Genomic DNA, 120616 nt, shown 5'->3' with positions numbered 1-120616 from the left:
GAAATGGATACTTCATCCAAAAATGAAAATTACTTTTTTTTTTCTTGAAACATAAATGTAAAAAAAAAAAAAAAAAAAAAAAGTTTTTGTCCAAACAATGAAAGTCAATGGGGTCCAAAACAGCATGGAAGAAAGTCATATGGATTTGGAATGACATCATGAGGGTGAGTAAATGATCATGTTTGGGTGAACTACACCTTTAAGGCTATTCTTAAACCACATCTGGAATTAAACCAATGGAAGCCATATTTTTGATATCAATGCTTAATCCAGTGAGGTTTCTTTAGTAAAACCCCCAATACTTGTCTCTTTAGTTTCATTATCCTCTGAGGGAATATTTGTAAGCCACTGAATCTACATCGCCATTTTATAATACCATGAATAAACTTGCAGAGAACATCTAATCCCCACTGCAACACAGACCAGCATGGGAAGGAGGCTTGGTTATTTGCCAGCCTCTGCAGAACAGACCTTGCAACATATTTTGCTGCAATAACTGAAACTGTACCCTGAAATCAAGAACAAACTGCTGGTAAATGCTCAAAACATTACTGTACTCTCTAGTACAATGTGTGCAGACTGTAATATGTGCAATAGCAAACAAATCATTTCACAAATTTTGGTTGCATTTAGATAATGTTGCATTTCCTTTTAAAAAACAGAAGAAAGTTCTGCTTATCTTGGCAACCAGTGATTAATTTATCGGTAATGCAGGTCATAACCAACCCTATTGCGCCATATTATCCCATTTCACAGAAAATAACAGCAGGTAGACAAATGTACGGTTTCACAAAAAGATGGACAAGAGGACAGTTTGGACATGGTGTCTGCCATTCCTCCGCTCCAGACGGTTTGATCCACCACATGCCAATAGTGCGGCAGACCCTCATGAGCCATTTCCTTCACATGTTGCTAACGGTTTTCCACCGACACGACTGGCCTTTTGAAGTCCCTTTTAAGAGCACAATTATTCCCCCTTCCAGACAGTACACTCACTTCTCACCTTTTTAATAAGCCACTCATAGACAAGTGTTTGCCTCTTTTACTCGCTCACTCTTTCTTACTTATTTCCCTAGAAGCCTAAGTGCTCCCATAAATTCCCTGTCACTCGGCTGCAAACATGGTCGCCCTCTCACCAGGTTGATTCTCCTGCTAGTCTTGAGTCACTTGTGAAAAAGGGGCCTCCACGCTTTGATTTGCAATGAGTCAGGTGTGACTGAATATAAAAGCAGCCATTAGCCAACGAGACTTCAGAGGCTCAAAGTCCCTGAGCTGCATTAAGGTAGTTTCTCACAAGTTCATTGTGTTCTGCAGTCTGCTCAATAAAGAGAAGGACAGCGGATTTGGGAATGATGTCATTAATACTATGATCCTGTCTGTTTTGATATGAAATTACTACATCTGGTTCCATTTAGGCATATTAGATTTTGATGGCGATGCTGTCGAGTTGGTTTGGAGAATGCATGTGGTCTTTCTGAAGGCAAAATGCATTGACAACTACATGCGATGTAATTCAAACTAGAGGCTAAAGTTTGTGAACAAACTTTGATGTTGGCTTGAGAAACCTAAACCTTGAGCCAGAACTTGAACTTCAGTCGCATGAAAGCACAGATGCGGCTTATGGCAGAGTAGGGTGTAGCCAGAACATTTTTCAGGGGTGGCCAGGTAAGATCCAGTCATTTCTTTGGGGTGCATTCACACAGAAAATTCCAAAAAGAAAAAGTGCCCAGATGATGCACTAAATTAACGGAAAAAAAGTGTGGAATGTTGGACACTTCATACACTCAGCCAAAGAAAACCCAAGAGGCGACACTCTGATACTTTTTGGGCAACAGTCACTAGGTGGCGCTCCGGTAGCACGGCCGCCATTATGGGGTGAAAATACTAACTGGACCATAGAATCCTTCACAGCTTATGCACCCAAAATTGGCGAATTTCACTGCCAAATCAGAAGCGCAAAAGAACATTTTTCAAATGAAATCATCAGTAAATGTTATGGCACCTACAGTAAATGTTGTATTGTCTTATATATGTTTTATTTTACCTGTTGTGGAATCCAGCCATTCAACCATCTGAGGTAACGTAGATAGCCTACTTTATTGAGTATTTCCATTTTATGCAACTTTACACATTTATTAATAGTAAATTAATAATTAATACATTTAAGATCATTATATTTGCAGCGAACAATATATTTCAGACCTAGTGGAGTAATAGTAGGCTAATAATAGTATCACTTGACTATTGTACGTTTTAATTGATCACGCTACAAACATAATGATCTTATAATACATGATGCATTGCTGTGTCCGTTATCGCATAATTCACACTTTTGGACACTTAGACATTAGACAACAATGCAAAATTAAGCTGTTATATTAATATATTTATTGTCCAACAACATTCCCAATTTTTCTGATGCATGTCTTTAATTCATATGTTGGTATTAATTCAGTATTTATAAGCCTAATGCTAATACTAGACCTTTAAAGCGTTTTAAACCAAACTGACTGGGTTTCTAGAGAGCAAAAAGGTTTTGTGAAAACAGTGGAAGGCTTACACAAAGTGTGTAAAATAAACTGTTAAAAGGATTTGATGATCACTAGTGATAGTATTTTATTCTGTGTTGTCATCATTCAGGTTGGATTTCAGCTTTAAAGCAGAACTAAGTCGCTTTTTTTTACCTTTATAAATAGTTTTCTAAGTCCTTACGATGGTTAATTGACTTGTAGTGGTGTGTTTGAGGCGCGCACTAACCCCCTCTGGCCCATCTACGCCAAAAAACCGCACTTGCAAGTTGAGCTGCGTTGACCCGACACAATCTCGCCTCATGTTCACGTTCACGTGAGAGTGACGAAATGCTTTACGGTCATTCAAAAACAATGTATATATTATGACTTTATAAGACAATTTCGAAAATTACCCACCTCCATCGAGATTTCTTGTACTGCATTTGCAAAACTACTGCGCTGGTGAGCGTTGTAGTCGTAGTCCAGAGCTGCGCTTGGAGTATTTACAACAGTGTGATTCACTGAAGGAACCTGTAGGGGTTGCTTCGCAAATCTTACTGAGTTCCGCTTTAATGTACGTTTTTTTTTTGTTTTTTTTTTTTTTAAAACAATGCAGCTGATGTTACTAGTGGACTGCCGACTCGCTTTCACCACAAAATGGGGGAAACGCAGGGCTGCTGCTGGGCGCCGGTGTTTCAATGGAACTTTCTATTGAGTGTCGCTTTTTGTTAGTGTATATTCTTTAGTTGCGTCCCAATTCACGTACTTGTGCACTATTCTATGACGTTTTTAAGTATAAATAGTGCGAGTAGTGCGTTCACATAGAAAATTCCAAAAAGAAAAAGTGCACTTTAAATACTTTTGACTCAGCTGTCGCAGCGTTAATTACGTAGCGGAGGGGGAGGGGTATTGGACTCCATTTTTAAATGACAAAATAACCTTATACAATTCACGCACTACCTGGATGAATACATACTGTAGTGTATAAGTACATAGTATGTAAGTGCATAGTGTATGCGTCATTTGGGATGCAACTACTGTTTCTGTGCGCACGATCTACACATGGAGAGCTACTAAATACATGTGTGCAACAATGTAGCAACACATTAGTTTAGAACAGCAACTTATTTGTACAATAAACTGTTTTAAAAAAAGTGCATTCATACAATCGATAATGAGTATCCAGATGGTAAAGCAAGCACAACTTGCTGAGCACTATCAGAGTATGCATTTATTGCTAATTTTAACTGACAGAAACGGAGAGTAAAAGAGTAGACATAAAAGATTTCTTCTCCTGTTGCCCCCTCTATAGGACAGCATTAGTATTACAGCCAAATGTAAATGTAAATGTGTGGGTTTTTTACATTATACGAAAACCCGAAATCCAGTCAGTTAGATAATAGATAGCAACACACTTCAGAACAGTTTTAAGGTCTGTACCAAGTTTAGAGCTTGTAGCAAAAACCTCTAGGAGTAGCAGTTGAAAATGAAGTCTCAGAAGAACATATACAGTATATGTTTGTATGTATGTATATATATATGTGTGTGTGTGTATGTACAGTGTACATTTATTATATTTAAGATCGAGGATTATATAAAAAAAAGAAAATATTTTAAATGTTATGTACCTTTAAATGCATAAATATGTCATATTGAAACGATGTGCAAATCAGAACTTTCATTCCACATTATATAATACAGCATGAAAAAAAATGGAGGATAAAGGATAAAATGGAAAAAATCTAAAAAATATTATACTTACAATTATATTATACTTATAATTCTAACTCTATGTAATCCTCTAAATATGATTTGAATGGCTGAATATTTGACTTCAATGCTTTATCCTTAATTTAGCCTGAAGTACTTTTCTAAGTAATATTGGTACACAGCACCATCTAGCTGAGACAACAGATACTTTGGTGTACTACACTAAGGGCCTATGGCAAAGGTGGGATGCAGAAGGATTGTTTTTGAGTTCATTTCTTGGTAAAGAATAATATAGCTTAAAATCTTAAAACTAATCTGTCCCAAGTAAAGCTACTGGTATTTCTGCCATGGTAGGCACTTCAGTGTTCTGGTGCTCTAATGTAGTGTCCATTTGTTTGATTTATTAGATGGTATTCTTTAAGGACAAAGGAGTCATACCACAGGGTACAGTGGTGACATTACCCAGAATTCAGCTGGCATGACATCTAAGAACATTCTGATGCTGTGTGCTCAGAGTGAGACGTCTCTGGATCGGCCTTGAGGCGCTGACAGTTGCTCTCCTTGCCAAAATGGCATCTAAAAAACATTGACAGCGGCCTTCTTCACCAAAGTAGCAATTTCAAGAAATTACCAACAGGAAATGGAACTCACATGCTGGCCTGTGTTGTTCTTGTTTTTGTGTTCTCAGGGAGAACTTTGCAAAATAGAGGCATGTAAAATATGAAAATCCTCATTTTGTACAGTGTTATTTTGACAGCTCAAGGGAAACTTTCTAATTATGACAGTAATACCATTATTTCAGCTTTACCGAATTGGTAACACAATAATGTCTCTTTCGTCAACATTAGCTAACAATAACATATTTTTACACCATTTATTAATATTTTAGTAAATGCAAGTTATTAATATGATTAATAAATGCTGTAGAAGTACTGTAACTTCATGTTAATCTAATTAACTAATGTTAAATTGAATCTCATTGTAAAGTGTTATTAAAAAATTTAATGTTAAGATCCAAGAGCTAGTTAGAATTGCAGCAAGTTTGTTGACACAAAAAGCACATGAGCATCAAGGTACAGTGATTATATAATAAAACCTCAATGCAGAATCACCATTTGCCATGAAAATGAAGCCAGGACTGTGCTCTTCCTGCCTCTGTGAATCTGTATTTCAAGCTGTGTTCACATATTTGTAGAATACAAATTAAGAAATCAATACTTGGAAAGCATTTTAGTGCACAAAAAGTTCTTACGTTAATCTATAATATTTCTATATTAATATTGAAATGATGCTACAGCAACATAACATCTCTAAACTCACCCCTAATCCTAATGAATTAAAATATGTATCAATATTGATTAACTGAAGACAAATAAGAACAAATTCATAAGTTTAATTACTAAGAAAAATATTTTTCAGACTCAATAACAAACACAATAGAAAACAAAAACTCAACTGACTATGAGCTGATCATGAAATATGGCAGATAAGAACTTAATATCGACAATATCATGGGCATTCAACAGGGCAGTTTTTTTGCATTTAATATCTTCACTTCAGAAACTGAAATTGACAGTATCAGATATTTGTTGAACATTTTCTGATGCATCATCAAATGTATTTTTGTACATTATGAACTCGTTTAGTAATGCAATGGCACTCTGAAAGCAACAGCAAGGCTCTCAGGAAAGGTAATGGATAATCAAAAAGAAAAGATGCCTATTTCTACTGTAGGTAATAGACAGTTAATACACATACAAAACACGCTATATTTTCTATGAAAGCAATTGCTCCTTATAAACAAGTTTATATCTTATGCATCCCTCAAATTACATTCAAAAAGCTACAAAATTGTACTAAACCAGGTAATGAGCTAGGCTTTAGTGCATGGATAAAATAACATCTAAACCATGCTCTACAGGTGAATAGCATGTTTTCAAGTGCTACTGTATATTTCTTAACACTTACAAAGCATGTTTACTCTTTAGGTGTCAAAAAAAAAATCCTTCGTTCGGACCACAATTAAGTAACTCCTAAAGTGGGGAAGTTTGTTTATCCTTACACTGACAAACAAACTACCATCTCATCTTTTCCGAACCTTATTTGTTGTAAGAACCACAACTACACTGAAGTGCTAGGGCTAACTCACCCCTCACTGTGTCACTGGAGCCTTTAGTACATAACTACCTACAGTAATTGTTTAACATGTGATGACTTCATTACTATTATATGCAGGCAAATTCAACTGTAAAGCTAAAATGTTTTAGTGCAGCAGGCTGGTTGAACCAAGCATAATGCAAAAGAAATATAGTGCAGCTTCAAATGTTATGGCCTCCAGAACACTACCATGGGTCTTACAAATGAGCAGAGGCACAAGGACACAACCCATCAGATGTCCTGGAGATGGCAGGTAAACGCTGACATCAAAGAAAGACTGACAACTGACTGAAGAAAGTGCATTTGGCAAGTGGGCATTTTGTCAAATTACATGCTCTGAATAAGTCAAGAATTCTGAAAAACTACTTAAAAAGGTCACAATGTCCTACAACACTGAGCAACTTCACTTTTCCCAGCATGCAGATACTATAGGTGGCTGCAATTTAAATCCACATAATACAACTGAAAAAGAAATACAATACAGTTGTAAAAGGTGCATTGTGATGGATTGCTCTGCAGGCAAACATACTAGAACACACATTGTGCTTTGTTTTTGCATTCTACCTCAATGCAAACTGACAATAGTGGATCAAATACTGATCAAATTCTTTGACAATATACAAAAATAAAACTGTTTTCAAAATAGATTTAAAAAAAATCACTGACTGTAGATTGTGTTTTTGTCTGGCACTGCATGAGCTACGTTATTGTGCACACATCAATTGTTTTCCTCTTTTTGTAAATCACTCAAGTTTGCTGTACGTTTCCAAAATATCTGGGGAAAGCCCATGACAATGATCTCAATTGCAATGCTTGAGTACATGTGTCATTCTGATTGATGGATCCTGGACTTTAGTTCTCAGATGAAATTCCTTTGATCAATGTTTTTTGGCGAATCATACTGGCTCATTCACTTGGCCTCGGTTGGCATTTTGCACATTACAAGTATCTGTTTCAAAGCCTTTTGCACATCTTCATCCATCTGGCCCTAAAAAGAAAGTTTTTAGAGTTTAAAAATTCTATTCTGGACTGTGAGGAAAAAACTGAAACAATTTAATAATAAGATAATACAGTATATGGATGGGAATAAATGCAATATCATTAAATAAAATAAATAAAATATTGTTGTAACAGTGGTACTATGACACTGCAGTATCTTTAACGGAGGAATCATATTAAAGGGTTATTTCACCCCAAAATGAAAATTCTATCTTTTATTATTACTCAGCCTCATGTCATTCCATCTGTAAGGCCTTCGTTCATCTTCGGAACACAAATTAAGATGAAGTCTGAGAGGTTTCTGTCCCTCCATAGAGATCCAACGCAACTACCACTCCAAGGTCCAGAAAGATAGAAAAAACATAATTAAAGTACTCCATGTGACTCCAGTGGTTTAAAGGTGCCATCGAATGTATTTTCTACAAGATGTAATATAAGTCTAAGGTGTCCCCTGAATGTGTCTGTGAAGTTGCAGCTCAAAATACCGAATATATTTTTTTAATTAATTTTTTTAACTGCCTATTTTGAGGCATAATTAGAAATGCGCCGATTCAGGCTGCGGCCCCTTTAATTGCTCGCGCTATCCGCCCCCTCCCGAGCTCTCGACTCTATCACTGCATAAACAAAGTTTACACAGCTAATATAACCCTCAAAATGGATCTTTACAAAGTGTTCGTCATGCAGCATGTCTAATCGCGTAAGTATGGTATTTATTTGGATGTTTACATTTGATTCTGAATGAGTTTGATAGTGCTCCGTGGCTAAAGCTAACATTACACACTGTTGGAGAGATTTATAAAGAATGAAGTTGTGTTTATGCATTATACAGACTACAAGTGTTTAATAATGAAAATAGCGACGGCTCTTGTCTCCGTGAATACAGTAAGAAATGATGGTAACTTTAACCACATTTAACAGTACATTAGCAACATGCTAACAAAACATTTAGAAAGACAATTTACAAATATCACAAAAAATATCATGTAATCATGGATCATGTCAGTTATTATCGCTCCATCTGCCATTTTTCGCTATTGTTCTTGCTTGCTTACCTAGTCTGATGATTCAGCTGTGCACATCCAGACGTTAATACTGGCTGCCCTTGTGTAATGCCGTGAACCGTGCCGCATATGCAAACGTACAGTAACAGTCGGTGTTATGTTGAGATTCGCCTGTTCTTCAGAGGTCTTTTAAACAAATGAGATTTACATAAGGAGGAGGAATGGAGTTTGAGACTTGCTGTATGTCATTTCCATGTACTGAACTCTTGTTATTCAACTATGCCGAGGTAAATTCAATTTTCAATTCGATGGCACCTTTAACCTTAATTTTATGAAGCGATACGAATGCTTTGTTAGCACAAAAACATAATTTACCACTTTACTTACAAAAATATTGATTTGCAAGTCACTTTCACAAGAGCTTCATGACACGCGTTTTGTGTTCACGCTATTGTTCCATGAACATGCTTCTGATAATATTATTTTGTAAATAAAGTGGTAAATAATGTTTTTTTTGCACAAGCAAAGCACTCATGTCACTTCATATTGAGTTTAAGCCACTGGAGTCACATGGAGTACTTTATTGATGATTTTCCTACCTTTCTGGACCTTGGAGTGATAGTTACTTTTGATCTCTATGGGAGGGACAGAAACCTCTCAGACTTCAAAAAGACATCAAAAAGATCTTAATTTGTATTCTGAAGATGAACAAAGGTCTTAAGGAAGTGGAAGGACACAAGGGTGAGTAATAAATGACAGAATTTTCATTTTTGGGATTAAAATGCCAATATATTATGTGCACATACTGTAATAAAAACTGATAGGAAATCAGTACAGACCTGGACAGCATAAAGAAGGTGCATCCGGTAGACTGAGACAATTTCATGATGACGTTTCTTGGACTCCTATTGCACAAAAAGAGCAAATACTGTTACATGTTTGGAAAGCTATTTTGAGTGCATGATGTATCTGTCATGCTCATACAAAACAACAAACATCATTTTCTATGCTGTTATATATTACATATTATCGTTCAAATGTTTGGGGCCAAAAATTAATAAAAATGGATGCATGATCTAAATTGGTCATCAGTGACAATAAATGTATAATGTTACAAAAGATTCTACTTCACATAAATTTTTCCACAAAATTGAGCAGCACAACTGTTTTCAATATTGATAATGAGAAGTGTTTCTTGAGCACCAAATCAGCATATTAGAATGATTTCTAAATGATCATGTGACATGTTGAAAAATCATCTTTGCCATCACAGTAATAAATCACACTTTAAAATGTGTTAAAATAGAAAACAGTTGTTATATTACAGTTTTTACTTTTTTTGGTCAAATAAATGCAGCCTTTATGAGCATGAGAAACTACCGACCCCAAACTTTTGAACAGTTCACTTGCTATATTTCAAATAATGAAACAGAACATTAGATGTCTTGCTACTGTATGGCAGAACAAGATCTGTAACATACAGCAAGCTGATATTGCAGTTGTTTGATCTGCTGCTGGAGCGAGTCCACCTGCTGGCTCTGTTGTCTCTTAGGGGTGCTAGTGGTGTACGACAGCTGTGAAAGGCTGTTCAGAGCATCCTTCAACTTCATGATTTCCTTTGAAAGCTCATCAATCTGTAGATAATAAACAAACATGACACATTGGGATTTAATATGACACAACTGCATCAATTTAGACAGAACCGTGTGTGAGAGAATCAGCACCTTTTTATTCTTCTCTCTCTCTGAGATCACATGGTTCTCCACCTGCTTCTTCAGCTGGACAATGATATCCTGAGCCTCCTTGTACCTGGTATTCAATGCACTGCACTCTTGCTCCCTGCACACCGCCAACTCCTGCGCTGCTTCTCTCTCATTCCTTCCGTCCTTCACCTCCTGCCAAGCAGCGGTCACCTCCAGGGCCATCTCATCCTGTTTCCTGAGAGCATCCTTCAGTAGGTGGTTCAGGTGACTTATCTCACCCTCCAGCGTCTCCCTCATCTGCTCATATTCCAGTCGGGACAATGAATCATCTGGAGTTACATCCTTCTCAACTGTCAGTCTGTTCTGCAAAGCGTCCACCTGCAAGGTCTTCTGGGCGAGCTGTTCTTTAAGAACTTCAACTTCCAACTCTAGGTTCTTGATAGCATTCCCCAAGGATGCCACGACCTGGGTGTGGTCTGCAATGGCTACAGATGATTGAGCCTGGTTTTCGGCATCTTGTTTAACCTGGGCTATTTCTTTTAGAACTGCTTGATACTTAGCCTCCGTGTCCTTCAGAATGTTCTGCATGTCCTTTATCTTGAACACCAGCTCTTGTATTCTCTGCTCATGCTCCTCCTTGGTGACACAGACCACGTCTGCCTGGTCCTTAGGCTGTGAAGCTTTGGCCTGCAGCTGGTTGCGGGCAGCGCTAAGCTCGCTTTTGGCCTCGCTGTACGACTTTGAGAGCTCCAAAAGCCGCCGCTGCAGCCCATCGATAATCTCGCCGAGCTCTGCCTTCATCTCCTCAAAGTCTTTGGCAGCAGCCTCTACCGGCACAGTGCCACGAAGGGCCTCCTGGAGCATCTTGATCTCCTCTTGAGACTCTTTGTACTTCTCAATCAACAGCGTCTTCTCCTGGTTGATGTTCTCCACCAAAACATTGTAGGTGTTCTTCAGTTCTTGACGCTCATCTTCAGATAGACGGACACTATCGAGTTGAGCCTGAAGATCCCTTATCAAACAAGCATCTTGCTTTTGCTCCTCCTGCGACTTGGCCAACTTTCCCTTCAGTTCTTTAACCTCCTGCTCCAGGCAGCTTTTCAAATACTGAAACTTCTGCACTACATTGTCCTCTTGTGGACTCACAGAATCTCCCCTCAGCTGTAACTCTTGCAAAGCTTCTTGGTATTTTTGAGTATCTTCGCCCATGCTTTTAGACGCAACTTCAATTTTCTCAAAGTCAGTGTTGAGTCTGGCCTGAAGGGAGTGGTTCTCCATTCTGGACTCTAGAAGTTTAGTCTGCAGATTCTCCAGTGCATCCCGTAGCAATCCAATTTCTTTATCTGTACTCAACCTCACATCCTCCTCCATCTCATTTTTGATTGAAGAACTGCTGATGTCCAGAACAGACACCTCTGAAAGATCCTCTTCATCCACGGTGTGGATATGCATGTCGCTGGAGAGCTCAAAATCAGCACGGGTGGAGTGGTACGAGGCATTGGATTCTATGCTGTTTGGACGGGAATTTCCCTGGCCTTCCTCTCCTTGAGGAGCTGGACGTTTCTACTCGGTGACAAAAAAATAAATGATGTTGAAAATCAAAATAATGACTTGCAATGCACATCCTAATTTAATAAACCAAACAGATTTGTAAAAATTTCCAAACAGGTTTCCCAGTCTAACACTGTTTATAGAGGCAGTCCTGCCCCAAACTCAGGTCGCTGATTGATCATTGGCAATATAAAGTAACCTACAAAGTTTCAGCTTTATGGTCAAATTTAAATTTTTTTTACATTGAGTTACCTTTATTATTTGGGCAAGCTGCTGGTTTTCCAGGGAAAGAGAGGCTATCTTTGCTTGCAGGGCTGCAATCAATGACAAATTTGCATTCTCAGACTGCTCCATCTGTTATAAAACAAGAGGACAAAAGATTATTTTACAATATCCTTTTTTTATTGGGCCTCAGACATCAAAAACTCACTTGGGACCGACAAACTGATTCCTTACGATCTGTAACTACACTAAGAGAAGTCATGCAGGCCACCGCAAAATTTCCCTAACATAAGAGGCTATTTTGAAGAGCATCATTACTAAACACAAAACACAGTGTCTCTGGGCTTTGAGGTTTTCAATGCTTACTCAAGGTCATGTAAAAAAGACCCACGGGTTTGCGCCACTTTTCGAAATTCAAACACGATGCGCAAACTTAAACAAAGCTCATCCGTAAGATGGAGGCTAAGAACAGTGGTGTGGATGAGAGGTCTGCTTTCGTGTCCCCTAAAGCAAGGCCCTTCACCTGGCCAGGGCCAGTAAAAATGCAGCTGTTAAAATGGGTTCCAGAGAGCAAAAGTGGCTGAAGATCAAAGCAGCTGCCACATGAAGGAATATTAAAGGGCTGTGCAGTACTCGCCTTGGGCTCAGTCTGCTCCACAATCTGCTTCAGATCTTCAATGGTCTCGAGCAGCATGCTCTTTTCCTCGTGCAATTTCTCGATCTCATCCTTCAGTACAGCACTTTTCAGCTCCTCCTCCTCAACAAACAGGAAGAGAAGAACACCCAGTCAAATCATGTCATTAAATAATGAACAAAATACAACAGCAACATGTCTATGGTTTGATTATTTCACACAGGTGTTTTATTTTACCACTGACAATATTTCAAAACCTAATATGCTGCCTACCTAGACAGCATTTTTGGGGCATTATAGGCATGTTCAAATGTTAAGTATTTTTGAATGTTTGGTGGGCAGTGACTAAGCTTTGAGACACAGCCAGTAAGTTTTGTGAATTTTTTTTTGTTTTTGTTTTTGTTTAGTTACACATAATACTTAAAAAACCCACTACAAAAACACTAATAAAAATGTAAATAAAAATACAATATTTACACTACATCAATATTTTAATAAATACTTTCTTAATGTATATATACATACTTTATATATTTTTATTAATACTGATACCCCTTAATGCTCTTTCAATATTTTACCTTGTAATTGAATCTTTTGGATGAATCACTTTTGCTGGACAAAGGAGTATCAGCTGGAGTAAAATAAGGTGGTGAGATGATACCAGCTGACTGAAAAAAACACAAAGGAAAGCGTAAAAGTGAGGCTAAGCTTAGAGACAGTAAGAGCCAATATGGATACAGAAAAAAAAAAAAGAAAAAGTTATCAGCTGAATATTCAGAAGTAATTAAAAAAAGAATTGCGTCTAAAGCTTTTAGAAAGTGCAGAGATCATTACCGATTACAGATTTAGCACTGTGTGCCTTTACCTGGATTGGGCTAATGGGAGGAGGAGGTGCTTTTCTCTTTTTGGGAGTGGAGCTTCTGTCCTCATTTAACTTTTGACCATGCTGAGATTGTGTTTGTGATAAAGAGAGTGGCAGAGAGAGAGAGAGGAAGACGAAGTAAAGTGTTTAAGTGGTTAGTGAAATAAACACTGCACACTTAGTTTGGGAAAAGTAGACTTTTTCACGACAGGGTGAGGCAAATGCCAGTGCAGGTTTCTAAAAGTGCATTGTGGGAATGTTTGTCAAATTTAAGAATAAAGGAATATTCAATCAAAACTCCTGGCTTGTGGCTGACGCTACTGTTCCTAGTGAACTAAGCATTCAGTTAAAATGTGAATTTGAAGTGTCTATGGAGAAACTTTGCAGGTTCTGTCAATCAGAAAATGAGGAAAACCATCAAAGTCTGAAGGGATGAAAATGAATGAAATGAAAATTAACTTGCTTACCTGAGGGGTTCTCGTCGAACTCTTATCTGCTCATGCAAAGATACAGGAGGGGAAAACATGGAGTGTGGTTATGAGGGGAAAATGAAAATGGCATGTCATTGCCTGGTGCTAACATTAGTTATTCTGTCTTAATCTTTCCTTTTTTCATTATTTCACAGAGAAAATCATTATCATTTTTTCTTTTTTTTTAATCTGAGAAAATTTGCAAAAAGTATGGAATAGTTTATTTTTGTAAAACACCACCAGATGGCAATGTTGAGCCAAAAAGCTCTGTGCAACTTCAGGACAGAAAAGAAAACAAGAGTGACATTTAACTTTCAAGATGATGATACACACACACATAAAATAAAATGGTTTCTTTTATTAAATGCCATTGGCATTGGGGGTGGGGGCTTTCAGGCTTTCCTCAGTGTATATTTTACATTCAACAACAGCTGCCTCATGCTTAAAGCCAAATCATAGCTGCGCTCATGTGACATTCAGCACAACAACACTCCAGCTCTTAATCGAATATCAGACTGGACGAACTTTAAAATCAGCGACTCGGAAGTTACTCAAAATTCCTAGGACACATCTGAGTCAAAAATGAGTTCTCTCCTTTGCTGTAGCAGCGCCGAAGCTTTGGAACAGATTGCCTTAACATTAGAGATGCTGCTTCTGTACAGGATTTTAAAGTACAACTCAAAACACATCTGTTTTCAATAGCTTTTAATCGGTGACAATTTTATATGTGTTGCCTGTGTGATGCTTGTTTTTCTGTGTGACATCAGTCAACTGTAGTTTTAATTGTGCTATATACACTGCTCAAAAAAAAAAAAAAAAAATTTCAAGGAACACTTTTAAAACATCAGATCTCAATGGGCAAAATATGCTGAATATCTATACTGATATGGACTGGGTAATATGTTAGGAACGAAAGAATGCCACCGTTTAAGGGAAATGATATTATCAAAGTGAAAAAATTATGCAGCAGGCTAGTCCATTTTGTTGAAATGTCATTGCAGCAACTCAAAATGCTACTCAGTAGTTTGTATGGCCCCCCATATGCTTGTATGCATGCCTGACAACGTCGGGTCATGCTCCTAATGAGACAACGGATGGTGTCCTGGGGTATTTCCTCCCAGATCTGGACCAGGGCATCACTGAGGTCCTGGACAGTTTGAGATGCATCGGATGGACCAAAACATAATGTCCCAGAGGTGTTCTATTGAATTTAATCAGGTGAGCGTGAGGGGCATTCAATGGTATAAATTCCTTCATCCTCCAGGAACTGTCTGCATACTCTCGCCACATGACGCCGGGCATTCTCATGCACCAGGAGGAACCCAGGACCCACTGTACCAGCGTCGGGTCTGACAATGGGTCCAAGGATTTCATCCCGATCCCTAATGGCAGTCAGGGTGCCATTGTATAGCATGTAGAGGTCTGTGTGTTCCTCCATGGATATGCCTCCCCAGATCATCACTGACCCATCACCAAACCGGTCATGCTGAACAACGTTACAGGCAGCATTACGTTCTCCACGGCTTCTCCAGACCCTTTCACGTCTGTCACATGCTCAAGGTGAACCTGCTCTCACCTGTGAAAATTACAGGGCGTCAGTGGTGGACCTGCCAATTCTGGTGTTCAATCGCAAATGCCAATCAAGCTCCACAGTGACGGGCAGTGAGCATAGGGCCCACTAGAGGACGTCGGGCCCTCAGTCCACCCTCATGAAGTCTGATTGTTTGTTCAGAGACACTCATATCAGTGGCCTGCTGGAGGTCATTTTGTAGGGCTCTGGGCTGGCAGTGCTCATCCTGTTCCTCCTTGCACAAAGGAGCAGATACCGGTCCTGCTGATGGGTTAAGAACCTCCTACGACCCTGTCCAGCTCTCCTAGGAGTATCTGCCTGTCTCCTAGAATCTCCTCCATGCTCTTGAGACTGTGCTGGGAGACACAGAAAACCTTCTGGCAATGGCACATATTGATGTGCCATCCTGGAGGAGTTGGACTGCCTGTGCAACCTCTGTAGGGTCCAGGTAACGCCTCATGCTACCAGTAGTAACACTGACTCTAGCCAAATGCAAAACTAGTGGAAAACAGTCAGAAAACATGAGTAGGGAAAAAATGTCAGTGGCCTCCACCTGTAAAATCATTTCTGTTTTGGGGGTCATCTCATTTTTGCCCATCTAGTGCACCTGTTGTTAATTTCATTAACACCAATGCAGCTGCAAACTGATTAGCAACCCCCTCTGCTACTTTTCTTCATAAATGCAATAAATATTTTAATTTGTAGATTTGAATCTTTGATAAAACGCAAAAAATATATCTTTAATAAATAAATAAATAATGTCCGATTACCTGTGGCAGTTATTTTCATGAGTTCACACTTACAAATGATCGAATAGAGTAAAAAAAAAAATATATTATAAGCGTATCTGGCGTGCTGTTCAAGGGGATCGAGAGCTTTTCATTCTACAATATTTCGATGATTAAATCACTGACAGAGACTTCTCCCCCACAAAGAGTATAGAACCCAAGAAATGAAACTCTGATGCTTTATAAATAACAGCTATTAGGTGGCACTTCGGTAGCGCAGCAGCCATTTTGGGGTGAAAATGCCAACAGGACAATAGAATCCATCACATCTTACACAACCAAAATCGGCGAATCTCACAGCCAAATCAGAAATGGAATAAAAAATGTCTCTAATTCAGTCAATTTTGACATCTACAGTAAATGTTGTATTGTCTTAGCCTATATATGTTTTAACAGTTGTGGAATCCAACCATTAACGTACACATCTGAGGTAATGTAATTAGCCTACTTTATTGAGTATTTCCATTTTATGCAACTTTACATATTTACTATTAATAGTAAACGAATAAATTAATAATTAATAAAGTTAAGATCATCCTGTTTGCAGCGTGACCCAGGGGATTAAAACGTACAATATATATCAGACCTAGTGGAGAAATAATAGTAAATTACTCCTCTAGGTCTGAAATATATACGTTTAAATCCCCTGGATCACGGTACAAACATAATGACCTTACAGAACATGTGTCTGTTATCCCATAACTCCCACTTTTGGACACAGTGGCTGTGTTTTTGTTTACATATTCTTGCTTTAACGGACATTAATATAACACTGCAAAAAACGTTTACTGTCAAGTTGTTATATTCTGTTATATATTTATTGTCCAACATTACCAATTTTTCTGATGCATGTCCTTAATTTAATTTCATATGTTGGTATTCAGTGTTTATAATGCTCATAGGCTACTTGAACTGTATTGAGTTTCACTTCTTGCCGGAATAAGTTCTTTGTCCCCCATCAGCCAATCACTGTGGGAATACTGTAGTTATCAAGCGTGTTGACATCATCGCATCATAGCAACAAGGTCAACCCTGCCCTTTCTTTTAGCTTAAGACATCTCTCTATTCCTTAGTAAAAGTTGGTCTAAGCAGCTTTGTGAATTAGTTTTAAGAGAAAACTCTTAACTTTTATTGGCATTTGGGAGAACTCTTTGTGGTAAGATAAAATGTGTTGTGAATACGGCCCCTGATCAATATCCCAGGAGTTTAACTGACTTGATGCTATTCTCTGATTAAAAAGTGTTCCTTTAATTTTTTTGAGCAGTGTAAAGAAAGTTGCTATTGCTATTAATCATAATCTGAAATTGCAACTTCACAGCTAACTTGTGTAAATTGGCATCACACTGACATTCACTTTTAAATTACCTGACTCCGACTGCTGTCTGTGGAGGGCCATGTTGAGAACGGTTCGGACCTCGCTGCAGCCCGACAGTTTGGCGTAATGGAGCACGTCGTGGCCAAGCGAGTCTACCATGTGCAGGTCAGCTCCCTTCTGCACCAGCAGCTCTACTGCGGCCGGACAGCTGCTCTCACTGGCCAACATCACTGCGGTCCTGAACGGATAAAAACATTTTTGTTGTTGAAAAATTAATACTTTTATTCAGCAAGGACTCAATAAATCGATCAAAAGTGACAGTAAAGACATTTATATTGTTACAAAATATTTCTATAAAATAAAAAATGCTGATCTTTTGAATGTTCTATTCATTAAAGAATCCAGAAAAAATGTCAGAAACCTTTTTTTGAGCAGCAAATCAGCATATTAGAATGATTTCTGAAGGATCATGTGACACTGAAGACTGGAGTAATGATGCTGAAAATTCAGCTTTGCCATCACAGGAATAAATTAAGTCTAATATATATTAGAATAGAAAACGTTTTTTTAAATTTTAATAATATTCCACAAAATTACAGTTTTTACTGTATTTTTCATCCATCAAATTCAGAATACAAAAAAGGTCTGCACTCTGAAGCACTTTAATCATGGTATACAGGAGATAAGATGACAAACGTTTCGGCTCTTCGCTTTCATCAGTGTAACAATTTCACTCACTCTCCATAATAAAAACTGCGACACTTGATGAAGGCGAAGAGCCGGAACGTTTGTCATTTTATCTCCTGTGTACCATAATTAAAGTGCTTCAGAGTGCAGACCTTTTTTGTATTCTTATATTGATATACAGTGGGTACGGAAAGTATTCAGACCCCCTTTAATTTTTCACTCTTTGTTATATTGCAGCCATTTACTAAAACCATTTAAGTTAATTTTTTTTTCCCTCATTAATGTACACACAGCACCCCATATTGACAGAAAAACACAGAATTGTTGACATTTTTGCAGATTTATTAAAAAAGAAAAACTGAAATATCACATGGTCCTAAGTATTCAGACCCTTTGCTGTGACACTCATATATTTAACTCAGGTGCTGTCCATTTCTTCTGATCATCCTTGAGATGGTTCTACACAGGGGCGGCGCCAGCCGATTTTGCCGGGGCTTTAGCCCTGAATGTTTTGAGTCAAGCCCTGAATGTAATGACTGTCACTGAGCAAATATGAAACTGGACAATAGCCTATGTAAACCTCCGAAATCATAAGTTGCTTTATTTCATTGGCTTTGGCTTTGCATATACTGCATACAGCCTGTAAAAATAGACCTTAAAAATAATCTAGCCTATAGAATACATTTCTTTGCTGTCGGTAGCCTATGGGCTATCCGACCATACCTGCAGCGCTTTCTCTCTCTCCTCTCCGACAGCGAGTTCACGCACACCACAGTTGTACAGAGCCACGCCTCCTGTCACTCACTCAGAGCAGCGGCAGGCCTCGAGAATCTCTTTCGGTCCGGTCACGGTGGAAGGGTTTTTGTTATATAACAACCGATATGACAACTTTAGCACATTTATCAGCTATACATTCATTCAGTGTTTCCCATTAATGACCCTCTACTGCCGCCACCGTTTCATAATGAACTGAAAATTTAAAACACACTACGTTTGCCAAAGAGCTAAAATCGATAGCGAAACTGTGATATGGCTTTGTGCCTTTATAAAACAGCAAAAGACAGCGATTAAGTAGTATATATACAGTCTGTCTGTGCTGCGTGTTTTAAAGAGAAGTGAGCGCATTTGCGTACGCGATCAACTGGTGATGTGGTGATCAAAATAAAAGCTCAAGAATTTATCTTTTAAAAAGAAATGAGTACAAAAGTATTGTAAAAAAGATGTTTGAACCCTTTTTAATGTCCAGGTACAAGTCAATGCTGTTTCTTTGCTGAATTTGCACACTGTTCATGGGTTGAAGCTCTTAATTTTGAGTTTCCAGAGTGCACCAGATTGATGCATTTAACCTTAAAATGTACAAAATTTTCTTCCGGGGGGGCATGCCCCTGGACCCCCCTAGAGGAGGTACATCCAACAAAGTTTTACAAATTACAGTGTCAAATAATGTAGGCTACATTTTCTGAACAAGAATACGACAACAAAAGCTCCTTTCATGTTAGTAAAGCTGTTAATAGAAAATTAAATTGTCTTTGGACAAATATAGATTTGGGCTAAGCCCCGAATGTTTACAATGTCTGGCTCCGCCCCTGGTTCTACACCTTCATTTGAGTCCAGCTGTGTTTGATTATACTGATTGGACTTGATTAGGAAAGCCACACACCTGTCTATATAAGACCTTCCAGCTCACAGTGCATGTCAGAGCAAATGAGAATCATGAGGTCAAAGGAACTGCCTGAAGAGCTCAGAGACAGAATTGTGGCAAGGCACAGATCTGGCCAAGGTTACAAAAAAATTTCTGCTGCACTTAAGGTTCCTAAGAGCACAGTGGCCTCCATAATCCTTAAATGGAAGACGTTTGGGATGATCAGAACCCTTCCTAGAGCTGGCCGTCCGGCCAAACCGAGCTATCGGGGGAGAAGAGCCTTGGTAAGAGAGGTAAAGAAGAACCCAAAGATTACTGTGGCTGAGCTCCAGAGATGCAGTCGGGAGATGGGAGAAAGTTGTAGAAAGTCAACCATCACTGCAGCCCTCCACCAGTCGGGGCTTTATGGCAGAGTGGCCCGACGGAAGCCTCTCCTCAGTGCAAGACACATGAAAGCCCGCATGGAGTTTCCTAAAAAACACCTGAAGGACTCCAAGATGGTGAGAAATAAGATTCTCTGGTCTGATGAGACCAAGATAGAACTTTTTGGCCTTAATTCTAAGAGGTATGTGTGGAGAAAACCAGGCACTGCTCATCACCTGTCCAATACAGTCCCCACAGTGAAGCATGGTGGTGGCAGCATCATGCTGTGAGGGTGTTTTTCAGCTGCAGGGACAGGACGACTGGTTGCAATCGAGGGAAAGATGAATGCGGCCAAGTACAGGGATATCCTGGATGAAAACCTTCTCCAGAGTGCTCAGGACCTCAGACTGGGCCGAAGGTTTACCTTCCAACAAGACAATGACCCTAAGCACACAGCTAAAATAACGAAGGAGTGGCTTCACAACAACTCTGTGACTGTTCTTGAATGGCCCAGCCAGAGCCCTGACTTCAACCCAATTGAGCATCTCTGGAGAGACCTAAAAATGGCTGTCCACCAACGTTTACCATCCAACCTGACAGAACTGGAGAGGATCTGCAAGGAGGAATGGCAGAGGATTCCCAAATCCAGGTGTGAAAAACTTGTTGCACCTTCCCCAAAAAGACTCATGGCTGTATTAGATCAAAAGGGTGCTTCTACTAAATACTGAGCAAAGGGTCTGAATACTTAGGTCCATGTGATATTTCAGTTTTTCTTTTTTAATAAATCTGCAAAAAAATGTCAACAATTCTGTTTTTCTGTCAATATGGGGTGCTGTGTGTACATTAATGAGGAAAAAAATGAACTTAAATGATTTTAGCAAATGGCTGCAATATAACAAAGAGTGAAAAATTTAAGGGGGTCTGAATACTTTCTGTACCCACTGTATAGGTCTCATCATCTAATTAGCTGGGAGAGCACTGTTAATGCTTTGATCAATCAAATTCATCCTTGGTGAGCATAAAAGACTTTACAAAACAAAAAATATCATATTTATCCCAAACTTTTCAATGGTACTGTGTTCTATCTTAACATGGATGATGTTACAAAGAGTTTAGTTGATTGTTAGCATCCCAATTTAGTGTATTTAGCTCACTTGACACTTTATGATAGCAGGGAGTAATGTTTAAATTGAAAAACTTTTCTTATCAGCAGATTATGACTGATGACTACAAACATACCTGCCATTTTTGTCTCTAGCGTTGATGTCAGCACCCCAATCCAATAAAATCCGGCAGACCTCTGCGTGTGCATGTCTAGCTGACAAAAGCAGGGGTGTCAAGCCATCCTAAATGGAAAAGGAGCTTCAAGTCAACATCATTTTTCTTCAAATACAATCCTCTGCATATTAAGAGGCTATGTAGACAGAACTGGCACCAAACAGTGAGACAGTGAAAAGACACTGAATTATCATCAAAATGTAACAGAGCTTCAGACAACTGGTATCAACAGAAGACAAACCCGATGCATTAAACTCTACATGATATTAAAGTACACAAGTCAACTTTGTCCCCTATCTTTTCTAAATTTCCTTAGGCAAACAATCCTCTCACTGAGCTCAACGGCTCCTGCCAGCGACGCCAGGGGTCACAGGGGGTTCTGCCAATTATTCCAGAGCACGAGAGAGAACCTGACACCTCATCAAAAGCACATTTAGGGTGACGAGGCTGAATTTGAGCTGCAACCTGAAAATTACACCATGACTTTGTACAGCACTGCACCAATGCATTTAAGTTTTCTCAGTTAAAACTTCTACAACAAAAACAAAAAAGAGCCTGTGCATGCAAAATATTGTGAGCTATACGGTGATGTTTTCAATTCTGCTGACATTATCCTATATTTGAATAATTTATAAAGAAAACCATCCAAGAGAATTAATGCTTTTTTTTCTTCAGGAAGCCAAAGGTGCAGATCTAGACTTTCTGTGGGAGCTCACAACATGGTGTGGTATTTCTATGGGAAGTGTGAGGAAACTGAGACTGTGTTGATGCTAATTTTTGGTACAGACAAAACCATTACGCATTTCATAAAATCTTAAAGCTTGTGCATGTTTGTGGTATACAAAAAAGGTTTAAAGTCCTCTTTAGATGCTTTTCATTTAGCATCTTAACTGGCAAATGCTTAGTCATAGCAGTCCAGGGGATCCAGGGGATGATTTAAGCTCATATGGCATCAAGCTGAGAAAATGAAATGATTAAATATAATCCTATATGTGCTGACTGGTTTCTACCCTGGCATTCATTGAAGAGCCAGGACAAGATTAAATTTAACAAGCTAACATTTAAGACATCTGGAAGGTCAGCGCTCAACCCAACAGGTCAGGGAATGTTATAATTACAATTTATACTAAAAAGGAACATTTTTAAGCCCAATATTTGAGTGAAAATTAGAAAACTTTTTTTTTTTTTTTTTTTTAAGCTATTACACATCTCATAAAGATTTTTTTGTACATTCTGGGAGTGACATTTAAGTCAATTGACATTTCCAGGCAAATTGTTGTAAAAACATAACTTCAACAATTTCACAAGCCCTTCAAGTTGAGAACAATCATTTCTCTTCACACAGCAAACCACATCAGTTCCAATTAATTAGTTTATGACTGCATTCAGCACTGATAAACACAGAACAAGTCTGCTGTGGAGAAAGTTTGCTTACAAAATATACCTCATGAGTATTCACAACTGTGACGATTTTGCAATGGCTGAGTCACTGTAATACAAACATTAGCATAATTGTAGCAGAATTGATTAGTTTGTTTGCATAATTCATCATTTTTAATGTAAAACAGGTTTTGAGAGACATTGTATCTAACAAACCATTTTATAAGGTGTTGCTCAAACAAAGCCTGTAAATAACATAATATTAATTTCTTCCAGCTAGGAGATCTTAAGCTGTTGCAATCATAAAAGGAAGTGTGCAAAAACTGCACCTTCAGAGCTAAGACAGTTTGTCACTTCAGCAGTACCCTCAAAGGGGCGTTTTTGTACAATATCTACCCCTAGTCGAATAGAATGACCTTAAAGGGTTAGTTCACTCCAAAATGCAAATTCTGTCATTAATTACCTTTGAGTAAAAGGCTAAATTAAATCTGTTCATCATAAAAAGCGATCAAGTCTCCTCAGAAAATTTGGACTAAACCACTCAATTCATTAGTTTTCCGATCTCTTCATGAACTTTTTGAAGCATCAAAGGGTCAGTTCCGTAGCTGTCAATGGAGGAGCAGACATCTCTCGGATTTCATCAAAAAGATGAACGAAAGTCTTACGGTTTAGAATGACATGAGGGTAATTAATGACAGAATTTTCATTTTGGGGTGAACTAACCCTTTAAGGCTGCAAATAACTACTCTAACGTATTAATATGCACCTTTTAGGTGTAGAGGTACAAATTTGTTCCTTTAACCCCTTAAGCCCTAAGTGTTCCGCTGGTGGGACACCACCCCCTGGGAAATAATCAAATACTTAAACAAATTACTAAGCAACCACTGACAGGAATAACAAAAAATAGAAACTAAGCTTTTTAATGCATCCGACCATTTTGTTCAACTCTTAACGAGTGCTGAGTTATCACTCTAAAACGGAGTGTACCGCCTGTGGGCGCCACCAAGCTATAAAAAAAAAAAAAAATTAATAATCATATTTTCAAAACTCCTGCCTAGATAATCACAAAATAGGTGTCATTTGAAAGCTTAGAGTCTGAAATTTACAATGAATGCAGCCAATTTCATTAACTCCTAAGTACTGCTGAGTTATTTTCTGAAAAAAAAAAAAATTAAATAAATAATAATAATAATAAAAAAATCATAATTTAAGATTTTTTTTTTTACTATGTACTCCAATGTGTCAAAAGCATCATACAGCTCAGACACTCATGCGTTATATGTGTCATCTGAAAGGTCTCACAGAGTAGAATACAAGGAGTATAATTGTTTTGGGCTTTGACTAAACTTTTTGTACATGAAGCCCCGCAAGACACATATGTAAATAATAAACCGATGCAGCAGTTATGTCACGTTTTAAGAAACATGCTCTGATTGTGGAAAATTCTCACAATTAAAAGAAGTCCAACATCAGCATATTCCAATAAGCCGATTACGACACAAAAAAAAACCCCACAGGCGCACAGATGCTAAATATAACTAAAATGTAGCTATCACTTGGAATTTCTGCTTATAACTTCAAGAAACATGCATAGATTGTAGAAAACATTCATCATGAGTTACTCCACGTGAAAGAACGTTTTTAAAAATGCCCATCAAGGGGTGCCAATGGATAAACAAAAGGGCTACCTTGGTTTCAAATGCTGTAATTTTGGATTTCTTTATTGGATCACCACGGAATTTGATCCAGATACAGCTCACATATAGAGAAACATCACCAAAAAAAGAATTGTCCTTCTACCTTTCCTTTCTGAGTAATTGCATGTCAAATATGAAATATATGTAAAATTTCCCTTGAGCAAACTTTTATTTTTTGTCTTTATCAGCACTTTCTCAGCATGAGAATGTTCAAATTTTATTTAAAAATGTAAAACATTTTCTTTCAAACAATACCAACCTTTTGACTCTCCTTGCTAGAGATTTGAAGTCCATTTTAAATTAGAAAGACATGTAAATTTTCCCATTTTTTTCCACTTTTTATTTTGTTGCTGTTTATTTACAGTTTCTCAGCATGAGAATGTCCAAATTGTAAAAAAAATTTGACTCTCCTTCTTATAGTTTTGGAGTTACGAATCTTTACTTTTTTGTGCCACTCAGAAAAAAGAAAACTCTGAAAATACTCTCAGGGCTTAAGAGTGATGCCCTGGTGACAAGTACCTTTCCCCTAAAGGTACATTTTTGCACCTTTAGGTCTGACAGTGTTTAAACGTATTAAAGGGGTAGTTCAACCAAAAAAGAAAATTCTTTTTACCCAACCCTCTTTTCTTTTCAAACCCTTCGAATTTATTTCCTCTGTGAAATAAAACAAGCTAGGCAATTCTTCACACAATGTGTTTTGAGGTGATTTTGTGCGTCAGGTCCTGTTCATTGAAACCACAAGATAAAAAGTCTTCAAAATTAAGTTATACGAGTTCACAATGACATGGTCAAGAGTAAATGATAACAGAACTGTCATTTTTGGTTGAACTATCCCATTAAAATTTAAACATATGTTTGCAGTATAAATTTAAAATCTATGCACATACTTCATGCCATATGCTCCTGAGGGTATGAGCATCCCAGATATGCTGCGAGGGAAAATAAGAGGAAAAGTACCAGGTGTGAGTTTTCTAAATTAGACAGAGTGGCTTTTTGTTAAGCTGTTGGTGGATGAAAGTTTTCCATCCATTTTCCAGCTCAAAGGCAAACTCCAAGATGAGTTTAAATGAAAAACAGAAAAAAGGCACACCACTGGACTCATTACTAACAGTCTAGTTTTTGAAAATTAGGCCCAGTGTTTTCTGAGTGTGCATCAAAGCTCAATTATTTGTGCTTGAGCCCAGAATGCTATTGCAACATTAGCTGGGCTACGTTTAATAATTTAGCATCGAAAGCAGGTATTTCTGCATGTTCAAAGCAATGGGCTGAGTGGGCATGAATGTGCCAAGCTTGCCTCAGAGGAGGACGACGGTGGATAATCAGTGACGGTAAGCAGAAGCCGCCTCTGATTCACATCTACTTTGACTCTTTCTCTCTCTCGTTCTCATTTCTGACTGCTGAAGCTCTTCAGTCATGGTTGTCTAAAAGAGAGTCACAGCTTGAGGGTTCGTTGCCTCCCACACCAGCCCTCTGTCTCTGAGTAATATACAGCTTGAGAAGAGAAAAACAGTTCATTTCATTGGAGCTGCATGCTGACATTATGACAATTGAGATGGTGTGAATTCAAGAATAGGTGATAATGGTAGACAAAGGCTGTTTATCTATCAGACAGACACAGTGGTTAAGTCAAAGTTTATGAAAATGACATGCTTTTGATATGCGTAAAAAGAGCATTATGCAAAATGCAAAACTATGAAAATATGAACTACGACCTGCAAAAATGGATAAAAACCCCTTGACTTTAAAGGAAGTTATGCTTCTGTTGTCTTGATAACAAAGGAGATCATTATAAATGATTCACGTCACTACCATAAGTTTAGTGAGGAAGACTTAATACAGGTTGTTTAGCTGTTGCCTCTTTCTTCCGGCGCTCTCCACTGACAGAAAAATCGCTATTTGATGCATTATTAGCATGAAATATTTCTCTGGAGTTGCATCAGGGTCATTTCTCCTTCACTGCAGTCAGTCTAATAACTGGAATAAAAATGCTGTGGGTCTTAAAAACACTACTATTAAAGGATAACTGTGAATAATTGTGGATTTATTTCTCAATTAGAACAGACACTGCAGGGACAGCTCAATCCATCCAATGAATGTTGAATGTTGAAAGAATAATTTACTTTGTAAAGATACCTGCACAATGCAGATTATCACAGAGGAGTAAATAAGGTCAGTGTGATAGGTAATGAATACAAACCTAACAAAACATTAACAAAACATTATGGTATAAATCATTTTTTCTTCTGTTCTTTAAAGTTTTGAAGCCTTTTAATTAACACCCGAGGTTATGAAACCCTGCTCTGGAGCTTTTGCGGTGTTAACCTCGCATTGCAGTGCCAAACTTGTACAGTGTGAAACAATGCAGTGCTAGAATGCTACAGCTAGATGCGTAGCAACAGACAACCGATAGCATGCCTCATATTTGCTTGCTTTGGACAGTCATGGAAACATTGTGCATTGTATATAATAAACAGTAAATTCAGCATTTGAGAGGAAAAATGTCAAATGCTTGACAGAAAACACAACAACTTGAAGAAGAGACCGAAATGTCCATTCAGCATAAACTCAATAGTAGAGTCGGCAATATGAGGATGCACGATGCTAAAGCTAAAGCTTTATCCAACCAATGATACTGACACCACAAATATGCAAATAAGAATGTTAACTCAGGGTTTAGTAATGTACAATGTGAAACGTCAGCTTATGAATACCCAGGATTATTTGTCAACCCTGGGTAAATTATGAAGCAAGATAACCCAGGATTTTGTTTACCTGAGGTTTAGAATGACCCAGGGTTAACTATTTCAAGTGTGAGAAGCCGTTAGGATGATGGTTTTAAACCTTAACATGATACTAGGCAGATGCCAGCATTAACCAACCACATTTTTATGTATACACACACACACACACTCTTTCAGTTTGAATTCAATATGAGCCAGAGGTAATTTCATTCTTTATAAATATGAATCTATAATATTAATTCATATTTATAATTTATAAATAATTTTAAAAATATTATTAAACACTTCAAACAATTCAAACTCCCTCAATATTAATATTTTTATGGTAATCTAAATGATTCTTATATCAAAAGATGCCAGAGAGATTTGTAGTAGTCTGAGTTATGAAAGAAAAAAATACCTTACTACCTGTAAGTATAGAATACAAATTCTTTTTCAGCACTCTTGTCATCACCCAGACAGAAGCCATTTAGAAGAAACACGGTGAGACTCTTGAAGGAATAAAAGAAAACTCATTGCAGTAGAAAAAGTTAAAAAACAACCCCAGACAAGCAATCTCCCAGTAACAGTGACCTCAAGTGAGCCATGGGGATTTTAATCAATGCAGCCGAGCACGGATTCAAACCCACAGAGAACAGAGTCTTTGAGGAGTTGTGCTTGACAATGCACAAGTTTGAGGTAGACCACAGGCAGCTCTGAGATGCAGCAAAACACATGCAGAGAAAGACTGAAAGACCATTTTTCCAACAGTTAAGCTATCTCTTATAACACTCATACATACCGAGTCCTTAAGACTGACGTGACACTTGTGCTCACACAGAAGCTGAACTATCACAGTGTTTCCGCTGGCAGCTACAGGAGAGAGAAAGAGAGAAAAGATAATAAAAAGCAGTTCTTTATCCCCACAGAGACACAAATAAGGGTTTAAAAGCATGCCAACAAACTCCTTACAGAGCAATTACTCTGAACACTTCAAGCTTTCCCACAGATACCAAAACCAGGCTTATAGTGCGTGACACCACTTATTGCCCAACAATTATTAGCGTCCCCTTTAAAAATTCAAGCGTGTCCTGTTTCTCAACCAATCACGGCAATTATTCTCAAAGGGTGGACAGGCATAAATGCATCCTCCTATCAGTTTCTCTGCTTTGTAGTCCATATGAAACCATGCTTTGCTTATTGTTTTTCTCTGTAAGATAAATAACATCCTGCCAGCAGACTTATAACCTCCAGGTGGATGCAAGCTCCTTGCTCTTTGTGGCTGTTCCAACACGGTTCAATCAATAACAGCTGGCAAAAAGGCTCAATTAACAGCCAACACGCTGTCAGTTTTTTCCTTACCATCTTCTGTACAGACTGAAAGGGGCAAAGGGAGCAATTTTTTTTTTTTTTTTTGCTAGGGAGCAATTTTCTGAACAAAGAGTCTCTCCACAAATAAAAACATGATTTTTCTGGCAATTTGGAACAAATGGTTCACAATGACATGTCATTCTGTGCTTGGGAATATATGGTGCCAAAGTCGTGGGGTTAATGTTTAAAACATTTGCACCAAGATACCACTGAGAACAAACTATCAATAAACCAAAAATAATGAAAGAAAACAAGACATACAGAAGATTGCTTGTCCTTGAAGGGCTCCTCTCTGAGGTAGTCAAGACATATTAAAGTAAACAGAATAATCCTTAAAACAAGGAAATTTTGCACCTCACCTGCATGATGAAGAGCCATCTTCCCTGAGCTGTCAGGGGCATCCACTGCACACTTAGTCTGTAGAATGAAGAGCATTAGATTATTGCTTCAAACACATCATCTAAAACCAGCATGACATGTTACCCAGAATTCACTGCTAGACAGCAATTACGACCTTTCAATCAAAACAGCTACACTTTCACCAAGCAGTTGTTTTTTTGGTGCGAGCTAATGATTTGCACTCCTATTAAACATTTAGCAGCATGTCAGGCCAGTGTTTATGGATGAACAGGCACAAGGAATTTATTTGACAGGCATCATCAGAGGAGATGTGATATATTAAACCTGACTGCAGCAGCCAATCAGACCTAAAAAGGTACCTAATGTGGATGTCCCTTTAAATGTGATTACTGGCTGCCAGCTATTAACCCTCAAGGTTATTCTGCTACTGTTATGGTAATGAGATCCCATACAGTGTGTCTCTTTTAAATCCTTTATGCCTAGATAAACCACCAAAGCTTATTTTAACTAAAGTGGCCAATGACACTTTTTTGTCATTAGAAATGATGAGCCAGTCAAACAACAAGAAAATTACCCTAGAAAGCATTTTCATGGAACATTTCAGCAGAATCTCAAGGCACTGGGTACATTAGAGCATTTGTTGCCAGGCAAGAAGTTTTGGTTTATGACTGCTGGATGAAACCAAACTACTACTGTCAGGTCCTTTCATTTGTGCAGCAGTTAATTTTTCTGTTTCACAGGATCTCCAGGGGAAAAAGGCTAAAGATTTCAACACCGGCCTAGCTGTGTGAAGGGGAATATATCTGCAAGGCTTTCAACAGTGAAATGACACCATTCAAAACTTCTAATTTTTCACTTGTAGAATGCATTTAAAGGGTTAGTTCACCCAAAAATTATATTACTCACCCTCATGTCGTTCTACACCCGTAAGAGCTTCGTTCATCTTCGGAACACCAATTCAAATATTTTGAATAAATCCGATGGCTCAGTGAGGCCTCTATAGTCAGCAATGCCACTGAAAATCTCAAGATCCATAAAGGTACTAAAAACATATTTAAAACAGTTCAAGTGAGTTCAGTGGTGACGAGAATACTTTTTGTGCGCCAAAAAAACAAAATGACTTTTCAACAATATCTCATGATGGCCGATTTCAAAACACTGCTTCAGGGTTTTACGAATCGAATCAGTGGTTCGGAGCGCCAAAGTCCCGTGATTTCAGCAGTTTAGCCATTTGATAGGAGATCTGAATCACTGATTTGAAATAAAAGATTCGTAAAGCTTCGAAGCTTCATGAAGCAGTGTTTTGAAATTCGGCCATCACAAGATATTCGTTATAGTCGTTATTTAGTTTTTTGGCGCACAAAAAATATTCTCGTCGCTTTATAATATTAAGGTAGAACCACTGAACTCACATGAACTGTTTTAAAATATGTTTTTAGTACCTTTATGGATCTTGAGATTTTCAGTGGCATTGCTGTCAATGGAGGCCTCACTGAGCCATCGGATTTAATCAAAATATCTTAATTTGTGTTCCGAAGATTAACAAAGGTCTTACGGGTGTAGAACGACATGAGGGTGAGTAATTAATGACATTATTTTCATTTTTGGGTGAACTAACCCTTAAAGGTTGGAAGGTTAATGTTTTGCAAAATAATAATGTTCAATACCATTGAAAAGTTTAGGTTGGTACTATTTTTTAAAAGAAACGTCTTATGCTCACCAATGCTGGATTTATTTATTTTTTAATCAAAAATACAGTAAAACAGTAATGTTATGAAATATTATTACAATTCAAAATAATGATTACCTATTTTAATACATTGTAAAGTGTAATTTTGCAAGCTGAATTTTTAGCATCATTGCTCCAGTCTTCAGTGTCACATGATCCTTCAGAAATCATTCTAATATGCTGATCTGTGCTCAGGCAACATTATTAATATCAATATTGAAAACAGTTGTGATGCTTAACATTTTTGTGAAAGTTCGAAAAGAATGATTTCTGAAGGATCATGTGACACTGAAGACTGGAGTAATGATGCTGAAAATTCAGAATTGACATCACATGATTTTAAAATGTATTAAAACAGAAAACAATTATTTTAAATTGTAATGATATTTTACAATATTTCTGTTTTACTGTATTTTTATCAAATAAATGCAGCCTTGGTGAGCATAAAGGACTTTTTAAAAAACAAAAACTGTCTCCAAACTTTATTAATTAGATAAAACAAAGTGGCATGTTTTTTTTTTGTTTTTTTTAAAGAAATTATCACACTTTTCATGCAAAATATTGACATAAAAGACAAAAACAAAAAAACATCAAATTTAGTGACATTCAAACATTTTTAAGTCTGTCTTACCATTTTCAAATGCTTTTTGGGGGAGATTTATCAGTTTTACTGTGTGAATACAATTTCTGATGCAGTGTTAAACTGCCAGTATGGGTTAAAAGAGGCATCAATATTAGCAAAGCCAATACTGGCACCAATTAGTGAACAGAGCAGAGCAGGGCAGATAGGCTCTGGATATTTCAGATCTGTGCAGCTCTAGTAGAATCATATGGAGTGGAGAATGAGTTGCCCGTGATGATAAAAGAGACGCTAGAAAAGGTGCTTCAGCAGACCACGGGGAGTCTTCGAACATGCCAACCTGCCCACACACAGATCCAAATGTACAACACTCTCCAAGATCACAGAGGGAGGCCGTGGGATTTGCTAGTTTACGAAACTGCGGGAACAAAATCTGCTCCCTTTGTTTAGCTGGCACACACAGCGTGGCAACGGACATGGCTGTTGTTCCCATTAGCATTCGCTCCATCTGTGTGCACCTAACAAACTCTCAGTCTACAATTCGCAATCAATTGAAAATATTACCTGAAGCAACTTTTTGGCACACTCAGGATGGTTGTTTTTGGCAGCAAGGTGTAAAGCAGTAAACCCTGATGTGAAGAGGACAAACAAAGCTTGTTATTTACATAGATTTACTCATTATGCGTTAGTGACGTAATATAAAAGTAATGCAAGAAAACATGTTGATCTAGCTGTAACCAACCTGAAGCGTCCTGCAGAGAAACATCAGCCCCATGAGCCAGGATGACAGCTAGACACTCAGTTTGACCTTGCGCAGCTGCTACATGCAGACTGAGAAAGAAGGGGGGGGGGGGGAGAGTAATGATTAGCCATGTCACTCACATTTGGCCAGTTTTTTATGGCATGTATAACTTGCCTATAACCTACATGCAGTAAACACAGGGCTCTTGGATTTAAAAGGTAGGTCAATGACATGCTCTGCATATATGCTTGTCCTAAGGCAATTGTAAAGCACTCTAGTGTGAATGAGTGACACTAGATCAATCCTTTTCATTCTGTGTAGCAAGTCAAGCACAAAGCAGCAATTAAAACTGTTGTCAAAATACAGTAAGCTTCAGAATTGTCAATTCTCAAAATTTTATTAAACCAATGAACACACATAAACAAGGTAATTTTCTTCTTACCAAATAAAATGTATTCACCCCAAATGAGCATACACACTACTGTTCAAAAATTTGCCTTTTTTTTTTAATTCTGTTTCTAAAAGATGTCTCTTATGCTCAACAATGCTGCATTCATTTGATCAAAAAATACAGGAAATACTGTGAAATTTATTAAACAGCAATACTGTGAAATATTACATTTAAATATATTACAATTTAAAATAGCTGTTTTTATTTTAATATATTTCAAAAGTAATGTATTCCTGTGACGGCAAAGCTGAATTTTCAACAGCTAGGCTATTACTTCAGTCTTCAGTGATCCTTCAGAAATCATTCTAATATGCTGGTCTGGAAACGTTATTATCTATGTTGAAAATTTTGATGAAAAATAATGATAAAAAACAAATAACAAACAAACAAACAAACAAACAAAGGCAATTTACTTGTAATATAAATATTTTTTACCTTATGTCTTAGTGTCACTCTTGACATTTGATCAGTTTAATGCATCCTTGCTAAATAAAAGCACACATTTCACATTTCTTTCAATCAAACGGTAGTGTATGTATGCATATTTTGGAGATGTTATGTTTCTATCCAATATTGACCCAAATTTAATAAAAAATAAAATTAATTGTATCCCAAAATTCATGTTAAATAAATAATAACACTATAGTATGGGGAAGAATTCTCACTTTTAACTAGTAGCTTATTAGCTTGCATATTGGCTGTTTATTAGTACTTATAAAGCACATAATCCCTTATTCTGCATGACCTCATTCTACATCTCTAAATCCTACTCCATACCTAAACTTAAAAGCTACAACTACCTTACTAACTATTAATAAGCAGTAAATTAAGAGTTTATTGAGGCCAACGTCATAGTTAATAGTTCCCCATACCAAAGTGTGACCAACCCAGCTAATGAAGAATAAATATCCCTGTCTTGGTGAACTATTCCTTTAAATCTTTTATTAGTCATGTAATCTCTGACCTGAGGGCACAAAAATAAAAAATAAAAATAAATAAATAAAAAAATGAGAAAAGTTTAAACTATCCTTGTGATTAAAAAGTTCAGTGCTCTCTATCACTTAATAAATAGCTTCCATTCAATCCCACTGACTTGATATCTACAATCTCATCATTAATTGGCTCTTTAGAGGACAAACTTAAGAAAAAAAAAAAAACCTAATTAATCTAAATGAAATTGATTACACCCTTCTGGAGGATAAGGATCAAGGTACGCTCTCTTTTGGGCAGTAATAAAGCTAACAACTAAAGCTATGCAAGATGCCCTGATAATGACCTTGATGATTATGTCACTCATGACAGCTACATGGTTCTGACCTTTAAATTAACAAACCAAGAACTTTAAATATTCAAATATGGCAATTTAAGCACAATATACATCACTCTAATGCCATTAAAGGTCAGCTCAAGAAAAAACTACTGTTTTTTTGGTAAAATTAAAGTAACACACATCATAGCTGTTTTTAAATTGATCTGAAACATAAACATAAAAGAAAATCAACAACAAAACAACAACAGGCATTTCCCAAAATATTTTCTTTTGGAGTTCTACAAAAGAAAGTCTTACATTTTTGAAACAACATTTAGGCCCGGTTTCATAGACAGGGCTTAGCCTAAGCTAGGATTAGGCCAGAGTTCGATTAGGATATTTAAGTTTCTTTTAAAGGTGCCGTAGAACGTGTTTTCAAAAGATGTAATATAAGTCTAAGGTGTCCCCTGAATGGGTCTGTGAAGTTTCAGCTCAAAATACCCCATAGATTTTTTTTAATTAATTTTGTTAACTGCCTATTGTAGGGCATCATTTAATATGCGCTGATTCATGCTGCGGCCCCTTTAAATTCTCGTGCTCCACGCCCACGGAGCTCGTGCTTGCCTTAAACAGCATAAACAAAGTTCACACAGCTAATATAACCCTCAAAATGGATCTTTACAAAGTGTTCGTCATGCAGCATGTCTAATCGTGTAAGTATGGTATTTATTTGGATGTTTACATTTGATTCTGAATGAGTTTGATAGTGCTCCGTGGCTAAAGCTAACATTACACACTGTTGGAGAGATTTATAAAGAATTAAAGGTGCCCTAGATTATGTTTTTAAAAGATGTAATATAAGTCTAAGGTGTCCCCTGAATGTGTCTGTGAAGTTTCAGCTCAAAATACCACATAGATTTTTTTTTTATTTATTTTTTTAACTGCCTATTTTGGGGCATCATTATAAACGCGCCGATTTATGCTGTGGCTCCTTTAAATCCTGTGCTCTCCGCCCACAGAGCTCGTGCTTGCCTTAAACAGTGCCGTAACAAAGTTTACACAGCTAATAGAACCCTCAAAATGGATCTTTACAAAGTGTTCATCATGCATGCGGCATGTATGCATCGGATTATGTGAGTATTGTATACTGTTATATTGTTTACATTGATTCTGAATGAGTTTGAGGCTATGCTGCGTGGCTAAAGCAAACATTACAAACTGTTGGAGAGATTTATAAAGAATGAAGTTGTGTTTATGCATTATACAGACTGCAAGTGTTTAAAAATGAAAATAGCGACGGCTCTTGTCTCCGTGAATACAGTAAGAAACGATGGTAACTTTAACCACATTTAACAGTACATTAGCAACATGCTAACAAAACATTTAGAAAGACAATTCACAAATATCACTAAAAATATCATGATATCATGGATCATGTCAGTTATTATTGCTCCATCTGCCATTTTTCGCTGTTGTTCTTGCTTGCTTACCTAGTCTGTTGATTCAGACGTTGATCCAGACGTTAATACTGGCTTGTCTAATGCCTTTCATAATGATAATGTTGGGACCGTGGCCAGGCATATGCAAATATTGGGGGCGTACACCCCGACTGTTACGCAACAGTCGGTGTTATGTTGAGATTCACCTGTTCTTCTGAGGTCTTTTAAACAAATGAGATTTATATAAGGAGGAAACAATGGTGTTTGAGACTCACTGTATGTCATTTCCATGTACTGAACTCTTGTTATTTAACTATGCCAAGATAAATTCAATTTTTAATTCTAGGGCACCTTTAAAAACATTACTGGTGTGCATCTTGAGACTAAACAATAGGGGTGTAACGATACGCTCAGGTCACGATACGATACGTATCTCGATACGGAGTTCACGATACGATACGTATCACGATATTTTGAACAAAATGAAACTGAAATTCAAACAAGATTTATTAAAAAAACATGAACAAATTTCAATAATTTTCCTTGTTGTACATACAAGATCACATTTCAATAAAATAAATAAATATAAAATTTTAATAAAAACCTTCTGTATTCAAATTAACAGTTGAATAGGGCTGTCTGTCACTGAAAAAAAATGTTAAATTTAACATGAACTTAGAATTATGAATAGGGGCCGTTCACATATCGCGTCTAAAAACGCGTGGAAGGCGCGGCCGCACCGCTTCTCCTTCTTTCCAAAGCGCTTGCGCTCCCGTGGCGTCGGTCGTTGCTATGCAACCATGAACTGAGCTCTCTAAGATGATCAGGATGTTTCTGCAAAGGATAAATGATTTCTAGCCCTTGCATTAGTTTTACTACGAGATATATTGATGGAGATAAGATATAAAAACCACCATGTACAGCTATGATCAGCTGTTCGGCTGAGCTTTTGATGTTTTGTTACGGAAAGGCCATAGCTGATCGGTTGATTCTTGTCACACGACCTGCGGTGCGCTTGCGGCATTCTGAGAAGTTGAGAATTGCACGCGCGTCGCGACCGCGTTGATCCCTTTATGAGCGCGCCTGCCGCGCGGCTACATTTGAAAATAATAACTGACTTGCACGCGGAAAAGACGCAATATGTGAACGGCCCCACAGAACTTCTTAAAGCAAAGCATCGCAAGCGTCTTTTGCTTTTCTGTGAGCACAGCCGTTGCTGTGCACTGCGGTGAAAGAAAGCCACGACGTTTCTCACGCGACCATGCAAGAGACTGACATGAGAAACGTTTAAACCTGCTTGCAAGATTCAATGTGTGCCCGAAACACTTACTGAACTAGAGAGCTGATTGAGACACACCATTTACGATAAATCGTTACACCCCTAATACTTATAGTAATTTAAAAATGTGGTAGCATTGGATCTGGACAGGAAGGATAACTCTGGGAGTTGGAAGGGGTGTGTCGCGATTCTGCCTTCTCACATCGCGATACAGGTTCGTGGACCTGCGTATCGCGATTTCGGTTTCATATCGCATATCGTTACAGCCCTACTAAACAATAGCAGTGACATATTTTAAGATATGTCAGTACAAGTTGCTTTCAGTTAAAACAGCTCAAACATGCATATTTGTCCAAGACTAGCTTACGCCTTGTCTGGGAAACCAGGGGGGAAAAAATGAGTAAATGATGAGAATTTGCATTTTTGAGTGAATTATACCTTAATGCTTATTATTTAAGCTATGTCTTTAGAAAATAAGGAAAACTTGACACAGAATGTTTTCAAATATAGAGAATTATAAATCCTAATCACTGGTGTCCTTATATTTAATTAAATGTTCAAGTCAATTAAATGTTCAGTCACTGCATTCTCCGCAAGATGGAGATCTTTTAACCGTGAAAAGTAGAAGTAACATTTGCTGTAGCATCTCTCTCATGTTTTTGTAATTAATATTATGAAGCGCTCTCTCGCAGTCCTTTTCAAGGTAAATGACGTGCTCATCAGAGCATATGATTACCAAATCGCTCTGGGTCACGTGTCCAGCTCCATTATCAGAAAATCATATCTCCAAGGCAACAGTGACAGTTTGGTAATACAGCGAGGCTCTGTGTTCTACATGTGCCTCTCTGGCTCATGAACCCTCTGGAGCGCAAGCACTCGAACACAATGAACTTCTCAAACAGGAAGATAAGGATTTATTGTGAGCCTATGAGAGTGCTTCGGCTCAAGCCGTCCTAACGCAGGACACTGGAGACTCATTCAGGTCAGCAGTGTCTGAGTTCATTACTTACAGAGTGAAGAGAGCAAGCGCATCTCTCTGCATTCACTGGAGCTCATTCATTGATTCCTCTCTGCTGTGCTCATAGGAATGTTGCTATTCTTTCTTCATAGCTGATGTTTTTAAGGATGCGTATAATGTTAATAATTACATTTAACTGCATCTAACATGTGAGAGAGAGTATTCTTCTCATGCATTTCATGACACATTCTGTTATAAAGTCTTACAGTCCAGCCCAGGAAAATGTTATATTAACTGAATTTTGCAAATCACACTGAGCAAATTTTGACCACATTATGATTCCATACATTTGTTGTGCAGTTTGAAAAGACCAGTAAGAAATCAACCAGAAAACACTAGCAACCACCTAGCAAACCTACAGTCATCGCCAAAAGTTTTGGTAGTGACATATATTTTATTTATAAAAAGTCATAAAAGTTTGCTGCTTCAGCATTTCTATATAATTTTTCCATGTTTCTGTGGTATACTGGAAAACAATTATAAGCATTTCACAAGTTTTAAAGGCTTTTATTGACAAAAACATTTAATATTTGCAAGGAGTCAATATCTACAGCATTAACCCTTCTTCATAACCTCTGCAATTTGCTCTGGAATGCTGGATATCAGCTTATGGCTACATCCTGACTGATGGTGATCCATTCTTGCTGCATTAGCACTGGGAGTTGATCACAATTTATGGGCTTCTGTTTGTCCACTCACCTTTTGGGGATTGACCACAGGTTCCTATGGGACTTGCCTGGCCAATTTCAAAGTAATGACCTCTGAGACCATTCTTTATCACTTTTGTCTTGTGACATGGTGCTCCATCATGCTGGAAAAAGCATGGATCATCACCAAATTGCTCCTGGATCATTGGGAGAGGCTGCACTTGCAGGAGGTTTTGATATTATTCTTTTTTCCTGGTAGTGTTTTTGGGCAGAATTATGAGAGAGCTCACTCCCTTGGATGAAAATGGATAGTCTCAGGATACTGTACTGTTGGCATCACAAAGGACTCATGGTAGTGTTCACCGTTTCTTCTCCGGACAAGCGATCTTCCAGATGTCCTAAACATTCTGGTCTAACAGTCAAACAAGTTTGCACCAGTCCAATCCTTGAACTTCCTGCAGAATTTCAGTCTGTACATAATGCTTTTCTTGGAGAGAAGTGGCCTCCTTGCTGCCCTTCTTGACACAAGGTCATTGTCCAAAAGTCTTGGCCTCACTATGCATGCAGTTGCACTTACACACCCACCTGCTGCCAATATTGAGGAAGATCTGCACTGGTGATGACACAATTTCGCAGGCACTTGCTGGACACTCTGGGACGTCCTGAAGCCTTCTTCACTGCAGCTGAATCTCTCCTTCAAGTTGTTGATCCAGAAAATGGTTCTTTCAGGTGCAATATTTCTTTGCAGCAATTTCCTTGCATGCGAGGCCATTTTGATGCAAAGCGATGATTCTGCACGTCTTTCTTACATTTATGTTTCTTTGGAGGAAACCATTGCTAACACAAGAACACAAAGATTGGAAGCACCAAAGTTATGTCACTGCCAAAACTTTTGGCCAAGACTGTAGTTAAAATATTTTGTTAAGAAAATTCCTTTATGGTGGATTTAAACTCGCTGTTATTCCTACAAACACTACAAATTCGTCCAAGTCATCTCAAAAAGCATATTTCCCCCCGAAAATGTAGACACAAGAATGTAATTATTCAGGTTCAGGCACCAGTTAAAAAAAATTGCATTTACAGTATCTCTGCCAAGACAACGAAACAAAGCATTCAAACTTCTTTGATCTAGGTTAACATATATTTAAGTGTTCTTTAAATGACTTCTAAAGTATAACACAAAGTTTCTAAATGGAAAACTTCAGAAAAGCTGAGCTCTGATTTCAGTTTCACAGGAGGTTTTACAGCCATTGTTGGTTCAAATGTGCATCACACATAAAACTGGATGACTAGCATAAACAAATCAAGCATTCACATCTGAACATCTGTGTGCCTATTATGGTAAATAAGGGAAAATGAAGACTAATGTAAATGCAATGAAACAAAATGCTGATGGGATGAATGACAGACTAAATTTGTTTGAGTGGGGTTTAGATTATAATTTCTACTGCTAAATAAACACCCTGATGAATGGACGCAAAAAAAAAAAAAAAAAAAAAAAAACACCTCTCAAATCTCTACTTCAGATGGAGTATAAACACCCACATGCACATCATCTTTTTATGCATATCTCAAGTGGATTGCAGAGAACAGTCTAGAAATTCTCTTGAAACACTTCTGAAGTCACAATTAGAGCAGTCAATGTCTAAATCAATGAAAGCAACCTCAGTTCCCAGTACTCACGCAGACTTGCCCTCACTGTCAAGCTTGGTAGGACAGGCTCCTTTCTTCGACAGGAGGGAGGTGACTTTATCTGCCTCTCCATGCTCCACTGCACTGAGGAGACGCTCATCATTCTTGTTCCATTCATGGGCCTAAAGAAATTTAAAAATGTTTTAAAACAGCTCATATATAAATATTCACCATCTCTAGGTCACTAAATAACATTTAATAAGCAAACAAACAAGCTCCAGTTCTGCTATTAAAGAGAGACAAAAATTATTAGTGAGACTTTTGATTGCAAATAATATAATTTTCAGGACTAGGTACTAACACAGATTTTACAAATCAGTTCGATTCTGATTCACACACTCTTGATTGCATTTATTTATTTTTAGCTAACTAACAAGCTATATACACTGAATGGCTTTCCTGAGGAAAATGAAGTATGACATATTAATGTTGTTTACATGCTGTTTTATTGATGTATTTCTGTGGTTGAAACACTGACTGAGCTATTACATGAGAAATTACAGATTTTAATAAGTTGTACTGTTTCTTTCAACATACCTTCTGATGTTTATTGTTTATTTCATGCTATAACTAGTAGTAAAGAGGAAGGGATGATCTGTCGATGTATGCTTTGCGCAGCCACTTGAACTGAGGCGGTACAGCAATCTGTCACGCCACATTAAGGCGTGTTAACATTTGAATTTTATGATAAAATTGACAGAATTTGAAAGCTGAGACTCTCAAAACTAACCAAGCACAAAGCTTATTGAGATTACTGAATAAGAGGCAAGCTACAAATGATGTTTAGAGCATTTTTGTTCACACATCAACAGAAAACACCACAAAATGATATCAGTTCATCAAAAAGATCTATTAAAGTTGAAAAATTTATATGGTCAGCCCTGAGTTACTTAATGACAGTAACAATGGACTTACAATAACTAACAAAAATGTGCATCTTTGTATTCCCAAAAACCCATATCTTTAGACCACAAATAAGGTTTATGGAAGCTGTTAAAACACCATTTCCTTTTCCTCTTTAATAGTCCGGTCTTGTGAAATAAAATGTAATTTTTTAAGAGAGAATATTTTAAGTTCATGATTGACATCAGCTAACAACAGTTTTCCTTTCTTTAGCATACCATAATGGAAATCAATCAGCTTTCCCCATTAGTCTCCACTCGTGACCTTCACAAAATGTATACTTATAATTCAAACTCAAAGAACATGAGTTACTAGTCTTGAGAGAGCATGTTGAGAGATCTTTTACACACTCAGTGAGAGGCTGAGTGGAGAAAGACGAAAAAGGGTTTGGATCAATCACAGAAGCCGCTTTTAGTATGACTAAAAAGGGGAAAAAAGGTATGCTCCAAACTTCAAGCATGAAAGAATGAATGATGCAATGACACCACAAAACTTGGATCGAAGTCTTTGTGCCGGAAATGATCTGAATCAAATGAGGGCTGGCAATGAATAATATGCACTGGAAATCATTTACAGGGGCTGCTAAAGTCTATATATTACTGGCTGCTTAAATTGAGAGTTACAGTAACAAACTACCACCAGTCACATTTACTCTATATATCATTGCATTGTGAAACTGTTGTGGAATTGTACAAAAGCCCTTTGTAAACGTGAAGACTAATTGCTGTTTTTTTCTTCCTGTTATAGATGCTGACAATTGTGGATCTAAAAGGAACAATTCCCACCAAAATCAGTCAAGTCAAAAGTAAAGCAATCATATGAAATAATGGATGAAGCCACCTATAATTTAGAGGTATCTCAAGGGGAATGAATCACATTATTTCCCTCTAGTTCTTCTGAAACCTCTCAGACACAACAGGAACTGATTTCCTAACAAGGGCTTATTCACAGCTGAGATTCAAATGCAGAAAATCTAGTTAAAATGTGTCTTTGTAGCTGTGCATAACAGTGAAACAACACCCGATTGCTGAACAATGCAAATCAGAGCAGCTGTTTGAAGACCCCTTCGCAGCAAGAAATCATTTTGAGATGTCCGCATATACTAAAAAGTTGAAGAGTTCTGAACAAACCAAAATTCAGTTCCTCTAAATGTAGTCTAGGCAGCAAGCTGAAAGCAGACTGCAGAGGTCAGCTGGCCAAACACAGAGGCCACTACTTAAGTCTGTCACTATTTTTAAAATGCAGTGTAATATTACACAAGCCACAGTAAACCCAGCACTATTTTGGGAGCCGTTTGACTTCGGCCTACTATCTGCAATCAGCTGATGCTATTTAAAGTCAACTCATGAAACAAATGAACATTAATAGTATAAAAAAAACAGACATTTGTAAAGAAACAGAACCTGAATTAGCCTCTTAGCCTTCCCAGGGTACTCAAACATCATTAACAATGTACTTCAGAACACATTGACTGATGCTACATTTCAAAACAGAAAAAAATGAATACGGGTCTATAATATTCCCTCTGATGCTGGAGAAAAATCTGGATTTTTTTTTTCTGAGGTACATGTTCTTTCTATTTTCTATTTAGTAAGAACAGTAACAGCAAAACCAGAACAGAAACTCCAGTTGAAAAGAAAGTGAACTGTAAAATGGTGAATAACAAACAGCTTTTGACAATAAAGAAATGAATGCACAGTTGAAAAAAAAAAAAAAAAAAAAAAAAAAAACTGTGTACATGACCAATAGCTTCTATACTATTGGATTACTAGGTTACTCAATGACATATAAGAGTGTTTCCACAATAAAAACAAGCAATATTTAGCTTTAAATGTGCCTTGTTTTTAGAAATGTACTTTTTGTATTCATGTTCGTCACGCACTTGCACCACAGCTAATCTCATATCCGACAACGCATCTATAATATTGTCTGTTGAAAAAAACAACACGTAAAACAGAAAGACAGAGTTCCGCTAATGTATTTTTCTGTTGATGGATACACTCTACATGTGCTTCATGCGAGTAGCTGATCAATAACTGTTATTATGTAAATCTGTTGCTGACATCATTGTGTTGGTGTGTTGCAGGTCAGCATGGCAAACGAAGGAGACAAGATGCTGATAAAGCTGCCACCTGCATCATATAAATCTCCTGTCTGACATTCTGGCTTCCCAATACAATACAACAGCGATGGCCAAAAAACATGGACAAAACAGTCACTCTATGTAAACCTTGATGCGAGTGCTATATGCAATATGGCCTATGCCATCCTCACCCAGGTGTTGATAGCACAAGCACAGATGAGACCGAAACAGCACACACTGCCTTCAGTGTTTAAACAGACACTCAAGTGCTAATTCAAACAGGCACAAGTACTGGACAGGGCTTGATGATAAGGACTGCCCGATGGCCAGGGTTGAGTGAAAATGAACAAATTGTAAACTTTTTTGATAGTCCAGCACTGGACCGATTGGGAAAATGAAAGTTCCATCAACTGTCCCGATCGGGCCAGTGCTACATCGTCATAAAAGTTTATCATTTTATCATTTACATTTACGCTGGATAATTTAAGCCTTGCCAATTTAAACATTCAAACAAGAGAACACACGAAAGAGAACTTGTGCTCACTGTGTAAGATATTTTCTCTGAAGCACGCACATGGAAAGCCGCATCTCAGACAGCGCAAAAATACTAAATTGAGTTTGCTTTCAAGTCTTCTTGCGCTTTAACGGACAAATTCACACAAAAATTATGTCAATTTGCATTGTGCCGTCTTGGCAAATATCTTATTAAACATAGTCTTAAGTGAACGTAAACAGTCAAAAAAGACAACACGTGTACAGTATAGGCATTATGTCTCCGTGACAACAGCCTAATATTCTTGCTGCTGTCCATTTTTAATGTTAAACAACATAAGACTAAGAAATCCCTCCCTCACTGCTTTTGACTGAAAAACTTTTATAACTTTAAGGATTAATCTTTAACCCCACCCTCCCCGTGATAAATAAATTAAAATAAAGAAAATAAATAAAAGATTTTTTAACTGCTTTTATTTTACCAAAAATACAGTCCTGTAATATTTAAAATTTAATATTTTTAAATGAAATTATAAATTTAATTTTTAACCGTTTTAATATTAAAATGTTATTATATTTTAAAATACAATTTATTCCTATAATGGCAAAGCTGAATTTTTTGCGGCCGTGATACATTTTTCAGGAATCTTTGACAAATAGAAAGTTCAAAATAACAGAATTTATTTGAAATAGATTTTTTTTTGTAACAATGCATATATTATTAAATTATATCAGCCTTCAAAACTGTTTGTCACTTTTTGTTGTAAAAGTTTTTAAAATCAAGTTAAAAATATTTAGTTAAAAGAAGCACACAACAATATTAAATATTACTGCTAAATATCAACCAGTGTGCTATGTAAAAATCTTCCTGAGGCTACATGAATTGTATGTTTTGGATTAATATCCTTAATCTCAGAACAAAACAGCTTCTAGAGAGAGAGAAGAATAGATTTGTGGGCATTTAAAATAAAAAAATAATCTAATGCTTGAACAGAATGCACTGTATGTAGAATAGAGGTATTTAATTAAGGCCCTGTTTACACTAGTGTGTTTTCGTTTTAAAACACATCAGTTTTGCTACAGTTACGCCTGTCGTTTACACTATACCGGCGTTTTTGAACTCTGAAAATGGAGACTTTCGAAAACGCTGCAGACCCCGTTTTAGGTTGAAAACGCAGGGGTTGCATTTCAGTATAAACGGAGACTTTTGAAAATGATGGCGTGGCTGTCCATGTTCGCTCTGCGTATCCTTGACAACCATGTAAACAGTAACATTGAGACTGAACTGCAATCTTTGGTTGCTTTGTTGTCATTTTTAGCAGCCACTGGGGAGTTAAAGTCTGCATTTTTTAAATACTGCAGCTACCTACATGCGCAAGAGGCAAATGTTTACACTTGTACGTACATGCCCAGTGTGCATGAACAGTCATGTGACATGCGTTTTCGGTCGTATAGTATAGACGGAGATTGTTTCTGAAATGCTGTGAAAACGCCAATGTAGGCGAGAATTGTTTTCATTTTTAAAGGTGCCCTAGAATTGACATTTTACAAGATGTAATTTAAGTCTCAGGTGTCAGGTGTTTTTTATTATACCATGTTTTAACTGAATATTTTGGGGTGGCATTAAAAATGCTCTGATTTGGGGTGTGTACACCTTTAAATGCTCATGTTCCCCACCCCCAAGCCTACGACTCTATTAAACACTGCATAAACCCTATAGAAGTTGGCAATATAACTCTTAAAATGGATCTTTACAAACTGTTTGTGATGCAGCACATCATATCACGTAAGTATGGCATGTATTTTGTGGATGTTTGCAAACATTTGATTCTGAATGAGTTTGATAGTGCTGCACGGCTAACGGGGCTAAAGCTACACACATGCGTTTATGAATTATACAGACTACAAGCGTTTTCGGGTTAAAAATGAAAATAACGTCATGACTCTAGTCTCCGTGAATACAGTAAGAAACAATGGTAACTTTAACCACATTTAACAGTACATTAGCAACATGCTAACAAAACATTTAGAAAGACAATTCACAAATATCACTAAATATATCATGATATTATGGATCATGAACCGTTATTATGGATCCATCTGCCATTTTCGCTATTGTCATTGCTTGCATGTTTCACAACACCTGCAGAACGTCTGATGATTCGGCTGTGCAGCTCCAGACGGTAATACTGGCTTGTCTAATGCTTAGAACATGAGCTGGCATATGCAAAAGTTGGGGGCGTACATATTAATGACTGTTGCGTCACAGCCTAAAGTTCATACAGGTACGGTCTCTATATTTCCTTCCATTTCCTTTTTTATATTTTGCTTAAAATAATTATCTAATAAAAACAATGTACATAATATTCAAAATGCTCTCATGCTAAAACGTTAACTAGTAATTTCACTATTTTAATTGTCTTTCCTTGCCATCTACAAATCATTTTCCTAATTATAACAAAAAAAGTCTCATCACAAACCTGGTTTGAACGGTCAGACTATGTAATACACACACACACACATATGACAGATAAAAATAACATTTGCTGCATTCTAATTTTCTGCAGTGTTTTAGAGAAAGTATCAATATTTTACTGCTCACCATGTTTCTGCTACTGTTGCTAAATTAACCACATCATCTTCAGTTCTTGTACCACTTTATGTCTTTAGTCAGAGAGATAGAATAAAACAGAATAAAAAAGCAAACACAAATAACAAGCAGGGACTTTAGATGACATGACTGGCATTATGCCAACATTGCAAAGGACTGCACAAAACAAACATCACTGCCAGTCTAATGCTAGAACCGATGTGATAAATAGGCTTTTAATCTATACTGTTAAATGGTAAAGAAAAAACAAACATGAGGTTTTCCAGCTATAAAACGATGTGAAAATCTACACACGCTTCCAAAAGAAACTTTAAACATCTAGCAACAGCCTGGAGATCTCCTTTTTGTCATGGTGGGCCTTTGCAAAAACAGGAAACACTTAACATTATCTCAAAAGGGCCTGTTGGACTAAATAACCAGTGGAGAACGGGGACACATGCCACAAACATTACCTCCACCCATCGTTCAGTGTAAGCATTTAACTTTTATCTGATAAAAGTCCTCTTCAGCCGTGCAATATTTAGAGCCAGGGGCAAGACAAGTGGTTCAGATCAAATGGTTTTCAAGTTGAATTTGTGTTATCTGCACATAAACATATGCAGTTAACTAAATAGGACAGAACATGGCAATTTCATTATTTAGACGTTGAGAATCAATGGATGTAAGGCATATTTCTACAGCACATTGTACAATCTTCTTTGATTTTGAGTGCTCATACCCTGATATACCTCCTGAACGTAAAATAAAAAAGATTATTTTACTTTCTTTCCCACTGGTAAAACAATGAAGGCATGTGGCCACGTTTTGACCCTTGTACTTGACATGTCATGCTGAATATTTTCAGCACACTGGGCACTAATGCTAAATCAAAGTCTTTACTTCGGTTTGCATGCAAAAGAAGCATAACAATGGGCTAAATAGAAAACTGACCTGGTGGTGAATGGGTTTATACTGCCTGTACCAGTACATAAGCCAAATCGATCAATTACTTATGTACCACGTCCATGTGAACCAGCCATTGACTTTAAGACCAATGGTTTCTCAAATTCGAAAGCGGCAGCCGAGCACCTTGAGAACAGGCTGGACTATGACCTCTTATCACGCTCGTCTCTGTTCAAGCCTGGCACTAGCCATGTTCTCCGTTTGAAGAATTACACTCACACAGCTAAACTTTGGACAGCTTCTCTTTCTAGGATTCTTGAGATAAGCTCAGAGCGGTTTCTGCTCAGAAAAGCACATTCCTGTGTGAGAATGTTTAAACTTAAGAAATTATCACTTTATTATTATTACATGATGGATAATCATATGATCCAAAGAAAGCTTCAATGTCCACAAATGAAGTAAAAAGACAAGGAGCTAAAAGATTTAGATTTAGCTAAATAAATGTCATGAAATATGGCAATTTTCCTATTTGCAGGTTTGGACTTAAACCCAGATACACCCCCAGATACCTCACTTACACCCAGTCTAGGGACTCACAATACTCTACCATTTGAACATTTGGGGTCAGTACAAAGTTAAGATAAGAAGTCTCTTTTGCTCACCAATGCTTTGATCAGAAATAAGGTAACATTATTTCAGGGTCTTTTAAGTAGTTGCTTATTAGCATGCATATAACTAGAATATTGGCTGTTTATGAAAAAAACAAATGTAATTTTTACATTAAAAAGTTAGTTCAGGCAAGAATTAAAAAAAATAAGTAAATTCTATAGAAGTACTCAATTTAAGCTTGTAGAAATTGAAGCATAAACATCAACATTATAAAATTAAGTAAAACTACTCAACTTTTCTGATACTGTTGTTCCCATCATGCACTGGACCTTGAATAATTAATGAGGTTTTTTTGTGTGCAATTTTTACACTATGTTTTATCATTGCTTTTGTGGTTATGTTTAGTAACTTGCCATTTTATGACATTTGGAGTTCATTTTCTACTCAAAATGCCACAATCACACTCAAAAACAATCATCATTATGTATTGTGTACCGTATTACTTCTAATATGTAGATATGGTGTCTACACAATTTCTATTGTATTAGTCACTTAGATGTTTCTAAGTAAAACATACACTTTAAAAGCACGGTTTAATTCAGTGTTATATTGTTTGAGTAAAATGCATTGCAAAAAAAAACTTCAACTAAGTAGAAATTACTCAACCTTTTACTGGCCAAGTTAAAATTACTTTTCTTTATTAATTTTACTTAACTTAGTTCAGCAGAGTAACCTAATTCCATATTTATAAAAATATGCATGCAAAAACCTGCAAAAGAAAAAGTACATTTTACTGTTTTTTTTTTTGTTTTTTTTACAGTGTACTTAAGCACATATTAATGCCTTGTTCTACATTCTTAATCCTACCCAATACCTAAACATAACTAGTTTACTAACTATTAAAAAGCAGTAAATTAGGAGTTTATTGAGGGAAAATTTGTAGTTAGTGAATATGTGTTCCCTATACTAAAGTGTTACCTAAAATACAGTAAAATTAAAACAGTAATATAGTGAAATATTACAATGTAAAAAAGCCTTTCAATTTGAATGTCTTAAAATGTAATTTATATTTCAGCAGCCATTACTCTAGTCTTCAGTGTCACATGAACCTTCAAAAATAATTGTATGTTGGTGCTCAAGAAACATTTCTTATTATTACCTAGGGATGTGCGCAACAACTAATTTAATTAACGTTTAAACAAATTTTGCAACCGACTAGTCCAACCCCACCCCACCCCGCAGAGACAGTCTGTATATGTGATCCAAACTACTACTTCAAATCCCAGACTGAATGCATGCTAAAAATAGGTCACATACATGCAATGCATATTTTAAAATAAACTATTATTTGCAAACAATTTAAATATATCTAACTACAAATAGATTGTAAAAAAAGTTGCTTCTCAGAACTCCCAAAAAAGACCATTAAATCTGCTTACTCTAAAATCTATAAGATGATGTGAATGAAATATGATGCTTTTAATATTTGTCCAGCCAGCCAGCCTGCATCAGCGATGCCAGTTCAGGAGGGTGAAAGTACACTAAAGACATAATCTCCCTCTTAATCTCATTATTAGATTTTCAGCCATGTGGCATATTGATAAAACCCCAGTGAATAGGGACGAGCTTGAGGGGTTGAAACGGAAGGCTCTGGATATCCATTCAGGGCTTTACCATTAGCACGGTCTGAGTGCAAATCTTTGCAATGCTGCACTGTACCAAAGACGTCCAGATATCCTTGGTTTAGGTTCATGCAAATGGTATGTGCAGATAAACAACAGCTGTTAAAGCCACAATGTTATTCCCTAAAGCTTGTTTTCACACATATTGAGATGTTCTTAAATCTGTTTTTTGAACTGTTCCCCAACCCCCCAACTCACTAAAAGCATACTCTACTCAAGTAACCAAGTGCCTCTTCCATAAAGAGCAAAGAGTCTTTTTGTGGGAAACTTTTACACGGTGTACAAATGCCTCCTTTTGTTTAACAAAGTTCAGAAACGAACATACCATGGAAGTCCAGAGATTTGAGTAACTGCATCTATTTTGCCAGAAACTGTTATAGAAGGGGTCCATCTGTGGATTAACCTCTAAATAAATCCCAGAGATGTTGTCTAAGTCCGATCTAAAGCAGACCTGAGTAATATGAGGGGCAAGTATCTGTAGCTCTGTGAAATAACTGTGATGTTATGACTTCCAGTACTTTCTAATGCCAACCATATGAACCTTTTCCGAAAAACAATGCATCTTTTCTACAAAACTACAGCTGCATCTGCTTAAACAATTGCAGAATGTGGGGTAGTTTATATTAGTCTGAATAGATATGAGGATTAAAAAGACAGAAACCACATGACTTGTTTGAGATTCTGCCGAGCAAGACTTAAAATAGACCTTCTGTACCTAACTTTGAACATTTATTATCACATTCCACCAAACTCATCCGCTCAAAAAGAATGTGCTTTTTAATCCCTTGAACTTGAATTTGGTCCAGTGCCAAATCTCTTGGAGGAACTCTAGACAATTTGCCTCTGGAAAAAAAGGGCTTGGAAGATGTTGCAGACAGTAAAAGTTTAGAGGGCATGAGGAAAGTCTGAATTGGTAGCGATTAGAGATCAGTGAGGTTTCTCTGCAAAAAATATGAAGTTTAAGAACAGATTGTTCTTTCTTAAAGATTGTTCTTTTCTTAAAACCCCAAAACACATTTTTTGGGTGGTTAAAAGCACTATGTGGGAGCGTTTTTCTGAGCAATTTCGTTCTTCTGGGTTGATAATGAAATTGAAAGCAACATCACAGAATCTGACGTAGAAGCGTGCCTGCGGATTGTGTGATTGACTGCCGGGGCTAGAGAGGCACGATTCTACGTCACCCAGTTCTGAGCAGTTCTTTGTGGTGTTTCATGATACTTTAGGGGCTGTCAATAGGTTAAAAAGTAAAATCTCCATCCACATGAAGACACAAAAACACGCTATGAAGCGCTGTCAAGAGCCATGTTGGCCAATCCGAAGCCTGGAAAAAAGTTTATTACTGGTTCCGGTAGGCTAACAACATTGTCATTTTATTAAGCATTTTATTATTATTATTAATTCCATAAAACAGAACAATACAATGAGACATATTCAAAGTAAAATAAAAAAAAAAAAAGATATAAGCAGTGACAGAGAGAACTGCTGAATAAAGTTATTTTTGTTTTGTTTTTGTGCACAAAAAAGTATTCCCGTCACTTCATTAAATTAAGGCTGAACCACTGCAGTCACGTCGACTGTTTAAATTATGTCTTTATTACCTTTCTGGACGAGTCTTACACCTCTCGGATTTCATCAAAAATACCTTAATTTGTGTTCTTGAGGGTGAACACAAATGAGGGTGAATAATTAATGACAGAATTTTTTTTGGGGGGGGGGGGTGAACTAACCCTTTAAGTGATTCATCTTGCATGGTGAAGGTAGTGTTTGTAAATTTTAAAATGGCAAAATCTTTTTTTTATTCTAGCATAATTTTATTTGAATTTCAATTTATTCTCTTGACTTTAGTTGCCTACTAAGTCTGGTATCCTAGTAATGCCACTGGAATCTGTCCTGATGAAAAACATGAAGGAGGTACTTCTGTAAGATAACTCTTCATAATGAATTTATGGTTCAGTGGGACAGGATTAATTCCATACATCTTTACTGCATTATTGTTTTTAAATAATTAATGACATTAAAATAATTAATGACATTAAAAAACAGCCCTACTTTTTTCCACCAAGTGACACCCACTTTCTATTCTTATTAAGATAACATATAAGAAAGCTGAAATAAATGGCATTGCTTAAAGCAATCAACACACACAAACTGTTATCTGGGATGAGCTTCCTGAGCAGTAATACTAACAGTTAATAGTCTCAGTGCAGCAGTTTAGGGAGCCAGACGTGTTTGATTTATCCTGACGGCTAATTTCTCAACCTGTAAAGCTTGTCATTACTTCACCACAACAACCATTACTGAGATGACTCGTGCTTAAACCAATTTGAAAGCTCACAGTATGTCTTAAGTCACTGGGGAGATACAAATGGGCCATCTTATACCATCAGGACTGCACTTTATCAAACCACAATTACATGAAGGGAAAACAAGGCAAATGAAAATTGAATCTGGGATAGCTGTATTAGGCCAGAAGATGTAATATGTAGACCAGAAGGGATGTGAACTGAAAGGGCTGAGGTTAAGGGGAGGGGGGAGTTGGGGCTAGATTTGCTAATCTCTAAAAGCCGGGCAGCTGGGTCTGGGCTAATACAGAAACCCTCTTCTTAGTGCGGCTACCTGCTGTGCCCATTCTCATCCGCTTTACACTGCTGCCAGACTCACTCTGATTGGTCATCTGGGGCTTTTTTTGAGGTTATCTGATTGGTCCTGGACCAAACGGATGAGAGCTGTAAACATTTGATTGGTCATTGAAATCTGAACTGAAAACAGAGATGGTATGGGGGTCAGCTGTTTGATTAGACAATGACCAGACATGTACAGTCAGTCAAAATAAACCTCACTTTTACCGATGTTATTTTTAGTATTCCTTTTAATATTTGGCTGGCATAACCAAAGACATGAAATTAATACACACCTGGCACTGTCAATAGAAGGTGCTATTTTTAAGGCAACCTACTTTTGGAAAGGCAACGGGACTGTTATTTGGTCAGCCTAGACCGTGATCCACTCCCTTTAAGGTTTGAATTAAGCAGCAATGACTCCGTGTATAAAAGGTGTCGGTCTACGACAGAGGATAGAAAGGAATTAGTGTCTGGGCAGTCTGCTAGGGCCAAGCAAATACAGTTAAACACCGAGAAGAGAGTGGGAAGGGATGCTACATGTGTGTTCACTGCGAATACTTTTACAGAGCCTGTGAAATAGCGTAGACTCCGATTCAACCCACTAAATAAATATTGCACAGGAGACGTTTGTCTTTGCCATTTGAGGTTATACAATGTAATGAAGGGTTGTGTGTTTTACCCTCACATGGCAGAGACCCCGTTTCTAAATCCCCTGGCAGCCATATCTTACTGATGAGGTAATTCCACAAAAGCACAGCTAGCCTTATCTCAATTCTCCCTCCTCAACCACTTTAACCTCAGAACTGGACACATCTGATTCTTCCCAGAATGGACACACTGACCTAGGGTGAAACCAAAATACCATTAACAACATTATGATGCCATTAATCCACGTTTTTCTGTTGACTTAAGTTTTATGGGAAGAGTAAAATGAGTCCTTATCTCCTCAGACAGCTCTGGATAGATTTCACTGAGGGTTTCATCATGTTGAAGGTTGTAGTTAATTGGGAAAAGGGTAAGGACACTAATTAAGTGCCATGGACATGACTATGTTCCAGATGAGATAAATCCAGTCTGTTGGGAGTCTTGACGTGAACTCAACTGACACGGGAAAAGGCTTGGTAGAGAAAAAGAAATTAACACAAATATTACGTTTCATAACACGATGAGCTTTACATTAACATTTTGACCTGATCGTTAACGTGAGGCCACACCTGATGTTAGCTAAATGATGCACTCTATGAAGTTAAACTAGGGCTGCACAATTATAACAAAAAATAATTGTAATTGCGCCTTTGAACGATTATGCAATTGTGGCATCCGTAATTGTAATCACAATTAGAAATTCAATTAATTGTGCAGCACTAAGTTAAACCAGCATCATGTCAACTGTAGAGAAAACCTATTACAGTCTTGTGACAACTTAATATAATTCGTACAAGATGAATAAATCATAAAATATAAAAGTTACAACTAAGCTCATACGAAACAACCATAATTTTTAATCCTGTTACAATCATATTTGGGGGATTAGGGCTGTCACGGTACCAAAATTTCTGCAGTCAGCACCAAAAATAATTAAAATTTTGCAGTTCTCTATACTAGGGATGCTCATAATTAACCGATCAGCCATTAACCAAGAGTACGAATTTTGACCTAGTAATTTTTAAAGTACGTTTTCAAGATATTTTAAGACATTTGCTGCATGGTTAAAAATATGCTACAAATATAAAAAAAGTTGTGTATAAGTCGCATTTTATTCAGGAATTTTTGTTCCACTCACTCCACAAAAAGTCCTATAAATTTAACAGTATTCAAAACAGAAGAATAAAACATAAGTAGCTATATAAACATCAAGCCAAAATGAATTCATTTAAAGCGAAACTGAAACAGAAACCTGCGTTGGGCTCACATAAAATCTCTCACTCGGCACGAATCAAAATGTTTCCATATTCGTGATGCATTTAGATGCTAATCTATTATTTATTATGCAAACTAGGCTTTGTACTTCACTCGAAGCCCAATACTGATGTTAAACATCATCCTTCAAATGCACAAATATGTGTTTGGCGTAACACCACAGTGGGGTGCTGGTCACGCTGAACGGCACAGATTGTGCTATGAACTATTTAAATTGAGCAGTATAACTTTTTATATGTTTGGTTGTCTATTTTATTTTAATAATGAACAGACTGCTATGTCAGTTTAGCAATTTATGTTGCATGTATGCATGAGGTGCCTGCACAATCACTTAAGAAACAACTTAAAATACTCTGTCATTTATTGTCATACAGATAAGAGTAAGAAGACATAATTCGAAACCATAAAGGGTTTACTTTTTTCTGCAAACTCAAAATACAAACAAAACATTGTGCTTTTGAAAAATAAAACTAAGTCTGTCAATCTCTACACTATTGCAAAAACTCTGTTATAATAAAAAAGCTTGTATTAATTATATAATGAATCTCTGATTTACATCATGATTACACTTTGGTTATAATGAAAGGATTCAAGAGCGTGCGGCTCGCATTGGAAAAAAACAAAAACTTGTGATTTTCAGCAGTGTTAAGTGGATTTTGACAAACTTACTGACAAGCACCTCTGATAGGCCATTGCATCCACAAGCTCAACAGATATGATTGTGATTGGCTACAATGCTCAATGTTTGTAAAAACACATTGTAAATAAAAACCTCAAACAAACACGAACAAGTGCGTTTGAAAGCAGCGTCTATCAGTGGGTACCGAATCTACCCGGTACTCTGTAACACCTGTACTGCAGAAATGCTGGTACCATCAACTTTTTTTGGTACCGACTGGTACCAGTAGGACCTGTACTTTTGACAACCCTAAAAGGGATAGTTCACCCAAAATTGAAAACTTGCATGACTTTTTTTTCTGCGGATCACAAAATATGATGTTTTGAAGAATGTTGGTGACCAAACAATTTTGATGACTATTGACCATCTCAAAATATTTACTTTAAAGATCCACAGAACCTATTTGAGGCTGGGTTGTGGGCAGTTTTTTTTTTTTTGATTTTTTAAATTTTTTTTTTTTTTTTTTTTTTTTTTTTTACAGATTTCTACAAATTATTATGACTTTTCATGAGACTGGGTTAGAAAGCCACACTTGAAAGTTCATCTGATCTAAAGCGAAAATGAAACAATCATGCTAAATAAGGATCATCTAGACAATTTTCATTTCACTTTCCTGATTCATTTGTCAACTTAACCTAAAATACACTGGATAACTAGATAAATCTATTAAACTACATAAAAGCCCACATAACATCAACAGATAACAAATTACAAGTGCGATTTTTTAATCGGCAAAAGGGTCTGTTAAGCAATTAACAGTCCATTCAGGCCACAATGTGATTAAATGTTATCCAAACATTTGTGATACAATTTTTCCATTGCATCAGTGAAATAAAGTTAACAACTAAATGAGCTTAAATTAAAAAAACAGGGACCCTATTAACTACATTACATGATAATGTTAATTGATTAAGAATCTAATTAAAGACAAGCTAATAAATAAAGAGATTAGGCAGTAATGTCAGCAGCCTGCAAAGTATTAACTTACATCTAGACGCTTACATGGGAAAAGAACCCCAAGCAAAAGTGGAGGTTTTCCAAATTCTCAATGTCTTAAGCAGACCCAAAGTGAGTCCATGAGCAGATAAAAGACAGCTCTCATCATATTAACATAGCAAAATTAGATATGTGTCTGCAATTGATTTGTGCACAAAAGATCTATTCTTGCAAGTGAAAGACAGAAGTCAAATAGTGTCGCTATCCTACTGAGATGCAATAAACCTGGTCTACAACAAGCTGTTTTTAATGTCTTGTACCTTACACATAAGGACTGGAATTTCATGCCACCCTGAGCAAGAAGCTAGAAAAAGCTTTTTATGATTCTCTCAAACATGCCACAAATACCAACAAATGTAATAATAGCACAATCTCTTGCTCTTTGTTATGCAATATGTTATGGGTACACCAGGATGGTTCAAATGGGACTACAAACACATGAAGTGCTGGTAGAGTAACATCACACATATTACAAGAACTTGGCAATGACTCAGATGCTCTTGTAAAAGTATTTATCCTGGCAGTTCTGATCTCCTGTTTTGCTCAAGAATGAAGGCCTGGCCTTACATGAAAATTCCTGTACGGTTCTGGACTGACACACAAAACCCAAAATAGAACCAGGAGGATATTTTGTTTCTCTTGTTCTTGATTGCCTCTTTTCCAGAAACTCCCTGTATGGGAAAGTACTGAAACAAGACTTTTAATTGTTAAGTGTACTGGTTACAACTGACACTACTAGCAGAAGTGATGACAAAATACAAGTAAAAGGAATCAAAACCAAAAACTTAAAGAGGAAGTTTCTTTTTTTATTAATGGGGACAAAAGTGAGTGAGAGTGTATGTGCATATATATATATATATATATATATATATATATATATATATATATATATGTGTGTGTGTGTGTGTGTGTGTGTGTGTGTGTGTTTGTGTGTGTGTCTGTACAAATATACAGTGCTCAGCGTAAATGAGTACACCCCCTTTGATAAGTAACATTTTAAACAATATCTCAATGAACACAAAAACAATTTCCAAAATGTTGACAAGAATAAGTTTAATATAACATCTGTTTAACTTATAACATGTAATTAAGGTTAATAATATAACTTAGGGTAATGCAAAATGAGTATACCCCACAACAAAAACTGCTACATCTAGTACTTTGCATGGCCTCCATGATTTTTAATGACAGCACCAAGTCTTCTAGGCATGGCAATGAACAAGTTGGCGACATTCTGCAACATCTATCTTTTTCCATTCTTCAAGAATGACCTCTTTTAGAGACTGGATGCTGGATGGAGAGTGATGCTCAACTTGTCTCTTCAGAATTCCCCATAGGTGTTCAATTGGGTCAGATCAGGAGCCAGTGAATCACTTTCACCCTGTTCTTCTTCAGAAATCCAACACTGCCACCACCATGTTTCACTGTAGGCACCATGCATTTTTCTTTGTATTCCTCACCATTGTGACGCCATACAGTTTTGAAGCCATCAGTTCCAAAAACATTTATCTTGGTCTCATTACTCTAGAGTATAGAGTCCCAGTAGACTTCATCTTTGTCAGCATGGGCCCTGGCAAACTCTAGGTGGGCTTTTTTTGTGCCTGGGCTTTAGGAGAGGCTTCTTTCGTGGATGGCACCCATGCATGCCACTCCTCTACAGTGTACGCCGTATTGTCTCACAAGAAATGGTCACCACAGTTTGGCTTTCTACTTCTTTAGATTACTGCAGTGAACTTGCATGCCGATTTTCTTCAACCCTTCTCATCAGAAGACGCTCCTGTCGAGGTGTTAACTTCCGTGGATGACCTGGACATCTGTGAGGTGGTTGCAGTTCCATCTTTTTTTAAATTTTTGTACCACTTTTGCTACAGTATTCTGACCGATAAGTAAAGCTTTGCTGATCTTCTTGTAGCCTTCACCTTTCTGGTCAAAATAATTTTCTTTCTCAGTTCTTATGACAATTCTCTTCCATGTGGTGCCATTGCTGACAGCATGAAATGGGAGGGCATTTTTACACCCTTTTATAGTCAACTGTCTGCTGGACACCTGTGTAATGAATAATTAGACATTTGTAGTCTAAAATTTAGCTTTGCTTCAGAGACTTTCAGTGGGGTGTACTCATTTTTGCATCACCTAAATTTGAGTAAAACTGAACATTTTGTTCTCCAAGTTATATTATTAACCTTACTTTCATGTTATTAGTTAAACAGATGTTATATAAAACTTAGTCTTGACAACATTTTGGAAATTGTTTTTGTGTTCAATGAGATATTGTTTAAAATGTTACTTTTCTCATTTACGCAGAGCACTGTATACAGGCTCTAATAAATGACATGCTATTTTGTTGCACAAATAATGCACAAAGACAGCCATGCAAAGTTCTACCTATGAATTGAGGGAGTATATTACTTTATAAAATTATGATGAAAATGATGTTTCTAGGCAACCACATTGTTGTGCAAGCAAACACCCACCATTTAGTAAAGATAAAAACAGTAAAGCTTGACTTAGCCTCCATACAAGGAGAAAATCAATATAATGAGCTGTGAACGTGGCTTGCTCTTAACAACATTCCGTGCAAATGTTCAAAATGCCACTGTGACCATGTGCTGGCAGAGAGTATATTAAAAGTCAGCTTAGTTCTGTGGTTTGATGATCGCACAGAATTTCACAGTAATCTCTATCCGCTGACTCAGCCCAAGTGGCAATGATTTGGCAAGCCAAAACATGAAATTATAAGCAAAAGCGTTTCATTCGTGCACATTCCTATACTTCAGCCGGAGACTGATGTTGTTCTATTATAGGCTTAGAAATGATTGCTGAATCACATCTGGTGGCAGGAAGCTCCTCTTAGGGGTGTTTTTTCACTCTTTCTTTGGGAGTGCAGAAGTTCTGTGCCTTAAATTTATACTCCCAGTTATGACTCAGTCTTCATAATAAAGCTGCAGACATGTCTGATTCTGAGTCATTCACTCATCATGCAGTCTAGAACATTCACAGAAACTGACCATGAAACTTTGCCTCAGATTCCAACTTAATGAAAATATAGACAACTTAAAATGTCATGCCTGAGAATATGGTGTTAAATATTTCATGGAGAGACTGTTCATGCGATTCTCAACACAAGAGTTCAAGACCAACACACCATTCAGTTCCCGAACCAGCTGAAAGTACACTAGGTCATACTTACATCACTCTTCCTAAATTTTGCTTTCAGGCTCTTCATATTAGTCCATTCAGATTCCAACAGATCCCAAGACACCTGAATAAAATCAAACTTTAGTTAGTCATACACACCTACTCCAAAGCAAACTGACGCTCAATCCGGCGGAAACTAAGGATCAGGTCAGCACTGTTATTAATGGCAAAACTAGGACCAGGCTTTTGGAGGCAAAACAGGGTGGATCAAGTTACAGTGGCCCCAGTGGCAGTAGAACGGAATCTAATGTGTGTTCACTGTGCAAATTTTACAATGTCAGAGCATTTTGTGTTCCTTTCCAGACACTTCCGTCCAGACACTCTGTGAGCTCCATAAATACACATAAACTGGGGTCACTGATATTCTTGGATCTTCCTGAAGAGTCTCCACGGGAAAGTGAAAAGTTTAGATGGAGTGTTCAGAAAGGCTCCAACAAGATAAGAAAAGCAAACAGGACTGACCGCGCGCTTCACTAAGGAACAATGGCAACACTGTGTCCAACTATAGCTGACAGGAATGATTATTGTAAACAACACTGACATACAAATGTAACACTGAAGCGAAATGATAACTATTTTATTCGGTAGCGTGAAGTCTGAAATGTTTCGTTCTTAAGTTCAGCAGAGTTCCAACTGAAATAGCTTTAAATTGGAAGGAAAAATACACGGGAAAAGAGTGTTTAGATTTCTGCACTTACCCACTTTGCAAAAGTTAAGCCGCACACACAGACCTCAGGGGTTTGTTGCTAACACACTTTTCCGAGTGGTGTTAAGTGCTTCACATACCATTTAGTGCAATTTGGACTCGTATATATCAGGAAAAGACCGGCGGAAAATGCGAGCGGTGGGCTAAAGGGGAGAAACCAAGAACAAAGTTATTCGCCGACAACAATCCATTCAAGTGGCGCTCGCGCTGCCTCTGATTGTTCCCCGGGCAGATAGAGTGACGTCACCATCCATGTGTCCTCGTGACTACAGAGCTTGACTGTATATACTTTACAGTACCGATGCATGTTTTATTCCTCTTACAAAATGTTCAACATGCTAGCAATAATGTTAACCAAAATTCCTATGTGATTTTTTAATTAGTGGAACTTCTGTCTCCTAGGATGAATTTAAAGGAAAACATTTCCCAGCCAGATTTTTTTTATTTCCCTCTATAATGAATGTAAGAAATATACTTTATACGTTGCAGTTTCCAATAAGAACGTAGGAAGTAAGTGCAAATATATTTTTAGTTCATTGGTATTTATGTGTACAATTTATCAGATGTAAATGTTTGTAGCCTATTTGTTTATTATAATGATAAATGATTGCATCAGCCAGGGGATGTAATTAAAATAATGTGCATAATTTGCATTTACATTAATTTTTAATTAATTTAACTAATTAAAGATTTTTACATCACGATCTGTGAGTATGCTATTTCTATATCAAACCAGCCAGTATTTGAGAATTTTAATTAACAAACAAATGACTACTTCTGATTTATTGACTGCCAGATAACTTGTGTTATGAAATCCTTGAGAAAAACAACAAGTAATTACCATCACCATCATAAGTTAATTAAAATCGAATAAGAGCATTGGCTAATTATATATTGTTAATTTTCAAAGCTATACGCTTTAAAGGGAGATCCAAAATTATTTTTAATTGGAATAACCTATTAGTTTTACCGCTGTAACAAACTATGATTACCAAGGTTCACGGGACCAGTTTTATTCCATCCGGACAAAGAATTTACCAGTGTCAGTAATCGCTCGGGAGCAGATATCTTTAAGATGATGTATATAGGCTATAAATAGAAGTTGTGAGCGATATGCAATAGCCTACTTTCCACTGGGACCGTAAAAGTGTCCTCGGGCTCTGAAGCCAAACGTGCGTATTCGATATACTGACCTACTATCCGGTACAGCAGTGCTGGGGAAGGGCGCCGCGAGGTGGACACGTCCAAAGGTTTTAAAGGCGTGTTCTGTATACTAAATCAGATCCATGCAAAATCATGGCTTGATAATAGCCTATAGTACAGCACATATGGCATCAAACAGAACTGCGGCCCACCGACTCATATTGGGGAAGAAAAATAGTTGCTGACAGAATGAGTTTTTGGTGTTTCTTTTCAAATAAAATACTAGGGGCAAATAAAGGCTTGTATTAGAATCGCTGCTGTAATATCAAGCACATTCATGTTTCACTGTGTAATTTTGGCTTTCACTGTAGAATAAAATGTGTTGACAGTAGAACTAATAGACTGACAAGAAGCCCGCCCTTGTAATTTCCTCAGAGCTGAAACACATCTGTGGTCATGCAGCACCAGAACAAAGAATAACACCAATCCCACGCTTGTCTCTCTGGTTATTGTGGTGGGTCTGTTCCTTGGTGGTCCATTGCCACAAGCGACAGTCTAATAAACACTACAATAAGTTTAAACAACATTATTTAGGTTACCTATCAAAAAACAAGATGTCAAGATGAGAATATGAAAACATATTAAAAGCAACACAGCCCCAGGCTATGACACAGTTGCAACACAAGTTAAGCTTCTTTCCCTTTTTTTCCTCTCTGAAATAAATAAAAGAAAAATACACCGTGTGCAGAATTATTAGTCAAGTTGATTTTCTGATCATATATTTTTTTCCAAGCACATCTTACCAATTCCAGACCACACCAATCTTAATAACTACTTTTAATTTTGTATTTAATCATTTATAAGTGATATATAATTGTTCATGAAGGCTGGGAATGCAAAACACCTTATATTCAGGTGTGCAGAATTACTAGCAGGTTTTCTTTTACAGATAAAATGAGCTGAAAAAAAGAGATTTAACTGAAAAAAAGGTCAAAAATTATTAAATGCTCATGATAAGGATGCAATAGAAATTGCAAAGTTGAGGCATTACCAATGGACACTCATTGGCTCAGTAGGGAAAAAAAACAAAAGAATTAAGAATAAAGGTGAAGAATTAAGTGTAAAACCATCAGAAACCCTTCAGTCTCCAATGCCACCATTTTTCAGAACTGCAACCTACCTTCTACTCTCCAGAAGTGCAAGGTGTCAGGATCTCAGGGACTTATAAAATGAGCCCCACTTAATAAGAATCACAAGATGAAGTGTTGTAAAATGCATGAATACTACAGATTGAGAGTGACTCTTGAAGGACCAGCACCACATCCTCATGTACCACTGTTTGATGAATTCATCTTCCAGAATCTGGCAGTAAGGTGTGGGAGTTCATTTTTAGTCTATCTCCTATCCTGAAAAGTCGTCTTGCAGATATGTAATAAAAATGATCTTCCAAAACCTAAAGGGTTCCTGATGGTTTCACACTTAATTCTTCACCTTAATTCTTAATCCTTTTTCAGTTATCATGTGTCTTTTCTTCTCCTATTTTTGTCAGACCCTGCTGACCCAATGAGCATTTCACTGTCCATTGCTCATGCCTTAACTTTGCAATTTCTAGTATTGCATTAGTATTGCATCCTTCTCATTAGCATTTAATAATTATTAAATCTCTTTTTCGGCTCATTTTGACCATAAAAGAAAACCTGCCTAATAATTATGCACACCTGAATATAAGGCATTTTTCATTCCTAGCCGTCATGAACAATTATATATCACTTATAAATGATTAAATACAAAATTAATAGTATAAGATCGATGTGAAGAGGGTTTCAAGTACATACTTTTTAAAATGTACATCATTTGCTGCTTATTATCTTAAACCAAGAGCAACAACATTTGTACAGCCTTATACAGAATAGTACAGAATAATTATAGCCTTTACCAAAGCCATGTGTTTCTGCATATTAATTGAAACAAGAATCTGCAGAGGGCTGTTTATTCTGTTTCCCCCACACTCATCCTTGTGGCCAATATACTGGTTTATCTCCTCATACAGTGGCTAAATAAAGCTTTGGACGGAGGTGGGCTTAGAGGTGACATTCTTCACCTCACATCAATAACTGATGCTGCAGGAAGAAAGTGCACTGAGCTGGCAATGTACAGGAACAGCTATATGACACAAAAGGATAAAGCTGAGCTTTTCATCATAAAATTTCTCAGGGTCAAAATATCTCATGAAGGAACCCAATTGTTTCAATGGGCTCATGATCTCCATTGGTGCTGACAATGTGTCCACTGATCATGCAGTTAGTTGTAGTAAATATTTCAGTAATGATGAATCTCGCATGAATAATATATTGCATACATACGCAAATCAGAATTTTTATATGCATACCAACATGCACCACTCATATAATGAATACAGTTTAGAACTAAAAATGAAATATGACTGAGATGAAAGATGTGAAGATTTCAAAACAACATTGTAAGGCAAATGAGGGCATCAGTATAACACACTCAGCTTGGATTACGTTTGGAAGATTGTTCCTGTACTGAATTAAAAATGTAACGGAATAGAAGGTTTCGGGCAAGGATCACTGCTAGACACCTCATCTCTCCGAGGGAATCTTCTCTAAAATGAGTTAAAGTACATGCTTGATTACTGAAGTTCTCTGTCCAGGAGGGGGTAGTACTGTTCTGTTATAACTACCACTCAATTTTACTCAAGCTTTCTGGCATCCTCTCTCCTCTCTGCTTAGAGCAGATTTGAAGAGGCTCTTGCATCATACACTTTCAGCGAAAGACCTTTGAATGTTATCCACTTTGAGCTTAAACCTGGCAGCGAGCACAGGAATCAGGATAAGCACGCAAAATATTCTGAATATATTGACCGGTGACTTGTGTCTCCACTTACACTGATTAAAGTCCCTACACAGCATCCTCAGCAAAGCAATTTTAGCAACTCAAGGAAAATGCTGCATAATGACATGAAGACTGTGTCCTTTTACATTATATTTAATGGCATGACATAAGAATTTCAAATTAGCAATTGAATCCGTTGTTATGGATTTTATGGATCCCTTAAGACAAAGCATGTGCAAATTCATAAATCAACACCATTGCTGAATACATAGGCCTGTTTCTTATTTAAAACCGCAATGAAAAAAGACGCGGTTTGAAATCGCTGGTGTTTCTGACGTCACAAACCACCTTGTAATCAATCATGTCAATATGCAGCGGGCTTTAGCATATCATTAACCTTGACCGCTCTGAAACAGGAGAGTCCGGTATATTCCGGTATATTTTTCTGTTGATATAAAAAATCGGGTAGATTTGGCAGTATAGCGGGTGTTTGATGTAGGTTATATAACTAAGTATATGCCTTTATCCACTGACGTTAAGGATACTGGTTTGTAAGGTTAGCTACTTGATTGTTAGAAGACAGCTGTCTGACTCGCGAACGGGAACAAAGTTTGTGTAACATTAGCAACACATTATTAGCTGTTTGATAATGTAGTCAAGCAAAAGGCTAATCATATTTATCATACCGTTATGTGTCTGGTGTTGTAAACAGCGATACCATTGTGCTGCGTTTACCTCAGTAAGTTGACCAAATGGAGCTCTTGAGTTCATTCGAGTGAGTGGAGGCGGGGATAATTAGCATATTCATATATCTGTGTATAATAAATGAGGCAAAGGTGTAGAGTTACATTCAAGCTATTTTAAGGCGTGAAGATTTTTTTTTTTTTAAGTGTCATTTTGGTGATCAAAAATCAGTTTTAAGGGATACAATTATTGACTACAGGCGGACTTTAAATGTAGACTTTTGATGTAAACTTAAATTTCTAACCTCTGTTGCACACATTTTCTGAATTTTCAAACCCCGTGTGTAATTCTGTCCTTGACTCTGAAAAAGGTTTGTTGTACGTCCTCAGCAGGAGGTATCAGTTTGTTTGTCTGAATGTGTTTTGAATACAAATATCATAAAAGCCAATGGGAGTTTAACTGATTAACTGGTGTTAATGTGAAATGTGTTTAACAGAATACAAACAAGACAGAATACATTTCTAATTAAATGAATCTGCAGTCATTAACAGTGATGTTTTGAAAACTGAGGATAAATTTTCAGTTGGCAAACCATAAAAATGATTCCATTTCATAAGTTTCACCAGACAACAGATCATCTTCTGATGTTTATTTAACCATAACAAGAGTGTCCATCAATAATAAAGCACAGTGGAAAATCTTCATTGAATATTAATGCAATATCAGACACATTAACATGATTTAGCTCTGTTTTGCTTTATTTGTTAATTAAAAAAAAAAAAAAGTGAAAAAGTTTGGTATTGCTTTATTTAACCCTAATTCCAAAAGCATAACATTTTAAAAGTTACAGCAATCTGAACTACAAACAACAGTATATATGCTGGAAATGTTTAAGTTCTTAAAAAGTTGTGCTGTTGAATTGTTTTTTCAGTATGCTATTGATCCAGGAGATATGTTTTTTGGAGAGAAATGTGTACACAGTTGGTTTCTTGGGATTAGCGCATCCTCTCGACCCTGATACTATTCCAACCATGTTTTTCTTACATTCCAGAGGTCCACCGGAATCTCCCTAAAAAAAGAAAACAAGGTTCTTTTTTCTTCAGACAGTTAAAGGGATGATTTCAAAGAGGCTGCAACAGCCATAAATCAAAGACAACAATATGACATACCCAACAGGTGCCACTCTTTTCCTGCTTGTTTCCTGCACACATCATGTCTTTGGTGATCACAATATCACTCTTGTAGTCTCGGCTGCACTGATTTCTGTCCACAACTGTCACCTCTAACATTTGCAGTTTATCAGAAGGTTCCATGACATTAGAATTAGTAGTTCCCCAACCTGTCACAACACATTTTGTTCCAGGTGGAACATCTTGTTCCTTTTTAGGGATTTTTTTGGGTTTGGCTTTCACTTTTTTTTTTAGCTGCAGAAGAAAATTAAATGCTCAAATGCATACTGTGAAAAACGTCATAGACTAAATGTCTAAACAACCACATTCAGTTCATCCTTACCTTAATGAGCATAATGTCATCTTGTTTAGTCCTTGCATTGAATGTTTGAGGTTTCGCATAACTGAGGATGTCAACGCGCTGAGAGCCTTTACTCGCTTTACTCAGAGACAGAGATCCAATGAGAACCGTCACAGATGTAATGGGTTTTCTGAAATAGAAAACTGACTTAGATGTGCTTAGGACTAAGAAACTGAGGGCTTAGCATATATATATATATATATATATATATATATATATATATATATATATATATATATATATATATATAAAACCCACCCTAAAACCTAACTATACCATGAAACCTGTCCCTAGTCTTACATCCCACCTCAGAACAATTATTTTGAAATATAACAGGAACATTGTACGTCACAATTATTTAATTGTTGCCTTACTCTTCGCATTGTGCTGAAGTTAAAACCCATTGGTTTTGAATGAGGATTCCCCCACACACATGGATCTGGTCCTTCTGAATGGACACCATCCACGATTGAAGTTTTTTGACATCTTTGCCTCCAATAATGGACACCTCAGAGCAAGCTGGAACAGAGATTTTTAAAGGCGTTTACAGATTAAACAAAAACAAACTGATGAATTTGCAATGTGAACTTTTTGATCAAACTCTGTGACAGATAAATAACCATTACCTGCTACTTTGAAAAAGGTGAACGCCAGGAAGTGATACACAGTCAAATATCTGCAAACATCCATCTTGCAGACCTTTCTCTCAGCCAAAAGTCAATGTGTTGCCTCAGACATCCAACAATGTCAAGTGTAAGAGCAATGAGGAAATAACTGTTTTTCAGTGCGCGTTACTTTGTGGTCAGAGCAGAATCAAAAGGTGTGTAGACGTGGGGGTGTTTGCATGCAATGTGATGCATCTGTTTTTGCAAATTTTAGCAAGTTGACATTTAGATTATGACATCTATGACATCTACTGTCATAATCTTTTCTGTAAGTGCTATTCATATGAGAGAGCAGAACTTTAAAAATAAAAGTGCTTTAAAGCTAAGAGAGAGTTGTAAAAGCTTTTTAAAGACAGTCAAGCTCTACTGACTGTATCTATTGCATTCTGTTGATTAAAACAGAAAATAATTTAAACCCACATCGACATTTACAAAAGTCTATGGGACAAACAACAAACAGTTATCTGTTAAAAAACTGTTATCCCTAAAGACTTTAGTATAGGATTGTACTTTACAAACTACTATGGCACAAGCTTGTATCTTCTGCACTAATCATCATTATCGAACGTAAGAGTCCAACACAACAAAAGACGTTGTATTATTACATTCTTTTTCAAGTATTCCTCCCCTATTAAAATAAGTCTGAGAGGGGCTCTTTGTGACATGAGTTAAGACATGAGTCTTGAAAGTAAAAGTCTCATGAGGGGACATGTACCCCTCACTGAAAGATTAATGTGAAGCTAAAATAACGGGTTTTCACACCTTCAGAAGCAAAGCAGATGCTTCAAAGTAAAACGCACGGCTGCAGTCTCCTGCTGCACCAACCTTATAGACGTGTGAATCGCAGCTGGAGATTCAAATGAAGACCCAGAGGTTTTTATTTAACCTCATGTCAAGGAGATAAAAGAGGGGAATATGAAACTGTTTTATAAAATAAGTTACTACTTGCAAATGAGAATATTTTACTTTTTTGACATACAAATACAGAGCTGTTACAGCTTTTGAGCTGATGTTGTGAAGAATTTAAAGATGACTGGAACAGAAACAAGCTGTTCTGTGGTTAATTATCATTGCTGTTCACATTATCATTACAATATCATGATGCAATAATTTAGATTATAATACAGATACATTAATATAGAGAAAGATAAAAAAAAATGCGTAACTCCTGAGGTCAAATGATCACCATGAATGCCACAATCAACTAAGTGGAACTTTGGGAAATTGAAGCTTTCTTTCAAGCACAGGAAACAAAGCACATATTTTCATCTGTTTGAAATGTTGTGGTCTTGAGAACAAAAACACACTGGTACATTCTTCCAGATGATGCTGCCCAGATGTGCAATCGCATTTATGAACACCTTTTTAACATCTGCTTATGATCACAACAAAAAATAAAATGTGCATCAAAATACCACAGTGAAAAACAAAAAGACCATGGAAAAAAATTTGAGGTTTACATTTTCCCATTTTCTTTTTTCATGTACTGTATTTGGTGGCACTAAAAGGGTCTTAAATCATTATAGCTGCGAGCAGTGATTATCCGGGTTCAAGTGCTTTAAGGCCTTTAAGCATATGCATAAAAAGGTATTATGTTTTAGCAAGCATGTAATCACTTAGATCATTGATGGAAAAAAAAAAAAAAAACATTTACAGCCAATACAGGCAGTTTGCTAAGGAAATACATGGTTTTTAAAACTTTTTTTTCCACCTTTGTAACACTTAAAGTGCCAGCTATGGCCCAAGACCCATAAAAGTTTCCATGCTTCATTAGTGTACAAACCCAATTTCGTGAAGTTGTGCGCAAATCAGGCAAGAGGCCATTTTTAGCCATTTCATGGCATTTGCCATATAGAAATACAGCATTTTTACAATTTTACTATGGGCCTATCTCCATAAAAGTGCACATGCTTCTTTAGAATCATGTACTGCATGTGCTCACCTAATGATCTGAGTTTTTGTTTAGGAATGATAGGCTTTTAGGTAGACTTGGCCATGCCTATTTTCTAAATGACCCTACTATAGCTACCCAAAGGCCAAAAATTGCGAAAAAATCACATCATATACAAGCCGTGAGTCAAACAGGCCCAGTGAGTTTTGTTCCGATCGGCCTCTGTTAACCTTGCCTGATAGCTGCCACCCACATTTTTCGAGAAACGCGAATGTCCGCAAAGGCAGTCTTGGCACATTCGACAAAGACACCGCATGCCAATTTTCTACTCAATCAGACTTAGGGTTGCGTAGTTATAGCCATTTTTAATTTTTTCACATGTTATAGTGCCACCAAGTGGCAAGTCACCATGCCTTTTTCACACAACCACAGAATGAGCTCTTACATATGTGTGGCAATTTTGGTGAAAATATCTCATTCCGTTCACAAGTTATAGCCATTTTAGTCAAAGTGGTTCTGCTCTCTTCAAACATTTTGGCAGCCCTTAAAATTTTAACTTTTTTTTATAATTATTGACAATCACACTTCAGATAATCATGCTGCACTGGTTTGGTTCTGATTGGGCCAAAAACCAAGGAGTAGTTCTCAAAAGTACGTTTTTCAAAAAATCCAAAATACCCAAAAATTTCGTCATTGAATCCAAGGCATGTATTTTGTCCATATTAAGCCAAGGATTCCAACTGAGCCTACGCCTAACAGTTTAGGAGATATGAGCGATTTTGTACTTTTCACTGCTGTAGCGCACCCGTCAGGCCAATCGAGGCAAACCTTGGTGATGTTGTAGATGGTCTGAGTACTACCAGCCCTCAAAATTTAACCCTTATGTGTTGTTGGGGATGTTTTCATCCACTATGGGGTGTTTTTGAGTCTTAATTTGGCCACAACTTTCTCTGTGTTTCAGCAAATGGAATGATTTTTGGTGACAAATCTTATTTTGATACATATTTTGGGAAAATGCTTTGAAAATTTTCAAAACCTCAAAAATACACTGTGGGCAAATTTACTACCCTTTCGTTATGTTCGTGGATGAAAACATCCACTAAATTAAACTGCTGTAAAAATGTATCAGATAATTTTTTTTTTTTTTTTTTTTTTTTTTTTTTTGCATAAATCTGTTAATCAACTTCAGTCCTGAACAAAACTACTAAATGTTTAAAAAAAAAAATAATCTGTAAAAAAAAACAAATTTTACCTCTTCCCAACAGGGAAAACCACCATCAATCAAGAATGCATGATTATATGGTGTCATGGCTTTGCAATCAAAAAATGTCGTTATAATGGAAGTCAATGGGGCAAAAACAGCCACGAACAGTAAATGAGGGAGAAAAAACTCATTTTGTGTGTTTTTTTCCCCCCAAATCAGTGACATCATTTATAAACTTGCCAATAAAAAAGTAAAAATACTGGATTTTTAAAAAAACATTTAGTAGTTTTGATCAGGACTGAGGTTGATTAATAGATTTATGCAAAAAAAAAATGTGAAAAAAAATATTTATCTGATACATTTTTACAGCAGTTTAATTTAATGGATGTTTTCATCCACAACATAATGAAAGAGTAGTAAATTTGAACAATACACAAGGGTTAAAGTATCTACAACTTACGATTTGGTACTACAAAATGATACGGGATCATCGGGCTGTCAGCATTATGCAAGCCACATTAGCCATCTGTGATAATGTAACTGTTGGTAAACGTTACAAAGGCATCATTGGATGGAATGGATTTCAAAAGCTACAAAAAGTTGCATCACTGATGAAAGGTTATTAGAGGGAAATGATGGGACTCTAATCTCAAGTAAACAGAATTGATCTTAATTAGCAACCACTAAAGACCTCTGACTGTGAAGTATTTTCCCATGTGGTTACGTGTTGAGAAAGCTAACAATCAGTGACTGCTGTTCAGATTTCTAAAGTGTGTTGCACAGATGCTATCATTAAGATAAGGAATCACAAATTAATGGCATGTTATGCTTCAACTACCCACAAACTCATTCCTGTGGCATTCTTTAGGTTAAATACAATACAATACAATTTTTATAAAGTATTATATAATACATTTATACTAATGGGAAGTCTCAGTTCAAGACTACAAACAATAGCCAGCTTTATAAACTCTCAATGATTTTCAAGTGATGCCATAAAGAGATAATTGAGAATGGAAGATCTGTTGGTAGCATGTTTCCTTGTTCAGATCTACATTAATGGACACACTTCTTTAGCACACTACAGCTCTACTGTGGCAGTTTAAATTGGCTGTGCTCATGCCTTGGCAGAGTAAGACTGAATAAACAGGCAGCTTCAAATAAATGCCCTTGATGCAAACCGTGTGGTGTCGTTTTCATCAAGGAATTCTTGTGCTTGAAGGCATAATTACAGAGTTCATGCACCTTCAGCGTATTTATTCATGGATGTGAAAATCCGAGAGGTTTTATCTAATTCATGCCTTTGGCATGACAGCCTTTACTTAAGAGGCTATTTCAAGAGATCTCTCAAAAATAACTATTTATTTATATGTTTGTATATTTATATACTGAACCTAAAGTGATTTGTTAAAAGTATGCTTGAGAAAATGGCATATAGAGACAGTGATCTGTCTTATGGATCTGTGCAGAGAGAAAAAAAATGTTTTCATTTCATGGCCTCGGATACTACTCCACCCAAAAATTAAAATTGTCATCATTTACTCACCCTCATGTCATTCCAAAAACCCTCCATGACTTACTTTCTTCTGTGAAACACAAAAGAAAATATTGAAATAATGAATGTTTCTTCTGTACAAAGAAAGTCAAAGGCCATTCAGCGAATGGAAAAATTTGGAATTCAAATGTCCAGACCTCTCTAAAACATTGTGACTCAACTCAGAAATAACAAGAGTAAATGAGTTGTTTTTTGTTCTTTCAATGAAATAAATAAATGCTAAATAGAATGTCACAATTACACAGTAACAACACCTCTCTTCACCTTCATTTTTTTCAGTTCTTTATGCCATGTTTTACTTCTTAATTGATAAATTTCAGTTTAACCTGTCAAACTCTTTCATAGTTAGTAATTGGATTAGGTAACACAAATGAAATGACATGTGAGTATCACAGACATTCTGAGTTTCAGTAGATCTGATTTGCTAATCTGTACCCACCAATGTAGATCCAGCAGAAACCTAGTTTGCTTCAACTGAGAATCTGTTTCCTTGGGGAAACAAAATGACAGAATGTTGAATCAATTGACTAAATGAAAAAGTATATGCAGCACAGTGGGAGCAGCTACCTGTGACAAGTTTGTGACTCATCCATCACTCAGCCTTAAGCAAACAACAAAGCCAATTACTCCTGAAGACAATGCGTGAAATCAAAGCTCAAACTGAAAACTGACAGGCTTTTTTTGTACTTTTTTGGTGGAATGGGGAATATTCAGATGACTGAACAATTCTTTGTGACAAAAAACATGTAATGTATATGTACATAAAAGTGTCTAAAATCCTCATGTCACTTGAAACCTTTTTTGTATGGTCATATAGGGCACCAAGAGGACCATCACTGTTGCCCCCAGAGAAAGATAAAAAAATAAAAATAGGTGCACGAATCCCTGGGAAACACCTAATTTATGAGTTTCAAAACTTTCCTGGAACCAGCTGGTTTAACATATGGTAGCTGAAATTGTATGCATAAATTAATGCAATTTATGCATTAAAAAAGCTTATGATAATTCCACTCATCTTTCCCTCCATATACAGTCTGCTCTTTTTTTTTTTTAACAAAAATGTGAACATATTGCATTTGAAGCATTTTTAAACATAACACTCTGTCAGGCAGCATGACATTTAGTTTTCTTCTTACTCTGATTGAGCATGTTATGTTTAATGAAATGTTCAGCAATATGTTTTTTTTTTTTGGTCTTTCTTGTCACATCAAGAAATCTTCCCAATACTCACACCTGAAACGTCTGACCTAAGTTTGAACCCACAACACAACAGAAACAGGCTTGTGTTCTACTGTGAAAACATGAGCTGAGACAGTGTGCGAGTACAGTACCATACAAAAAGGACAGAAGGAATGCTCCGAGGGAGCAAGAATGTTGTGCTCCATCCTCAGATATCCATGTTCCCCTGTCTGGATACCGTGGGGAGATCTGATGAATTATTTATATGAGCACAAAAAGCAGAGACTTAATTGATTGATCACTGGGCTTCCACATTCTAGATATGCACTCAGATTCATAGAATCCTGTCAAGTTAAATATTTGTGTACTGCTTGAGTCAATAAAACCCTAATAAGCATTTATTTGAATTGATTTTAGAATGTCAGAATTAGATCAGTCAGATTTTATTTCCACCTTTGCTTATTCCGAATATGATGTTTCCAGATTCAGAGTAAAAAAGGAAATGTTTTAGCTGACCTTGTTTAAAAGCAGGACTATGACTAAACATATAAACCTCTAGAGTAGACAGAACTTCAGTAGAGCTTTAATGGGTTCTATGGGTGCCCTGTACCCAAATAATAATAATAATGAATAAATAAATAAATCACATATAACTACAGTACCTGCCTGAGAGAAATATGCCTAACTATAGTGGAGCTTTAATTGGTGCCATAGGTGTTCCGTACTCAAATACTAATAAAACATATTTATTTAAAAAATAAAATCATTTTATATTATATTATTATGATAAATAAACACATCATGAAGAATATTGGGCCATGTTCCAATTTCATTTCCTGGCTGCCACTGGCACTCAAAGCGAGAAATTGAGCCTGTTCTGTGTTAGGGGGAGACTTATTCGAACTGACCTTTGAAGTTGTAACAATAGTTGACGTAACATGGTTGCCAAGAAACTGTTTTGCGAGGTGAGCTGCTGTTAGAAAGCTGTTAGAGTCTGATAACTAGAGCACAAAATTACTAAAGACAGTGACTCTGGTAAGCAATGAGAGATTACAGAAACACTGTAGTAGAACATCTCAGGTCAGCATTAACAATCTCTAGTCCTTAGAATTTCTGCTGCTTCAAACACATTATTGTACTTGGGGACTGTCATTCTGTTTTTTAAAGAAAAAAAATAAAATTTAGTTTTAAAGCAAACTTTTTTTTTTAAACCAAAAACATTTACTGCATTTATTCTCACCTCTTAACTAGATCGAATCAGAAATCCCACAGGCACCACAGAGCTTCATTAAACTGTTTTTGTGCACCATCGCAAGCTGATGATGAGGATTTGGAGAAGGGCAGGGATCATTAGATCTGACCTGAAATAGGAGCTTATGCACAAAACAACCCTCGAGCAGTTTATAGCAGAAGGCAAAATGATGAAACTTTCAAAGGAGACTGGTGCTAATAAACCAGCTGTCACAAAAAACTTGTCAAAGTGGTCTCTCATCTCGTCTCTCATCTGTCAATGCAATATTATCGGTATGCCATTAATGAATAACATAAAAAAAGTATCAAATAAATTACACTGAAAAATGGTGTGAGAATGAGTGAGAACCTTCAGCCTGTCAATCAAGAGATAACTGACCTCTATATCACACTGAAAAGGTATGATTTCAAAAACAAAAGCACTTTATATGCAAATCTGTATCTTTTCTGTTCTGCAGACACAATACAGAAGATATTGTGGAAACAAGAGCTAGTGGTAAACTGTAATGTTTAGTGAAATATATACTGTGTGTGTGTATTACACACACATATATATATATATATATATATATACACATATATATATATACCAAGAATTTAAGGTATGTATAAATTGACTTTCAAAAAGTGTATATATATATATATATATATATATATATATATATATATATATATATATATATATATATATATATATATATATGTATATATGTATATATATATATATATATATATATATATATATATATATATATATATATATAAGTTTTGAAAGTCAAGAATTTAAGTTATACTTGGTTTCCAAAAATCACACTGGGGAAAAAAAAAATAAAGTTCACTTATTTTAATTTTTTTTATTTTTTGTTGTTGTTGTTGTTGTTGTTGTTGTCATAATAGCGGGCATGTTGTCACAATGGGAAACTGGCATATTCTGTTTTTAGAGAAATTTAAAAAGCAAATAAATAAATAAAATTATAAAAAACAAACCAAACCATGAATAATCAAAAATATGAAAAGCAAAAACAAAAACAACTGCATTAAACATTTCTTTTTCTAAAAACAAATTGTATTTAAACATTTAAAACATGACAACATGCACCAACATAAAAAAAAAAAAAAATTATATATATAAAATTATGACAATTATGAAAAATGCACTTTCCTGAAAGTATGCAGTGTGGTTTCAAAAAATTACATTCACTTGTTTAACTAACAGCTAACAGCTGTTATTTTTAAAAATGTTATTGAAAAATTAAAAAGAGTAGCAGCTGCATTAGCAAAGTAGATATATAGCCTATATTTGAATCCGAAAAGTAAGCCTCGACTAACTGCCAGTTGGTCACACTTAAGACAGTTTATGCAACTGGCCACGGATAATACTAATTTTGAACTAGCTCACAAAACTCCTGCTAGAGAAACAAGCATTTGTGTAAATTATTATTATTATTTTTTTACTCAAAACCTTATAGCCGTTATGACAATTTCCCCATGTGACAAAGCTCCTCTATAACAGGCTACTTCAAAACACCATTCAGTGCATCAATTCATAAATCATTAAAAATTAAATAAAGTTTAATATACTGCAAACTTTTATACTGCAGAAAATACATTTTCACACTCTATTGAACCGTTCAGAGCACCGCATCACAGGGATCACCGCTGTCTGTGATGCGTAAAAGCGCACGCCATCCAATCCATTGACACTTGGCTCTATAAAAACGCAGCGAGCTGTCAGTGCGCGTGAAGAAAAGCACAGACAACAGAATTGTCCGAAAAACATTATTAAAATGAGGATAAATAAACACCCCTCATAGTTCGATATATTTACATCGATTTAAGATCCCATGGTCTTAAATATCACCGTTGCAATGCGCGCGCAAAGACTTTGTCTACGGAAAACTATGATGACAATGTCAGAGAGTGGAGACAGGAGAAGTTGGAATGGTAAGATTCAGGAATGAGTGACTCGAACAGGATGGAAGAATTACACTGAAAAACAGCAATGCAGAAGACTCCAGAGATGCAAGACGAGCGCACAGAGTACGCGTCTGGAAGTCTCCCGTTAAGTGAATACAACGCGAGCTTCGTGGTCAACAGGACCAATCTCTCGTGGAGTGACTTTCAGGATCTAGCCGACTTGGATAAACCCGATTTTATGGGAGACGGATCTGCGGTCCTAAGAATAATGATCTCCATCATTTACTCGGTTGTGTGCGCACTGGGTTTAATCGGAAACATCCTCGTCCTCTATCTCATGAAATCCAAACAAGCATGGAAGAAGTCTTGCATCAACCTCTTTGTGACCAGTTTGGCGGTCACTGACTTTCAGTTTGTTTTGACACTTCCCTTTTGGGCTGTGGAGAACGCCATGGATTTCACTTGGCTGTTTGGGAAGGCGATGTGTAAGATAGTGTCTTATGTCACGGCTACGAACATGTACGCCAGCGTGTTTTTCCTCACGGCTATGAGCGTGGCGAGATACTGCTCCGTGGCTTCGGCGTTAAAAAGTAGGAGGCGCCGGTTGCGTTTCTCCGCGCAGTGGATGACTGTCATCATCTGGATAGCAGCGGTCGGTGCCGCTCTGCCAAATGCGATATTTTCAACGACCGCCACCGTATCTAACGAGGAACTGTGTCTGGTGAAATTTCCAGACCGGAGCGGAGACGCGCAGTTTTGGCTGGGTTTATACCACGCGCAAAAAGTACTTCTGGGGTTCCTCATTCCGTTTGGAATAATCACGATCTGTTACCTGCTTCTTTTGCGCTTCATTACTAACAAAAATGTGAACACCTCAAGCGCTAAGAGAAGATCCAAAGTGACCAAATCTGTGACTATCGTCGTTTTGTCTTTTTTCATGTGCTGGCTGCCGAATCAGGCGTTAACAGCGTGGGGTATCTTAATAAAACTCAATGTAGTGCACTTCAGTTACGAGTATTACACCACACAGGTGTATATCTTTCCAGTCACCGTCTGTTTGGCACATTCAAACAGCTGTCTCAATCCCATTCTGTACTGTTTGATGAGAAGGGAATTCAGAAAGGCGTTGAAAAAGCTATTTTGGCAAATTACATCGCCTTCTGTGACGAACATGAGACCGTTTACCGCCTCCACGAAGCCAGAGCAGGATGAACACGGTCCCGCGCTGGTTCCGCTCAGTCCCGCGGAGCCCGCGCTTATTTTCTATCCTCCGGGTGCCGTCATGTATAACGGAAGAAACGACCTTCTGCCTAACAGCACTTAACGAGAAGTTATGCTGAATAAGTTTTCAGACTCAAACAAAATAGCTAATTAGCTTAGCCTACGGCTCTCTGCCAACTAACGTTAACTAAGCTAAACGAGTTAACCAGCGCGCAGAACCGCAGACTAAAAGCCGTTCTGGAATACCTTTTAGAAGTGGATGGGAACCTCTCCAATTCAAAACATTCCTTAATTACACGGCTCTAAATCCAATCCGAGTTTTACATTCAACGCTCCACTCTCACTAGTGAGAGAAACCGTTTCCAAGCGTTGTTCAAGTTCCACTCCGCATTGCTCATTATTCTGGAGCTGTGAAAACAATCAAATTAAAGCGAAAAGGTGTTATAATTCTTTATAGCCTATCCACAGAGCACAATATGTGGATCTATATACTTTAATGTATCAGATGGTTTACAAAGAAATATAAATTTGTGTTTTTCACAATGAATGTGTCAACAATACCTGATATTTATTCACCTAATTAACAGTATAGTACAAATGTGTATTTTTGGATAATCATTACCCTAAGAAACCATTAACCTGCTGATAAGCATCTTGCATCAGGTTGAATTTGCTGGTAAGATAAAAAAAATAAAATAAAAAAAAATCCTCAAAACAAACATCCATTACCAGACAATATACTAGCCTGAACAGGTTTGGAGCCTGCTGCAAACTATCTTAGGCTTGTTGATGTTTTTTCATCACAGTAAAGATCAAGTGAATCATTAAGATGCTGTGTTATCATTATAGGTCTACATGTGAACTTGTGACAGTTATTTGTAAATTTGGTCAGTTATTTGCATATGATTTTATTGATTTGTCCAACTTTGTCGTCAGATTAAAAAATAACACCACATGCTGTCAAGATGTCGGTCCTAATTAAATCTATAAAAAGGCATAAATAAAATTAATACAAGCTGAAACAGTTTACATCTGAGGTACAACTCTCTGCCAACAGTTTATTGATTATGAACGAAATAAAGTCAAATGATCATCTAAAATGTTTGCATTTCTTAATCCAGTTATTGTTTTGCTTAAAGTGAATATTTATTGGGGTTTGACAATGGACATGATAATTCTCATTGTTTTATGGTGAAAAAAAAAAAATCACCATTCAACCATTCGCCATTCATGAGTAATGAAATTGCATAAAACATCCATCTCGTACAATTTTGTCAACATTTCTTTGTGTACATATAGTCTTTCGCTGATGAAGGCTGTTACTGGCATGTAAATTAGAGTGCAAAGAGAAAGTCTTGATGGAATCAGTGAACAGACGCAGACGTATGGCTCAGTACCCACAACATATGTCTTTTCCTGCTCGTTGTCAGTGAATATAGGAGATTGACCAGATGAGATAGAGAAAGGTTATTTATTTGAGGCTTAATCTGTACATCACATAAAGAGCGCAATAAAAAGGCAGCCAATTAGGGATACTGTTGAGGCAGAGAGCACCACCACAATCACACTGCCTGCTAGATTGACCAGGGCTCCAAGTCCAGCTCCCACTATGACCTGAGCCAGCTGCACCATGCAGGTAAGAGCTGCGCAGTCCATGCCAGTACCACGACCTTCAAGAGCTGGTTCATGACTGCCCAATTTTCTTCGCTCCTATGACAAGAGAGAGGCTTTGCATGAGAGAAGGGCTATAATCGTTAACAAAATTTTGCAAATGGGCATGAAATATCAGAAAACATCTATACAGCAGCATTCTAAAAAAGGATGAAGATCACCAAAAAATATTAATGAGCAGAACACTGTGGATCTACAGATCAGGAAGACTTCCAGAGAACATCTGAAACCATTCAAATGCAAGTAAAATCCAAGCTGCACTTTAGCAGGGTTATAATTAATCTCGACTATAATTCAGCCTGAGTTCCAGGGAAGGATTTCGATTTGTAATTAAATTTTCCTTGCAATTTAATGAATGCTCTAGACATGCCAGGGATTTTAGATCGAAGCTAAATCCATATTTGAAAAATCAATGTTTTAAACTAGTGAAACACTCAATTTAGTGCATGTATTAAGGAATGTACTTGCTACACAGCTTTTTAGATACAACACACGGTTTGGTGTGTGCTGGTGACAGATAAATTCTGCCTTACATTAAACAGTTTCTTACAATTGCAGCATATAAATAACTGTCTAGGGCAAGGCTGTATAATTAACTGCTCATCTAGGAAACTTATGCTTAATCTAATAAAAATCAATATCAATAAAGTCAATACAGTTTTGTGTGTTTACTTGTTTGTAGTCATGTGATAAGGAGAATAATGTCCAGTAAGATGGTTTTTAATCACAAAATAAACACTTATCAATATCAATTAAGTCAATACAGTTTACGTTTTTGTTTGTAGTCATGTAATAAGGAGAATCATGTCATGATAATAATCACAAAATAAACCACTCAAAGATGATAAAAGACTCACGATCTTCGCATAAGTTTATTTTGTGGCAATGGCTGACTGAGTGTACACTAGCCCTTACTGAACCATTGCATTAAATGAAATTACACAAAAACTATTTGACTTCTTATTTAATAGACACAACCACAATATTATTACAATGTAAAATGATTGTTGTATTTAAATATATTTTGAAAAATGTATAGTCATTTTTTTATGTGATGGCAAAGCTTATCAGCAGAGCAGCCATTCAATCTTTAATGTCATATGATCCTTTAGAAATCATTCTAATATGCTGGTCTGGTTCTCAAGTAACATTTTTTTTATTTGTTTGATTTCAAATGTTATATATATATATATATATATATATATAATTTGTACGTTTTAAATTTAAAAAAGGAAAATTTTGTACGTTTTAAATTTAAATGCATAAATCTGGTGCATTCTGAGACCAAAAATTAAGTGACTAGATCAATGAAGAAACTGCTTTAAAAGTAATTTATTTATTGGTGATGGTAGGGCACATTAGTCACGTACACAACATATAGTAGGCTAAAAGATGAATAAGTTTATAAGTGGTCAAACATGTAGAGTATACATTTAAACCATTAAAAATATGTAGCAAAAGAGGTTACATTTGTTGAATTAATTTATTAATGGGGGCCTGTATCTATACATCTGTATTTGTGCAACTAATGGTCACTCTTTGACAATCCAGAATGCACTAAACACACTACTTCATTATAGAGAAAAACAACAAATGAATAAAAATATATAATCATAAGCTGACCAATAAATAAATAAATAAAAACTAGGTGACTATATTATTCAGCAGCAAAAATTATGCTGGCCTAATTCTTGAAAAAAAAAAAAAAACTTTGCACAGTAATTTTATGAAATCCAAATGTTAATAACAAGTTTAAAATTACTATTTGTATTATGAAGTGTGCAAAACCATGATAATATAAAACGCTTCAAAACCGCTTATGCGCTTCCCGGGTGCAGAATGATGCGCTTGAAGCAATATATTATGGAATCGCAGTGCGCAGTTGCGCTGCGCATTAAAAAGTTCACGGCACAAAGAGAATCCCTGTGTATATCTACATCTAAGTTTATCTACATCTAAATAAACAGTTTATTAATCATATGCTTCTTCTCACTTTTAAATTCCAGTTATCGTGCGTGTGACGCGAATTCATAGACCTTGTGTTGTGCGATCTAACAGACACACAAGCCAGTATGATGACATCATTCAGAAACAGCATTAAACTCCAGCAAGATAAAGTCATTTTATGCAAATCCACAGTCCTTTATCTACATATCAAGTATTATAATGGGAATATATTATATTGGAGAGTTTTACCGTGCGTGCTGCTGTCTGCCGTTACCGAACACGACGCGCTGAATGAGAATGAATGACAGCTGCAGCGGAGGGAAGACGACGTGAACTTAAATTTAACGATGCACATATTCTTCTATCCCTCACATGAAGCTATGGAATGGCTTCAGATGAGTTTGAATATAGTGCACGAAAACTTAATTGGTGCTAGTCTATTTCTTTTGCTCTATGACTCCCACTTTTGCCGTATGAAAGAGCGCAATTATCAGACAGCTATTTAAATATCGCGACAAGCCTAATTTCCGTTTAATTTTGAGACTGTGGCGGGACAAATTAGAATGTGGCGGGCCGCCACAGTCTAGTCAATGTATGGGAAACACTGATATATATATATATATATATATATATATATATATATATATATATATATATATATATATATATATATATATATATATATATATATATATATATATATATACATACATTTACTGCCACTTGTATCAATTTAACTATCAATTTAATGCATCCTTGCTGAATAAAACTTTCCTTTTTCTTTTTTAAAGTACACTCCTGGGCAAAAAAGAGGCCAAGTTTTAATTCTCTTAACCACAAATTATTGGTAAGAAAATTAGCAAAATGTAATCGAATGTACTACTTAAGCCATTGCTGTCTCAGGGAAAAACAAACAAACAAACAAAAAAACTCAAAGTTTTTGGCAGAATATGGGAAGTTGTGTGTGAAGTGATAAAACGCAAACACAAATTGCATGGTGATGCTCCAGAGCAGTGTCTTCGAAAATCTTTGAAAATAACCTAATAAATGCATCTTTCCCTGACAGCAACATAGTGTGGTCCAGATACAGCCCACCTCTGGTATATGTGGATTACACACAGACCAGATGTGGGCCAGATCTGAGCCGACAAAATGTTGCTGTCAGGGTTACCACAGTAAAACACGAACGGAAGAGGTGCCATTGTGTGGGGAGCCTATTTAGCCGCTGATATGTGAGCTACTTCACTGTGAAAAGTCATACAATGCTTTGGAGTACAGGAAAATATTGCAGAATGGCTTGCTTCCCACAAATGAAAAATTGTTATCTAAAGAGTAATGATCAGATGTTATTTTTCAACAAGACAATGCTCCTGCCCAAATCCAAAAGACAGCCAAGAAGTAGCTTGAGAATAAGTCCATTAGGTTTTGGTTTTGGCCTTGGTCCAGATTTGAATCCTATAGTGAATATTTGGTCTCACATTAAACTCAAACAAACTGAGAGACATTTTTCAATGACTCATGAATAGTTTGAAGCCAGCGATTTGATTTCGCTCGGCAACTCAGTCTGGAAACCCGTGCATTCATTTCTGCTGCGCTGTTACACTTTTGCGGGAACCAATCACAGACTGGCTTATCCACCTTGCTCGCTATTGGCGGGTATAACACGATGACGATAGAGAAGCGACGGCAAGCAGCTTTCAAATTCTATCTGATCTACCCGTCTCTCGCACAACCGTCACTTCAAAATAACAATGCACAATCACAGTGACGCCGATTGTGTTAAGCATTTACCTTATCTGAGAGAAATGTAGCAGAGCGTTGATCCGACAGTCTCTTCATAGGAAGATTACAAACGGCGATTGATGACACACGACGATTCTCTGCTGTTATTTTGGTGGTTTGCTTCACGATGTGAGTACAGGACTCTTTTACTTCAATGCCCCTTGATGGTAGACAATATTTTTATTATTTGCTCTATATGTTTCGTCTCCCTGCTTCTTGAATCTCGCGCCACCTGAACTGACTGGAATTCTTTTTGGTTGTCATGACAATGACGTAGTTTAGGGTGGCTATATTCCGCGTTCATTTACACTGAACCAGAACAGTATCAGAGTCGCCTTTTAAACTCTTGACGATGCTGAATGACTTCTTTAGTTAGCAAACAAATTGCTCGAGTGGGTGTAAATACCGATCACTTTCATGTTTTTTTGCACAACCTGCAAAAATCGCTCGATGCCATTGCTGCTTCTGCAAACCGCGGATCAATGCTACAAACCAATACAAACTAACCCTGCGTCTCAATCAGTTCCCTAGTTCCCTAGGTCGTGAATCAGTATATCATGCAAGTGAATGTGGCTGATTCCCTGATCAGTGCCCTGACTACTGAACTAGGGAGCTGATTGAGACACACGGTAAAGCTGTCTGGAGTTTTCGCATCGCTCTGCAAAGTACGTCACCCGGATAGCTGATCTGATTGGTTGAAGGACTATCCAATTGCGTGACTAATGCTCGTTGATCACGCCTCTTGTGCAGTAGGAAATACATAGCAAACTCCCCAGACCAATGTTCAATTTTAAATTGAGCTTGGTCTGGTGATAGCCAGACTAAATGAGTGGAACAACACTGACTCTTCTTCTGTAAAAAGCTGTGTGCAAGTTGTGGAAGGCTATTCTGTGCTAAGCTACTTTATCTACAGTATTTGTGATTAAAATTGTTGAGACCATTAAAAGACCACTAAATATTTATGCCCTGGAGTATATATTTTCTAGTTTATGAATATATAAAACTGCTGATTTGTTCATTTTTGTCCTGATGCAACACTCTGAAACTGACCTGTTCCGCCTTGTGGTACTCCGAGATGAGGTTGAATGGGATGGTGTAGAGAGTGCTGGACATGACTCCAAACACACTACACAGCGTCAGCGTGGCCACAATGTTTGGAAATAAGCCGATCAGACCGGTTCCTAGACCAAACATAAAGTAGCCTAGGAAGTACAGTCCCTTCAGGCCAATATATGGCAGGAGCAGCCTCTGCACATCTGGATGGACACATATGGAAATCATTTAAGCAGGCTGCAACAATGGCCTTTAATATAGATCAAATGGTGAATTGAAAGAATAGCAAAGACACATTAACAGATCAGACGTATTCATATCATGAGATAAAATGTCTTGATGGATAAAGCCCTCTGAAATGGCCTTTTGAATGACATATGACTTCTAGCGCTAATTAGAATGACAGGATGTTGAAAGGAACTGTGACTCTCTCATCAAATCAGACTAATAACTCTGAAAAAGTGTATTGTCCAATTTCAAACGTGGTAGGGCCATGTATTATCTGACTGTAATTGAACAGTCTTCTTTTGTCTGGTTGTATTAAGAGACTGCAGGTCTAATAAAGTCAGGAAGAATGAACAGTTGAGTTATGGTTTAATATTACTCACATGAATAGAGCGCAGAGGAGACAGCGTTGATGCACAAGCCCCAGCAGCCCACTTCTACCCCTCTCTCATATGTCGCATATGAAGTGGAATTGTGTTCGGCATATGGATTCCCCTTATATACAATCTAAAGATGGATACACAGATCCCAGGGATGTTACATAAGATAAAGCATGTGACACCATCACATCCCAGGTGATCAGTCAGCCTCGGTTCAAAAGGGGTAAAAATAGTTGAGTGCAGAGCTAGAAAACCTCTCCACAGGTGTGTCTTTTTCCATTATGCTACTAAAGTGAAGCTGAACATTGTAAGGCTTTTTCCATTCAGATATCACATGGCAAATAAAAGGGACTCCATGAAAACAACATCCTCTGCTCTGCTGTGACCTGTGTGGGTAGTTGAGGCTACTGAGAATGTTATAATTCTTACCTTTTTCTTCATTTTATGAAGCTTTTAGTTTCCGCTATCACACAATGAAGATCTAATCATATTCTTATATAGCCTGTTAAGAATATGTCTATTCACTGTATCATGACCGGTCAACAGTTTTCCACTTTGTTGAGGGCAGCAGTACAACTTTCTTTACACTTTGGCTGCCTACAAGGAGAGTCATCTAAGTCATTTATCTCAATTCAACACTGATCAAGCTAGCTGTGCAAAGGAAAAAAAAGATGAAGAAACTGCTACCTTTTAACCACAATTCAAAGTATCATTGATCTATTTTTCAGTGCGGGGTTCAAAATAAAATATTACACTTCCAGGAGTGCTAAATTGAAATCTAATGGCATGGTGAATGAATAAATAAAGATGAATGTTAGAGACAAGGGCCTAGAAAAAGTGGGGGACATGTACCCAGCACTTTTTAAAAACGCAAATTCGTACTTTTTTGGGCAAGTGTGTTCACCTAGAGGTTTTCATGGGCTAATCTAGTTTTAAATTCAAAGAGATAAGATATATTCTATGCATTATCCAAAACGAGGCAATGTGAACATTATGGACAGCTAAACACTGTCATGTAATGTATGTTTTATTCATACTGGAATTGAACCCTTGCACAGAAAGTCCAAAAACGGACTCATAAGGGCTTTTCACACTTGAAAAAGTTAACCCTGGGTCATTCTAAACCCCGGGTAAATGGAATCCTGGGTTATCTCGCTTCACGTTTCACACTGCTCATAATTTACCCATTGTCAACAATTAATCCAGGGTATTCATAAGCTGAACATTTCACACTGTACATTCCTAAAGCCTGGGTTAACATTCTTATTTGCATATTTGCGGTGTCGTCGTTGATTGGATAAATGCAGCACGCGACCTGTTTACATAGCTTTAGCATTGTGCATCCTCATATTGCCAACTGTACTATCGAGTTTATACTAAATGGACAATTCGGACTATAAAAGGTAAACGGCCTTTTTTTCACTCAAATGGTCGTGTTTTCTGTCAGCATTTGACATTTTTCCTCTCAAATGCTGAATTTACTGTTTAGGTGTTTCCGTGACTGTCCAAAGAAGGCAAATATGAGTACGCTATTGGTTGTTTGTTGCTGTAACATTCTAACACCGCATCGTTTTTCACTGTACAAGTTTGGGACAAAAGTGGTGCTAACCCTGCTCTGGAACACGGTTTCATAACCCCGGGTAAAAAGCGGTGCTAACCCCGCTTCTAAATCACGTGAAAAGCCCGTTATAAAGGTAATAACTTACGGACAAAGGCGTCCAGCTATCTGTAGCTGACACAGACACATTTTCACTGAAACGTGAAGACAATAAATGATTGCTACAATATATAATTTATGTTTTTCAAAAACATAAATGATCAAAATCCTTAAAAAAAGCCTCATTCCCTCACCTGCCCCATAAAGTCAGTGAAGAACAGCATGTTGCACAGGAAGGCAGTCCATCCCAACAGATGACTCACACATAGACAGCGGTAATGGCTTGGCATGCTGATCATAGCTGACAGCAGAGATTTCAGGGTCATCCTCTTCTGCACCTGAAACACAATTATGCAGACAGGTCAACGATGTCTTCTGAATGGTTCAAAAGCTCTAACACTTACAGACAACATTTAATAAACCTGTCATCTTTATGCAGTACGAAGGTCTTCTAGTTGTCTCGGAACATTATACTGGAATAAGAATGTACTTTAATACTGAAATAAATTGACACACTTATTGAAAGATAATCTAACCTGGCCCTTACATGGTTGTGACTTGTTGTACAAGACAATGTTATTGACACAAGACATTATTAAGAAGGTAATGAAGGTTTCCATAACCACAAAGGGTTGCTCATTAATCTAATATCTCTAGTCATGAGGATCTCTCTGTAAAAAAAAAAATCTTAAATTCCTTTTGTTGCTAAAATTAAGTTGTTGATGGAAAAATAATGGTTGGGCAATGGAGTGAAACATTCAAATTATTACTCCAGTGAACAGAGTTTGATTTGTTAAAGGTCTTGTAATGAATAGGGCTAAAATGAGCTAAACTCATCACTATCCACATACATGGAATACATTTTTATTATTATGAATATACACACACACACACACACATATATGTATTATGCGATGTGACATTTTTCTTTATCACCAATTGCCAAATGATGGACAAAGGTTCAAATTTCTGCATTTACAGTGATAATAAAATTAAATAGCCTACATGAGTAAATAAAGTAAATTAATGATCAAGTAAATTAATACAAGAGGCGCCAGTTATGTACACGCAGATGGCTTGGAAGACTTGGGTATAATAGCCTATGGTTTATCCATTATGCAACAACTGGAGGTAAGCATCAGTCTGCTAAATTGCAGCTACAGAACTTAAAGATCTCCCTCTTTTTGTTTTCTTTCTTGCTGCATTGAAGATGAAATGGTTTAATTTCTGTTTTATATTTGCAGGCACAGTGAGAAAAAAAAAAACTGAGTTTAGGGCAATCGGTTCGTAGCGCTGCTGCAACTGTGCGATATCCTCACGAGGAGCGACCAAAATTTCTGACGTGCCAGAAATTCATCCGACCATCCAATTGCCAGTCGGGAGAGGTTTATTGCCTCTCGTTTCCCCACATACACTGCACGACAAAGCCGAAAATCAGCCCAACTCAAAAAAGAGTCGCACGAGTCAGAATCGGACAAAAATCGCAAAGTGTATGCGACTGCTCTTATGAGAATACTTGACAAAACGGGTAATTCTCTGTGTTCTTGTTTGTTGAAGCATGAAAGAGAACTCAATTGTGGCGTGCTGTCTGTGCACACGATACTGGCTCGTGTCTTTCTGTGGTTGTGTGTGTGTGTATCACACAGACAGCACGTTCTCTTTTGTCGTATTTGGATGGTTTAAAAGCATTTGCATGAATAAGAGCATGATCATATAATGTAACACTAGCCAAAGAATGACAGAAAAAAATGAATGCTGTGTTAATTGGACAAAATTTATCGCATGCATTAACGCACTAATTTTGACAGTTAAAACACATGATGCAAATGATGATGAAATAGCACTAATTTCAATCCAATTTTCCTGAGGTATTTACTCTGCATTTCATTCAAGACCTTTATCAGTGTAATTAACCAATGTTATACCCGTTAGCCAGTGAAACAAGCCTCCCATCACTTCTGTACATTAACAAGAACTATATATGTTCTGAACATTTTGTTCAAGAGCAGTGTTTGCTGGAACAGAATTATTTCTCAGGGACAGATGGCAGATTATGTGAGTTTTGTAGCAGGTTAATGATTGCGAGACTCTGACTGAGTTGGGGACTGACAGGATTAGTGAGATATACAGTTCCTTTTATGGTTCTAGCACCATTAACAATTTCATATGAACATTAAATAAAGTTACTTTGCTGTTATGGGTATAAAACTACAACACATAGAATATTTTTTGCCCCTATATTGTGATTATACAGACATATACTATTAGTAAAGCATAAATTCTGGTGGTAAAATGCATAGTACACTGCTATCTGGGAAAGCATTATACAGATTTAAAATGAGCTGCATTAAAGCATCACTTGGTGTGACTCACTGACATGGCAAATTGCAGTCTAGGTTAAGTTCCACATGCGGAGGTTTTACAAAGAGCATGCCCAATTTTTATGATTCAGAAGGAGCAGTCTAATGATGATCTGAAACAGGATTTGAGACACTCTAATGATCATCCGAAATGTACTCTGTGGTCCAAAAGCCTGGGACCAAACTAAAAATAAGTGGTTTACAATCAAATTGTAAATAAATAAAGTTGAATTTAATAAAAAAATGTAAAACAGACAAACTTTATTACATAAAATAAACAAGAAATATTTCAAATTCAGCACTATTTTAGACCATAAATCAAGTGACCACATATCACATCGTCACGTTTTGAGTTCGTTCATGTTTAGAGTTTGCTTTTTATCTCCTTTTCTGTTGTGTTCATGTCTGAGTTTCATTCATGTTTGTATTTCTGGTCTTGTGTTTTGCTGTCAGTGTGTTAATTAGTTCTGTCATCCTGATCAGTTTCCGCTGCCTGTTTGTCGGCACAGTTACATATTGATTTGAGTTTCACTTCAGGTGTTTCTCGTTAATTAGTCTCATTAGTTCCTCTGTTTGCTGTGTATTTAAGCTCTGTGTTTCTTAAAGTTCACTGTCAGTTCTATGTCGTGTTATGTTGGTTGTTTCATTTTTGTTCCTGTTATTTCATGTTTGAGTTTGATTCTGAATAAGGACTGCTGCACTAAGATGCCATTTCATCTCTGCTGTAACCAACCGTGACACGTGTGATCATGTGAACTCTTGTGTACAGTGGTTCAATATTAATATTATAAAGCGACGAGAATATTTTTGGAGCGCCAAAAAAAAAACAAAATATTATTTAGTGATGGCCGATTTCAAAACACTGCTTCATGAAGCATCGGAGCATAAATGAATCGGTGTGTCGAATCATGATTCAGATCGAGTGTCAAACTGCCAACGGCTGAAATCACATGACTTTGGCGCTCCGAACAGCAGATTCGACACACTGATTCATCTGTGTTCCGAATCTTCCTGAAGCAGTGTTTTGAAATCGGCCATCACTAAATAAGTCGTTATTTAGTTTTTTTTTGGCGCTCCAAAAATATTCTCGTCGCTTTATAATATTAATATTGAACCACTGTACTCACATGAGCCGATTTAAATATGTTTTTAGTACCTTTATGGATCTTGAGAGAGGAAGTGTCCATTGCTCCCTATGGATGCCTCACGGAGCTATCGGATTTCAACTAAAATATCTTAATTTGTGTTCTGAAGATTAACGAAGGTCTTACGGGTGTAGAACGGCATGAGGGTAAGTAATAAATGACAGAATTTTCATTTTTGGGTGAACTAACCCTTTAATAACTACTAATATTATTTAATAGTAATTACAATGATAAATTAAATGCAAAAATTATAATATTTCAGTTTTTTGATTTCTTAGAATTTGGTTCGTCTTCCTTATGCTTTAATCACAGCAGCACTCAAGCTTACCATATTCTGCAGCATGATTTAAGAATAATCCAAAAAGCATATTGTGTTTCAATGGTAAGAAGAATATCTGATTGTCTGTACTCACATGAGCCAATTTAAATATGTTTTTAGTACCTTTATGGATCTTGAGAGAGGAAGCGTCCATTGCTCCATATGGAGGCCTCACGGAGCTATCGCATTTCAACTAAAATATCTTAATTTGTGTTCTGAAGATTAACGAAGGTCTTACGGGTGTGGAAGGGCATGAGGGTAAGTAATACATGACAGAATTTTCATTTTTGGGTGAACTAACCCTTTAACAATAACAACAATAATAAATTAGTTGTTATTGTGTTATTGAAATGTCCAAAACTTAATGCTGAAAATATCTTTTTACTAATACAAATGCAAAACAGAAGCATTTTTATTTATGGTGGATTTTAGACCTCACCATATAATGAGACTCAGATGTTATCTAATTGGCAGTATTTTAAATGGTAAACCTGAGACTGGTTTAATACTTAATGAACTAATAAAATATAGTGAGAACTTTCAAAAGCGTGAACATTTTTTTACACTGGGAAATCGTTAAACTTCAAACCTAGTAAATCAAATCTAAACTTGAAATCTAATAGTCCACACACAATACGGCCATAATGAGCAATCATTACGTCATCACATCACCACAAGATATGCCATTATTCAGTGTATTTTTAATAAACTAAAAAGACATGTGCTGATTTTCATTATCGACTAAACGAGGAATTGTTTCTGTGAGAAGCACGAGCAATATCCAGCCTAATCACAGCTCACAAAGGCTGTTGCTCCAAGGTCTGAAACAGATCATTAAAATGTGAGGGGAAATTGGGTGCAGGCTGAGGCCAAGAATAAAAGCCACATGAAAAGGATTCAAAGTAACACAAATGACTAACCTCGCTGTTAGGATGCTTGGCACTGGGCGTGACTGCATTGGCTTCACTCAGGGCAGAGAACGAGCGCTGCCTCATTTCAGGTAAAGGTGGAGGTTCTTTGGATACTGCGCCGTAGCCGTTATGATGCGGGCCTTCCAGGAGCAGTGAGGTGGTTGGACAAGAGTCCAAACTGTGATCTTTAATCAATGGTTTCTCTGGGATGCTGAAAAGGTGCATGGTGAGAAAAATGCCCCAGGTTAGAGATGAGAAAAAATAGATAACTTGGTACTCTGAACCCAGTGCAAATCCAAGAGCAGAGTGACCCCAGTCCATGGCTCCAATCAGATAACCACAGGCTCCACCTAGACCTGCAAGGAAGCACAGCAGATTGCTTTGAGAAAAAAGAAAAAAAAAAAATCACTCAGATAATCAAATGCAACTGATAGCTTCGGCAGAATGTGCTCAGTGGGTAAAAACTAAATTGCTTCTTGAAATCTGAGATGAAGCACTAAAAGGAAGGAATTAAATTCACTAGCTCTTGTTGCACCAAATACAACAGCGACCTTTATATTGGAATACCTAGTGGTAAAAAAAAACAGAAACATACTAAAATGTATTCAAAATATATTTATTTTGTGTTAAGTACACTACAAATACATTTACATATTTATGTGCTAAATAAAAATACCCTGCAATTGTACTTTTGGTATACTGTATACTTAAAGTTTGCTAAATTGGAACAACTAATTTTGTACTTAATGCACTTTAATTGTGCGGAAGTAGTGCTGACGTCCAACTAAAGATAAAATTATATTTGATTGTGCTAAAGTGGAATTATTGCAAGTATACTTTAGGTACACTTCAAATATCTTGCATTTTAAGACTGATATTATAGACTGATAGTTCACCCAAAACTGAAAATTCTGTCCAAACCTGTATAAATTTCTTTGTTCTGCTGTACACAAAGGAAGATATTTGAAAGAATGTTAGTAACCAAGAAGATCTCGCCCCTCATTGACTACCATAGTAGGAAAAAAAATACTATCGCAGTCAATGGGGGGCGAGATCTACTTGGTTACTAACATTCTTCCAAATATCTTCCTTTGTGTACAGCAGAACAACTTGAGGGGGAGAAAATGATGACAGAATTTTCATTTTTTGGGTGAACTATCACTTTAATAGTGATATTATTATTATTATTATTATTTTTTTTGGCTTAATATTAAGAAATGTTCATTGTGCAATGAAGTAAAACTCCAAAATAAAGTTGAATTATATTTTTATATCACTAAGTCTTAAGTGATATGTCAATAAATATGTTAATTTATTTTAATTAATTTATACTTTGTATGAAATAAATGTATTGAACCCACTTTATATTAAGTGGCCTTAACTACTATGTACTTACATTTTAATTAATCATTTGATACAATGCACTTATTGTGTACATACATGTTTTTAAATTGTACTTATATTTTAAAAACACCTGCATGTAATTACATCTGTAATTAATTTCTGTAATTACATTCATAATTACACTGTTGACCCATCCCTTAACCCTTACCCCTATCCTTAAACCTACCCATACCACCAAAGCTTTCCCTAACCTTACCCGTATCCACCTCAATATCAGCAAAAGTGTTTTGCAATTCAATATGAACCCAATAAGTACATTGTACTTATTTTTTTATGTAAGTACATAGTAGTTAAGGCCACTTAATATAAAGTGGGACCAATGTATTTTAAATAGATTTTAGTATAGTTTTTTTTTTTTTAACAGGAATAATAGTTTTATTAATTTATTTTTATATTTTTCAACAAAATGTTGAAAAATCTTTCTTGCCATCAGATACAAAAACGTGTTCTTTCAAATTAAATATTTGCTATAAATACTGACAAATCTAGACTTCACTTCAGTGAGTGAATTGAGATCACAGAATGATTTTTAGCTCCATGTATTGAATCAACAGGAAATCTGACCATGTTGCTACAACAACCATTTACACATCTCACATGTGTTAAATACAGGAGACATTGTGTTTTTTCAGGCGGGGCTGCTAGTAGCACCTATGAGGTGACAGGGTTGGCATTACATGGCTGTGCCATTTTTAACATGAGCCAATGAAACATTGTTTAGCAGATGGAAAATTATCATGATGAAGACTGACTTTGAAATGCCCTTATTTTAGTAATGTTTTTATAAATATCTATCAATACAGTACTGACCATTCCCGCGGTTGTCACTCCCGTATTTTACTGAACTGTGTGTGTACAAAAGGTGAACTGACAACCGAATTTAGCTGCAGTGTGCCTATATAACAAAAATATTAATAAATATTATAATAGATATTTCAAATTAACAAAGTATTGCATTATAGTCTGAGGTCAGGTGGTGGTCAAATTTGCTATATTTTTTCATGTTAAATTACAGGATATATTTTGTGCCATTGTCTCTCAAAAAATCAATAAAAGCAGACCAGAGAAGAAGCAGGGTTATGCACAATTACACACAAACACCCCTGAGCCACAGAAACGATCCAGTCATGTGCCTCTGAATCTCTCAGCTCCAACCCATGATCTCAGCACATGACTGGGTCTGTTTGGATTAGGATGCCCTGAGTGCACACAGACCCCTTGGTGCCTCAGCACCATGAGCAATGGCTAAAACAGACCGACACAACCAAGCTTTACTATAACTGGATAACAGACTTCATGACATTCTTCAAAAGCATTTGATTTACTTTTGGGGTGCTGTTTTTCTGTGATGGTTTTAATGTATAAGAAAACATAAAATCGCTCCTGGGTTATTAAACATCTTAACTTTGTTTGATTCATTATTTAGTGTAAACTACATTACACACTTTCTAAAAATCAGTGTGGAAATTCAAAGATTTCTTTTTTTTCTTGTAGATATTCTCCACACAAGACTGAAAGCACACGTGTCTCTAGTAGCCAGACTAATATGTTGTTTTCCTTTTTTTTTTTAAAGAGATTTGTACTGGTCTTGGAAGTTCATGCGTGACACTGATGAAATGCACAGAAACAAATTCCTCCAAAGATAACAAGATTTTTGACCAGTAAACAACACAGATTTTGCTGAGAGTTTAGAAGACACATAAAAAAGGGTGTTTTCTCATTTCTCATTGTTAACCCAACCAAATCCCACAGAAGGATTTAATGCTGTCATACAACAGCAGGATGTTTAGTTACATCAGTAATACGGCACCAAAGCACCCAACAGACCACGTTATAGATCGTGAAAGAGGAAACAGGCTGTTGCCATAGCGCCAACCAATTTCACACAAAAACCCGGAAACCCAAAATAATGCATTTGGAAGCTTTCAAAAAAGAAAAACCGTTTGAAACAAATGCTGTCAGTCAGCTTTATATTGTAGAACTATCTGTAATGTACCAGTTCCTGCTGCGGTAATTGCAGAAATCTTGCACGTTGTAAAAAAAATTTAAATCAAGAAAATAACATGTTTTTCTAAAAGAACTGACAGGATCAAAATGGCATAAAGAAAATATATATATAAGATGTGCAGTGGCCATAAAAAATACTTAATAATGAATGAATGAATGCCATTGGAGTGGATGACATCTTGTCAGAGTTGCCAGATCTGTGTAACAAAACTAGCCCAATGGCCAATCAAAAGTGACAATTTGCCAAATACCTAAATACATATTCTACAGTCATTGTTATGCAAAATGAAAACTACTATTTCAAACCCACAAAATCTAGCACAGTTTTATCTTTGGTAGAATATACAATTTCAATACAAGCATTTTAGTCAAATAAAATGTATGCGGGGGGGCTACTTTAAAAGTAGATCAATTCGGTGGGGAAGCCACAGACTTGGCAATCCTTTATTTACTAGATTTAATGAGTGCAAAAAGCGAACCACGTTATGAATTATATTGCCACAATCTTCTGTGAAAAAAAACACAACACCAAGGAAAGACATAAATGAAAGTGGACCTACAAACAAACGCTGTAGTCCTTTACAATAGCACTCAGTTAGTTAAAAATGCCATGTAGGTCAAACTGGCATAATGCCATAATTCATAATGCTTCAGAACACCTCTGCAGTAACAGAGGTATATTAAGGTGTTCTTCGTGGAATTGTCAAGACAACTTGACAAATAGCTTTCAATGAGACCAATGTATTTTTCTTGTGTTTTAAAAGCTAGAATTTCTGCTGTTAAATTCAGCTTTCTGTCTTGTTGTGCAAAACAATTCATACTAATTCAATGCACAGTTTAACAAGACATATGCAGTAGCTCATAATGTAAAAAACTGCACATACTATAATAAGTATTAAAATGTTCAGTAACACTTTACAATATTTATTATTAGTTATTAGTTATTAACATTTATGAAGATTAGTGAATACAGTAACAAATGTATTACTCAGGGTTAGTTCATGTTAGTTAAAACATTAACTAACTAACCAAATGTTCATAATGTAATCATTTTCTCAAAACGTAATTAAATCTTGAGCTCATAATGTAATAACAATATTTACATTATGAGAAATTTATTACATTATAAACTCACCAAAAACATTGTGTTGGTATTTGACCCTGTTTGTCATGTATGTATATGTATGTATAACTTATATAATAAGTAGTAGTAGTAGTAGTAATATCAATAATCTGGTGGATTTTGTAGGCAGGTTTAGACTGGATTTAGATTTTAACGTGTATTGTAAAGGAATACCAATGATTTATAATAATAAAAATAATAATAATAATTGCATTAATTTTACATCTGTTGCATTTTGCAGGTAGTTTGAGACTGGATTTAGATTTTTAAAAATGTAGCTACTGTAAAGGAATATTTTTCATGTTTTAAAAGCTGTTACAATAATGACAATATATTTGTGTTTTTTTTCAATAAGTTTTTGGTGTGTTTGTAATGTAATAAATTTATCATAATGTAAAAATTGTTATTACATTATGAGCTCAAGATTTTATTACATTATGAACATTTTATTACAATAACAAAGTAATTATTACATTATGTGCAGTTATTACATTATGAGTCGATACAACACATTTTTATAATGAGGCAAGGCCAAGCAAATCAATTACTCTTTACCTGTGAGTAAGGCATGATAATGAAGACCTCGTTCTTTATCCCGATGAGAACACACGTCAAACAAATAGGCTTTAATGGGTCCGTCGATGAAGTCCGCTGCAAAGTCAAACATCACCACTCCAAACATGACCACCACGATGGCCCATGTCCTTTTAACATTTCTATCCTCTAGTACAGCTGGAGGAGAGAAATATCAAAATTATACATTCAATGGTAATGAATACTATTGAATATAACTTATACATTTTGAAACTTAAGATCAGGACATACCTCAGAAGGCAAAAGTGAGTAAATGCATTATTTACAAATTATGAAGCAGCTTTTTTCAGTTATGTCTTTTGCATTGCATAAATGAATACATAAACTAAAATGAATAAATAAAATGTGCATTTGTTTCAATTTTTCATATAGCTAAAGGACACCTAATTGCAGTAATGAAAACATTAGTTTTCTTCCGCATTTTAAATGTGTGCTCTTGGTACTACAAATGATTTAAACTCCATATTTGTAGTATTTAATAGGAAATATGGTAAATAGGAATATGTAAAAACAGACTCCACTAATGCTGTACAAAATTTCCATGCAATGTCCAGCTGTGTCATCTTCCTGTGTCTAATTTCTGGATAGAGCTCCATTTTCTTTGGTCATTTCGAATCTGATCCTCTTCTGTCCTTGTTCATTATTATCTATTTAAATTCTAACCTAACAACAAATTCAACGGAAAACAGATAAACTTTGCTTACTGTTTTCAAAATTACATTGCTACTTTGGTTAATATTAAAGCTAATTTTAACTACCAGCCTAGACACAAGTATCTCTTGATTTCATAATCTAGAGAGATCCATCACGTTTACTTCAGCTACACCTACCTGACGTGACCGCATCTCCATTTAGAAATAAAGTCAGGCCCACTAACATCATAATTCCCAGTAAGAGTATGTACGGTCGCCTGCGGCCCCATGGGGACCTACAGTAGTCGCTTGCTGAGCCGATGACGGGCTGTAGGATAAAACCCAAAATAGGGCTGATGAGCCACACCAGGCTGTACAGGCGCCTGGGGAGTCCAACGCTCAGCAACACCGGCGTGACAAAAGCAGCCTCAACAGCGTAGCAGAATTCCCTTCCAAACATGACCATGCCGTGCATGATAAGCCTTCCTCTTGTGCGCTTCGGAGGCTCCACTGCTCCAAACACATCCGGTTCCATGCTGTCCAAATAGTCCTCTTTCTGTTCCGAGTCCACCGGGTAGTGCTCCATGGATGTGAGCGGGCTGTCCGGTGCAGAGAACCTGCAAGGCTGGTCCTCGGTTAAGAGAGTCATGGTTCTCAGTATTGAAACTCTTAATTCCTACTGCATAGCTGAGCGATAAAGCTCAAGACTAGTATTCACAACGCAAACTGAGCTGAGAAGAAAAGGAGGTGGTGGTCTTGTTGGGATGAAGGTAGTAAGCCTTGCCTTTTTTCCTGTCTTTGCTGCCAAAGGCTGCTGGTGGAGTTGGTTGTAAGCATATGACAAAGATTATGAGCTGTAGATGTTCTTCTCTTCTTCCTATTGCGTTACAAGAGGTTAGAAGTTAAGTGCAAGACAGCAGCAACAAAACATAGTTAACGTAATGAGATAAAAGGAAACACTAGAGTGTTTGTGGAAATATAAAGGTTATGAAAAACGTAGATCTAACAAGCATTCTTTTGTGGTCTTGCATGCTGGGATTGCCCATTAGGTAAATCAAGTGATGTACCATGTGATTCCTCTGCAGACGGCTTTAAAGGGGTTGGAAAAAGAAGGCAACGTATTTAAAGTCAAAGAATCAAAGCATTCCACCCTACACAATGTTCCTCCTCCATTCACTCGACTAACCTCTGTTCCTTCGGTTTACTCAAATCTGTCATGAGACATTCACAGAGTCTGTTCAACAATCATGTGAGCCTCTCACGGAACATCATCCACTCTCTCTCTTGGACTAATTCTACAGAGGTCGAGCTGTGGATCACAGGCAACCGGTCAGATGGTGCCACATGGATTAAAATGCCACATTCCACACATATCTCTATGTGAATGAGAATCGATTTCAGGCTAGAGTAGTTAGGAAATATTTTTATCCAACTCATACTTCTGGTTTACTAATAGGATTTGCCTGGAGAAAAGATTATGCAGAAAGTTATTAAGAGAAAAAGCATTGTTTGAAGCAAGATATGGTTTTAAAGTTTTAATAACTGTTTTACAAATTGATTATGATTTGACCACAATCTTCAAGCATAAGAAAAGTTTCTTTAAGGGGATAGTTCACCCAAAAATCAAAAATTCTGTCATCATTTACTCCCCCTCAAGTTGTTCAAAACATGCATGAATTTCTTTGTTCTGCTGAACACAAAGGAAGATATTTGGATATTTGGAAGAATGTTTGTAACCAAACAGATCTCATTGACTACCATAGTATTTTTTTCCTACTATGGTAGTCAATGGGGGGAGAGATCTGCTTGGTTACAAACATTCTTCCAAATATCTTCCTTTGTGTACAGCAGAACAAAGAAATTCATACAGGTTTGGAACAACTTGAGGAGGAGTAAATGATGACAGAATTTTAATTTTTGGGTGAACTATCCCTTTAATCTGACTGTATGATCTCCGTTCTGATTTTGAAAATACACCACCATTCAAAAGTTTGGGGTCAGTGAGAGTAAAGACTTTTATAATTGGACAAAAGACTGCTATTTCAAATAAATGCTGTTGTTCTGAATTTTCTATTCATCAAAGAATCCTGAAAAAAAAAGTATCATGTTTCCACAAAAACTGTTTTCAGCATTGTTAACAATCAGAAATGTTTATTGAGCAGCAAATTAGAATATTAGAATGATTTCTGATAAAAAGACTGGAGTAATGATGCTGAAAATTCAGTTTTGCCATAAATTACATTGTAATTTTTTATTTATTTTTTTTGTTATTTTAAATTGCAATAATATTTCACAATATTACTGTTTTTACTGTATCAAATAAATGTAGCCTTGGTGAACAAAAAGTTCTCTTTCAAAACCATAAAAAAATCTTACCAACCCCATCACTTGCAGTAAATTTTTATACAAGTATATTATGACAACAGATATTTTCATCTTAATCTGAGTCATTAATTGGTTTTATCCCAATGCCATTATCATAGGTCATCAGCTCTGCCTAACATTTTGGTAAACGAAGATTCAAAGGCAAATATTTCAGTCAGTTAATTAATCTATGACACACTCAGCAGTTCTTGCTAAAGGCACTTATTAGTCAAGGATTTCAATTCACAACCAAAAGTAGTAGACTTTAATCAACTGCAATTAAAATGCCCTCACCAGTACTTGAGTTAATATTTTAAACAGTCTTAAAAAAATAAGTCAACATTGAATATCCTTTTTTAAAAGACATATTACAGATGTGGATGCTGACAAAAAGAGGGATGCTGAGGTTATTACAGAATATTTGCAAGAGACTTTAATTAAATCCCACTTGACTTTCCCTGCAGCAATTACAAATGAGAGTTGAATGTGTTGGACATTTCAACTTAAAAACCCAGAATCATTCAGTCCACCTCGACTGAAGTACCCAGTGATTCACAAGGGAAAGGGTCATTTTGTTCTGAAAAGCTCCCTCACACTCACTCAATGAGACAGAAACGGAGTTCAAGTGCTCAGATTCCGGCGCTGCATCATTGGCCACAAAGTCTAATGATTCTCCAGTCAGACTCTTTGTTTTATAGGCGTGCTTTAGCTTCGTTACACTCTATGATTCCGGCAGACAGGAGCTGTTCTATTTGCGCTTGCTCAAACCCGTACTCCTTCAGCACAGCGCGAGTGTGCTCTCCAATAAAAGGGTCACGGGAGCGGCAGGCCTCCGCAGGGGAGCGGGACAGAACAGGTGCAGGCCGCGGGCTAATTTCCCCCTGAGAGTCCTTAAAGAATGATCCCCTTGCCTGGTTGTGGGGGTGAGAAAGTACCTCATCCAGTGACAGCACAGGGGTGACACATGCATCAGTCCCATCGAAGATCCGACCCCACTCGGCCTGCGTTTTGGTGGCAAACACCCGGGTGAACGTCTGCCTGAGCTGCGGCCAATCAGATACACTCATTTGTGAGGGCAGGTCAGCATCGTCCAAACCCAAACCTGAAAGAGAGTTAAATAGATAAAAAGGAGATTAAAAAAAAGAGGAAAGAAATTAACAAAGGAGTTTAGAGGACAAAGATCAAAGACATCATGAAGGACTATGAATCCAGAATCCATTAAACATAACACTGGCCGCAGTAGGTGACTTATAAAGAGAAGATCTCTTTTGTGGGTCAAACGTGAATAGCAATAGAGTCATTATGGTTTCAAAGCAAGATTTAATACACTGCATTAGCACTTGGGTCATCAGGGTGTGGGGTAAATCCCTGTGCACCTACTAATAAAGCATCCTGTGGCTTCTCCCTAATCTTTGCATGCCTGTGCAAAATTAACTACCATGTAGCTAGAGCAATGTGACCCTGAGAATCTTGTGGCTAAACATGATCTATACAGGAGCTGTATGAGATATCTATTTTAAGACAAGCCAAGAAAATTGTTGCTGATGAGACACACATTTTACATGAGGATTTTAAGATGTTACCTTCTGGGAGACGATTGAGGATTTTGAAGTTCAAATCAAATTGCTACAAAAATTATTTTGTGCCAACTGCAGTCAAACTATTTAATAGGGAATTGCTTAAATGAAAGAACAGGTAGGGTATTGTTGTTTTATCTTGCTTGTGGTTATTAGTAATTTATTATGTTTGTGAGTTAATGTTGTACTGGCTATGTCATGGTTGTCCAAGATGAATTTCCCAGAAATGGGACAATAAAGTATATTCAATTCAATTCAATTCAATTCAATTCAATTCAATGTCGATTGTACTCAGACTTCCTTCAGGTTACAGGTTTATTTCAGGAGAATTAAAAGCAGCAAGAGCAGGGGTGTCCAAACTCGCTCCAACTTGCCTCAACACACCTGCCTGGAAGTTTCTAGTATGCCAAGTAAGGGGCTGTTTACACGACATCGTTTTCAACTAAAAATAGGGGTTAAACGGATTATTGTTGATCCGTACGGACCAAACTCCACGGTTCGGCATGCAGTCTAAAGTGAAGGCAGAGAGGTGAGAAAGTAATCGGATGTGCATCGTGCCTTGGGTCTTAAAGTGACCGCAGCCTATAAATACCTGCTGTTGCCTGTGTCATTGATGTTAATCAAACAACAAAACGCAGCTTTAACAAAGATTAAGTTTATACAGTGAACATATAAGCTTCCATACATCCACTTTCCATATCACTTATACAATACTGGGTTGCGGGTGTGCTGGATGATTGCTGACATACAGCATTACTGACGTACAGGAGAGTTCTTGGAACATTTGAATATCGTTAAGGGAACGTTAGTATAATGTTAGAAAAACATTAGGAGAACATTAAAATAACATTAGAGGATCATTAAAATAACGTTATAATAACGTTAGGGGAACGCTAAAATAACATTACAATAACAGGGGAACGTTAAACTAACGTTAGAATAACGTTTGGGGAATGTTAAAATAACATTAGAATAACGTTAGGGGAATGTTGTAATAATGTTAGGGGAACGTTAAAACAACGTTGGGGAACGTTAAAATAATGTTAGAATAACGTTAGGGTAATGTTGTAATGTTAGGGGAACGCTAAAACAACGTTAGGGGAACGTTAAAATAACGTTACAATAATTTTGGAGAATGTTAAAATAACGTTAGAATAATATTAGTGGAATGTTGTAATAACGTTAGTGAAATGTTACAATAACATAACAAATAACGTTAGGGGAATGTTAAAATAATGTTAGAATAACATTAGGGGAACGTTAGGGGAATGTTATAGTAATGTTAGAAGATTGTTAAAATAACATTATAATAATGTTAGGGGAACGTCATAATAATGTTAGGGGAATGTTATAATAATGTTAGGGGAATGTCAGATTAACGTTCTACAAACCAAAATCTAAACCTTAAAAAAGAACATTCTAGGAACCATTTGGTCTGTATACTATACAGGGTTGCAGGTGTGCTGGATAATTTACAGCATTACTGATGTATAGGAGAGTTCTTGGAACATTAGAATATCGCTAGGGAAACGTTAGTATAATGTAATGTTAAGAGAACAGTAGAATTACATTATAGGAATATTAAAATAATGTTAGAGGATCGTTAAAATAACGTTATAATAACGTTAGGGGAATGTTAGAATAACATAGAATAATGTTATAGGAATGTTAGAATAACGTTAGGGGAACATTAGAATAACATTAAAATAACATTAGGGGAATGGGATAGGAACGTTAAAATAACGTTAGAGGATCGTTAAAATGATGTTATAATAACGTTAGGGGAACATTATAATAACTTGAACAGAGTAAAAATGCAAAAATAAGAAAGATAAAAAATTAAATGCAAAAGTAAGAAAATAAAATTAAAAAATGAGAGTAGAATAAGGTCATAAAATGCAAAAAATAAGACAATAGAGAAAAATAATACGAACAAAACACAAAAATAAGAGATATATATATATATATATATATATATATATATATATATATATATATATATATATATATAAATTGAAAAGAATAAGAAAATACAATTCAAAAATAAGATAAAAAAATAATACACATATAAAATGCAAAAAAAATAATATATATATATATATATATATATATATATATATATATATATATATATATATATATATATATATATATATATATATATTATATATATATAGAATAAATAGAAACAAAAAAAGTGCTAAAGTATATGCCTGGAGAAAATGTCTTAATTAGATCTATTTGCACATTTCTTTCTATGAACATATTCTGCAGTCCTTTTGCAAATTTTACGCATGTTTTCCACAATTTTGTGACCATACTGAAGCAAAAGTTAATATAACATACCACATAGCACATTATCCAGCAAGATGTCAAAATCTATTCTTAAGGTTGTCTACAAATAAGCCTAAAAGATATATACGAATGAAAAAGTGGTAGAGGCTTTAGCAACTTAAATGGGTTAAATTTTCCATTAACAAAAACAATGAAATTACATCACCTATTCTCAATTAGACAGCATATGCATTCACACCATTTCTGAACATGAGAACATTAATCATATTCATAAACTAACAGTACAGGACCATACTGGGAGAAAATATATAATACACTAACCCCGAACAAGCTCTTCATAGAACTGAGGTTCAATAGCCCCCACTGCCACATATTTTCCGTCAGAAGTACGGTACGTATCATAGAACGGAGCGCCGCTATCCAGCATGTTTTCCCCGCGAGGACGATTCCACAGGCCGAGGCTACGGGACTTCCACATGAAGGAGCCGACATATGCTGCACCTTCCACCTGCACATAAACCCAGAGAGGTGTTTTCATAATTATTTGCCATAATTATGTCATGCTGAACAGAATGCAAAGAGGTCCTTGAGGAGGAAACATTATAAAAGGGCTACAGTTTGCTGAGATGGTCAGAAGTTATACATATTCATAAGGTTGTGTAATTCAGTTTATAATCAATTTATATGCAGAAAATCTCATATTTACATGCACGTGTGCATTAAACAAGATGGAAATGTGATACGGCAGGGGAAGATTTAAGCAGCTTGGTAATACAAGCATGCCACAGTGAAACAGCCTGCCGTTCTGTTGAGGTTTTCAGTAGTTTAAGTTCCACAATTTCACATGGACAGCAGGACTCTAAAGGGGCCATATCGAGAGTGATAACATTGTATTTGATCTTTTATGCATAATATAGCTTGATGTCCAATGAAAACATAATGTAACCTTTAGATATTTCCTCCTCAGTCCAAAAAAAGCATTAATAGAAACGAAACATCAAAATTTTTTGTTAATTTTGTAACACTACAGAGAATTCATCAAACACGACTGTCCACGAATAGGAAAAAAAGACATTGTGAGACACATTTTAATGCTGGTTTTGTGAAGCACTCACGATGTAATACAGTTTCCACAAAGCCTGTTATTAAAGGATGAGGCAAGTAAAAAAAATATCTGACGCGCACACACACACAAAAAGGTTGTGCGAACAATGGCAGAGAAAGCAATACATCCTGTTAATAATTTCACATGCAATGGGGACATTTCTCAAAGCGGCAGCAGGGAGAAAAAAAAGGCAGAAAGGATACTTCAGAGAAAGGGTCAAAATGGCCATGAAAAACTAGAATATGGCTGTGACTGACACAAATAAACTCACTAGCACAAGTACACTTAAGTTAAATATGTATGATATGACCCCTTTAAAGAATCGTAGCACTTAGATCTTGAACTGAATCACTTATGAATGACAAGTTGGCATCAAGGAAGAGGTTAACAGAAACATTTTCACAGATGAAAAGGAACATTTTTGTAGGTCAGCTCTCCCCAATTGATGCATAAATATAAATATACATGCATTTCAAAGACTGTTACTTCACAAGTTTGACTTCAATATAGATATACTTCTTATATTTCCCAGTGAATCAAGCCTTCAAAGAGATGTTGACAATCTGGGTTTCTATTTGAGCACATGATTGGTCTGACCGCTAAGTCACTCTCCCAGAAGATCCCTGCTGCTTGGCCTAGTACTGAATGTTTTATCACGCTATGCCTCAAAAACTTATTTCTTCACACTTCTACCTTTAATATAGTTCCCAGAAATACAGATGTATTAAATATTTAGCTATTTTGTAAAAAAATAATGAGTTAATGTTTTGAATTTAAAGTGTTAGGATGACAAAAAGTTACATATTTAGGCTGCTCTGCCTCAGCAGTCTAACAGCGCTCTTCAATGTCAAAATGATTGAGATGGCCAATCAAATCAAATCAAAGAAGGTGGGGCTTACTGTTCACTGAAGACCAGAGCAAATTCCAGCGAGATGCTTTAACAGTGAAAGCGCGTGGTGAGATGGAAGTAGCTAGACATTTAATAGAAAGGTAGTAAAGACATTGTTAAAATAGTCAACGTGACTACAGTGTTATGAAGTGACGAGAACATTTTTTTTTTGTTTCGAATCAAGCCGCGGTCACACTAGACTTTGAACGTGCGAATTTTTTTCGGATGCTGTAACGGTCGTGATATGACGTCGCGGTCTACAGTGTCTTTTTTATAAAGATGAATTCAACACATAACTTAAAGTAATACATTTAAAATGTAAAAATACAGAACCTACTCGGCTTTATTGCTTCAGCAAGAGGTCATGCCGTGACGAATCGATCGTCTACTGGTCGCACGTCTTCACGTGATGCGAATTAGAGCCCTGCGCGGGACTGATTTCCTTAACCCGCACCCGCCCGCTCCCGCAACCCACGTGTTTCACTCCCGCCCGCGCCCGCAAAGTTTGTGTCCAAACCCGCCCGCTCCCGCGGAGTTTCTCTCAGAGCTTGTAAAAAAAAAGGCCTAAACAAATACTCTCAGACTAAATTCGTTCAAGTTAACATCCAGAATAACAGACTTTAAACATGATTGCGTTTAAATAAGATGAAGTAGCCGCAAAACCAAAGCACCACACGTGATTAAAAAACATTGGGTATTTTTTTTATTAGCGTTATAAAACATTAACCGTTAAAACAAAACCACAACTAGCGGCACCTCAGTTTTTAAACGCAGGCTACTGCATATACACTCACCGAACGATTAACTAAACAAGCAGTTTCAATAAAAGTTTAAGTAAGCCAAAGCACAATACGAAATAACTTTTACTCATTAAATCAACACATAATATACTTTAAACAAATTAAATACAAAACTAAATAAAAAAAAAAAAAATAGAATGCCTTGCTTAACAGGCTATTGCAAAGAAAATAAATAATACTAATAGGCTAAATAAATAAAAATAACGTAGCCTACTTAAATAATTAATGATCACTGGGATTTGCATTGCTTACTCCATATTACTATGAAGGGAAAGTATATTGCTGACTGACTGGGGTCACAGACTTTGTGCGTCTTTCTTCCATGATCCGCCCGCCCGCACGCACACACACACACACACACACTGAATGCCCTCTCTGACGGTGCACTAGATCATGCGAGAATGCTCAAAATAAAACGCGCAAATTTTAAGAATTGTTTCCAAGTGTCTGCTTTGTCTTGCTTTGCTTTTGTCAAGTAAAGAGCCGCTTTAATTTTCTTGTCAACTTCATTTGTCTCCGTTTCTATTACACGCCAAATCCCACCATTTCCCACCATTTCCCGCGGGTCTCCCGCAAAGTATTCTGACCGCCCACTCCCGCCCACAGCAAAGGTAAAACCGCCCGCTCCCGCGAGATTTGCGTACCCAATGCAGCCCTCTAATGCGAATTCGCAGGTCAGAGTTCACCAAACTTGAATGGAAGTCAATGGAAAGAAAAGTGCAGTGTGACCTCACCTTCAGTGGTTCGAAACTTATAAAGTAAAGAAAAAGTATATTAGACATACAAATAAGAGTGAATGTGTGCATATTTAAAAAAAAAAAAAAAAAAAAAAAAAAAATTTGCAAACTGTTTTAATAGATTAAACCTACAATTAGAGAACTTCCTTGTACCGTTCTTATTTCTTTTTCTTTATTCCCTTAAATTCCTTGTAATAATTTAAAGAATGGTTAAGGCCTTGGGTCAAACACTATTTGGGATTTTAACAGTGTATGTGGTGCCAAAACAAATGTTGCATAACACAATTCTGAAATGCTAATGAAACACCCAGGCCGCCTCTTAAATTTTTAAATATGTATTTAAATAATAAAAAAAAAGACTTTAAAAAGCATAAAGTTTGCAGGGTATAATACATCCAAACTGGCATGCAAATCTCTAAGAAACACTATTTGCTTGCCTTCCAGGTTAATAACATTGCTAAAAGCTGCTGTCAGTATCAAGCGACAGGTCTTATCAAAGAATGGCAAGGGGACTCTCACGGGAGCATGTTTTAGATATCTTTACTGCCTAACAGGCAAACATCTAATCATCATTACCACAGATTCTGCCCACATGGACATACATGCCGCACACACGGCTACCAGGAAAACCTCTTCACTGGCACTGCAGCTTTGCTCCAGGTCTGAATTTCTAATGCGAAATGTTCTTCAATATTGGATTGTCACATATTAAGCTTTATATTTACCACTGTTTATTTCCTTAAGGGCTTAAAGTGGCAGAGATCAGACAGCAAATTACATAACCTCAGTCATATCAGAGCTCCATTGTCTAGTTGAGGTCTTCTAACGCATAAAAATGTATTCAGGGCTAAGTGAAATGTCATATTTAATTAACAAGCAGAATAGCAGTTGCTAATCGTCATTATCTTCTAGCAGAGAACACCTAGTGCAGTGTGAACAAAATGGGGCACTTTAATGACCAATGTGTCAGCAAAGTAAACCTTAAAATATTTTTGGTTTAATGTTCCAGCAAACAACAACAGGGTTAACACATGGATTCAGCACAATACAAACACAAGTCTTGGTTTTTCGTGTTAAATAGTCTAGTACAAATAAAGTCTAATTCTCATTGCCCAAGACAGATGATAATATGAGAACACACCTTTATTAATATTATTCTTTTCATTACTATAGAGTACTACTACTATGGCTAGTAAAATAAAGGAAAATTTTACAACTATACCATATTGTAATATTACAGGCTTTCTGATTAAACAGCAGAGCATGGCAGTAGCAACACCATGGTTATGGGTTAAAAGAAGAAGAAGAAGAAAATTGTATACCTTGAATGCAATGCAAGTAAATGTTAAATGGAATATTATAAATATTACAATACTCCTTTATTATTCTGCTTAAGAAGTCATTCTGTGAAGGATTTAGATCCAACTTTGGATCTAAATCCTCAACATCAACCACAATTATGTTTTTTTTTTTAATAATTACTGCAACATTTTAATAATGATTGAAAATATAGACAAGAACAATGAAGTATGAGCATCTCAGCAAGTTGTAAAAAATGCATCAATTTTGCAATTTCTCATGGTTGAGCTTCATGGTTATTTTGAGGAACATTAAGGCTCTCTAGGACCGAATGAATGGGCAAGACCATGATATCCTTACTTACCAAGTCCTTATTGGAAAATAACCACTCTAACAATATTCACACATAGCTGTAAAAGAGATAGTGTCAGTATAAGCACCTTAAAAAGAAAACCATGCAATTATTGGAAATTCCAGATTGCAGAAAACTATTGACACTTGACAGGCTGGTCAGAAAATGGGGTGATTGTGTTGAGAAAAACAAGGTTTTGTAATTGCCTCATTCCATGCAGTGACAGGTCAAAACAGGAAGAGGAAAAGGTTTTTAGCACCGTGGAGGGAAAAAAACAACAAAATGAAAAGCAAGCCTGCACAAGTGCTTATTTTTCCAATACTTAGTTAGCTTTAAAATGAGTAGCACACATCTTATTCCGAAAACAATCACATTCAAATGAGTCTATATGAAACAGGAAATTTTTCTACTGGTTTTTCAAAGAGAAATTAACTTTTTTCCCCCAGTAGAAACCATTTTAAAATAAGGTGCAGTATCTCACCATGCTGGCATCAATGATCTGGCCTTGTCCTGACCTGCTCCTCTCCAGGAGAGCCAACACGATCCCAAATGCACACATGAGACCTCCTCCAGCAAAGTCTGCCACTAAATTCAGTGGAGCGTATGGTTTCTCTGAGCTACGGCCCAGCATGGACAGTAACCCTATTACAGAGAGAGAAGGACAGAAACATGCTAAGAATTGAAGAATGAAGAGTGGCTAAACAATTACTGCAACAGTTATTTTTAAATCACAGTTAAAGGTCAGCAAAAAATGTCACCAATTAAACCTTTTGCATCTCAAGCAAGCATTTGTTCATCCTCTGTGCTTTCAAATTAGTTTTAATAATGCCTGTTAATTGGTGTTAAGAGAAGTGTAGAGAATTAATGAAAATAAAAGAACATTGGACATTATTGTTCTTTTGGCATTAAGTGATAGCATGTATTTAACACCCATACACTTACTGAAGGGCCAGTTTCCAAGGTAAGCATTGTCATTACGAATAATTAGCTTAAGAATGTGTATTGTGCTGTTGGCATACATAAGGTCACAGCAAATAGATAGCCAAGGCCTGTAAAAACGTATTCAAACTTGTGCATTATGCAGTAAAATGGTCTTTGTGCTACATCCATTAATTGTACCAGTCTTGACCTTCACAACCCATTGACAGCACCTGAATGAATAGAATACAGTAGTACCATGGCAATGTACAGTAGTTGGTGATGATAAAAAATAAAACATAATTTGAATGCATAACATGTTTACAATTACAATTACATGTCTGGCAATGCTCATTGATGTAAAAAAAAAATGTTGTTTGATGCATCAATAGTTTAAAACACCATCTAAAAAATGAATGCACAAACTCAACATTGAAATGCAGCTGCCTGGATGATATTACATTAATACAGATTTATGCATTTGGCAGACACAAACTCATGACCTTGGTGTTATTGTAGAGCATGGCTCTAACATAATATACCATATCAAATGTTATTCATTTTATAGAGAGATAGCATAAATAAACAATTCACAATAAATAGGTATACTGGGTATTATATGATAAAATAACAGGTATAAAATGGATCTAGTCCTAGATACTGTCAATCCAAAATCCTGTAATAACAGTTTCCTCATAGTTACCATGAAATCAAAACTGGCAATTCTTGTTTTCATGGAATAATGCAGTATTTATTATAAAGGATTTATTAATGTACATTTTTAAAACAAAATAACTTCCCCTCCCTCTTGCAGTGACATCTCTGATGACGTGCTTACTGGCATGAGGGCAGGACAACCTGTCACTCACACGAGATCACAGCAATAGCAAACTTCCAATCAATTCCTAACAGACAAAAATCAAGTCTCGGCCTGCATTTTTTCTTGTTCGAGTAGCCGTTTCACTCAGATATACATCAGAATAGGGAAGAAAAGACTATCGCAACTTCCAATTCATGCCAACTTTAAATTCTAGTTTAATGTTTTAGTTAAATGTTAAAAGAATACTGAAAGAGGTGAATAGTTTTAAAAAAAAACTAAATAAAATAATATAAAATATAAAGATTTTATATAAATTATTCTTTAAAAAAAAAACTTAATGAGCCATATGTAAATCATAAAATATTGGGAAAAGAATTCATAAAAAAAAAAAAATTCTCCTAACTCACACCACAACTCAGGCGCACGTACACACATCTGAAGGACAGTACACAATACTAATAGACTTTTTTTTAAAATTCTCATTTAAAGTGCCCTTATTGTGCTTTTTCACATATATTATAAAGATCAAAATGAACAACAAATATAGTTTTAAAAAAAAGTCTCCTAAAATAAATAATTGATTCCATGGGCGTAGAATACGTAGGAGACGTGTCCCCCGCACTTTTAATAAAACGCAAATTCGTCCCCCGCACTTTTTGCATGACCTGCCATTTTATTCTTAACTAAAATGAGGCGATCTAAACATTATGGAGCACTCACTCTTGTGTAATAAACAGTGGGTACGGAAAGTATTCAGACCCCCTTACATTTTTCACTCTTTGTTATATTGCAGCCATTTGCTAAAATCATTTAAGTTCATTTTTTTCCTCATTAATGTACACACAGCACCCCATATTGACAGAAAAACACAGAATTGTTGACATTTTTGCAGATTTATTAAAAAAAGAAAAACTGAAATATCACATGGTCCTAAGTATTCAGACCCTTTGCTGTGACACTCATATATTTAACTCAGGTGCTGTCCATTTCTTATGATCATCCTTGAGATGGTTCTACACCTTCATTTAAGTCCAGCTGTGTCTGATTATACTGATTGGACTTGATTAGGAAAGCCACACACCTGTCTATATAAGACCTTACAGCTCACAGTGCATGTCAGAGCAAATGAGAATCATGAGGTCAAAGGAACTGCCTGAAGAGCTCAGAGACAGAATTGTGGCAAGGCACAGATCTGGCCAAGGTTACAAAAAAATTTCTGCTGCACTTAAGGTTCCTAAGAGCACAGTGGCCTCCATAATCCTTAAATGGAAGACATCTGGGATGACCAGAACCCTTCCTAGAGCTGGCCGTCCAGCCAAACTGAGCTATCAGGGGAGAAGAGCCTTGGTGAGAGAGGTAAAGAAGAACCCAAAGATCACTGTTGCTGAGCTCCAGAGATGCAGTCGGGAGATGGGAGAGAGTTGTAGAAAGTCAACCATCACTGCAGCCCTCCACCAGTTGGGGCTTTATGGCAGAGTGACCCGACGGAAGCCTCTCCTCAGTGCAAGACACATGAAAGAGCGCCTGAAGGACTCCAAGATGGTGAGAAATAAGATTCTCTGGTCTGATGAGACCAAGATAAAACTTTTTGGCCTTAATTCTAAGCGGTATTTGTGGAGAAAACCAGGCACTGCTCATCACCTGTCCAATACAGTCCCAACAGTGAAGCATGGTGGTGGCAGCATCATGCTGTGGGGGTGTTTTTCAACTGCAGGGACAGGACGACTGGTTGCAATTGAGGGAAAGATGAATGTGGTCAAGTACAGGGATATCCTGGACGAAAACCTTCTCCAGAGTGCTTAGGACCTCAGACTGGGCCAAAGGTTTACCTTCCAACAAGACAATGACCCTAGGCACACAGCTAAAATAACGAAAGAGTGGCTTCACAACAACTCCGTGACTGTTCTTGAATGGCCCAGCCAGAGCCCTGACTTAAACCCAATTGAGCATCTCTGCAGAGACCTAAAAATGGCTGTCCACCAACGTTTACCATCCAACCTGACAGAACTGGAGAGGATCTGCAAGGAGGAATGGCAGAGGATCCCCAAATCCAGGTGTGAAAAACTAGTTGCATTTTTCCCAAAAAGACTCATGGCTGTATTAGATCAAAAGGGTGCTTCTACTAAATACTGAGCAAAGGGTCTGAATACTTAGGACCATGTGATATTTCAGTTTTTCTTTTTTAATAAATCTGCAAAAATTTCAACAATTCTGTGTTTTTCTGTCAATATAGGGTGCTGTGTGTACATTAATGAGGGAAAAAAATGAACTTAAATGATTTTAGCAAATGGCTGCAATTTAACAAAGAGTGAAAAATTTAAGGGGGTCTGAATACTTTCCGTACCCACTGTATGTTTCATTCATACTGGAAGCCGGAGGGCGCACTCTCACAGAATGTCAAACGGTTTCGTAGAAGTAATTCAGCTATTTGCTGTAGTAGCAGCTGAATAAAATGCAGAAACGTATTGACTGATGAAACGTGAAAAACACACGATTGCGCCAAGATATGGTTTATTTGTGTTTTTCAAGCCATCTCAAGGTATTTATTTAAAATAAAGTATATGAATAATGCAATGCTAATTGCAAATCTTTTAATGTTTTTGAAAGAAGTCTCTTATCCAAGGCTGCATTTATTTAATCAAAAAATACAGTAAAAACAGTAATATTGCGAAATGTTATTACAAATTAAAATTGCTATTTTCTATATTTTTCTATATTTTTATTTTGAATATACTTCAAAATGTAATTTATTCCTGTGAGTTTTCAGATTCATTACTCCAGTCTTCAGTGTCACACGATCCTTCAGAAATCATTCTAATATGATGATTTGCCAGTAATACATTTATTTTTTCTGGATTTTTTGATGAATAGAAAGTTCAATGAATAGCATTTATTTGCATTTATTGTCACTGTCACTTTGATAAATTTAATGCATCCTAAATGAATAAAAGTAATATCTCTTTTTTTTAAACTGACCACAAATTTTTGAATGGTTTCCACAAAATCTGAAGCAGCACAACTGTTTTCAACATTTATAATAATCATACATTTTTCTTGAGCAGCAAATCATCATATTAGAATGATTTCTGAAGGATCATGTGACACTGCATGAAGACTAGAATAATCCTGCTGAAAATTCAGCTTTGATCACAGGGATAAATTACATTTTACAATATATTCACACAGAAAACATCTATTTTAAATTGTAATACTATTTCACAATATTACTGTTTTTACTGCATTTTTTGATTAAATGAATCCAGCCTTGGTGAGCAGAAGAGACATAAGCGTATTTCAACTGTACAATTACAACTGTAATGTTTCCAAACTTTTGATAGGTACTGTATTTTCTGCCTTATTCTGTGTTCTTTTTTTTTACATTGTATAAAATCCATGAAGAGTTTGAGGACTTAATGCAGAAGTGTTTGTAGTACATAAACCAATCATAAAATTGTCATTAATTATAGGGGAAAATATTAGATATTGGTTATTGTTCAGGAGTGTATTTGATTTCTTATTAAAAGCAAGAGATGAGATAAAAAAAATCTACCAATAAGACAAAGGTCAGATAAAAACTGGTATTACACTCAACATTTCTGTCTCCCTCACTTCTGAAATGATGACTATGCCCCTGATCGATTCTGAACTACCGAAACGAGTTGTAAGCAATTCCAGTCTCACTTCCTGTTACCTACGTGACAATGTAACAAATTTGCATAATGCCAGCCTATGGTCTTCCAACCTATTCACATGAAAATGCGTATCAATAGTACGCGTATGTAATGTCGTGGAATGTATAACTCATTTTGCCGTTTGCCTTGCATATGATACACAGTTTTTCACACAGTTTCACAGTTTTTTGCCGTATATATATCCCACAAGATTTCACACGCATACTATTGATATGCATTCTCATGTGATCGGGTTGGGTCTTCATTCTACTTTGACCCACCCTCAAACACTGTAAATCACAACAAACTGGGCTGTCTGACCATTGGTTTAACCGCTTTCAGACTTTTTGAGAAATGAGATGATGTGCAGTGTATATTATGAGAAAATTAAAGTATTTTTTGACCTTTGATACATGTAAATCTGTTGTAGGATACCATTAGGAACCTTTAAAAAGGCATAACTGGGGCACTTTAATATAATAATGAGTGATTTCTTTTGAAAGGCAGTTGCCATTTTTGACAACTGTGTGTTGCTGTAACCCATTTCATCAAACCTTATTCAAGATTTGAGATGGATTTGCTATAAAAACTCCATCATAAGGCAGATTTCAATTGGATCGCAAATCATCCACTTGGGCCACTGGTGCTTAAACCCTGATGATTGCCCCGGTTGATTTATTTGTCCTATTGGTTATCATTTTTTTCCTTCTTTGTTTTTATTGTATTACTGGCTTTTAACTTGTCTTTAACTAATTGTTTGAGGACTTTTTTATTAGCCTGTTTTCTGTTATGGTATCGAAATGGGTATCAAGAATGAATATGAAATTTCACTGTTATCTAAAAAAATGATTATTTGCACCAAAATATTCTCATATCTGTCTGTCTGTCTATCTATTTATGTAAGATTTTGCTCTTATTACCTACTCCTAATTGTGTTAAAGCTGCAGTCCGTAAGTTTTGCCTCTTTGTCGCCATCTCTGTTTGAACCCTGGAATTGCAGTTATTCGTGGAATTATTATCTTTACGAGGGTTGTGCATCAGCACGGCTCCTCAGCGCGGATGAATCTAATGTTTGCTGTCAGTCACCACATCAGTGTGTATACTATACTTCAGAATAACAGATTGTTCGTCGTGGAAGTATGACCAAAATAAGAATTTTTACTGAAAAATGTCAGCTGAACAAGTAACATGTCTGACACTTTTTTCAGACCAACTGAGGAAAAAAGCATTACAATACATCGCACTACCAATGGTGATTAAATCTAATGATCGCTTAGCTCGGATCATGCTAAACCGTGCAAATTTTTATTATTGTTATACTTTGTTCTCAAATTGTTAATGTTAACAACATCTGCATTGCATGACTATGTATGATATTATTTCAGCTGCTGTAAGAAAAGGCTATAAATGATCCTTCACCTGCAGCAGCCTTACATGCCATATACTAGCTGGGACTCGTTCTTTATGTAAACAGATGTGACGTAATGACGCAAAAACAAATGGCTGCATGCTCGAATTTCCCATGGAAACCCACCAGTACCGATTTTATTATGAAACATTATTACAAGCTTACTGTTGTGTATTGGGCTAAGGAAAGGCGATAGTTTTGAACACTGGCTGGTTATGTACTTGCTCAAAAATTTATTTTGGATGATTTTTAACCAAAACAAGTTACAGACTGCAGCTTTAAATAATCATGAATACAAAAGTTACTAAAAATAAATGTGATTATGATTTTTGTCATAATCTTGCAGCACTACCCAACTGCTCCATATGGTTTCAGTCTGCAACCTGACTGCAAGTACTGGTTTGCAGTCATTACTCAATGTTTGGGACACAAAAGTCAGACTTAACTTGCACAAGTTTTAAACCAAAGACATTTTGAACTTAACATAGCCCCATCTCTCTAATCTACTCTGCTTTACAACCACTGTGCCTAAGGGCATTCTGGGAGAGCTTATTAGCCAGGCTCCTTTGCAACTGTTTAACAGTGATCTTTACCTGACATGGCCAGGTAGTTGATATCATGCCCAGCAGCCCTGGCGTAGGATCCGCTCTGACCATAGCCGGTGAGTCGAGCGTAGATCAGGCGCGGATTTTCTTTTAGCAAGTCTTCAGGACCTAATCCCATCTTCTCCATAACACCTTAATTATACCAGAGAGATTTAATTATGAAGCACGAAAGGAAAAAAAAAATCTTTAAAGTAAATAAATTTAAATTTAGAGGACAAATTATTCTTGTTTGGATTTAAAATGAGGAAAGAAATGGCAATCAACCATTTAAGTCAAGATCATGTTTTTCTTTCCATTAATTAACAATGCTTTTATTAAAACAGATGAAATTATTTAGACAAAGGCATGACATGGATAGAAGAGAATGGTTTAAAAAAAAAAAAGAAAAAAGTAATTTGCAAACAAAAATAAATGATTACGATACAACATTCTCTGCAGTCTTCAATTAAAACTGAAAAACATTATTATTTAATGTATTTTTTGATGTTTAACCATTATTATGAAGTTGATCAGAGCTGCCATAATAATAAAGATTACAAAATGTACAAAAATAAAAAGCAGCAAAATTATTCAATATTAGAACTAGACAAAAAATAAATATAATAAACCTATATTTACAAATGAGCCTATATTTTATAATAGTTTATTTATACATATATATATATATATATATATATATATATATATATATATATATATATATGTGTGTGTATATATGATCTATATGATATACAGATCTCTGATCTATATATGTGTGTGTGTGTGTGTGTGTGTGTGTGTATATATATATATATATATATATATATATATATATATATATATATATATATATATATATATATATATATATATATATATATATATATATATGTGTGTGTGTGTGTGTGTGTGTATATATATATATATATGTGTGTGTGTGTGTGTGTGTGTGTGTGTGTGTGTGTGTGTGTGTGTGTGTGTGTGTGTGTGTATGTATATATATATATATTACAATATAGGAATATAAATAAAGACATCTCAGTCTCTGCTATTATATACATCTTACGTCAGGATCAGGACGATACTGCATTCAAGAATTAAAATACACACTGCCATCTAGATAGAAAAGGAATAATTGGCAAAAGCCTGTGGAGAATATTATTAGATTTTAAGCATTTCAATTTAGAAGCATGTTTGCTTGTTTTAATTAGGGCACTGACCTTTACGATAGGGCTCCAGAACCACATCTGACTGGACACACAGTCTTTTCAAAACAGCGACAGCTTTGGGACTCTTCAGATTCAAGGCCACTGATTGTTTGCCTCTTGCTTGAGTATCTACAGTCATTGCCACCTTTGTTCGATCTACCCGGATCACCCTTGCGCCGAAGTCCGCAAGCATCATCCCGCAAAACGGTGCAGGGGCTAGTCCTGCCAGCTCAATTACACGCACTCCTGTCAGAGCCATAATGGAGCCTGTTTATATAAATATTAATAATAATGTTACACGTGAAAGAAATATATTCTAATTATTATGCAGTCCAGGAGTGGTTGAAACACACTGAAACATATGTACAATGTACCATGTTCGAAAAAATAAAAAATCATATCAATAAAGCACCGTTCATAATCAACTAACAGTTGCTGTTGTTATTTGGGTCACAGTTCACTCCAGTTGTCTATTCCCAACTTATTATTGAACTGCTAAACTGGCAATAGCGCTAAATAACAACAGTTCGTTATGTGTGTTTTCTGTACAAATCAGCTTTGCATAAAAACATAAGGTAAAACACTTGTAATTATGACTTTGATATGAAAAACATACAACATACCTTTTAAAATTTGCACTTGCACAGCTCGGCGCGTGTTTATGACGTGTACGTGCGCATAGGATTATTGACGTTGTAGTTTTAATCTCTCTCTCTCTCTCTCTCTCTCTCTCTCTCTCTCTCTCTCTCTCTCTTAAAATATAAATGTCAAAATATAAATTTTATAAAGCACAAGGGATCGCGTTAAATAATACAACAATACTGATGGGTTCAAAACAAATCATTAAATACAAAAAATAGATATATTTCCATAGCCTATGAGATTGGGTTAGGCTATTTCTACAAAATTTTATCAATGAACCTTCATCCATTTTCATTTGTTCATTGAATTGTATAGTTCTCAGTCTGAATAAAACTACTTCACATTTTATTTTAACAAAAGAGACGATAAAATGAGACCATTTCAGTGCTGATTCCTTTCCTTTATTTAGCAAGAATGTATTTGCTGAAGCTTGCTGAAGCATAAAAGCATAATAATGATTTATGAACATTCAAATTCTCGCCACCATGATATTTTGTTACATTAATGCATTTAGAAGATATGTGACATGGTAAAATTCTGAACCTTTACAGAACATTTGGGACGTTCCTAAAATGTCCTCTTTTGGTAATAAAAGTGCTGCAGTTTAAGGTTCCTTATATGACTTTAGGGGGATGTTCCAATTTGGTTATTTTATGGTCAAAAATGAATGTTAAAGAGGACATTTGGGACATTAACAGAACGTTCCCACACGGTCCTCTGTTGGTCATTTAACTAGTTAAGGTCTTGAGAACATTGCCTTCTACATGGGTGTTTTATAGAAAATAATAAAGTTTGAAATCACCGTTATGGAGGTGAGCACTTGCTTTAGATGGGCTCTTGATTCTCTGATATTTTAACACTAAATTTTTCTCTGACTGCTTTAGCAAAACATGCTTGTTGCAGTGAAAGAAATTCTGATCAGAGGTTTTTGTATTTTTAATGATGGTGATTCAATCATGATGGAGTGCCCTGTTTCATTGATTCTCTCCAAAGTCTAAACTCTGTGTGTTAACTGTTAGTTTTGCATTAATTAAGAGTTTAAAATTTTTAAAATTCATTATATAGACAGAGTTTTGAGCGGAGTCTATTAGACTCACACAGACATCATGAATCAGCGTATGAACCTCAATAATGGTGCCCAATAAACAAAAATCTTTTTTGTGACTTTAGTATCTTGTTTTGTGATGCTCAGAGTTGATCTGTTTATCTGAAAATTTTGTCACCATTGTTGAGGATCATACGCAGAATTTTGATGTCTGTGTGAGTCTATATCCTGTCTATATGATTTCTGCACAGTGATAAAAAGATGTCAAAATATCAAAACAAGACAGGATTTTATGCATTATTGTAGGGCTACAACAACATAAAATGAATGCAATGTTGATTAAGGCCACTGCATGATGAATCATCAATGAGCAATCAAAGCCATTTGATTAAATTTTTTTTAATCACAATTGCTTTTGTAACAAACATGCTTTAAAAACACACTTACAACAACTGGAGAAAAAATAAAGTTAAAATGTCAAGGTCAGGAGCCCAACTAAAGCAAGTGCTTACCTCCATAATGGTGACTTTAAACTTTATTATTTTTAATAAAACATCAACACCTCATTAAGATGTTTTGAATGAAAGAAATAAAACAGAGTGGTTTGTAATAAGTGAAGATGCAGAAATCTAGAGAGATCTGTTAGTGTTTAATGTTATTTCTGTTATCTGAGTTTTGTGAGGTTATCATTGTGCTGGAGAGCCTGTGCTTCAGTCAGTGATGATCCAGAAACACTGATGTTCTGCTGCATGTTGCTTTATTTAAAGACAGTAATTGTGTAGTTGCTGATGCAGTGATACAGCAGTTACATTAACTCATGCATGTGCTGTTGTCAGCTAATGGCTTACTGCAAGTGCTTTTAAAAGAAAAGGTTTCATAATAATAATAATCCAATAAATACCTGTAAAGAGCTTTTTCTTTTCTTTTTTTGTAAGACATTTAAGAAAAATGGTTTTTGTTTGAACATCCACTTTTGTTAGTCAATTTAATTTTCAATTACATTTTTTTTGACAAGGGCAGCAGGGATGTTCTGAGAACATTTCCAAATAAAGTATGGTTCCCTAAACGTTCAGAGAATGTCTTGAATGTTCCCTGAAGCTAATAACATCCCCCAAAACTTAAAAGAACTCCACATGGTGACCCTCTCTTAACAGACTGGAAACGTTACTAGACAACGTCCTTAACACCAGTGGGGACGTTCTGAGAATGTTGAACGTAAAATTTCTAGCAGGGAATGGATGATAAGCCTTTTTATTCCTTCATTTATTTTATTTAATCTTTGATTTCACTTTGTATTTCATCTCAAGCATTTGACTCTGAAAATGAAGGATTGATCCCTCAAAAATGTCACACTCGTGCCTTATTACAGTTTCCAAATATTCTAGTGCAGTCAAGAATGATTAATTCAAATTGGCTAAATAAGTGACAAATGGGATCAGATTTACACAGCACATGGTATTGAATGATAATAGTTACAGTTCAAGGATTACAATTCTAAAGATGTTTTGACTGCTTTGTGTATTGTGTGGGTAAACACTCAGCATCAAGGTCAGTCTCAACTGACCTTGCCTCAAGGAAAAACACACTCAGTGGCACTTGATGTTCATTTAGAAGACCTTGGTATATAAAAATCCCTTTGACTTATAGTTTAGAAATGCATTGATTTTATTTTCTTTAGTTATCAATTAGAGTCAATCAGCAGCATTCTCTTTCGGACAACTCTGTTATGCTAATTGGAAAACATTTGGAGAAATGTTGTTGGTCTAACATGCCAGGATAGATTAATAGTATTTCTCTTTTCTTATCTGTGATTAAAAGTCCTGTATAAAACCTGCAAACATGAAAACACTTGTCTCTCAGCTAAACAGTCCAAATGTTCTTCATGACACTTCCATATAGTGATACGTATGGCATTTGTTGTGTTTGCAATTTATATATCAAATTACAGATGTTATTTGAATCATCCTGTCTGAAGTGTTTCTGAACTTTATTGACATCAACATGATTCAGAAAGCATTGTTTCACAATTAACACCTCCTGTCAAGCATGAAGTTTTCAATCAACACAGCCAAAACAACATGACAGTAATCTTGCAGAGTCATTTTGAATTCATTGTCAGACTCCCAACAGTGTCAGGGCAATTAAAATCAATCTTATTCTCACTGAGAAGCCCTAGTTTTGCTTTTAATTTTTTGCCGGTTCATGAAATAAATTTGATTGCGCTTCAGATGAAAGGGAGCTGACATGACTTGACGCTCCCTAATGAACTGATGAAAGTCAGAAGTGCCCTCTCTTTGATGACAGAAGAGACTCCAACAGTCATTTAATGGTTGCAAGTCTTATTTGAGTTGGTAAATTCAATGGTTTCGGCTTTGCAAAACACATCTGTTTGCATTATGTTTGACATTTCTGACGTTTCATGAATTGCTTTACAAGTATCTCATTCATTTGCAGCACGTCATTTGGCTTTTTATCACATTTCTTAAAATAACATCGGACATCTCAAATGCTCTCTTTATTTTATTTTTTTATGTTCTTTGAGCTTAGAAACAGTACCACAAAGATATTCAGTACAACAAAGCATTACCCACGTAGAAGGCAGCGTTCTCAGGACCTTGCACAACGTTCCCTAAAAGTTCTCAAAAGGTGACGAAAATTCTGAACCTTTACAGAATATTTGGGATGTTCCTAAAACGTCCTCTTTTGGTAGTGAAAGTGCTGCAGTTCAGGATTCCTTATGGGGGACTTTAGGGGGACGTTCCATTTTGGTTATTTTATGATCAAAAAAGAACATTACAAAGAGGACATTTGGGAAGTTAACAGAACGTCCTATAGTAATAGTCCCCTAAACATTCCCAGAACATCCTGAATGTTCCCTGAAGGTCCACTAAATAACATTCCCCAAACCTTAAAAGAACTCCACATTGTGAAAGTCTCTGAACATCCTGGGAACGTTACTAGGTGACAGGTTACCCCCGCTAGAAATTTTACATTCCCAGAACATTCTCAGAACGTCCATTGGTATTAAGGACGTTGTCTAGTAATGTTCCCAGAATGTTCAGAGATGGTCACGATGTGGAGTTCTTTTATCAGATCAACTCTGGACATCACAAAACAAGCTACTAAAGTCACAAAAAAGATTTTTGTTTGTCACCATTGTTGAGGATCATACGCTAATTCATGACGTCTGTGTGAGTCTAAAAGACACTGCTCAAAACTCTATATAATGAACTTAAAACAAAGAAAACTTTTAAAACTTAATGCAAAACTAACATAATACACTCATAGTCTAGACTCTGGTGATGATCAGTAAATCAGGACAACCCATGATGATTGAATCACCAGCACTAAACAACCCAATTCATATGATCAGAAAATGTCTTGCGTTTTTTGCTATA

General features: G+C 36.4%; 5 protein-coding genes across 13 annotated transcripts; 1 reads left to right on the top strand and 4 right to left on the bottom strand.

Annotated features, from left to right (window-relative positions):
• Positions 1-5593: 5593 nt before the first annotated feature.
• On the bottom strand, positions 5594-59447 carry rai14 (retinoic acid induced 14). 6 transcript variants are annotated; one of them, XM_048165401.1, is made up of 18 exons: positions 59191-59447; positions 58485-58556; positions 39808-39938; positions 32042-32130; positions 31864-31928; positions 28990-29047; positions 28062-28132; positions 21424-21530; positions 17543-17730; positions 13817-13842; positions 13353-13433; positions 13066-13155; positions 12491-12610; positions 11884-11985; positions 10102-11643; positions 9859-10011; positions 9217-9282; positions 5594-7365 (listed from the first exon to the last, which is right to left on the bottom strand). In XM_048165401.1, the coding sequence occupies exons 2-18, from the start codon at positions 58518-58520 to the stop codon at positions 7288-7290; spliced, it is 3003 nt and encodes a 1000-aa protein (XP_048021358.1). In that variant the 5' UTR covers positions 58521-58556; positions 59191-59447; the 3' UTR covers positions 5594-7287. The 6 variants fall into 6 exon arrangements, with proteins under 6 accessions (XP_048021358.1, XP_048021360.1, XP_048021359.1 ...); XM_048165403.1 differs by having other exon boundaries at positions 12491-12607; XM_048165402.1 differs by having other exon boundaries at positions 59195-59447.
• A 5169-nt stretch (positions 59448-64616) lies between these two features.
• LOC125253357 (granzyme K-like) lies at positions 64617-66388 on the bottom strand. The gene is made up of 5 exons (XM_048167293.1): positions 66038-66388; positions 65786-65930; positions 65394-65541; positions 65051-65305; positions 64617-64950 (listed from the first exon to the last, which is right to left on the bottom strand). The coding sequence occupies exons 1-5, from the start codon at positions 66099-66101 to the stop codon at positions 64780-64782; spliced, it is 783 nt and encodes a 260-aa protein (XP_048023250.1). The 5' UTR covers positions 66102-66388; the 3' UTR covers positions 64617-64779.
• Positions 66389-73983: 7595 nt separating this feature from the next.
• rxfp3 (relaxin family peptide receptor 3) lies at positions 73984-77389 on the top strand. Its single transcript, XM_048165742.1, has one exon. The coding sequence runs from the start codon at positions 75159-75161 to the stop codon at positions 76395-76397; it is 1239 nt and encodes a 412-aa protein (XP_048021699.1). The 5' UTR covers positions 73984-75158; the 3' UTR covers positions 76398-77389.
• A 357-nt stretch (positions 77390-77746) lies between these two features.
• Positions 77747-96154, bottom strand: slc45a2 (solute carrier family 45 member 2). Its single transcript, XM_048165741.1, has 7 exons — positions 95703-96154; positions 94834-95010; positions 89754-90100; positions 85204-85347; positions 83356-83479; positions 82745-82950; positions 77747-78004 (listed from the first exon to the last, which is right to left on the bottom strand). The coding sequence occupies exons 1-7, from the start codon at positions 96151-96153 to the stop codon at positions 77789-77791; spliced, it is 1665 nt and encodes a 554-aa protein (XP_048021698.1). The 5' UTR covers position 96154; the 3' UTR covers positions 77747-77788.
• Positions 96155-96262: 108 nt separating this feature from the next.
• amacr (alpha-methylacyl-CoA racemase) lies at positions 96263-116254 on the bottom strand. 4 transcript variants are annotated; one of them, XR_007181226.1, is made up of 9 exons: positions 116155-116254; positions 115544-115798; positions 114333-114476; positions 107404-107564; positions 102062-102248; positions 98804-98970; positions 96691-96813; positions 96572-96593; positions 96263-96381 (listed from the first exon to the last, which is right to left on the bottom strand). XR_007181226.1 is itself a non-coding variant. In XM_048165745.1 (7 exons), exons 2-7 carry the CDS (start codon positions 115788-115790, stop codon positions 96763-96765), a joined length of 957 nt encoding a protein of 318 aa, XP_048021702.1. In that variant the 5' UTR covers positions 115791-115798; positions 116155-116254; the 3' UTR covers positions 96678-96762. The 4 variants fall into 4 exon arrangements, 3 of the variants coding, with proteins under 3 accessions (XP_048021702.1, XP_048021700.1, XP_048021701.1); XM_048165745.1 differs by lacking the exons at positions 96263-96381; positions 96572-96593 and having other exon boundaries at positions 96678-96813; XM_048165743.1 differs by lacking the exons at positions 96263-96381; positions 96572-96593; positions 96691-96813 and having other exon boundaries at positions 98119-98970.
• Positions 116255-120616: the final 4362 nt, after the last annotated feature.

The sequence above is a fragment of the Megalobrama amblycephala genome, linkage group LG18 (genome assembly GCF_018812025.1).
Source record: "Megalobrama amblycephala isolate DHTTF-2021 linkage group LG18, ASM1881202v1, whole genome shotgun sequence".
Lineage (NCBI taxonomy): Eukaryota > Metazoa > Chordata > Actinopteri > Cypriniformes > Xenocyprididae > Megalobrama > Megalobrama amblycephala.
The sequence above is the reverse complement of the archived record's forward strand: the minus strand, read 5'-3'. Positions and strand labels throughout refer to the sequence as shown.

Bases quoted from the DNA above. Each gene is read 5' to 3' on its own strand.
- rai14 (XM_048165401.1), bottom strand. From the start codon at position 58,520: ATGAAGAGCCTGAAAGCAAAATTTAGGAAGAGTGAT. The intron at 39,939-58,484 runs GTAAGTATGACC...AAATTTCTTTAG, and splicing joins CAAAATTTAGGAAGAGTGAT to GCCCATGAATGGAACAAGAA. The intron at 13,434-13,816 runs GTAAGCAAGTTA...ACACAATCTCAG, and splicing joins GTTCGACGAGAACCCCTCAG to CATGGTCAAAAGTTAAATGA.
- LOC125253357 (XM_048167293.1), bottom strand. From the start codon at position 66,101: ATGGATGTTTGCAGATATTTGACTGTGTATCACTTCCTGGCGTTCACC. The intron at 65,306-65,393 runs GTAAGGATGAAC...TTTCTTCTGCAG, and splicing joins ATGACATTATGCTCATTAAG to CTAAAAAAAAAAGTGAAAGC. The intron at 64,951-65,050 runs GTATGTCATATT...TTCTTTTTTTAG, and splicing joins AAAAGAGTGGCACCTGTTGG to GGAGATTCCGGTGGACCTCT.
- rxfp3 (XM_048165742.1), top strand. From the start codon at position 75,159: ATGCAGAAGACTCCAGAGATGCAAGACGAGCGCACAGAGTACGCGTCT.
- slc45a2 (XM_048165741.1), bottom strand. From the start codon at position 96,153: ATGACTCTCTTAACCGAGGACCAGCCTTGCAGGTTCTCTGCACCGGAC. The intron at 90,101-94,833 runs GTAAAGAGTAAT...GCTTCCTTGCAG, and splicing joins TTATCATGCCTTACTCACAG to GTCTAGGTGGAGCCTGTGGT. The intron at 78,005-82,744 runs GTCAGTTTCAGA...CTCTTGTCATAG, and splicing joins AGTACCACAAGGCGGAACAG to GAGCGAAGAAAATTGGGCAG.
- amacr (XM_048165743.1), bottom strand. From the start codon at position 115,790: ATGGCTCTGACAGGAGTGCGTGTAATTGAGCTGGCAGGACTAGCCCCT. The intron at 114,477-115,543 runs GTCAGTGCCCTA...GGTATAATTAAG, and splicing joins TCTGGAGCCCTATCGTAAAG to GTGTTATGGAGAAGATGGGA. The intron at 107,565-114,332 runs GTAAAGATCACT...TCTCTGTAATAG, and splicing joins CAACTACCTGGCCATGTCAG to GGTTACTGTCCATGCTGGGC.